Source organism: Meles meles, chromosome 3 (assembly GCF_922984935.1).
Source record: "Meles meles chromosome 3, mMelMel3.1 paternal haplotype, whole genome shotgun sequence".
NCBI lineage: Eukaryota > Metazoa > Chordata > Mammalia > Carnivora > Mustelidae > Meles > Meles meles.
The window spans coordinates 179,353,225-179,494,021 of record NC_060068.1 but is presented as its reverse complement, the minus strand read 5'-3'; the positions used below and the strand labels follow the sequence as shown (position 1 = coordinate 179,494,021).

Below are 140,797 nucleotides of genomic sequence, written 5' to 3'. Positions count from 1 at the left end.
ACACTGCCATGAGATGCCGCCACACCCCTATCCGAGTAGTCAAATCCTGAACACTGAGGACTGCAGACCCTGGTGAGGGCGTGGAGCAGAAGGAACTCTCCTACATCGCTGGGTGGAGGGCAGTGTGGTCACTGGGAGGCAGCATGACAGTTTCTTACAGAGTTAAACTCACTTTTAACCAAATGACCTAACACGTGTGCTCACCTGGTTGCAATGAGTCGAACATTTATTTATGTCCGCACAAAATCCTGCACACGTATGTCTGTAGCAGCTTGACTTGCAGTCGCCAAAACTTAGACACAACCAAGATGTCTTCCAACAGCCGAGGGGGTGGAGAAACGGTGGCCCATCTCGACAGTGCGATATTATTCTGAGCTAAAAAGAAATGAGCTATGAAGTCACAAACAGACCAGGAAGAAACTTGAAGGCAGAGCACTCAGTGGAAGGAGCCGATTCAAACAGGCCACATGCTGTATGATTCCAACAACATGACATTCTGGAAGAGGCCGGACTTTGAAGACAGTGAAAAGATCAGAGGTTGTCAGGGTGGGGGAAGGGATGACAGGTGGAGCACAGAGGATTTCTAGGACAGCGAAACTACTCTGCATGATACTGTAACGATGGGTACACGTTATTACGCATTTGTCAAAACCCATACAGGGTACAACACCAAGAGTGACCACTAATGTCAACCGTGGACTTCAGTTATCATGATGTATTATTATAATATTATTATTTCATTATAATCATTTGTATTTGTCATTTAAATGTTCATCTATTTTAGTTATTCAATTTAAATGCTGTTTACATTTTGCTCTATTTGAATCCTTACTGTGTTATTAATATCTCCAGCTCTTACAAATGCACCATGCTAACGGAAGATGTTAGTAATAGGGAAAGCGCGTCCGGGGAGAGAAAGGTAGATGGGAACTCTACTGTCCACTCAATTTCGGATGCTCTGACTTTCACGGGGCTGTGCTCCAGTGCTCTCCTGTTAAAAGACGCCCAGGAAAGTGGACGGTGACTCTGTGAGCTCTTCAGAGAGCCCTCGTGCTGGATGGACTTCTCAAAGGCAGGTGTGTAGACCCCAAACAGGGGCCAACTTCCCAGCAGTCGATTTCAGGACAAGCATGCCACCCGTTTGCACAGCTAGTCCCTTCTGCAAACCAGACACTGTGGAGGGAGAGTTAAGGACAGGTGCGACGAGCCCGCCCCATGTGGCCGCAGCTAGCTCAGGGGGCACTTTGGGGCACGTTGTTAAAAGGTGCCCTTCTTCTCATCTACCTGTCAGAAAACGGTCACAAGGTGCTGACTGTTTCAGAACAAGACACATCCATGTGCTAGAAAACTCTTCAGAGAAATACAAACCTGTACTATTCACACCCCTGAGGGCGTCTCCTAAATGTGGCACCTGACACAGCCACCACCCATCAGCTCCTGGCCCCTCCCTCCTGGTGACTGGCTCCCTGGACGACAGACCAGGGCCCTGAGGAGCCCCCTCCTCCACGCTCACACACCCCAGCTTAGGAGCCAGAGACATTTCAGATAATGGGCAGAACTCCTTTGTGCAGCCTGGTCAGGCGCCCTTTGTTTCTCAGATTAATACCAAACAAATGAGCTGTTGTTCCGCATTTGTATGTATTTCAATCAGTTAATTGGACTCAGTTCTGCCTGACTGGGAAGGTTTTCTGTCTTGAGCTCCTTGAAGAGTGAAGTGTTGGGTCACAGTCCTAAATCTTCAGGGGACAGACTCCCCACACATCTCCCTCCAGTACTGAGTGGCAACGTAAATCTTGAGAACATCCAATGCCTGTATCTTACAGACTTTTTTTTTCTATTATAAATAACAGTTTAGTTCAGGACAAGAGATACTATTCAAAGAAATATGAATAACAGCCTCTGCTGGGAGCTTCATTGTGCTGGGACTAGTCCAGTGGGAAATGCAAAATTACCAAATGAACACCAAGAAAGAGAAGGGGAAACAAGTTGCCCACTTAAATAAATAAAAAGGAGCATGATGTTGCTTTCACTTTTCTTAGAAAACATGTCTTACGATAGCCTCCAGTTGTTTCCTTTCCACTAGAAAATGCCCACTCTGCTCTGCAAGGAGGAACAGTCAACATTTCCTCCTAGTCTGGCCTCCCTCTGGGCGCCTCATTTTCTATTTATTTATTTATTTATTTATTTATTTATTTAATTTATTTTCAGCGTAACAGTATTCATTGTTTTTGTACCACACCCAGTGCTCCATGCAGTACGTGCCCTCCCTATTACCCACCACCTGGTTCCCAACCTCCCACCCCCTGTCCCTTCAAAACCCTCAGGTTGTTTTTCAGAGTCCATAGTCTCTCATGGTTCATCTCCTCTTCCAATTCCCCTCAACTCCCTTCTCCTCTCCATCTCCCCATGTCCTCCATGTTCTTTGTTATGCTCCACAAATAAGTGAAACCATATGATACTTGACTCTCTCTGCTTGACTTATTTCGCTTAGCATAATCTCTTCCAGTCCCGTCCATGTTGCTACAAAAGTTGGGTGTTCATCCTTTCTGATGGAGGCATAATACTCCATTGTGTATATGGACCACATCTTCCTTATCCATTCGTCCGTTGAAGGGCATCTTGGTTCTTTCCACAGTTTGGTGACCGTGGCTATTGCTGCAATAAACATTGGGGTACAGATGGCCCTTCTTTTCACTACATCTGTATCTTTGGGGTAAATACCCAGCAGTGCAATTGCAGGGTCATAGGGAAGCTCTATTTTTAATTTCTTGAGGAATCTCCACACTGTTCTCCAAAGTGGCTGCACCAACTTGCATTCCCACCAACAGTGTAAGAGGGTTCCCCTTTCTCCCCATCCTCTCCAACACACGTTGTTTCCTGTCTTGCTGATTTTGGCCATTCTAACTGGTGTCAGGTGGTATCTCAATATGGCTTTAATTTGAATCTCCCTGATGGCTAGTGATGATGAGCATTTTTTCATGTGTCTGATAGCCATTTGTATGCTCTTGGATCAGAAGAATAAACATTGTTAAAATGTCAATATTGCCTAGAGCAATCTATACTTTTAATGCCATTCTGATCAAAATTCCACCGGTATTTTTCAAAGAGCTGGAGCAAATAATCCTAAAATTTGTATGGAATCAGAAGAGACCCCGAATTGCTAAGGAAATGTTGAAAAACAAAAACAAAACTGGCGGCATCACGTTACACGATTTCAAGCTTTACTACAAAGCTGTGATCACCAAGACACCACGGTACTGGCATAAAAACAGACACATAGACCAGTGGAACAGAGTAGAGAGCCCAGATATGGACCCTCAACTCTATGGTCAAATAATCTTCGACAAAACAGGAAAAAATATACAATGGAAAAAAGACAGTCTCTTCAATAAATGGTGCTGGGAAAACTTGACAGCGATATGTAGAAGAATGAAACTCGACCATTCTCTTACACCGTACACAAAGATAAACTCGAAATGGATAAAAGACCTCAATGTGAGACAGGAATCCATCAGAATCCTAGAGGAGAACATAGGCAGTAACCTCTTCGATATCAGCCACAGCAACTTCTTTCAAGATATGTCTTCAAAGGCAAAGGAAACAAAAGTGAGAATGAACTTTTGGGACTTCATCAAGATCAAAAGCTTCTGCACAGCAAAGGAAATAGTCAACAAAACAAAAAGGCAACCCACGGAATAGGAGAAGATACTTGCAAATGACAGTACAGACAAAAGGTTGATATCCAGGATCGACAAAGAACTCCTCAAACTCAACACACATAAAACAGATAATCATATCAAAAAATGGGCAGAAGATATGAACAGACACTTCTCCAATGAAGACATACAAATGGCTTCTTGTTTTCTTGACAAACACTCAGCACGTGCGTGTGTCGGGCTTGGGTTCTACGGAGATGTATACAGGACAGTTCTTTCTTCCTTTGTTTTTTTAACGTGGAGCGCTTCATGAATTTCTGTGTCATCCTTGCTCATCTTCTCTGTAGCATTCCTGTTTTAGTACATGTGTTGCCAAAGGGAGCACTACCGAGCAGCTCTTCCCCTCAAGGCACTCCTTACCTGCTAGTTCTACAGACAATAAAATAATTTTTAATTGAAGTGGCAGGTGCAAATTATGCACAAGACACAGTGTCAATGGAGGAGAAATGCCTGATTCTGCAGAGACACCAGGTGACATTTCAGACCGGTCTTTGTACCAGAAATCTAATTATTGTCAACCATTTAATTACCTTTCTGGACCAGGATGAAATTAAACATCCCTTTGTACCTGAATGGGGCCATAAAACTAATTCTGACTGATGGAATGTGGGCAGATGTGATGTACAAAGCATCCAGGTTGGCCCATAAAGTCTTGGACACCTGATTTTTCCTCTCTTCTCCTATGGCAAGTTGGAGCCCCATGTTGGAAACAGCAGCATCCCAAGATGGAAGGCACTGGATGACTGAGTCATTGTCTGAAGGAGGGTGCCCTACCTGGAAAATCCCCAGTAGATGTGGGGAAGGTGGCAAATGAATGTATTTTGTGGAGCCACTGGAATTGTGGGTTGTTTGCAACATGATTGCGACATGATAGCATGATTTATTGAGTAGTGTAGAAAGTGGTATCTCGAGGAGGTTGCTGCTGTAACAAAACTCTGTAGCTATTTTCTTAGCAGTTGGGCAGGAGGCAAGGAAGACACATGGCTCAATGGTTGGCTGAACATCTACTTAGGTACTGATGAAACATGGCAAGATGGCTGCCTGCAGAGACTTGGAAGGCAGACCTCATCACTGTAGGATCATAGGAGGAGTTGCTGGAAAATGGAATATTAGAAATGTGTTTGAATTGGAAGTGGATCTGTTTGGAAAGGCAGTGCAAGAAAGAGATGAGCTCAGGGAGTAATTGGCTATCTTGTAAGCAGAAAATGAAAGGTAATAGGATCCAGAAATTCAGGGCCTTGTAGGGTTGCAAAAGGTAACTTGCATCTAGCCCCCAACCAGTAAGTAATGGAATAAAAAATATTTTGACCTGGTTAAGTGCTGGTGAACCTTCTAAGTTAAGGTTCCTAAAGTGACTGAGGGCCAAGGTGTGAGTCAGTGCATGGACTTCCCACTCATCCTGGTGGCCTCAGAGAGCTGAGACAGATTCAGAGCAGTGAGGAAGCGGTGAAACGAAGTAGGTTCCAGAATGACATCCAAGAAAGGGGTATGGTTACTGATACAATTAGATCAGAAGCCACTAAGTTTTTGAGACCACTGTACTGCCAAGAATACCATGAGTCTGGACCCAAAAAATCCTTCAGTTGTTTGGGACATAAAAACAAACTTTGAGTCTCCAGTCCTTTGCTAAACTGGAAGTGAGCTCCCAAAGCTGTATTGCCACCAGGAGAACACACTCCCCAAAGCCCACTCCCCTGTGGCCATGCATAATAAGGACCAAGGAGGAGCCCCCAGAAGGTGAGGTCTGGGCGGTCTCCACGGGATGTCAGCCTCCAGAGCAGAGAAGATCACCACAGCTGTCCTGCAGGACTCAAGTGCATCTGTGATGGGCGTGAGCCTTCCCTTCTCCCTTTCTCCAAGAGGAAGGGTTCCATGTGTTCCCAGACCCCGATCTACCACTATGGATTGGAAATCAGGGAAACCAGTGGGAAGTCAAGTATTTCTCAGGTCACAGGGAACCAGACCAAAAGGGTTGTTCCTGCTCTCCACGGAGAGGCCAGATCCACTCAGAGATCCTGGGCCCTGAGTTGGCTACTCTAGCTGAACGGCTGCGTGTATTCTCTCTTGGGAAGAGTATGCGCAAGCTCTATCCTGTGGGGAGAAAAAGAAAGCAGTTTGGTGACTAGAAGGGTGGCCAGCAGCAGAGATGATGTTCTAACTTGATTTCCCTCCTGGGATACAGTAAGTGACATTTCCCTTTCTCTTGCCATCTGGGGACAACCAGATTTGCTCCGACCAATGTAATATGGGCAGAAATGATGCGAGCCTGTGTTGGCTTGTGCTGTTTAAAGAAACGATGAAAGTTTCTATACACACTTGTCTTTCTTCTTTTCTGTGTCCTAAGATGTTCCCACCACATGGAGGAGGGCTTCTCAGGAGAGCCACCCAACCAACCGGGGTCACCCACATGGACTCGGGTAAGTGAGAGAGAGCTGCCGTTATGTTGAGGGACTGAGGCTTAGCATTACTTGCCTCAGTAATCCTGTCTGGAACACTGATCAGGAGTTCACATGGTAGGTGAGGGGAAGGAAACAGGGCGTTCAGCTGTAGTGAGAACAGAGGCTGAAGCCTGTTCGCCAGAGGGGGCCTGGGCTCGAGGTCATGAAAGACATCACTGAGGACCCATCATAGGCTGAGGAGACGAAGGTCACAACAAATTAACCATGACGTGGGATCCTGGACCGTAAAAGGACGTTCGAGGAAAAGCTGGTACAATTATACAAGATCTGTGGCTCAGTGTTGATTTTCTGGTTTCATGATTGCATGAAGGGCGTATGGGAACTCTCTACTGTTTTGCAACTTTTCTATGATCATCTAAGCCTCTGACAAAGTGAAAGAATGAAAAAATACACTGCAGGACACAGTGTCAGATTGAACAGCTAAGCAAGAATTCAGGAGTTCCATCTAAAGGGCCTCTGGCAAGAGGTGGTGGGGTAGGAGGACTGGTAAGGGACATAATGTAGGCGAGGGAGGTAAATGGAACCCCCCCACCACCCAGCCACGCACGGGTTATTATTTCAACACCTCAGACTCTGATACCAGACCATGATACCAGACTCTGATACCATCCATGACCGTGGATGGCACATGGGTCCTGACTCAAACGGATGTCAAGGGTGACTTGATGCTCATCTCGGACATTGAGCTGGTGGTGCTCCTTCCATCCTTTCTGTGTTCAGCCAAGACTCATCCTTGGAGCCGAGACACAGATGTGCGTAGAAGTAGAGAACAATGAGGTAAGTCAGGAAATAAAAAAGGCTGTATCCAGTTGAGACACGGTCAAGATTCACTCTTCTAATTCCTAGAACCCAAAATTTCCATTATGGATGTGGTGCGACCTGAGCCACCAACTTGGGGTGAGTGTGTCCCCATTCGTCGTCGTTGGGGCTTATGTCTGTATCACTGGCCCCCAGCAGGAAGCATAAACACGTGGGTCAGACTGTGACACCCGTGCCCCCTGTGTGGCCTTTTTTTCCTTGCGGGGTTTCTTCATGTCTCCTTGACTGGGGAAGAAAAGCCCTCATGTGTGCTTTATGGGTGGTCTTGAAGCACAAGGAGGAGCCAGCTGGAGGTGGTCTGCTGCAGCGTATCAACCCCATCAAGAAAGATCCAGGAAGACCATACTGGAAGAAGAGCTCCACAAAAGCCAGAGGGCCAAGGAGTTCATTAGCTCATCCACTCTGTCTAGACTGCGAAGGACCAGGACAGATCTGCCCTCACGGACAGGTGGCAGCTACTGGTGTGTGCGGTTACTCAGAGACTTAGAAGCGAAGGGTTGGGGGATTGGTAACAAGGAGGTGGAGGGAGAGGTACACGTACGAACTCTCAGCATTTTTGTGGCATCTTTGGATTTCCAAATGTAACTGATTTGGAAGTTTCAAAAACACTGCACAGACCCAACCATGCCTGTCCTTGGGCTTAACTCCAACCTTGGGACACTTGTAAATTATAAAAACAAATGGAACAAAACGAGTGTTAGAGACCTGCGATGTTCCTGCACATCCCAACAAATTGGGACAAATTAAAAATCAGAGATGATATATGGAACCAGAGAAGACCTTGAATAGCCAAAGGAATATTGAAGAACAAAGCCAAAGTTGGTGGCATCACAATTCCGGGCTTCAAACTCTATTACAAAGCTGTCATCATCAAGACAGCATGGTACTGGTGCAAAAACAGACACATAGATCAATGGAGCAGAATAGAGAGCCCAGAAATAGGCCCTCAACTCTATGGTCAACTAATCTTCGACAAAGCAGGAAAGAATGTCCAATGGAAAAAAGACAGCCTCTTCAATAAATGGTGCTGGGAAAATTGGACAGCCACATGCAGAAAAATGAAATTGGACCACTTCCTTACACCACACACGAAAATAGACTCAAAATGGATGAAGGACCTCAATGTGAGAAAGGAATCCATCAAAATCCTTGAGGAGAATGCAGGCAGCAACCTCTTCGACCTCAGCCGCAGCAACTTCCTAGGAATATTGCCAAAGGCAAGGGAAGGAAAGGCAAAAATGAACTACTGGGATTTCATCGAGATCAAAAGCTTTTGCACCACAAAGGAAACAGTTAACAAAACCAAAAGACAACTGACAGAATGGGAGAAGATATTTGCAAACGACATATCAGATAAAGGGCTAGTGTCCAAAATCTATAAAGAACTTAGCAAACTCAACACTCAAAGAACAAATAATCCAATCAAGAAATGGGCAGAGGACATGAACAGACATTTCTGCAAAGAAGACATCCAGATGGCCAACAGACACATGAAAAAGTGCTCCACATCACTCGGCCTCAGGGAAATACAAATCAAAACCACAATGAGATATCACCTCACACCAGTCAGAATGGCTAAAATTAACAAGTCAGGAAATGACAGATGCTGGCGAGGATGTGGAGAAAGGGGAACCCTCCTCCACTGTTGGTGGGAACGCAAGCTGGTGCAACCACTCTGGAAAACAGCATGGAGGTTCCTCAAAATGTTGAAAATAGAACTACCCTATGACCCAGCAATTGCACTACTGGGTATTTACCCTAAACATACAAATGTAGTGATCCGAAGGGACACGTGCACCCAAATGTTTATAGCAGCAATGTCTACAATAGCCAAACTATGGAAAGAACCTAGATGTCCATCAACAGATGAATGGATAAAGAAGATGTGATATATATACACAATGGAATACTATGCAGCCATCAAAAGAAATGAAATCTTCCCATTTGCAATGACGTGGATGGAACTAGAGGGTATCATGCTTAGTGAAATAAGGCAGTCGGAGAAAGACAACTATCATATGATCTCCCTGATATGAGGAAGTGGAGATGCAACATGGGGGGTTAGGGGGTAGGAAAAGAATAAATGAAACAAGATGGGATTGGGAGGGAGACAAACCATAAGTGACTCTTAATCTCACGAAACAAACTGAGAGTTGCCCAGGGGTGGGGGGTTGGGAGAGGGTGGTGGGGTTATCGACATTGGGGAGGGTATGTGCTATGGTGAGTGCTATGAAGTGTGTAAACCTGGAGATTCACAGACCTGTACCCCTGGGGATAAAAATACGTTATATGTTTATAAAAAATTTTAAAAATTAAATTTAAAAAAATCAGAGATGAAAGGCGAAATGTTTAAGTCCCTTTGTTTTGGGCTCCAAAAATTGAGGTTGGGAATTCAGGTGAGCAGAGGATGCCGGGCAATGTCCCCCATTATCACTGGAGCAGGACCACCATGCCCGACGACATCCAGGACACGATACACACCAGATTTCTGTGACAGCAGATACAGCCGGTTCTCGACACTCAGTTTACGTTGGCAAAGCGGCAGCACACACCAAATTAGCAAAACCTGGACCACGGCTCCTAAAGAAGATACAGGGTTAGTTTCCTCTGAGCCTCTCGTCGTAACCTTTCCATCAACCAATCAATACACAATTCTGTTTCCTTGTTAATTAGTGAGTTATTGAAGACAGCTTGTTCTTCGTGTACGTAGTTGATCGGTTAATGCTGGATTCCCTGTCAGTAGGGCTGCAGCGAGTGCCCGAACCCGCACCTTCTCTGCAGGGCCCGTCACAGTCTTTTTGCCCTCAGGATTGCTAGGCAGCATGTGGGCACTGTGTCGGGGCCACTTGAGACAGAGAAGTCCACAGAAGGCCCCCAAAGCGAGGACAACATGGGACTCTGTAGACTGCATAAAGGAGACTTGTTTGCGGTGGGTGGGAGAGGGGGGCAGGCCGTTCGAATCGAGAAGGCAGAGCACTGCTTTGTTCTCTCCCTGCTGGAAATGAAAGCGCACACGGGGTGACTCCTTTTTCCCTGACTCCGCACGTGTCTGAGATTGACCGTGGCCGTGTTGCCGGTGCCGACTTGGGGGTGGGGGTAGAACACACATTTTAGCAAGCAGGTGAGTCACCGATATGGAATCCTCGAGTAAGGAGGACCGACTTTGTGTGTGTGTCCACATATGCGAAAATTTCCTGTGTGTGAGATGGGGAGGGGTCAGGAGGCCGGCACAGACAGGTGCCAAGACCAGGGTCACAGACATCTACACCCCCCCACACCACCTCCAGCTCAGCCATTACTGTGGTGGCGTCCGCAGACAGGGCTAGGAAAACTGAAGTCAGGGATCACATGTCTCAGAAGCTTCCATCTTGTGTCAATCCCAGGGGCATCCTGTGCTGTGCAGAACCCACCCAGCGCCCGCAGGCCCCACGGGAACTGTGCTGGCTGACTGGAGATGGGTGGCAGGCACTGGAGAGCCAGGGAAGCTGGTGCACGGCGCTGCCCGCCTCAGCTCAGCTCTGTGGCTACCTTCACCAGCCCTCCAGGTGGGTTCTACTCACCAACCCTCCAGGTGGGTTCCTACCCACCCAAAATATCTTCACAGGAAGATATTTTGTACATATCATGAATGTTTATCATCAATTGACTTTTAAGCCAAAGAGAGAACCCTTGATAATGTGGGTGGGCCTCATCTAATCAGATGAAGGCCTCAAGAGCAAACACTAAAGCTTGGGATCTGTGAGAGCAAGGATTTTATTTTGAAAGTCAGATGGTGTTTTGTTTGTCAACTGTCACTAAAGACAAATACTTCTAAGCATAAAAGGAAATAATGAAGTTTTTGGTTATTTTTTTCCACTTTTTGAAAAGAACAAATCACAGTTTGGCAACCGTGGCCATTGCTGCTATAAATGTTGGGGTACAGATGGCTCTTCTTTTCACTACATTTGTATTTTGGGGGTAAATAGCCAGCAGTGCAATTGCAGGGTCATAGGGAAGCTCTATTTTTAATTTCTTGAGGAATCTCCACACTGTTCTCCAAAGTGGCTGCACCAACTTGCATTCCCACCAACAGTATAAGAGGGTTCCCCTTTCTCCACATCCTCTCCAACACACGTTTCCTGTCTTGTTAATTTTGGCCATTCTAACTGGTGTAAGGTGATATCTCAATGTGGTTTTAACTTGAATCTCCCTGATGGCTAGTGATGAGGAACATTTTTTCATGTGTCTGATAGCCATTTGTATGTCTTCATTGGAGAAGTGTCTGTTCATGTCTTCTGCCCATTTTTTGATATGATTATCTGTTTTGTGTGTGTTGAGTTTGAGGAGTTCTTTATAGATCCTGGATCAATGTCTTCAAAAGATAGAAGGCAATGAAAAGCAGCCCCCCTCCTGCCATCTTAGGAAGAGCAGTTCAGGAAAAGTACAAAGGTTCATGCAATCCATGTTTCTATTCATAGTGAAAAGTTGTTTAAGTCCCCCAGGCGTAAAATGCAGATTCCTGCAAATACATTGCCTGGTCAGTGAATGTAAGAATATCACTGACCAAACAGCCACTGCATCTTAACTACAGTGTTTTCTTCTTTAAGCACAACCAAGAAGTCACCAGGAAGAAGCAGGGTTGAAGGTTTTTACCCCCCTCTTTGCCTGGTGTTTTATACATTACCTGCTGTGCACACGATGCTTGAAGTCTGGTGCAGCTCATTCCTGACAGTGCGCCTGTATATTTCAAACCTAGAAACCCACCAGAACTGAAGCCTGAAATAAACTTTCTTCTCTAGTCAAACCTCAGAAATATTTATATAGCTGAGAACACTGCATTTTAGAAGTGATAATTAAATATTAAAATATTATGCATAATACTAAGACGATCTTTGGATGAGTAATGCATGATAATAGTGAGAGCATTCCCTGAAAATTAAATATAAAGAGATGTTTGGCATAATTATGAAAGAGAAAGATGAAATGGAGGGAAAGGGGGAACACTCTGTCTGACCACCTACAGCAGGGTTTGGCAAGATTTTTCTAGCAAGATAGTAAATATTTTCGGCTCTGTGGGCCCTAGGGTCTCAGTCACGATGATTCAACCCTGATGTGATAACTCAAAAGCAGCCAGAAACAGTATGGACCAAATAGACATGGATGTGTCCCAATAAAACTTTATTTGTAAAGAGAGAGGGCTAGAACTGGCAAGGGCCAAAGCTTTTGACCCCTGATCTATGGTAGACAGACTATGAAATTAATGACGAATGAGATGACTCACTGGCCATCACAGACCCTCCATAACCACTCAGAGAAAATTAAAAACCACTTTGGGATTTAATAATATGTCTGAAGCATCAGTTCGCTATGAATTATTTCATACCCGCACTTAAATGGAAAACTTCAATTTACTTTTCATTTCTAAAAGGATTTTAAAAGATATGGAAGGCATATTTTATTATAAGGTGAATTAGAATGCAGGATACTCACAGTAAATTAAACAGCGATGGTTCTCAGGAAATAAGTAATTCCGTGCTTTCCCAAGGAAACTGCTTTTGAATGTCTTTTAACTATTTATATCCCTTGTTAAATTTACTGTGTTGGTTTTAGAAACTGGAATTTCCATTAAAGGTGATAAGTGGTAGGAACATTTTTAACCTGATGAGATATTATAGCTCATTTGTTTTAAAACAGTAAAAGGAGAGGACCAGTCCGTGGAACTGGGCGTGCTTGGCCCCTGAGTTGGTGTGCACTTGGGGGCATGTTCGCGTATTACTCTTCCTCCCTCTGGCGGGGTAAAGCCGCCCTCCAAAGGGTCACAGGCCACCCCTGTCCTGGAGCTGGCCTGGGCGCTGCTGCAGGCCACCTGGCAGGCCACAGACCGCTCTCCGGGGGAGGGGCTGCCACCAGCTAGAGCATCTGTGCTGCAGGCGGGGTTAGACCCCCCCCCATTCCCTGTCCTCCCCTGGGGGCGTGTCCTGCTGCCCGAAGAACTGGAGCTTGAAAGGACTCCCAGCCTCCCAGCCACCCCTCACCGGCTGTGTGATTCCTCCTGTCCCTTACTGCTCGAAGCCTTGGTTTCCTTACCTGCAAAGTGCAAACCACTGAAGTGTTCCCTCGAAAAGGTGTTGCTCTGATTAAATGAGACGATGTTTAAGCCCCCAAGACAGGGCCCCAAGGCCAGGCTGGCTCTTAGCCCAGCTCAGCGTCTGCTTCCTGCATTCCTTCTGCCTTCTTCTATGAACAGGAGCTTGGATCAACTTGCCTTCTCTAGTAGAACAGCACCTGTCCTTACACAAGTACCCTTGTTTCGATGGCAGCATTACATTTTAAATATATAGTTATAAGTCAGGGTTTTCCAGAGAAATAGACCAATAGGATGGATGGATGGATCAATAGATAGATATAAAAAGATATATTTTAAGTAATTGGCACACATGAGTGTGAGGCTGGCAAGTCTAAAATCTATAGGGCAGACCAGCAGGAAGGTGGGCCAGAGTTTCAGGCAGGAGTTGATGTTTCCATCTTGAGGCAGAATTCCTTATTCTCTGGGAAACCGTCATGTTTGCTAGTAAGGCCTTCATCTGATTAGATGAGGCCCACCCACATTATCAAGGGTTCTCTCTTTGGCTTAAAGTCATTTGACAATAAACACTCATGATACGGGTAAAATATCTTCCCAGGAACACCTGCGTTAGTGTTTGTCCAGACCACTGGTACCATGGCCTAGCCAGGTTAGCCCATAAAGCCACCAACCCTTGTACTGTTTACAGGCAAGTGATCTCTTTTCAGAAAATTCCACCCTTGAAAATATCACCATGTATACAAAAAAAGAAAAAAAAAATTACTAAGTTTTACTCAAGAGGGATCCACTAGAGGGACTGCTAACACTCTGGGGCAGGTCAAGGCCCTGGGCTGTCGGAGGCAAGCAGGAGGAGAGGAGAGTGTAGGAGGTACCAGCCAGCTCTCCGGTGTTCACCTCAGAGCCCCCCGGGCTGCTGTCAAACACACAGACTTTCCTGGGCTCCCGCCCACTGCCATGTGCTTGGGGTCAGATGCCAGGTGGGCCAACAGGATGGCAGGCTCCTGCCCTCAAAACCCCACCTGTGTCGCCCTGCCTTTCACAGGGGATTTTTTGCAACCTTCTTACCCATCAAGTGCCCACTGGCCCTGCAGGACCAGGAAGCCACAACCCAGTCCGAAGGGGGAGGCTGCCACACTGACTGCAGAGGGGATAGGTTAGCTGTGGGGCTTTCATGGGAGCTCGAAGCTGGGGGGAGGGAGGAGGGACATTTCTCTATCTTGAGAAGGTCAGGGAAGGCTTCTCAGAAGAGGTGACCCTGAGTGGTCTTGAAAATCCTGGAGCAATTTTGTAAAGATTGAAACACAAACAACCTGAGCCCATTTGTTAGGTTCAAAATGAAAGGGTGATGTCTTAAGAGAGACTTAAGACCTTCTCTCTGACATGAATCATATAAATGGTCTGAGTCAACTGTCGCTAACTCCATATCCCCGTTGCCCATTCTTCTCCCATTCCTGTGAGCCTGAATTTGGCTTATCAGAAGTTATCTCTAGGGATTTCATACAAATCTCTTCAAAACAACATAAGCTCATGTATATGCGGCGTATGCAGCAGCCTAAACAAGCTGGGGGAAGTGACCGAAAACCAAACTAGCAGCAATGGCCTTGAACAGTTCCGAAAGGCTGACGATCCATTGCAAGCATCGAGAGGGCCGGAGGCCACCTAAATGAGCTGAGGCCCCTGAAAAATCAACCTGGACAAGTTCAGGCACCAGAGAACTGACAAACCCACGGGGACGTCTGAGCGTACGTGTGTGGTTCAGGCCTTTCTGCAGGAGGAGAATAAACTGCTCGTCACGGTCCTTCTTCACAGCGGTGGCCCCTGTTTGGCGGGGTTCTCGGAGGGGAAGTGAGCACAGAACCAAATGTGTGCTTGGAGGTCTAATTTATACGTGAATGAAACGCAGGGCTCTGGCAGGAAGAGCGGGTGACGGGCTTCCTGTCAACTTGGCCGCCGTGACAGTGAGCACATGGGCTCATGGGCATTTACGGATGTGGGCTGCTGAGCGAGCCATCAAGAAAGAATGCTTGAGACGGCTTTGGTGCAAAAAAAAAAAAAACAAAGTGCCTTTCTTACAGCACAGGGGCAGGAGCCATGGGCAGGAGGAGCTGCTTAGGGCTGAGAGGAGTGGCTGATGCTCTGCTTTGTAGTTAGTGGGCCTCGGGGATAGTGAAGTCTCTAGGAATTTGTGTCTGTTCACGGTGAGGCTTCGATCTCTGTGATAGGAGGAAGTGGAGGTGCAATGTGGGGGGTTTGGCAGGCAGGAAAAGAATAAGTGAAACAAGATGGGATCGGGAGGGAGACAAACCATAAGAGACTCTTAATGTCACAAAACAAACTGAGGGTTGCTGGGGGGGAGAGGGGCAGGGAGAGGGTGGTGGGGTGATGGACATTGGGGAGGGTATGGGCTATGGTGAGTGCTGTGAAGTGTGTAAACCTGGCGATTCACAGACCTGTACCCCTGGGGCTAATAATACATTATATGTTTATAAAAATATTTAAAAATTTAAAAAAAAAAGATCATGTCTTCCCTAAACAGAAAAAAAAAAAAAAAAAGTGAGGCTTGTCAGACCTTAGACAGCTAGCTATTGTCAAGATAGTTTACCCTTGGGACCCCTGGGTGGCTCAGTGGGTTAAGCCTCTGCCTTCGGCTCAGGTCATGAAGTCAAGGTCCTGGGGTCCTGGGTTCGAGCCCTGCATTGGGCTCTCTGCTCAGGAAGGAGCCTGCTACCCTCTTTCTCTCTGCCTGCCTTTCTGCCTACTTGTGATCTCTCTCTCTCTGTCAAATAAATAAATAAAATCTTTTTTAAAGAATTAAAAAAAAATAGTTTACCCTTTATTATCCAGTAAAACTCTGGTCATGAGACCCTTTAGCAATGCCACGTTTATATGTCTCTAATGTGTATCAGTGGGCCACATGTTAAGATGATTTTTGTTGTTGTTGTTATATTTATCTTGCCTCTTTATTCTCCTCCTTATTTCCCCCCGGAACATATTTTTTTAAAGATTTTATTTATTTATTTATTTGACAGAGAGAGAGAGAGGTAGAGAGAGAGAGAGACAGCAAGAGAGGTACTACAAGTAGGGAGAATGGGAGAGGGAGAAGCAGGCCTCCCAATGAGCAGGGAGCCCAATGCGGGGCTCGATCACAGGACTCTGGGATCATGACCTGAGCCAAAGGCAGACACTTAACAACTGAGCCACCCAGGCGCCCACTGCCCCATCCCAGAACATTTTTGACTCTTAAACCTTTAAGTTTGCTGAGGGTAGAAGGTCTCATCTTCTCCCACTTCATCTTGCTGAATAAGAAGGGTAGAGAATCTCTTCTACCGGTCAGCACTGGTCAGTTGGGAATGTATATGTAGGAATTTTGAAAGGCAGAAGCAGCTGAATCCAAGGTAGACAACATGCACAAATCTCCTTGAGGAGAAAGGACCATCCATCTGCGTGAAGGTATGGCGGTGAAGGAGTCTCCACCAGGTAGAGAGACTTCAGAAAAAAACAGCAAAACATGATTAAAATGAATGAAAAAGAAGCCCAAATAAGATCCTTTGATGACCACAATCTCCCTCCAGTCCAGGAGTTTAATTATTAAAGCAGTGGGAGGGATTGTTTGAAGCGCTGATATGAGTATTCATATCTTCTAGCAATCCTGTTACATTTTTGTGATAATCTGGGATATATTCACAACATCCCATTCTAGTCCTGGGGCACCCACCTCCTTGGGCTGCTGTCAGAACATTGAATCCACTCTATTTTGTAGGACTGTTTCACGCATCTGTGTTACTTCAGTATCTAACCCGCAGTGCTGCCCGGGAGTCATTTAGGACTTTGACCGTGTACTTATCAAGGGCTTCCTTGTACCAAGTGAAATCCCCCAGTCGTAAAGAGGGAACAAAGATAGGTGGTCATACCAGTGAAATACGCAATGTGTCCACAGTTCTTTTGAATTTGGAAAGTTGGCTGGGTTAGTAATGGTTTTCAAAGTGCATTGGTTCATCCAAACAAAACTCAGAGTGCAGTGACCTAGCCAGCCTAGAGGAAACCATGGCCTTAGGTTACAGCCACGTTCCCACTGGGCCCCATTAGGAGCCCGCTGCCTAATTCTGGACCTGCTTGTCTAATCAGTAGCAAACCAGTCAGTGGCCTGAAGAACAATGATTGGGGAACGTATTTCGGATGGCGGCCATCTTAACTGCCCTGTGCCGTTCGCCCATGTATCATCATTATGGTTTCTCTGTTCCCAGCAGAGAATCGTTTCAGACTCAGCTGTCCAGTTGTGGGGGTGAGCCATACATATTTGTCCCAAATCTAATATATTCCATCCTGCACATGCCAATAAGTTGGGTTTTGTCATTTAGACATTCTGGGGTACATATTTATTTGTGGACGAGTGAATTCAGTCAGAAACCCACTGTTTCTGGATATGACTATGGCTGGGGAGATTCCAGGTGGTACTGATCACAGGCCAGAGGGTAACATTCTGTTTTGTGATAGATCTATCAGGAAATATCGTCATACTTGGGTCACAGGTTGTACCTGAGACACGGATATACAAGGAAAGCCCGTGATGGGGAGACCCACCAAGGCAGACCAGATGTGCCCAAAACAGGCAGAATCCCATGTGTCTGGCAAGCTGTTCGATTTTGAAGTTCAGCAAAATGCTGTGCCCATGCTAAGAAGGAATTATCAGTATAAATTGGAGAAAAGAGAATGAGAAAGAGAGGTACAATGTTCGTTGTCATTTGAAGAGAAGTCTGAGGTCTTCCACAGGTTCACAGGAATAAGAAAGCGTGTAAGTTGGCACCCTGGGTCCTGTGAGGAAGATACAGGTCGAATTCTTGGTATAAGAATCCAGGAGGAATGGCCTTCTCATCGAACGGCCATGATACATGATCCGGCCAGTAGGGGCCCTTCGTTTTGGAGTCAAGTCCCCTGCTCTCCTAGACTTCCTGTTCTCTAAGTAAATCCCATCTCCCGGGTCTGTTTGAGGTGTGTGTTAGTTACTGTCAGATCAGGTTTAGGGAGGATATGGTCAGAGTACTGGTGTCAAGATTCATGGATTAACCCAGCCTCGAGTGAGTAATTCAACAGGACGCTGTAGGCCCCATCCCTGTACAGATCTAGGGTGAGAAAGGCATCCAGACAGTAATTCAAAGGGCCTTCCCCCTGCTGGTTGCTCTGGGGCAATTCTCATTCTGGGAAGTCCTACCAGTAAATGAGTAACCCAATTTTCTTGAGTGGAAATGCTTACTTTGGCAAGATGTCGTTTTCAGGTGTGGGTGGCCTTTTTCACCCTTCCAGAACATGTTGGATGCCGGGCCGAATGCAAACGGCAGTTAAATTTTAAGTCCTGGGCTAATTTGCTCAGTTATTTGTGCAATAAAAGATGGTCCATGGTCCCTTTGTACAGACCAAGGGAGTTCAGATCTAGGGGTGCTTTCCCTTAATAAACATTTTGTCACTTCAGTGGCCTTTTCTGTTTCACAAGGGATGGCTTCTATCCATCCAGAAAAGGTGTCTGCATAGACCAGTGAATATTTATATCCTTTACAAGATGGCACTTGTAAAATCTAGTTGCCAGTCCTCCCCAAGGTATGTCCCCCTACTCTGGACTGGTTTTAAGGGGCAGGGTTGAGCCCTCTGGGATTTACCTGTGTGCAAACCACACAGGGTTCCTAGTGGTTACGTGAATCCCACCAGAGGTTTTCTTAATCATCTGCTCATGGCCTTTTCACCCAAACAAGTAGCCTGATGTATACCGTGCATTGGTTTCCATTGGTTGCCTTTGGGTATAAAGACTTTTCCTCTATCGTTTTTAAACCAGTCTTGTGCATTTTTTTGAAAATCCCCATTCTGGGGCCACCCCGATTTCTTGGTCCGAGTACACGGGGGCTGTATCTGTTCCTGGTGTCCGGACTGGTGTGGGACTCGGGACTTGCACTGTCTGCCAGGTGATTGCCTCTAGAGTCCCTGGACAGGTCCTTCTGACGTCCTCTGAGGTGAATTACAGCCTCTGTCTTAGGTTTGGGTACAATCTGTAAAAGGGCTGTTCGTTCAGGCCCATATTTAATGGGAAAGTTATGGCTCGTTAATAAGCCTCTCTCTTTCCAAATTGCCCTGTGCATGTAAGACTAGGAAAGCCTATTTAGAGTCAGTATAGATAGTAACCCTGAGGCCTTTCGCCAACTGTAAAGCACAAAGGAGTGCGATTAGCTCCGCTTCCTGGGCGGGCATATGTGCTGGGAGGGCTGTGACCTCAACAGTCTGGGTTAGACAGACAGTGGCGCACCCTGCACCATGAAACTGCTGCCCTCCATAAACCCATCGTCGTGTGCGTCACCCGTAGGAGGATCTTCCAAGTCTGATCTGCTAGAATACATGAGGTCAACAACGTCTGAGCAGTTGTGTTCTACAGAAGAACAATGGTCAGGGCTGGGCGTCCAGGCAGCTGGGTTTGAGGTCTGGCAGGTCTCGAGGAAGTCTTCCGGGGTGTCTAAAAGCCAGGCCTGGTATTTAGTAAGTTTCCCCTCATCATCCATCAGTGGCCTTTAGTTTCTAAAAGCAGTTTGGACCTGACGTGTAGTCATCATAAGCTGGTACTGTCCCGTGGAAGTTCTGGGGCGTCCTCTCCCAGGCGGGCAGGGCCAGCCACCTCTCGAAGACAAGCCAGCCACACTTGAGCTACATTGTCAAGTGAAAAATAGCCTACCAGTCCCAATTCATGTCCTCATTTTTGGGGTTTGAACTCCCAAAACTTGACCCTTTTTTCCTGCTACACGCAAAGCGAAAGCTTTTCCTAAGTTCAGTAGAGCCAAAGCTGGGGCTGATGAAAGCTTTGATGGAACGCTTTGAAGGCTGTCTGCTGGGCTTTAGTCCGGAGCAAAGTCTCTTCATTGGGACCTTTAACTGAATCATATAATCTCTTGGCTAAGAGCCCAAATCCAGGAATCCACAGGTGGCAAAAGCCTGCCATGCTTAGGGAAGTGCGGAGTTCTTTGTAGCTGGGGGCCCAAGATCTAGTACAATCCTTTTTCTAACAGTACATGGAGTTCTGTGACCTGGCCTTAGTTCGTATCCCAAATATTGTACTTTCTGTGTAGGTATTTGTACCTTTTTAGGGGAGGCATGATACCCTCTGTCTGCCAAGAAATTAAGTGAGGTTATGGAATTGCTATCTGACATTTCCTTTGTGGGACTATGGATTAAAATGTCAACCACATGGGACACCTGGGGGGCTCAGTCCTTAAGCATCTGCCTTCAGCTTGGGTCACGATCCCAGGGTCCTGGGATCGAGCCCCGCATCAGGCTCCCTGCTCGGAGGGAAGCCTGCTTCTCACTCTCCCACTCCCTTTGCTTGTGTTCCTTTTCTCCCTGTCTCTCTCTCTGTGTCAAATAAATAAAATAAATCTTTAAAAATAAATAAATAAAATATAACATAAAGTAAAATATCATCCACATATTGAATTATAGTCCCTTGAGGCAAGGATCCCTCTCGGAAGTCTTTACTGGGGGCAGCCCCAAGTGAGGACAATCCAAATCCCTGGGCAAGACCATTCAGGCTACTTGAGCAGCCTGTGGGCCTAAAGGCGAGGCCCATTCAAAAGCGAATAGTGGCTGTGTCCCCTCACTTAGTGGGATGCAGAGGAAGGCATCTTTTAAATCAAGCAGTGTTACACGCAACGAGTGAACCACTGAACACTCCATCAAAAACTTATGATGTCCTTCATCCATTTGGAGTCTATTTTCGTGTGTGGTGTAAGGAAGTGGTCCAATTTCATTTTTCTGCATGTGGCTGTCCAATTTTCCCAGCACCATTTATTGAAGAGGCTGTCTTTTTTCCATTGGACATTCTTTCCTGCTTTGTCGAAGATTAGTTGACCATAGAGTTGAGGGTCGATTTCTGGGCTCTCTATTCTGTTCCGCTGATCTATGTGTCTGTTTTTGTGCCAGTACCATGCTGTCTTGATGATGACAGCTTTGTAATAGAGCTTGAAGTCCGGAATTGTGATGCCACCAACTTTGGCTTTGTTCTTCAATATTCCTTTGGCTATTCGAGGTCTTTTCTGGTTCCATATAAATTTTAGGATTATTTGTTCCATTTCTTTGAAAAAAATGGATGGTATTTTGATAGGGATTGCATTAAATGTGTAGATTGCTTTAGGTAGCATAGACATTTTCACAATATTTATTCTTCCAATCCAGGAGCATGGAACATTTTTCCATTTTTTTGTGTCTTCCTCAATTTCTTTCATGAGTACTTTATAATTTTCTGTGTATAGATTCTTAGTCTCTTTGGTTAGGTTTATTCCTAGGTATCTTATAGTTTTGGGTACAATTGTAAATGGGATTGACTCCTTAATTTCTCTTTCTTCAGTCTTGTTGTTGGTGTACAGAAATGCAACTGATTTCTGTGGAGAAGATATTTGCAAACGACATATCAGATAAAGGGCTAGTATCCAAAATCTATAAGGAACTTAGCAAACTCAACACCCAAAGAACAAACAATCCAATCAAGAAATGGGCAGAGGACATGAACAGACATTTCTGCAAAGAAGACATCCAGATGGCCAACAGACACATGAAAAAGTGCTCCATGTCACTCGGCATCAGGGAAATACAAATCAAAACCACAATGAGATATCACCTCACACCAGTCAGAATGGCTAAAATTAACAAGTCAGGAAATGACAGATGCTGGCGAGGATGTGGAGAAAGGGGAACCCTCCTCCACTGTTGGTGGGAATGCAAGCTGGTGCAACCACTCTGGAAAACAGCATGGAGGTTCCTCAAAATGTTGAAAATAGAACTACCCTATGACCCAGCAATTGCACTACTGGGTATTTACCCTAAAGATACAAACATAGTGATCCGAAGGGGCACGTGTACCCGAATGTTTATAGCAGCAATGTCTACAATAGCCAGACTATGGAAAGAACCTAGATGTCCATCAACAGATGAATGGATAAAGAAGATGTGGTATATATACACAATGGAATACTATGCAGCCATCAAAAGAAATGAAATCATGCCATTTGCGACGACGTGGATGGAACTAGAGCGTATCAAGCTTAGTGAAATAAGTCAATCGGAGAAAGACAACTATCATATGATCTCCCTGATATGAGGACATGGAGAAGCAACATGGGGGGGTAGGGGGATAGGAGAAGAATAAATGAAACAAGATGGGATTGGGAGGGAGACAAACCATAAATGACTCTTAATCTCACAAAACAAACTGGGGGTTGCTGGGGGGAGGTGGGATTGGGAGAGGGGGAGCGGGCTATGGACATTGGGGAGGGGAGGCGAACCATAAGAGACTATGTACTCTGAAAAACAACCTGAGGGTTTTGAAGGGTCAGGGGTGGGAGGTTGGGGCAACCTGAGGGTTTTGAAGGGTCAGGGGTGGGAGGTTGGGGGAACAGGTGGTGGGTAATGGGGAGGGCACGTTTTGCATGGAGCACTGGGTGTTGTGCAAAAAGAATGAATACTGTTACACTGAAAAAATAAATAAAATGAAAAAAAAAAAAAACTTATGATGACTCTATGCTGGCTAATTGATTTCAAATTAAACAAATAAGTCAAGTGCTGTAAACCAGTTGGGATCCCCAGGGACCTGGGAGAGAAGAGTATACGGACTCGGTGCCATGGGATGAAAAGGGACCCCCGTCCCGCGCAGAGGTTGTCAATCTTGGGCCGTTCGAGAGTCCCCGCTTGGCTTCTTTACGGGTAAAACTGAAGCACTGCAAGGAGGTCGATGAGGCCTTAAAATGCCATGTTCGAGAAACTTGTCAAGAAGTGCTGTGACCCAGCTTTCATTTTGCCTCTGGCTTTAAGGGAAACTGTCTCCTATGAGGCATCGTGGCTGGGTCTTTTAAGGTCACTTTAACGGGTTGGGCTTTAAGAGTCCTTCCTGGGACAGGGCAATCCCAGACCTGTGGGTTCACTACCTTCCTGATACTAGAAGGGACGTCAGGGTAAGGGTCTGGTTCTCCGGGTGTTAAAGAGGACCAGCCACACTCCTCTTTAGTAGGAGCAGAACAGCTCCCTGGTTTACACATGAAGTCTCGCCCAAGGAGTGGAGCGGAACAGGATGGAAGGAAAAACTACATCTCAGCAGGTGTCAGTTGCTGACCAGCTCACATAGTCCGTGTTTTAAGTAGCTATTCCCGCCGGTGTCTTCGGGTCCAGGTTTCTATATTTACGGAGAGCTTCTGTGAAGCCTGAAACAGCCGGATTGTCACGGGCAATTTGGGGGACTTTCTGGATTTTGTTCAAATTTACAGGTTTGGAGAATCCCTTTTTCATTCCTTCTGTCAGGGAAGTGATCATGCGATCCCATCTCTCTCTTCCTCCATCTTCCTGACATTTCCAGTGTGGCTCAGTCACTGGGACCGCAGCGCCCCCATCAGATAACATTCTCCATCTCTCATGGCCAGTTGGTCAGCAAACTCTGCAGCCCCGGTCCAGACATGGTTCTTTTCCTCAACAAAGAGTTAATATGAGATAGACAGACACACATCACATATGTGTGTATATCATATATCATATATATAATATCATCCCTATATGCATATATATGTGTGTATGTGTATATACACAAGATATATTTATGTATATCTTGTCAGGTCAAATCAAACATAATGGCTACTTGTTCAAAACTCTTGATAAACTGAAAAAGGTTCCCAGAACATTGACCTAATAGTTGTTTTATCTGAGCCAAGTGTGCCTTGGAGGACAGGACGTGGACTCTGATAATGCCCATTTCTCCATTAGCAGCCTCCCTAAGGGATGCAGCGCTGATTTAGGGGGAACTCCCAGGAGATAAGGAGTTCTGCTCCTGGTGTGTCCAGCTGGACCAGGAGCAGAGGGGTCTTGAGGCTTGTAAGGAAGAGGGCTAGTGAGAGCATCAATGTCTCCTTTATGTGGAAGGCTTGCGACTCCTCCGGTAGCCGAGGTTTATTAGGAGGAACGGGTGTTCATCATCCGATATGTCAGGACGGGGCTTATTAGCCTGGCTAGTGGCCAAACACATTCTGCAAGAGACCCTGAGTTTGGGATCCCAGTTTTAGGGCCATGAAGGCCTGGACATAGTACACCTCTGTCCACTTGTCCTGTTTCCTGCAGGAGAGATCTAACTGATGTATCCTATTCAAGTTTAATTTCCCATTAATGGGCCATTTTTCCTCAGGAAGAAGAAGAGGAAGAAGAAGAAGGAGGAGAAGGAGGAGGAGGAGGAGAAAGGTGGAGGGGGAGGAGGAGGAGAAAAAGTGGTGCTGGTGAGGAGAAGGAGGGGGAGGAAGGAGAAGGAGTTGATGAACAGGCTTGTCTTTCTTAAATCTTGCCATCTGAATTGACTCTAGAGGGTTAAAAGGCATCCCAAGAGAAGATCCTTGGGGACTAAAGAAGAACCCACATTCCTTGAAAAGCAGAGAGGGTCCATTACCAAGAACTGGTATATGTTCGAGGTTTCTAGAGTCAAAGCAACTGGAGGCGTCCCTCCAACAGAATTGCTACGAATGCAGTTTTGCGCTGTAGGAGGGATGCTGGCATCCCTCCATTTCCCCATTGTGTCCTCGGCTACCAATGGGTGCCAGTGAATGGACCTAACTAATGTGCCGGGCCAAGAAGAACCTGCTGTTTTTAACCCATGGAAAACACTAGAAAAGTTTTACAAGGGGAAATTACGCAATGCTGTCAGTAGTTAGGAGAGAACATTGACGGAAAGCAGTGAAGAACAAGTGCATCATGGTCTAAGCAACATTCCAATACATGAGCCACTCCACAGCCAACTTCCCTTGGAAACAGATCCCCGGTTGGGTTTTAATTCAATTGCGTATTGGTTTTGGCCGGCTCCAAGCGGAGGTCCCATGGCCAGAAGCGGCTAGACCAGGGATGTGAAGAGAATCACATCAGACCAATAAGGAGGAAACCTCACACAGGAGTCTTAAAATTGGCAGCCGTCGTGATGACTTCAGGGGCTGTCCCATGCCTGAGGCAGACAACTTTGTATAAGAACAGGAAGGAAGGGAGGGCATCGAGTTTCTGGGTCTCATTACCATTCTGGCCATGGTACTAGCTTTCAGCCAAAACGCAGACTTTCTCCTCCCTGTAGAATGGCTAGAGGACCACAGCCTGAGCGATCCACGTGAACGTGTTCCACTAAGACCTCACTCCTTGAAGAGCCCCCGGCATGAGAGTGAAGAAGAGGGAGTCACTCTGGGAGTCACTCACAAGTTTGCACCGGCGCTGTGACTCGGAGTCCAGACGAAAAGTAGGCCCCACACCAGGAGCCAAATCATGATGTGGGGTCCGTGAGTGAATGGTCAAGAAAGAGTTCTCAAGACATTTTCTGTGCAAAAAGGTGCCTTTGTTATGTTAGTAAGCGTCAGGGAGAGCAAAGTCTCTAAGGAATTTGTGTCCGTGGAAAGTGAGGTTTCTAGGACCTTAGAGGGCCGGCTGTTGTCAAGATAAGGTTACCCTTCATTATCTAGCAAAACATTAGTCATGAGACCCTTTGGCAAAGCACGTTCCGTACATCTCAGATGTGCATCTGTGGACCGCACAGAAGATGGTTCCGTTTGGGTTACAGTTTTCTTGCCTTTGTTCTCCTCCTCATTTGTGTCTCCCAGATCCAGAGACTGGAAGTCCAATCAAGGTGTGGGCAGGTTCAGTTCCTCCTGAGGCCTCTGCCCGTGGAGTGCACAAGGGCCCCTTGCGCTGCGGCCCCACATGGCCTTTTCTCTGTGGCGTGTGTCTTTGTGGGTCCCAAGGACATCAGTGCTGTCAGACTGGGGCCCACTCCAATGGCCTGATGTTAACTGAATCCCCTCTTTCAAGGTCCTACTTCCAAACATGGTCACACTCTGAGGTTCTGAGATTAGGGTTCAATGTAGGAATTTGGGGGACACCATTCATCCCCCAGCACTTCTTTAGATGGTGGGGAAATGGGTGCGGGGGGGGGGGGGTTATCCACCACTGTCGATCCAAGAAGGCGATATTAAGGTGAAGGCAGGACAGGTGAGGAGTCAGCCATGGCAGGGGGTGGAGACCCTTCCAGCAAAGGAATCGGCTGGGGCTCTGAGCCTGGCCCGGAGGCCAAAGTGGCTGCAGTTGGGTAGAGTGGGCTCAGAGGGGCTGGACAGGCAGGAGAGCGACCCAGGCCAGACCTGTAGGACCCAGGAAGGGGCTGGGCTTGATGGAAATACAGGGACGCTCCAATGTTCTTTTAACCTGGAAGTCGTCTTCACCTTCCGGGTAGCCAGTTGGCAGAGGTCGGCTGGAGAGCTGACTGTGCTCTTGGTCACGGAGCTTTGATAGGAGTTCCTGTCTGTCCTCGGGTCAGCCTTTTGTGTCCCTTCCCCCTTACCCCCAAGACCAGATCAGCCTGTCAAGTCCATTCAACGACTTGGCCCAACTATTTCCGCCAAATCAGATTTTCGATTTGCAAGGGCCTCACTCTGTCTCTCTGGTAGTTTTCTCTCGAGCAGTCAGCCCAGAGGTGTATCACGCCTGCGTCTGGACGGAGGGAAGAAAGCTGGTATGAAGGCTCGGGTCCCCGACAGTAGCTTCGTGTTAGAATCCCGACGGACACTAAGATGTTTGAATAAAGGGCCAGGACCACACGCAAACCTCCTTCCTGGGCTCTCCTGTCCCCAGCTGCCCTGCTCAAGCCCTGGAAGGGCCAAGGTCAACCAACATCGTGTACCAACACATGACCGGACTTCTTCTAGGACAGTAGACGGTTTCTCCCCCCGCCCGAGTCTCGGATTATCAGCTGGACGTTGTTCCGTGCCGTCCGCACACAGCCGTTCTGAAAGGCAGAACTGTCTCCAGTGTCCCGTGAGGTGCTCTGACACACGGGCTTGACGCTGGGTCTGTGACTGGGAAACATCACCCAAGAAAACACACGACAGACCCCACAAAGCATTCAGCCAGACGGGATCAGAAAAACCAAGTTCAAGAGCATCGCTGTTACATGTGACTGCACTTGAGAATGGACCGCTCGGGCTGACGACTGAAGTGCAGGTAAGGGATGAAAGTGTGACGTTCGCTTTTAAGTGGCGTCCTCTGGGGCGTTCGTCCCCACACTCAGCACAGCTGAGCTGCACAAGGTGAGCAACGCACCTGGGGCAGGGTGGCCGGGACCGGCGGGTGTAGGGACACACACAGCCCACACGGGGGCCGCACTGCACGGGGCAAGGAGTAGGCTTTGGGCTCAGACTGCCCAAGATTGGGATTTTGGGAAGGGTATTTAAACCCTGAACCTCTCACTCTCCTTACCTGTGAAATTGGGACGTTCATCGTGGAGCTAGAGGTGACCAAGGAAGCTGCATGTGCGGGCCTTGGCCGATCACCACCCGCCGGGCCTGGACCCCCGCAGCATCTGAGTTTCCCCTCGCCACTTCTGTTCCCGCTTCCTAAAGCACCACCTTCTCAAACGGCACTGTTTCCTCCCCTGCAGACACCCACATCCCCAACACCTACACACACACACACCACATCCACTCACACTCCCTCACAAGCACACTCATTCACACACACACACACACACCACGTTCACTCTCACACATTCACTCACACTCACTGACGCACACCACATTCGCACACAAATTCACCCTCACACCACACGTCACTCACACTCCTTCACAAACACATTCGTTCACACATACACAACATTCACTCACACTCACTGACACACACATTCACTCTCACAAATTCACCCTCACACCACATATTCACTGACACATTCACTTACACTCACACCACACACAAACAGCTCATTCACTCACACACATTCAGTCACACTCAACCACCACATTCACTCACACACATACCACATTTACTCTCACACATTCACTCACACTCACTGACATACACACCACATTCACTCTCACACAAATTCACCCTCACACTACACATAATCACTCACATTCACTCAGATACACCACACATTCACTCACACACATTCACACACACCACACATTCACTCACATACACTAACACTCCATGTATTCACTCTCAGTCACACTGACACACCACATTCACACACACATACCACATTCACTCACTCATTCACTCACACACCACACACTCACACACACTCATACACATGTGTTCCACACACACCATACATTCCCTCACACACATTCACACCACCACAGACACACAGGCAGTCTTGCACACGCACCTACACTACAACAGGTGTGACTAAGTGTCAGCTGTGACTCTAACGCACCCACCTCTCAGGGACCATACACAGAGCAGCCTGCACCGATGTTTATGAAATCTGGGAACTCTGCTTCAAAGCCACATTATCTTTTCTTTTCCCCTAGGAAAAGCCAGTACTTCGTCTTTTCCTCAGGCGTTTGAAATACCACATCTTTTCATTCACTGGACTCTACATCTGCCTGGGTCTCTTTCGCTGCTCGCTACTTTGCTTATTAATTTACTAGACACGAGATTCCCGGGACGCTGCATCGTTGGGATGTATTATACCGCTCAAGCTACTGTGTATGTTGGAATACTATACTCTTACGTTGTTGTGGGATACCTGGAAGGACACGTTTCCTCCAATTATTTTTCTTTCAAAATGTTTCTCTTTTTTAAAAAAAAATGTCATGCTTTCAGACATTTTCTTCCTCTTATTTCATGTCATTTTTACTTTATCCCACCTGAACTTTTAGCCAAGGGAAGTGGCCAAAAAAACCCCTACTCCACCTGGTCCAAGTGTAATGAAGACTCACGTTTTGCCGGCTCGAACACTGGACTGCGTTGGGGGAAGATGTGCTCCTTCCTGCGAAGGCGTAAGGCAAAAGCGGGGGCCTGAAAAGAGAGAGGTAGCCACGTGGCTGGTAGGAGTGCAGGACTCTTAGACCGTAAATAATGCATTTATTCATAAAAGGGAGGAGTTAGAATGTAAAAAAACAATGAAATTAAATAAGTGGATATAAGATGCCGGATTATACTTAAAAGGTGGAAAAGTGGTTAGAAGATAGTACGGCAAGCACTGGGGGGGGGGGGGGCGTGCACGTGTGTGTCCTCGGACGCTTGGGGAGATGCGGCAACAGATGACAAATCAAAACGTAACATGTAGGGACACCTGCGTGGCTCAGTGAGTTAAGCATCCAACTTTGGCTCAGGTCCTGGCCTCAGGGTCCTGGGATAGAGCCGAGCTGTTGGGGGCTCCACACTCAGTAGCTGGGGGGGGGGGGGGTTATTTCTCCCCCTCCCTCGGCTCCTCCCTGCTTGTGCTCTCTCTTTCTCAAATAAATAAAATCTTTAAAAAAAAAAAGTGACATGCAAACCTTCACCCTGAGAATCAGAAAAGGCCAGCTCGTGAGCCTGTGTTAAGAATGATCAATACAATCATTGTTAGAATTAGAAACCAGGATATGTAACTTTCAAAGACCAGAGAATATTATAAAGCACCTCTCCCACACCAGCGAAAAAATGAGATTAAATTTAATTTAAAGAATGAAAATGAAGAAACAACAAAGAAGTGGAACAAAGAACAAGAGAAGAGAAGTAAGGAAAAGTATAGCAACCAGAATAAAAAAATACAAATGCTGTAATATCCCAGAGTAAGAAAGCAAACTTTCAGAAAGTTCCTTAAAACAAAGTACAAGCAGGTACTCCTTATAAATCATGTCTACAAAAAGCTGATGTGCTTAGGTTAGAAGTTGAAGGAAGTGTCTGAGCAGAAGGAAGCCAACTTTGTTCTAATTCAAGATCCTTTTGGCTATTTTAGCATTTTGCATTTCGATTTTTGGAATCAGCTTGCCAAGCTTCACAAAGCTGGGATTTTGCTTAGGATTGGGTTCAACCCACAGATCAATCCGAGAAAACTGGCACCCTTCCAATGCTGGCTTTGCAGTCCCTGGAGATGACGCACCCTCCACACACGGGCGCCCTCCACGCTCGGAGCACTTATTTCTCCCAAGGATGCTTTGTAGCTTTCGTCTAAAGGTCTTGCACATGTTTCAATGTATCTATTTCTAGGTATTTTATTTTCATACTATCGTAAATGATGCATTTTTGAAATTTCATGTTCTCCTTGTTAATTACTGCACTGAGAAATACAATCGATTTTTTTGTGTGTTTTGGTTTTATATTCAGTAACCTCTCTAAATTTACTAATGTAAATACTTTATGTAAATCTCTTTGGCTTGTCCAGGTACACAGTCATGTCCTCGGCAAATAATGAGTTTTATTTCTTTCTTTATAATTCTTCTGCCTTTTTTCCCCTGGGCTTATCACACATACATAGGACCTACAATATAATGGTGAATTGTGTGACATTATTGACTCATTCCTGATCTATGAGGACAGCTTCAATAGTCCATCATTAGGAAGTTTACTTAAAGTTTTTGTTTATGTTTTGTATTAGATTGAAGATGGACCATTTTACCCCAGGTTTTCAAGAGTTTTGGTTTTTTATTTTTAAATGCATTAAATCTCATAAAATGTTTTATTTTTCTGGATCTATCTAGATCATATGGTTCTTATATCCTTGATGTTAATGTGGCAAATTACATAGACTTTTAAGTACAGTCTTACATTGTAATAAACCCAAATTTGACCTAATGTATTACTATTTTTATATGTTGTTAAATTTCACTTATGTTTTATCTAGGATTTTTGCATCTGCCTTCAAAAGAAAGACTGGCCTACCATTTTCCTTTCTGTGATGTCCTTGATGGGTTTTGGTATAATGTTTCGCTGGCCTCACATCTGACTGGGGAGTCATCCCTTCTTTTTCATTCTTTGCAAGAGTGTGTGAAATGGATGGCTATGCAATGTGTAGTTATTTCCCTTTTTCCATTTCTAATATTGATTATACATATTTCTTCCTTTTTCCTTTTTTTAATGTAGTCTTTTTTTTTAAGATTTTATTTATTTATTTGACAGACAAGTAGGCAGAGAGGCGGGCAGAGACAGAGAGAGGAGGAAGCAGGCTCCCTACTGAGCAGAGAACCTGATGCGGGGCTCATCCCAGGACTCTAGGATCATGACCTGAGCTGAAGGCAGAGGCTTTAACCCACTGAGCCACCCAGGTGCCCCTCTTTTTCCTTTTTTTAATTAAATTTCTTTGGTTTGGTTTAAATTCAAGTTAGTTAACATATAGTGTATTCTTAATTTTGGGATAGTCTTTTTCCTTTATCTTGATCAATTTTATTGAGGTCTTCAAAGAAGGAGCTTTTTGATTTTTCTCTATTATAAATTTGTTTCCTATTTTGTGGACCTCTGCCCTTGTTTTTATTCATTCTTTCTTCTACATTTTAGATTTGCTGTTCTTTTTTGAGTTTCTTGAGAGACTGACTTTCAGCCCATCTTCTTTGTAATAATTTCAAGCTGTGAGTTTTTCTCTTACACTCAGTTTTAGCTTTCCAGCACAGGTTTGGTTTTTTTTTAAGGATTTTATTTATTTGACACAGAAAGAGAGATTACAAGTAGGCAGAGAGGCAGGCAGAGAGGGGGAAGCACGCTCCTTGTTAAGCAGAGAGCCTGATGCGGGATTTGATCCCAGGACCCTGAGATGAAGACCTGAGCCGAAGGCAGAGGCTTAACCCTCTAAGCCACCCAGGCACCCCTCCAGCACAGGTTTTAATTGATCATAGTTTTATTATTACCTACTTCCAGATATTCTCCAATGTCTTTTCTGATTTCTTCATTCACCCATGGTTTAGAATTGTGTAGTTTAATTTTCAAACAGTTGGGGGATTTTCTAGTCCCCCCCCCCCCACTTTACTTCCACTGCGGGAAGAATATTCTCTTTATTATTTTAACCGCGAAGAGTTTTTGGAGGCTGGCTTTATTGCCCAGCCATGATCAGTTTTGGTAAATGCTTCATGTGTGATTCCAAACAATATGCATATTGTGGGTTTAGAGGGCAGTGCTCTATATATGTCAATTAAGTCTTTCGCTAATTGCATTATTCAACTTTTTTGCTTTTTAATAATTCTTTAACACATTTGAAATATGTTAAAATCTGCCATCATGGGGGCACCTGGGGGGCTCAGTCAGTTAAGCATCTGCCTTTGGCTCAGGTCATGATCCCAGGGTCCTGGGATTGAGCCCCACATCAGGCTCCCTGGTCAGCAGAGAGCCTGCTTCTCCCTCTCCCTCTCCCTCTGCTGCTCCTCCTCCCCCTGCTTGTGTTCTCTCTCTCTGTCAATTAAAAAAAAAACTACCATTGTGATTGTGAATTCATCTATCCTCTATGTCTTGTCAGTTTTGTTTCACATGTAAAGCTGTTCTTAGATGCACAGATTAAGATTTGTGATTATCTTCTTAGTGGAATGGCCCCATTCTCATGCTCAGATGTTTATCTCTGGTAACATGCTGGCCTTAAAGTTGACTTGGTTTGGCATCAGTGTAGGTGTATCAACTTCTTTTGGTTGGGTTACCTAGCATATCACTTTCCACCTTTTACCTTCAACCTACCTGTGTCTTGATGCTTAAAGTCTGTTTTTTGTAAATGATGTATAGTTGGATTTTAAAAGCTATGAGTCACAGTCTTCATCTTTTTTCGTGGAATATCTAGGCTATTTATGTTTAATGTAACTACTGATAGAGTTGTGTTTATATCTACCATCTCACTGTTTGCCTTTTATTCCATCCTTCTGCTTTATGTCCCTTTTTTCTCTTTTTATGACTTCTTATGAATTAATCAAATATTTGCATCATTTTATTTTCCCCACATTAATATTTGTTATACATTCTTGCAATATTTTTATAGTTGTTACCTAGAGAACTTTTTAAAATCAGAAAAAAAATCTATTTAAATAAGTATCAAAGTATGCTATAGAGCATATTGAGAAAATATATCAAAATGAAAATATCAATTATAAGCCATAAATGCCAAACAATAACTCAATATATATTGGTTTGTAGTATATAAACCAGGTGAAGACTAATGCAACTACATTTCCCAGAACCCCCTTTTCTGTATGGTTCTGTTTAGAGTTGAAAGGAGAAATGCATAAAACTTGGAAGGCCGGAATGCTCAACCTTAGCAGCAGAAGTCACTAGCCATAGAAGATGCTCATGGCCACCTATAGTGACAGACAAATGCACAGACAACTGGTAGACCCTAGCTATCTTTACTTTCCCCCACTCTGGATCCAGTTCATCCTTCGATTGCTGGCCCTTCTAATCAACCATGTGCCCAGGCCACCACCAGGCACCTGTGGGTCCTGCACAGGTGACAGTTACCCAGAGGCAGTATCTCCCTTGAGGCAGAAGTTTCCCTAGATTTCACCATGGGTGCTGCCCTCTGTGGTCCCAACTGTGGAGGCGAGACCTGCAAGCTCCCTTATGTCCACTAGCTCTGGGTCTTCAGTGAGCCGGTGAACAGCTTCTCTGATCCTCCCTTTCCCTTTCTAGACCTTCATTCACTGAGCTCCTCCCACACCTGGAAGCTCTAATTCCTAGGATAAGTCCCTTATTCTCTTATTCTCATGATACTAACAGTGGCTCTGTTTTTCTGATAGAATGCTGACTTACACACAACACAAAGAGGATTGAATAGAGCACAGGAGGTCATTTTATACTGTTAGATTGTACAGTTCAGAATGTCATATAGCTTTAATGAATCAATTACCAAAAAATAGTTCTTAAAAACAAAAGGCAAAACTATTCAGAAATACAAAAAAGAAATGAATAGAAACATGGTTTCATGCTATCAACTTGAAAACACTGATGTTTTGCTAGAAAGATGCAAATAACTGAAGAGGATTTGATAAACAGGAAACCAGGAAAGAGCTCTTGAAATTTCAGAAGTTATCAAAAATCTGTCTTCAATAATTTTGTTGTGGTCAGATAATTGTACAAATCATTATCATGAAATTTTTAGAGAACAAATGCCACTATGTCAACTATCTAAGACTCACAAAAACTTTAATAAAATATTAATGTATATTGTCTGGTAGTCTATTCTAGTAATAATCCCCCCAGTCTAAGTATATCTTATTGCTGGAATGTAAAAATAATTTAACATAAATGAAACCATTTTATAATTCTTGAATGTATAACTAGGTGAAGAGGAAAAGACTATAGGCCTTCTTGATAAATATAAAAAAGGTATTTGATAATATTCACTTCTGAATTTTTAAAAAGCTTCTAGAACTAGGAATATAATGCAATTTTCTTGTAATCTAAGAACCTATTGTAAACCACCAATTAAAGTATATTTAGCAATTTAAAAATATGGGCACTCTCCTTAAAATCAAGAACACAAAAAACCCCTGCAGTCACTGGTATGGTTCATCATTGATTTGAAATTTTAGACAATGAAATAAGATGAGAAAACATGAAGCTGCATACTGGAAACCAGGAAGCAGTATCATCTGTCTTTACAGACAGTCTGATCGTCTGAGGAGCCCAAGGAAATCAACTTCTTAAAACTGCTTTAGTGAATAACAAACTCAAACGGAGTGGCTGGTTAGCGATCCAACACACAGAAATCAGTATCTCTCTGACATAGCAGCAGTAACAAGGAACGTTTAAAAAATTATCTCTATATTTTTAGTAAAAAAAATAAAGATACCAGCAATAAACTTAGAATGCGCAGAGTCTCTGTGAAGTCACGAATAACTAGTAACAGTCACTAACAAAACTTAGAGACACAAATTTCTGAGTAAGTAAAGTGACAAAATATCCTGGGTGGGAAGACATATGAATTATTTATATATATTTAACACAGTTAACAGAACTAATTCATAAAATCTAAAAATGTAATAGTTAATGCATTTGAATCTATAGAATTCTGCTTTTTTAACCTTGAAAAAATTATTCTAAGATTTATACCTAGGACAACACATTTATTGGAATACACATGGTAACTTGTTTCTTGTACAAAAACATTCCGTTTCGGAGGTGGGAATCCCACCCCCCCTTATCAGACATTAAACAGATCAATTTACAATCTAATAATTAAAATGGTACTTTTCTGGTCAAGGAATGAATAGACCATTAATGATCAGAGCAAAAAAAAAAAATTTTTGAAACACAAGAATTTAGTATGTCATAATCTCAGTAATCAGAGAAATAGTAATTGGGCTGAATAACTGATTATTTGAAAAAAAATTCCTATGTCACATTTTATAGGAAAATCAATTCAAATGCATTAAAGTTTTAAATGTGGGACTTAAAGGCAGATGGTGGAAATATGCGTATTTGACTGGAGGAGGAAATGCTAAGAATGACTCACAAAAAAAGTATTCTATAAATAGCTCTTCTCTTTGCTTTAGTTGATCATTATTCTTAAAGTTTGAACTATATTTTATTCCATATTTATTTATTTATTCTTAAGGAATTTGTACACCCAACACGGGGCTCGAATTCACGACCCTGATGTCACGTGGCACGCTCCGCCGCTGAGCCACTGATGACAGAGGCCTCTGCCATCATTCTGAAAATGTTATACTGACCCATCAAACTGTCGTTTTGTGTGTCACGACCCAGTAGTTGAAAATAGTGTATCCGTTTTTCTCTCAAATTATCCTGGGTGGGGGGGACCTCACAAAAGTAGAAAATGTTTTCCAGCTTCATTTACCATACATATTTTTCCTGCCAGGAAATCATGTGTCACGGCTTGGGCACCAGGACACTGGGTGTTCAGCGGTCCCAGTTTGAATGTAAACCTCCCTGCCTTTCGCAGGGAGCCGGCAGGCCGTCCGGAGCGTCCCCACGACCGTCCGGAGCGCACCGGTGCCGGCCGTGACCGCTCGCAGCCGGTTTCCGAGCTCGGATTCTGGAAACGCCCGCGCCCGGCCGGCCTGCGTCGTCGGCTCCGGGCGTTCCGCAAAGATGCCGGGGAGCGGCGCTTTCTGTGTCTCCCTCGAGCAGCGGGAAAGCAGACCCCCTGACTCGGTCAGGGCTCGGGCCACCCAACTGGTCTGTCGCTTCCCTGTTGGGGCGTGACCCGGCGTCACGCGTCCCCCGGCAGCGGAGCCCGCACCTGCTGCGCGCGTCAGGACCGCGCCTGTGTGTGTTCTGGGACACTTCAGACGCCCCTGGCTGGCTGCGAGCAATCCGTGGTCCGAGGACGGGAGGACAGTTGCGCCCACCCCCAGCCCGGCGGCGCGTCCCGCGGGGGACACCGGCGCGGCCGAGGCCGTGGTCCCAGGAGGGCGCTCGGCGGGGGAAGCTCGGCCGCCCCGCCCGCGCGGCAGGGGTCGCGCTCCGACCCGCGGGTGCGCCGCCGCCAAACGACGGCGACGAGTCCTAGAAACGCTGCGGGACGGAGCCGCGGAGGAAGAGCGTCTGAGCGGCGCGTCTCCCGGTGGCGTCCGTGGCGGCGACCCCCGCGTCGTGGTGGCGCTGAGTTCGCGGTGTCCCTGCCTGACGCAGCGCCCGGTCGGGAAGTGCCGCCGCTGCCCCCCGCGGTGGACACCCCCGTCCCGCGCCTTCCTGGCGGCTCCGGGGCGGCGGCGCGTGGAGCGGAGCCTCCCGACGTGTGCGGGTCCCCCGCCGCCTCCGCCCCGTCCCCGGTCCGGGCGCTGGGCCGCGACACGGCCGGACTTGTGCGGGTCTTCCGAAGGGCCACGCGGGCGGCGGTCCCGGGACGCTCCCGTCCCTGGGGAGTCCCGCGGGCCCCGCGCGGGGGGTGCGGGCGGCTCCCGGGGAGTCACGCCCGGGCGCCCAGCGCCTCCCGCCGGCCGGCCTGGGGCTGCGCGGGGCCGAGGGCTGCGAGCCGGGCAGGTGAGGCCGAACGAAAGTCTCCGATGCGAGGAAACCAGCGAAGGGCCGAGGGCCGAGGAGCGTGTCCGGGACTGTGTTCTGCGACCTCGGGACTTCCGACTGCGCCGCCGGAACCGCACCTTTTCACCGCCGCGCGCGGTCGGAGGAGGCGCATTGCAGGGGCCCGCGCGGCCCCGGACAGCCTCGCACCTGAGCCCCGCGGCGGGCGCGCCGGCAGCGGTGCGCCCCGGGTTTTTACGGATTGCGGCCTGTGAAGGACCGCGCTTCTGCCTGCCCAGCCCCCATCCCCCTCCCTGCCCCCTCCCCCTCCCTGCCCCCCTCCCCCTCCCTCTCCTAGCCCCTCTCCCTTCTCCTTCCCCCCACAGCTCCTCCCCTTCCCCTCCCCCCACACTCCCTCCCCTCCCTCTCCCCTCCCTCCCCTTCCCACTCACAGCCCCCCTCCCCTCCCCTTCCCCTTTCCCCACACTCCCTCTTTCCTTCCTCTCCCTCTGCCTCCCTCCCCCTCCCTCTCTCAGTCCACCTCCCCCTCACACTCCCCCTTCCCACTTTCTCTCCCTCCTCCTCCCCTTCTCCTTCAGAACTGCCTTCAGTCTGTGGTGCCCAGCCCCACTTTGGGCGGGGGGCGCCTCTGGTCGGTCCGTGGTGCTCACATTCAGAAGGAAGGAGGCCATAGGATGAGCACTTGTTCTCAACACACCGTGGATTGCGGATTCCAGGCTGGAGAGAGCCCAGGCCTGGCCTCCATCTGTTTTTCTGGCCTCACAGAATTCGCTGGAAAGCTCTCTGCCAGTCGGTCTCCCCGTCCAGGCTCCGACTGCGCCTGTTAGGGGGGCCGCGCCTCCCCCTTTGCCTGGCTGCGCCCGGGAGGCCTCGCTGTCATGAGAAAAGAATCCACAGGTCCCGAAACTCGCTATTTTTAGGTCTTGGTGGATCTGAGCCAGTTTCCTGAGTGTAGTAATTACCCAAATATTTTATTGACTAGGACCTTGAAAAATAACAGCATGCGTCTTACTCCACTCGGAAATTCAGACGGGTTCAGACGCCTTGCCACCAATCCGCCAAGACAAGTGACAGGCGTCCTTGCACTGCTCCCTGTGGCTGGCCCAGCTCTGCCCCTGTCCACAGCCACCCCTGACTAGGCCACTCTGCGGGGTTTGCTCCCAAATGCAGGACCTGTGTGCCCCCTGCTTCCTGCACATCTCCTCAGACCGGGCTTTTCCAGAGGGAACACTTCTCGCACACCCCGCCCCAGGTGCTCCTCTGCGAGAAGTTTTGGTCAACGGGTCCAGCCACCAGACTGGGACCCCACCCTTTGCCCTTCCCTTCGCCTCACTGCCCAGTTGGTCCTGATGACTCCACCTTCAGACTCTATAAGGAATCTGCCTCTGGGTTCTCGCAGCCCCCACCAGCCTGGCAACACTATGTCTCTTGCCCTGGAGCTGGTGCCTCGACTTCCCCCTCCCCCCAGCCCAGGTACCTCTTCACATACAGACTGATCTGTCAGAGAACGTAAATCATAAATAAATCGTAGATCCCATTTGGATGGCTTGCCTCGGAGCTGTGCAGGTCTCCAGCCCTCCCCCTGGCCTGGGACGGAGGAGTCAGGTACCTGTGAGTCCCGGGCGGGCGGGTCTTATCCTCTGTTTGCTTAATGCCTGGTACAGAATCTTCTGGCTCTGGTGAAGGTTTAGCAACAACTGCAAAGAGAGATGCCTCCAGCCAACCCAATCCCAAGTTTGCACAACAGAACAAAACACTCACCCCAAAGTTTAGCTGGGGAAGGAGAGTAGTCAGAGAAATAAAAAAGTTAATGAGGTCATTAGAGTGGGGGCCAGTGAGCAGCTCCCTTCCATCAGCAGGGAAGGCGGAGTATGCCCAAGATCAGAAAGCAGGGAGCAGCGCATCCTCGGCCGCATCTTCCCCACTTAGAGAACAGACCCGCAAGGGACAAAATTGCAAAAGAAATTCCAGCTCCTCTAAGAACCTCAGAATGAAGACAGCATGAGCACACAATGGGTGGGTACAACGTAAGGGTCACTCTGGCAAGCGTTTCACGGGCGCTGATCCTTCTCATCGTCACACAATCTGAAGGTTGCAACTCTTATCCCCGTTCAGCTGATGAGCAGACTGAGGCCAGTGAGGTTAATCAGCTCGCCCGAGACCTCACCGTCAGGAAACCGCAGAGCCATTGCAAAGAAAACCGGCTCTGCAGTCCCTGGTCCTAACCCATTCAACACATCTGAGTTTGGGAATGGACTCTACACCCGGCTCCAAGTCCCAAAACAGACACATTTCAGCAAATTTCATGGGCCAGACCATCAGACTCATGGACCCAGAATGGCCTCCCCGTAAAGAGCCAGCACTTCTGGCCATGACAGTGCGGGTCAGGCAAGGCTGCCATGGACCCCAGCAGGACAGGGGCCTGGCAGCCGAGGGGTGATTCACTGCAGGTGTCTGGGACGGAGGATGACGTACATAGACATACATAGACCCACTGTGTCACTTGCTAAGGCAGTGGTTGTTGTGCGCGCCACCAAAACGTCCACCGCAGGCTCCTTGGTGGGAACCTGGAAGCTCTCCCCTCCTCCATATGGGATTAATTATGGGGCCCGAGGATGATTTTACCTCTGAAACATTCTGTGGCAGAGTCAGTACTGTCTGTTGGCCAGACCCGTTTCCTTTCTGCTCTGAGCTCAGCTCAGCTGCACTTCTGAGACTCCTCCTCAGCAGCGGGGCCGCGGGCCCGAGTTCTTTCTGATAGCCGGGACACCGGGGACGTCGGCGGGAGTCCCTTGTGGGCCACCACAGGCCTGGCCCCCAGCCTCCTGCAGCATCTCCCATCCTCTCTGTTCCCTGTCCGGCCGGCACTACGCAGAGGACCGCCAGGCCCAAGGGAATGGATGGGGCGGGGGGGGGGGGAGGCTGGGTCCCTGAATGGCCACATGGGGTGGACCTCCCTGCCACAGCCAGGCCCCGTCACAGACTCACAGCGGGCTGGGATGCGAGTAGGAAATACATTCCCTGCACTGAGGCTGGAGGGTGCGTCCTGCAGCAAACACAGCGACTTGACTCATTTCTCTTCTCCTAGGTGATCCTTCCAGAGCTACCGCTGTGCGCATCACCGCCTTTCGACCTCTCTCCTTGCCCTTCCCGCCTCTGCCCCACTTCGGCCATCCCAGTTCCAGCTGCTAAGGCAGAGTGAGCCTCTTAAAGCCCAAGTCAGTCTATCTGCTCCTGCTGACAATGGCACCACCGTGTCATGCAGCCTTGGAGGGACCCTAATGGGGCACGCGGTCTTCCCAGGCCTGCTTTCATCCACAGTCCGCAGTCCATGGGGCCAGCTTCCTGCCAGCTCTCTGTTGCCACCCACAGGGCCTGCCACAGGAGCGCCGGGCATGTCTGTCTTCATGGCGGTTCCTCTCACCAGACTCCTTCTGGAATGTCCTTCCATCTCTCTGCTCTCTACTTCCTTCCCTCTGTCGGCTTAACTGCTCGCTCCTCATCTTGTGGGATGAGTCTGGCCACACGTCCTCCGTGTCCCCCAGGAAGCCGCACACCGCACACCACCACTGCACTAGGACTGCTTGGCAGAGAGAGTGTTGGTCGCCTGTGTCGCTGACACAGAGCAGGGCCTCAACAACTACCCACCACCCGGGAGAGGACAATAAAATTATCTCCGGACATTGTCCAACGTCCCCTGGGAATCAAAGTGGGTCCCACCCGAGAAGCCCTGCTCTGGGGTCCTGTCAGAGAGGGAATGGTCTGCTAACCATGACAAGAATTCAGACGGCACGTTATCTTGATGAGCTCACCCTCGTCAACTGACCGGAAACCAGATTTTGTCCAGACTGGCTCTCGGAAGCCAAGTTGTGGGGACGCAATTCAGAGCAGATTCAGGGTGGCAGACATGGGGCTACCGAGCACCCACCAGCTGCTTCTCCTTTGCCAACAGACCCCAGGCTTTTTCAGCATGGCCATATGGCCAACACAAACACTATCTTGAGATTCGTCTAGGCCATTCTGGATCATTCTGTATCTTAGTATCCCAGCCTCTCCTGCAGCTAAGGGTGGCCTTATAACCCGTTCAAGTCAAGGAGATACAAGGGGAAGTCTGGTGTGAGGGTTTCTTAGACACTTTTGCTTTTCCGCTAGGGTCAGAAGCAACAGACACCACCCTCCTCTGACCTCTCTCCCTCCCTGACGGCAGGCATGAGGGCTAGGACAGGAGGAGAGCCACAGATGGGCCAGCTTTGGCCTCCTGGAGCGCACACCAAGGCCCTCTACCTCCCGCGCCCTGATTATGAGAGGAAAAGAACTCCCGGCATTTGTTTGTGTCCCTGTTTGGGTGGAATATTGCCCCGAGCCCTACATGTCCGCCTAGAGCCTCGGAGTATGACCTTATCTAGAAGTAAGGTCTTTGCAGACATGACTGGGTGGGGAGCTTGAGATGAAGTCACCCTGGATTTGGGGAGGGCCCTCGGTCCCATGACTGGGGTCCTCACAAGAAGGGAGGGATGGAGACAGTCCTGGGGACAAGACCACATGGGGGCAAGAGGCGGTGAGTGGAACAGCGCTGCCACATGCCTGGTGACACAAGGAGCCTCCCAGGAGCCCTCAGGAGCTGCAGGAGGGACCCTCCCCTGGGGGCTCTGGAGGGCCACTGGGCCTGCTGACAACTTGATCTCAGTCTTCTGGCTTCCAGAACCGCAAGACAGGCAATTCCTGTTGCTTCAATCCACGCGGTTTGTGGTCGTTGGTTACGGGCGGCCCCAGGCAACGAGTGCAGCCCCTCCTGGGAAGTCTTCTGCGCCTTTAGGAGAACCGACTCACCAGGACACCGACGGGGAGCCAGCTCAGACCGCAGACTGGGGGTGTTTCTCTCCAGGTGCCCTCCTCTGAGGATAAGGGAAGGGAGCCAGCTGGAAGGGCACTGTGGGGAGAAATGAAGGACGTCTCTTCTACTTCTCCGTGGGACTTTTTTTTTATATGGCTCCCAGTATGTGCCACTAATTCATTCCTCACTTTTCATCATCGAGACATTTACAAGGTGGAAGACTTACACAGTCTGAAGAGATCCCTGAGGATCACTGAGCCCTTTGAAATGGAGGACACGCGCGCGCCTCCGCATGTGTCTCACGCTGTGAGAAACACAACTTCCCACACGAAGTGGCATCACACAGAGCTGCGGCGCACCATCTTCTGAGTTCACCAACTTTGAATATTCTCTACTTTATCCCTATTTAATATCCACTATTCATTTGAAGCACTTCGAATATCTACTTTTTGCTTTCTCAGACCAGTATTTTTAAATGTGCTCTAACTTAAAAAATTTTTTAAAAATTTCATTTCATTTATATTAATAAAAATTGTGTACGTTTAAGGTATACAACATGGGGATTTGATCCACCTATACACAGCAGCACAATTATTACGGTGAAGCTAACTAACTTATCCGCCTCCTCACAAAGCTTACCCCCTCCCCCCCTCCCCAGGTGGGGTCTTTTGAGATCCGCTTCCTTTCACAGAGCTCGCCTTCTGGTGAAGGACCTTGTGTACTTACCAGGGTCAGGGAGTGCTTCCTTGGGCAAAAGGAGTCCAGGTGTCATTTCTGGACCCCCTAGATCTAGATTCCCTACAGACCATTTTCTCAATTTTTCCATGTCCCATTAAGTCATAGCCCATGTGACATACCAAAGTTAATTTTTTATGGGGTCTAATTTATAGGACTTGCTATGCTAAGCCCCCAACACTGGTCATCCCTACGGGGCTTTGGTTGCGGGCCAGCCTCAGAATCCACACCTGGAAAGCAGAGACCCTGAGTCTGCTTCTTGAGTGCTGTGAGAGGGGCCGTCCGGGGATCCCGCGGCATTTGAAGGGTACGATTCCTCCCACAGAAGCCCTGGAGCAGAGCTTGAGACAGTACTCATCAAAGGAGCTCACACTCACCTCACCAAAGAGAGCACGAGACACTGTGCGAGGGACACAGCAGCACCTCTGAAGTGGCCTTGTCGATAAAAGAACCCGAACTCGACCCACACCTTAGATTCAGTGGCCAACGTACAAAAAAATATGGATGACAGGGAACGTGTTAAATGATACCACTGGAGATATAATCGGCAAAATCCAGACTGTGGGATGAATGAACCATGTTTTTAACAATAGATGCCCCCCCGCAATCTGCCCCCCAAAAGATGACAGAGAAACCACAGATTAAAAGCATGAGAAGATCTAAATCATGATATAGACCTTTTGTTTTTGACAAAATCACCAGTAAAAAATTTTATAAGATAATCAAAGATATTTATTATGGATCAGGTATTTGATGATATTAAGGAAGACATTGTTAGTACTACTTGGATGTGGTCATCTTGTAGTTACGTTTCAAAACATATGCTTATAACTCACTAATGCATACTGTGTTATTTATGGGTCAAAGGATGTATTACCAGGGATTTGCTTTGAAATAATTGGAGGAGAAAGCAGCTGAGGCCACTGCTGAACAAGTCTGAGCTTGAGCTGATAGCTACTGAAGGGCTTCAGTATATATAGTCTCCCCAGTGTTATGCAAGTTTGGAACTTTCCATAATTAAGGAAAGGAGGAAGATAGTTTTGCAGAAAAACTCACTCCCAAGATTTCCTTTAATGAGTGGCACCGACGCGGGAAACTTTCGAAGGGCTCAGCGTGCACCCTTGCAGGCGGGCAGCCGGCTCTCTGAAGGAAACCTCTCTCCAGGACGGGCACCACCCACCCCGCCCCGTCATATTATTTGTCTTCTGGTGACCAGAGATTACCCACAAGCTAGGCATTACTCACAGAGACTTACAGGCCACCCTCCACAGCACATTAGCATTTTTCTGAACTGGTTGTTGTCCTCGGTGCTTTCTGTAGCAAAGGACAGTGTGACCTGCCCAGAACACAAAGCCACCAGGATGGGGCTGGACTGGGGGCTATGGTGTAGTGTGGCCGGGGCTTGGGGCCATGTTTCTCACATTCATCCTGCTTCCCAGGGCACTGGTCCCATCTCTCTTCTGGTCTCAAGGTGGCTACGGCGGTGCCCGGCATCCTACGCAGAGAGAACTGTGTCCACTGGCGGCGTGGAGAGTGTCCTCTGGCAGGTCTCTTCTTCCTCACCCGGAAGACTTTCCCAGGAGGGTCCTGGCAGCCCCCTCCCCTAGAGTGGGGGTGTGTATTATGCTCATGTTGTCACTGGTAGACAGAAAGATGGCCCGGGGGGGCGACCTCTCTGCATACCTGCCATGCAAATTCCTGGGCAGGACCAGAGCTCTGTCACCTGAGAAGAAAGGGGTGGTGGGGACAAAGGCCTTGTGTGGGCAGTCAGCAGCATCTGCCTGCCTAGAGGTTGACATCTCACACCGGGAGGATTCAGGCTCACGTCTACCTGTCCAGGTTCTCAGGAGACTTGACGTCACTGACCACCTGTGGAGGAGTGCCTTTCCACTCCTTTACACCAGGCAGGTGCTCTCTGGATCCTGTGGTCCCCACCGCTCCTCATTCAGGTCCCAATGGGGTCCCCATGATTCTCCTCCTAGCATCCCGCGCCCTTGGCAATGTGACTGCAGCTTCTTCCATCAGGACATGGGGGCTATTTCTCCCCTCTAGAATCTTATCAAGGCCTCGTCATATACTTGGGCTCACAGAAACCTGAGGAAATGAAGACATGCCAGGTCTTACTTCAGGCATGTCTCTTGCTTTCTTGAAACCCTATTCAGCCACCCTGAGAACAAGCTGGGGCTCCCCTGCTGGATAAGGAGAGACACATGGGCCCATCAACCCTGGTGTTCCAGCTGCCAGCCAGCCAGCTGCCCACCATGTGAGTGTGGCCACTCCAGACCAGCCAGCCTCAGCTCTCCTGTCAGCTGACAGGAGCCTGAAGTGACTCGTAAGCCGAGATCTGCTGTGTCTGACCCAGATCAGCAGAACCACACAGGTGATCTGTAGACTTGTGAGCAATAATAAACACTTCCTTTGAGCCGCCATGTTTGGGGGTGCTTTGTTACCCAGCAGTAGCTGACTGATGCACATACACCGTGATTTTTTTCAGTTACTTACATAACCTATTCAGTTCCTGTGAGCAATTGAGTTTGGGTACCCTGAATTAGGCTTAAAATTGCCCAGGGAATTTACTTAAAATGCAGATTCCTGGACCTCACTCTGAATAAGTTTCAGATCTGGTGAGCCCTCGCTGTCTGCGTTTAAACCAGCATATCCGACTCTGGCATGGGAAGTCCATGGTAGTCAGAGTTTCAGAAACTATTTGTTCATGAGAACAGCATGAGAAGAGAGAGGAGTTGATTTTGGCCACAGAAGGAAAAATCTGGGCTTATCTGGAAAACTGATAAGCAGTGAGAAAGGTTTCCTCTGCCCAGAGCCACAGGGACTGCAACAGGGACTACATATGACTTAGTATTCATTCTCGTTTGCAGAAAGAAACATATTGCTTCTAGTTTACATAAAAACTTATGATCAAATACATACGGCATGAAACCCTGTATCTAATTATAAGAAGTTAACTATGGATGATGAATCAAAGTTAGAGGGATTAGCTAGAGACAAATTGCAAAGATAGAGCAGAAAGCCATAGGGAAAAACAGCTTAAAATGTTGTAAAGAAGTAGAGCAAGCTGTGGCTAGATCTTGAAGCCAGGCAAGGCTTTCATTCCCATTGAGTTGGTCAGCCGACTGTTGGTCTTCACCAATAGCCATCCAGGATCTGTCATGTGCCAATCACAGTTCTCAAGTTCACACACAGCAGGGAAAAGTACAGATAAAAAGCCCCCCTCCTTGTGTAACTCAGATTCTAACTGGGTGAGAAGACACAGATGATAAATAAGGTAAATAAAATTCATGAGATGGCACAGTGGATTGAATTGTGCCCCCTGCCCCTTCTCACCAAATGAACTTCAAGTCCTAACCCTGGATATCAATAGAATGTTAGCCTTGTTTGGAAATAGGGCCTCTGCAGATGTAATCAAGGTAACATGAGTTCATTAGGGTGAACCCTAATGCAGTATGAATGGCATCCTTGTGACAAGGGGAGACACAGACATGGGGAAAGCTCCATGCAGTGATAGAGGCAGAGAATGAAGTGAGGCACCTACAAGCCAAAGAAAGCCAAGGAAAACAGCAGAAGCTAAGAGAAACCTAATGAGAAGAGCCTCCCCTGGAGACCTCAGAGAGAGAGCATGGCTCTGCCAACACCTTGATTTCAGGCACCGAGCCTCTAGAACAGTAAGAGAATACATTTCTGCTGTTAAGTCACCCAGTTTGTGGCCCTAGGAAACCAATGGAGATAAATGCTAAGAGAAACATAAAGCAAGGAATGGAAGTGGGGAGTTTTGAAGGTTGGGTTTGTAGTTCAAATCGAGCAATGTCGTCCCTAAGGTGTGAGAGTGGGTAAGGTGGGACCCACGGGGGTATGTAGCATCCAAGGGGAGGGAGAACAGCACGTGCAAAGGCCCTGAGGCACATCTGTGCCTGCTATGCTTCTGACTGGAGCAGGCTGGGTTAGGGGATGAGCTGGAAGACGAAGTGGGAGAAAAAGAGAGAAGGACAATCCAATGTAGGGACTTGTAGGTCATAATAAGCCTGAGTTTGAGAAAGGAAGCCACTGGAGAGTTTTGAGCAGGAGACTGACATAATCTGACTTTTTTTTTTTTAAGGATCACTCACAAGCTGCTCTGTGGAGAGAATGCCAAAGAGGACAAGATTGGAATGTGACAAACTAGCGAGGAGGCACTGTTTTAAAATATGCTAGAAATAGTGGTGGTCTTAAAGGGCTGTAGGTGAGTAGATGGAGGGAGTGAGGGGTAGCTGTTGAATTTCGGATGTTTCTTGCAGGTAGACACAAGAGAATCTGTTGGTTATGGGGACGGGAGACTGGGATGACCCCAGGGATTTTGGCCCTAGGCACTGGAAGCAAGGAGATCCAGAATAACCGCTGTCTGGCTTGTGTGTGTTCTCCAATTTATTTAATGCACATGTTCTAATCCTTGGACGTAATTTCCACATGTACAATACCGACACCTGAACCAAAACAGTCATTGATAGTTTGATAAGCATTTCCCAAGAAGCCTTAGTAGGCAATACACAGATTTTCACGTTGTTACGATGTCTTGAAGTGTCAAGCACTGAGTAACATGTACTCAGAAGAGGAGGTTAAAAGGGACTTCTTTCAGTATGTTTAAAAGGAATACCGGCCCAAGCGCTGAGCTTCCTCAACGTTGCCTGGCCAGGGAATGCATCCACTGGGCGGGGACCAGGACAGGCCTGAGCTCCAGAGGGGCCATGGTGTCCATCACACCGGCTGGGCTCATGGGGCACAAGCAGGCTTACATAATGGCACTCTGGCGTTTGCTCTGCACTTCACATCATGTGTGGTTAGCGGCAGAGTCCTAACGACAGCACTGTCAAACCGGGCTTGGGGCATCCTCTGGACATGGGGTACTCGCCCCGCGGACAGAATCTCTGCGGAATCCGGCCACCACTGTGCCAGCTGCGAGCCCAGACACCCAAGCACGTGGGCCGCTGCTCTGATAGGCAGCACCGCCAAGCCTGCCTGGGGAAATCACGCCAGTGAGCTAACTGCAAAGTTTTAACTTCATTCTAGGCATAGGAAATCATTTTTAAAAGGAAACAAAAATGCCTAAAGGAGATCCTCCCAGGAGGGTCCCGCTCTGTCCAGGGCGGCGGCTTAGCGGGCAGCGCTGCCCGGGCCGCTGGTGAGTGACCGCTCCTCCCGGAGGACGCCAGCGAGCACGTGGGCGGGCACGAGTGACCTCAGAGCTACCGGCTGCACACGGACCCCGGAGGATAGACAGCAGGAAGCCTGGGGCACTTTTGTCCTTCTCCTGGGAGAGCGGCCATACAGCGGTCCGTGCTGCCTCGGCTCACTGGTACCGCGAGCCGACGGTCCCCGGGCCAGGCCTGGGACGGGATCCCCGGCCTCGCTGGGCGGCGCGGAAACATCCACCCAGCTGCGGCGGCAGCGGCGGTGTCTCATCTCTGCGCACGCGCAGCGCGACCGGGCGGCTGCCGGGACCCCGGCCCCAGCGCGCATGTCTCCAGGCCCCAGCCTGCTAGCGACGGCGGGAGGTGGGGCCGGCGGAGGAAGTCGCGGCGAAGACGGCGCAGCGGCCCCCTCACTTCTTCCGCGCCACACTGCAGCCAAGTCTAGTCTAGAAAGACCCACGCCGCCGCCGCCGCCGCCGCCCCTTCAGCCCCTCCCAGTCGCGTCTCCTTCCGACGCGGTGCCCTCCTCACTCGCACGGGGAAGCGCTCTAGTGCGCAGGCGCGGTAACCAAGGCGGCGGTGTCTAGTGAGGATTTGAAATCGGCCGCGCGTGCGCACTGACGTCCCGGCCCCGGCGAGGGAGGCCGCGCTTCCTCCCCGCCCCGCTCCCTCCCCGCCCCTCATTGGAGCGGAGGCGGCGGCGCCCCCTCCTTCCCCCGCGCCCTGTCGCCGCCGAGAGTGTCTTTTCGCTGCCGCCACCACCGCTGCAGGAGCACGGAGCGAGCGGCGCGAGCGTGACCGAGGGCCCGGCGCACGGCGGCGGCCCTCCCGCGGGTCCCGGGCCGCGCGGCGCCTGGGCCCGCCCCCTCGGCCCGGCCGCCCGCCCCTCTCCGATGGCCTCTCCCCCCGGCCCGAGTGGAACGCCGCCGCCGCCGCGGCCCCCGCGCCCGCCCCGCGCCGCGTGAAGGGAGCCCGACAGGCCCGAGCCGCCCTCCGCGGCCTGCCCCGGGCCCGCCCCGCGCCGGGACCCCGACGGGAGCCGCCGCCGCTGCCGCGAGCCGGCCGGAGCCGCGGGCGCAGGCCCGCGCGCCCGTCAGCCCGTCCTCCCGCGGCCCGTCCGTCCGTCCGTCCGTCCGTGCGCGGCGCGGCCGGGGCTCGGGGCGCGGCGGGGGCGGGGCCGCGGCGGGGCGGGCGGGCGCGCGGGCCCGCGGGGCGGCGCGTGGATGGATCCGCGCGTGGCCTGGATCCAGCCCGAGCAGAAGGGGCCGGCCAATGCCCTGTGGATGCAGATCTGGGAGACCTCGCAGGGCGTGGGCCGCGGCGGGTCGGGCTTCGCGTCCTACTTCTGCCTCAACTCGCCCGCGCTGGACACGGCGGTCGCGGCGGGGGCGGCGGGGCTGGGCGGCGGCGGTGGCGGCGGAGGCCTGGCGGGGCCCGCGCTGCCCGCCGCGTCGCCCCCGCCGCCTGCGCCGGGCCCCGCGGCGCTGCCCCCCGCGCTGCTGACGGCGCTCGGGCCCGCGGCCGAGGGCGCCCGGCGCCTGCACAAGTCGCCGTCGCTGTCGTCGTCGTCGTCGTCCTCGTCCAACGCCGAGTCGGGCACCGAGAGCCCCGGCTGCTCGTCGTCGTCCTCGAGCAGCGCCTCGCTCGGCCGGGCGGGCGGCGGCCGCGGCGGCGCCTTTTTCCACTTCGCCGACGGCCCGCCGAGCGCCCCCGGCGCGGCCAACGGGCACCCCGGGCCGCGCGGCCCCGCGCCCGCCGGCTCCCCGCCGCAGCACCAGTTCCACCCGGGCCGCCGGAAACGCGAGAACAAGGCCAGCACCTACGGCCTCAACTACCTGCTGTCGGGCAGCCGCGCGGCCGCGCTGAGCGGAGGGGGCGGCCCCGGGCCCCAAGCGCCGCGGCCCGGCACGCCGTGGAAGAGCCGCGCGTACAGCCCGGGCATCCAGGGGTGAGTGCGGGGCGCGGGGGGACGCCGGGTGCGACTCTGCGCCGGAAGGCTGCTCCTAGCACGGCACGTAGATTGCTGGTGTAACGGAGCGGCGATCTGCTGCTTGATCCCCAGACGGACCGCGGAGGACCCGGCCCCTGAGCCTGACTTGCGCCACTGGAAGGGGGTGTGGGATCCTTCACCTTTTTTCCTCTCCCCAGACACGTTAGGGACCCCTTGTCACAGTGGGTGCAGTTGGGTGTGGAGCTTGATGTCAGCTGCAGGCCGTTTTAGTATTGCCTGGAGCTCGAATCAAGTTGAAGGCAAATACTCCTTAAATAATAACTTTTTTTTTTTTTTTTTGAGAAAAAAATTTTGGAAGATGATTCATTCTTCTTTATTTTTATTAAATTAGTGATACAATTTAGCCAACAGTGAATTTAGAAGTATTTTTTTCGGATGAGGGTTTGTGTGTTATGATTTAATTTTATGCAGAAATTAACATAAAAAGCATTTTTTCTAGTTTTGAAAAAGTAGTTGACAGCCTTCAAAGAAGACAAAAACGTGTGTAGCACGTATTCTTTGGAAGATGCCATTTTTATTTTAAATAGCTCCACGTTGGCCTAGACGGGATTCGAAGTTCCACTTAAGTTTAGTGCAGTTACACATGACAGGGACTGTTTAAAAAACAAAACGTGGGTGTGGGAGTGTGGTTGAAGCAGTCCCAGGTGAGGCTGCTCAGGTGGGAATGCCACCTGCCCAGCCCTGTGGCCTTCTGTGCTTTGCTGAGCATCTAGAAACAAAGCATTTGTGCACAGGTATTAGGTCATTATTTCAAGACTTAAATCATAAACTTTCTTTGTAAGTTGCATGCTGATTTAAAAGCTGCCTAAGGTTTTTCCAGGGTACTAGGGTTTGGTTTTGTTTTGTTTTGTTTTAACAAATGTTAGAGTTTTCCTGATCCAGCCATTGCTGGGGGTTGAGATTACTACTTAAAGACTTTTTTTTTTTTTTTTTTTGTTATAAGTCTGTTCATTCAGGTTGGAAAATGGTTAAGTTGATACTACTCTAAAGCAAGTGAGATACATCCTAAGAGTTTCATGTCCTGCAATTTGTTTCACCTGGTTTGGGTTAGAAGTGTTACATTCTTAAATTCCCTGAAGCCCAAGTGTGCATTTCAGCCCCAGGTAGGAGCCATTCTCCTCTTGCTCCTCTCTCTCCAGCCCTTACTTGCGAACTGTCCAAGAAAGAGTGGTATGGAGCGATTTCTTGATGTATAGCATCATACCCGAGTTCCTTGGTTGGGGGGTGGGGTGAGGCATGCAGGTTTCCTGCCTGTCATGTCTCTGGAACTGACTCTAGGAAAATAGGAGGACATGTGGTCTCCACTGGTAGAGCATTTTGGGGTCCAGACGGTCCCAAGTCTTGTTTCTTCCGCGAGCTGTTGGCAGTGGCAGCATCGTGCCCTTCTGCAAATTACTTAGGCCCTGGAAGCTGTTTCCTTGCCCCTAGGTTTCTAGAAAGCTTCAATACGTACATTGTTTATTTATTTATTTACTTATTTACTTGGGAGAGGGAGAGACACACACACCAGGAGTGGATAGGGGAGGAGGAACAGAGGGAGAGGGAGAAGCAGGCTCCCCGCTGAGCAGGGAACCAGTATGGGGCTTGATCCCAGGACTCTGGGATCTGGACCTGAGTCGAAGGCAGAGGCTTAACTGAGTGAGCCACCCAGTTGCCCCTGCTGGTGCTTTTATTAATAAATGAGCCCACCAAGTACGAGGTTCTTTGCTAGGATCTGAGGTAGTAGTTGGCCTGGAAGATGCACGTCTCTCGAGCCTGCCTCAACCCTGGCGCTCCATCTCCGCGCCCCTGCGCAGCACACACTAGCAGTGTGCAGATCTTCCCTCCTCCTTGTCCGTCTCGCCCGTCTAGTCTTTGATCAGATCCTCTGCGCCTTCTCTCTGCCCTCACGCAGCATGTTGCTGCTCGCGAGATTGCTCCAGCGGCCAGCGGTCCTCGCACACACGCTGTTGCCGGCCTCTGGGCCTCTCCCGGAGCGGCCAGTAGGAGAATCTCCTCCATCAGCAGGTTTGGTTAGGTCTGTCCCCTTTAGAATGCCGTGATGGCATCTCTGTGGTCCTCCTGGGGTTAAAGACTAAGCCTGCCTCCCGGGCACTGCTGCTCTGGGCCCTGTCTGGGGGCCTGCTGCGGGTCCTACCCTGCCACCCCCACTGGCTTGTGAGGTTTCCGCCCAGAGGGCCGCGTGGAGGGTTGAAGAGTAGGTTTTGAAGCAGCCCAGCCAGGAGTTCCCCGTTTTAACCTACCTGAATAGGAGCCTGTGCGGTCCTGCTCTTGGTGATGCTCCTCCTTTTCTCCTTGGCTGCCTTTGTGGCTGACGTGTACCACCTGGGGTCTGTCCGCTCACGGCCGTCTCTGCCCAGAGGAGGAGCCTGCTAGGACTGCCTGTCGTGTGTCTGGAAGGGTGGGGTGCCCTGTCTTGGTTTGCTACGTGGAATGCTTCTAGCAGGCTACTGTTTGCTGGGGGAGGGGGACTGAGTAGAGGAGCAGGAAGGCAGAGCAGCGCTTGAACTGGGGAGGTATGCCTGTGGCCGGAGGAGCGAGGTGTTCCTCATGGTCCTTCCCATGGCGGGCCGCTGGGCTTATGGCGGCTAACGTTTTGGTATCAAGCACGAAGTCCGTGTAGACCTCGCCGCCAGCCCCCAGCTTACTCAGAGCGATGAGCAAGGCCACCCTCGTGTGTGTCAGCTGTAGCTCAGAAGGGGGGAGAACTGCGATCGGAGAGCCGTTGACCTGGTCCGTAGAAAGGAGCCTTGCTGATGAGTAGTGGCTCAGACGTGCTGTGTCGGCCCAGGACGGTGTTTCCGGAAGGACCATGCCTGTCGTCCTCAAGAAAGGCTGAGCCGTCGGCCGGTGCTGCGGGAGGCTGGGCGGCATCAGCCCAAGCCCGTGGGCGCCTGCGCGGTTGCACGTGGAGCAGGCTGCGCTGCCCGCTTCCTTCTGGGGCGGAGGGCTTGGCCTCCACACCGTCCTGGGAACCGGGCCTCACAGCATTGCCGGTCTGCTTCCACCTCTGAGGAGGTGACGAAGCCAGGGGAGGCGGACAGGGATCCGAACGGGAACCCTCGGAGCAGGGAAAGGGAAGCGCTTGTCTTGGAGCAGCTGTTCTGTGCTTCCGTTGAACTCTCAGACTTTTGTTTTGGGGACAGCGTGGAATGTGCTCTCCTCTCTACCTGGGCCTCTGACTTAGGGACGTGGACAGGCTCCTGGGCCCCGCACTTCCCAGCCTCCGGCCCTTGTCCCCTTCCCATGCCCTCCCTTCCACCCCCTGGCCCAGCGAGTTGGTACTTTGCCCTGGTCAGTGCCGGCAGCTTCAGAAACCTCGAGAGCCTCAAGGCAAAGAAAAGTCCCAGGTGGGGGTGGGGGGCGCTTGGACCCCAGGTGTGCTGCTGCATCCTTACTGGTGCCCTGTAGAGCCCCGGGAGCAGTGTAATGGAACGGGGGAAGGCCCCTGGCGGGCCCCTGTAGGCCAGGCCCTGACCAGGCTTCAGTGTGGGCCTTGGCCACCTGCGGGTTGTCCTCTCTGGCGTGCCTGAGTGTGAAATGGTCACGGAGCATCCTTCCTGCAGGGCTTTTAACAGTGTTTATTTTTTGACATCTTCTGTTCACTCAAAATTCAGCTCTTCGTCTGACGTCGGTGAGAAACGGACCCGTGTCGTTGGTAGGATGGGGACCCATGCCCCGCAGGACTCGTGTGTGTTTCCTTCACTCTGTTGGAAGAGGCTGAGCCTGAGGAGGATTCAGGAGGCTTCAGGATGCCTCCTCCCCTCTGTGCTTCCAGCCTGACTTGGCACTACGTAAAGCAGCGTGCGGTGACCTCCTCCCCCGGTGCGTCCTTGTGGGGACCCGTGGGGGGCGCAGGTGAAAGCCCAGCAGGGCCCCTGGCAGACGACAGCATCGTCGCTTCTGTTGAGTCCTCTCCGTCCCATCTCCGCCCGCACACGTCAGGGGACACATGGGAGAGGTTAGAATGAGACCTGCCCCGCAAGGTGACAGCGGCACGCACAGGCCTCGTTTTCTCAGTGTTCATCACCTGCGACCCCTGGGGACGAGCTCGTGCGTGGACGCCATGCCCGCATTGCTGCTGCGCCGAGCACGTGAAATGAGCTCCTTCTCAGAGGTTCCTCCCCCCTTGGTAACAGCGTGGCTGGTTCCCACCTGGTACGCTCTGGCCTGTCACTGCAAAGTGAGATGGAAAATCTAGGGCGGGGTGCGGGCTGTGATGGAGCTGGGGAGAGTTGCGCCTGGTCTCTGGTAAGTGAAGGTGCACAGTGAGGATGGCCAACCCTCGGAGAAGGGCCGGACAGACGCCCTGGAGAAGGATTGCTGTATGAAACAGGCTGGGGAGGCCTGGGGGAAGATAGAGACCTCGAATGCTTTTTGCAGAAAGCGACGTTAACTCTCATGCTGCCGAAGTCACGGTGGGGTGGAGCGGACCCCGTCGCTGCTGGGGGCTGCCGGGAGCTTGGGAGGAAAGAGCTTAACGCCGTAATGCTGTTTGCTTCTCAGCAGTAGCACGGGTATGATTGAGCACCTTGGAAAATAATTTTTAAGTAAATGTTTTAAAGTATCAGTTTTTCATAACTTTAGGATCTTTCAAGGTAAAGCCTCAGACTTCCTTTGGGTGCTATTTAATAAGAAATTTTGTCTCCCGTTATGAGTGGAATCGTGTACGTCCGATGGGAGGAGGCATCATGGTTATCCTGGGGAACGAGGACTTCTGCGCATTGGTTTAGGACCTGTTTTTTTTTTTTAAAGATTTTATTCATTCATTTGACAGAGAGAGATCACAAGTAGGCAGAGAGGCAGGCAGAGAGAAAGAGGAGGAAGCAGGCTCCCTGCTGAGCAGAGAGCCCGATGCGGGGCTCGATCCCAGGATGCTGGGATCATGACCTGAGCCGAAGGCAGAGGCTGTAACCCACTGAGCCACCCAGGTGCCCCAGGACCTGTTTTTAAGTTGTGGAATGAAGGAAGCTATTAAAAAACAAGACAGTGGGGCACCTGGGTGGCTCAGTGGGTTACAGCCTCTGCCTTCGGCTCAGGTCATGATCTCAGGGTCCTGGGTTCGAGCCCCACAGCGGGCTCTCTGCTCAGCCAGGACCCTGCTTCCCTCTCTCTCTCTCTCTGTCTCTCTCTCTGCCTGCCTGCCTACTTGTGATCTCTGTCAAATAAATAAAATCTTTAAAACAAACAAACAAAAAAACCAAGACAGAGCAAACAGCAGCCTGTGATGTTGACGTTGAGAAAAGCCGTGTTGCTTCTGCACTCGGGCGCAGGCTGACAGGTGAGGGGCGCGGAGTCCTGCTCACGGGGTGGCGAGGAGACTGCTGCTGGCCGTGGCTCTGGAGAGGCCCCTCCAGACTCTCCGGTCAGAAGGCTGCTGGGTGAGTGTGGCACCGGCGTAAAGGCAGATGGGTGACCTTGGTGACTGAGACAGTTGCCCGAGATGTCTGTCCCCCGTGCCAGTCTGTGTCCCAGGTGAGGTGGTCTGGGGTGCATCTTCTTAGAGTGTGGGATTTGCACCGCAAATTCAGTGGCTTACTCCAAGCTTTGCACGCCACAACCGTTCTTTGTTGCTGTGTGACAAGTGAGCATACACTCAGCTGCTTAAACCAATACTCCTTTCCTGTCTCACGGACTCTGGGTCAGAGCTTGGGACAGCGGGTTGGCTTCCTGCGCGGGCTCTCACCAGGGTGCAGGCACGGCGCTGGCTGTGCGTTCCTCACTGGAGCTGGAGCTCAGGCTCCTCTTGCATACTGCTGGCGAATTCAGTCCCTTGCTGTTGTAGGACTTAGGTCCCCCATTCTTTGCGAGCTGCCAGTTGGGGGCCATCTCAGCACCTTAAAGCCATCTCTGCCTTCCTTGACTTGTGGTCCCTCCGTCTGCACACTGGCAACAGAGCTTTGAATCTCTCTGGCCACACCTCTGCCAGCCGCCGGAAGCCCTCTGCGTGAAGGGCTTGTGTATTTGCGTCAGGCCCTTTCAGGTAGTTGCCTCTCTTAAGGGCATGCCGTGATGATTTTCCCTCAGCCACGGGTTCTGAGGCTTGGGGCACGGGGTCTTCTGGAGGCTTCCTTCCATGCCTGAAGGCGTGCTCCTGTAGGTAGACTAAACCGTGTGGTTGTCTTTTCCAGCACTTGTCTCCCTCGACTGGACTCCAGCCCACTGTGATGACTCTGGGAGATTGTTATCTATCCTCTGGCTTGGTCGTCACGACTGAACTCAGGCAACCAAGAGACTAGCTCTCGGGGCCTTTCTGGGCTTGTCTCCTATGTCACCTAAGAGAAGTGTATGTGAAAGCCATGTGAACGAGTACATGAGAACTCCAGCAGTTGAAAAGTCCTGTTCCTGAGGCCCCCTGCACTGGCCAGCTTGGGAAAGCTGTTATTTCTCTCGGGGCGGGGGGCGGGGGGGATGCGACATGATTCACTCAAGTGACCTCTGGAATTTTGGTCTAAGCACATAGCAGACCACGTTTGCTTTGCACAAGGCCCCACACCGCGTGTACAGCAGCCCAAGTTAATGGGAGTGAGGGCCTCCCCCTCCACGGGCTGTGACCGTCGCTTCAGAGCAAGCACTCTCCCACGCAGTTCTTCCCTGGCCCCTTCCTGTGGAGTGACCACCACTCTCACACAGCTGACCATTGACCACTGGTCTTCCGCTTGGGGAGGAGGGGCCGTGTCTTAGCTGCATTCCTAGGGCCAAGTGGGTGCTGCTGGCCAGCTCTGCATCGGGCTCTGGCGAATGGGTGAGCATGCGTGACAGGGTCTGGCCCCTTACATGAACAAGTGCGGGCTGGCCGCTTGGGTGGTTTAGGTCAGATGCTGAAGGTAACTTTGTTGTCTTAGAATTTTTGAAGATTTGATTGCCCACTCCGAAGTTACTTAAGTGCAGAATATGAAAGTAAAATTGATTGTAGTTTTTCTGTTTATCTTCCCAAAGAGTGTGGTTAAACCAGTTTTAGACCTTACAGTGTAGAACTCAAAAGCAGAAAGCTTTCAAAAAATTCTGTGTTTGAAAGGCATTGCCACTTAGATTTAGCAGGTTTTTTTTGTTATTAGAGAATTAATACCTAACCATGGCAAAGTCTGAAAACAGGGAAGTACGGAGATACATTGCCTGTCCCTCAGCCACCTGCTGAGTGATCAGGCTGGGCATGGCCTGAGCTCCGGGGCATGTGCTCCGTGCCCCAGCAGCAAGGAGGAGACGCTGGCTCTCCCTCCTGGCATAGCGGTCTCTGCGCAGGGGTCTGTCTCCCGGCTGATGGGGCCGGCTTGGTGGGAGTGTCTGCGAGGTTCCCATTGGCAGGGAATGTCTTTCATTGTTAGCAATGTGCCTTTTTATTGTGGGTTTGTGCTCTTTTTAATTCCCAGATCAGCTGCTCTGTAGAACCATTTAGGTCCTCCTGTGGTTTAAGATTGGAGTTAATTTCCTGAGTGATAACATGTGGATGTAGGTGGTTTCTATCTTTCCGTATTTGAGAGAGATTTCAGATCGTAGTGTTTCTGGAATCCGGGGGATCTGAAGCCTTGGCTGGGATGCAGGAGTGGAAGGGAAATGAAAAATCAAATCCTTTCGTTTTTGGCTTGGACCCCTTCGGCTGCGATCTGCGTGTGGCCTTGAGCTCCCTGGGTTCACCTGTGCTCTGAACCTCTGTAGCCTCATGCACAGGCCTGGTTTTGGCTGATTTCATGCTGGGTCCTGGCTTCTGTGCCTCAGTTTCCCCACCCGGGAAGCTGTGTCTACGACATCCCCCTGGCAGGATGTGCTAAACAGAGGAGACTTGGAAGTGCCATGTGAATTGTGACGTGGAGAGCTGAGAAGGCCACTCCTTTCCTTCCCTTTTCTCCTCTCTTCTCTGAGGAAATTGAAACCAAAAATTAGGCGGGGCTCGTTGCCAACTGGACAGAAAAAGCCTTTTGCTCCGGGTTTGAAAATACAAGTTTCCCTCTCAGGCCTGAGCTTTTCTCAGAGAAGCTGCTGAAGCCCGAAGGCCCGAGTCTTCGGGGACCCACGCAGCGCTGTGCGGACGCTTCAACTTGGAGTCAAGGCGTTCTTTTCTGATCTTAAAAATTTAAACAGTGCCCGAGTAACGTGTTCTGTAGGTCTTAAATTAATCGTCTTTCCAGATCTTTCCGGGCACCGCTCTGGTATCGGCTGTGTGGCTTCATGCGACCGGTGGGAGGCGGTTTAGATTTTGGGTTCTGTGAACATAGTAGGAGTGTGTGCTCTTTCTCCGAGCGCTTTGCAGCTTGTGGCTTGGTCTCTGTGAACGGTGGGTCAGGGCGCTGTGGCGGGGTTTTGTGCGACCCGAGCAGTAGCTGCTGGCCCCGTGTGGCCCTGGAGCGCTTGCCGCGCGACTGACGCAGCTGTGGAACTGAATCTTACTTGCATTTCGTTTTAATGAACACTTAAGTAGCCTTCTGACTTCTGACAGCGCCGACCTAGAGTAGCTTTAGACTCTTGCAAACTCAGTATTTGGTTCAGTAACTGCTGCCTAAACCAATCCAAACTGCAACAGCAGCGGAAGCCGTCGTGCTCCGCGAGCCACCCCTGGAAAGCTCTAGAACTGGCGTTTCTGAGTTTCCGGCGGGTCTCCTCAAAGGGCCGCTATTTCAGTAGCGCAGGCAGCATGGTCTGGGTCACCGCAGAGTGTGAAGGGAACAGCTCGCTCTGGAGGGGCTTCCAGTCCGGCCTGGAGGGAGCGGGGCAGCGCTCCTGCCGACCTGCTAGTGCCTGGAGCCTCCCCTCTTCTCCTGCAGCGCTGGCTCCCGGGGCGGGCACTCCGCGGGGCTGGGCCCTGGGCTGGCAGGAGGGTCGTGGCGTTCTCCGAGCAGGCCTGGGAGATGGGTACCACCGTCCCTCTTCGGCAGACGGAAAGCTGAAGCCTGGCCGGGCCGACGGCAGGGAGCCTGGCCTGCTGGGGGAAGGGGACCTCTTCAGGACGCGCGGGACAGGGTGGCAGCCCGCCCAGGGAAGCCAGCCTCGGTGTGTCTGCAAGGGGCCATTTGCCGTTTTGCTTTTCTGGAGAGAGAGAGCGGATTGAGGGAGAGGGAGACCCGAGCTTCTCCTGGGGGCACCTGGAGTCAGATGGCGGATGATGAAGGTGCTGGAGGTGGGCTTGGGGGAGCTTTGTGGGGGCGGGTGTGGGGAGCCCCGAAGCCAGTCCTGCTGCTGCGGCTCCTGAAGGTCCCGCTTTCTGCAGATGGTGCCGGGCTGGGGGGCAAGCAGGGCCCCTCCCGTCTGGATTTTTCTGGCAAGTTGTCGTCTAGGAAGAGTGGAGCAGTTGGTGAGTTGCTGTTTCAGCTGAAGACTGTTGACAGCGGGAAGCAGGACCAGTGAGCGTCTGTTGCCTGCCTCCTCGCAGTTTTTCCCGTCACTGATTCGTTTTAAAGAGAGTCAACTTCAGTCGGTGAGGCGTCTCCCCGAGTGGCAGCCAGGCAGTGGAGGGCCGCAGCCCCGCCGCGGGCACGCTGGACACTGGCCGGGAGAGCCCGTGCCGCCGCCCCCCGAGGGAGCAGGTGTGCTGCGATCGAGAGCAGGAAGCAGGGACGTGGTGGCCCGGCCGAGGTGGCAGCCTGCGAGCAGCGCTGCAGCACTTGGGTTATTAGCGTCTGCTCCGAACTGAAGCTTTCAGAGTGTTGAAAATTGAAGAACGCGGAAGAGGTGTGAAGGAGGACGCCTTCCACGGCGGTGCCACGCGGAGGTCCACGAGCCCCGCGGTGAGTCACCTCGCGGCAGGCGGCGGGCGGTGGAACGGCGGGAGCGTTCGCGGCCCGGTCAGAGGCTGACGCCCCGGAGACTGAGCTGCCCCTGCGCCCGCCTGACGGAAGCAGGCGCGTGGGATGGAGACCGAACTCCAGAGGATGGGGACCTGTGCCAACTGCCCCAGGTTAAGGTTTGGGGTGAACTGAAACTCACAGAATTGTTAAGAGTAAAAATGGCCTTTTGGGGTCAGACCATCGGAAGTGAGCCGCTTGCGGTGGGGCAAGAGGCCCGGTGTCCTCCGGCCTGCCTTCGCGGGTGCGGCCTCCGCCTCTCCGTCGCTCCCGCCGAGCAAGTGGTTTTCAGTCCTTGTCACTGCTGCCACACGTGTGCTGCGTCACTGTCACACATCATCGGGGCCCCGTTGAGCCCACAGCCCTTCATGCCGCGCCCCCTGCCGCTCTCCCGGGCCGGCGAGCCGGCACGGCGGGTCGGCGAGGCACCGGCTTTGGATCCCAGGCAGGCTGAGGCCACCGCGTCTCTTCTTAACCACGAGACGTACAGAGCAGAGGGGGTTGTTCAGAGAGGTCTGGCACTAGCAAGGAAAGAAAGACCCTGAACCCCAGTATGTGGGTAGAGACAGGACCTCTCAGCTTGCAGAGAGCGTCTTGAAGCTCTGCCCAGGCTCTGAACGGTGCGTCCCACTCTCCCCAGGAGGAGCTGGAAGTATTTTCTCGCAAACCGGGCCCGCGGTCTGGTGCTGTCCCCCTACCTTGCAAGAGTGACTCCTTTAAGTGGTCAGTGACACATGCCGCCACCGTGCGTGATGCTGAGCCTCTTAACAGTTCTGTCTGCTGATTGCTTTAGTGAGAGGTAGTGTCTAAGAGTGTTTTCTGCTGACTTTTAAATGATTATTTTTATTAACTGGATTTGTGTGTGTGTGTTTAAAAAAAGAAGCTTAAAAACCATGGGGCCCACCCCCCAGCAATAACCAAAATACAGTTAGGTGACTGCCACTGTAGACCTCTCCCTGTAGCCCGTGGTGGACGGACACATGGATTGATCAACAGAAACACTTCCGGTATGATTCATGTTCTCTTTAAACACAGTTTACTAAATTTTTGATTTTGCTTGAAAGTGAAAAAAATAACGTGGAACCTCTCAGATGGAGATACTGGTTTCTAGGAGGTATTGCTGAGACCAAGAACATACATGATGAGGGGCGCCCGGGTGGCTCAGTTGGTTAAGTGACCAACTCTTGTTTTCAACTCAGATCATGATCTCAAGGTCACGAGATTGAGCCCCAGGTCCAGCTCTGCTCCGGGTGTGGAGTCTGCTTGAGATTCTCTCTCTCCCTCTGCCCTTCCCCCCTTAAAAATGATGAAAACCGTAAGTGGCTGAGTGCAAAAAAATCAAAGGAAAAGTTTTGATGACATCATATGTGTTTGCTTACTGCTATGTAGTGTACGGCTGTTGTTAGTCCTTGCTGCAGACTGAGTTGCGTCCCCCCAAAATTCGTATGTTGAAGCCCCAGACCCCAGTGTGATGATACTTGGGGAAGGGGTCCTTGGAGGTGATTAGGGTTAGATGAGGTCACAAAGGCAGGGTCTCATCCTGGGATTAGTGTCTTTCTAAGAAGAGGCCAGATTGCTTGCTGGCTCTCAGCCCTGTTGCGGACGGAGTGAGACGGCAGCCGTCTACAAGCCAGGAAGAGGGCTCTCACCGGAGCCTGACTGCGCCGGGTCCCTGATCTGCGACTGCAGCCTCCAGAACTGTGAGAAATAAATGTCTGTAGTTGGAATTGCCCAGTCTGTGGTACCCTGTTCCAGCGGCCTGAGCGGACTAAAGTCGCCCTTTCATGCATCTTTACCTCCTGATCTGCATTGCATTATTTTTTTAATATTTTATCTATTTGACAGACAGAGATCACGAGTAGGCAGAGAGGCAGGCAGAGAGAGAGGAGGAAGCAGGCTCCCCGCGGAGCAGAGAGCCCGACGCGGGGCTCGATCCCAGGACCCTGAGCCGAAGGCAGAGGCTTTAACCCACTGAGCCACCCAGGCGCTCCTGTATTGCATTATTTTGTCACCAGGAGTTAGGCGTTTGTATTTTGTTCCGTAATTATAATCACTGCCGTTTATTGAGACTTTACTAAGTTCCAGGTCCTGTTCTGAGTACTTAGTCTGGATTCGTTAAATCTTCTTGACAATGCCGTGTGGAGGTACTGTCCACATCCTGCGAGGTCTGGTCGCTGGAAAGCAGCAGAGCCTCTGACCCCAGGCAGTCTGGGTTCCTAGTGACACCGCAGTCCTGCCCGGATGCGGGAGACCAAAGTTTGCGTGGGTGAGTCTTGGTTCTGTATTTATAGAGACCCTATTTATAGGGACCCTGGCCTTGCTCCCCGGGGTCCTGGCCCTGAGCTCGGCTGAGCGCCCGGGGCCCCGGCTCCCGCCCTGTGCTCATTCACCAGCTCTGCACAGGGAAGCCTGCGTCAGGATCTTTCTGTTGTGTGTGTTCAGTCAGGTCTTTAAAAAGAGCTAATTGGTGCCGCGTTCCCTGAGGCCTGCTGTGTGCCTCAATACCCGTCTCTCGGCCTCAGAATTGCTCCGTGTCTCTGGCTGTGAGTGTCGTCGGAAATCGGAGGCAAGACTCACTCCCCCTTTGGTGAAGGTGGTCCACGTTGGTTAATTTGTTAGTCGCCTTTCTGAAGCCGCCTTCTAGTCCACGCATGGCCCTTGGTGCAGCGTCTGGCCCAGTGTGGGCCCCCAGCATCTGTCCTGCCCGGAGTACAGCTTCCCTTCCCGCCACAGAGCGGGCTGTGGCTCTGCTTTAGGTACACCGTCTCTTCCATGTGACTCCGCCGGGCCTTCTGGGCTCTTCTTCTGCTGGCTGGCAGCACCTCTGTCCTTCCGCAGAGACCTTTTCCCCTTGGGTGACCTGAATCATTTTCTTTTTCCTCTGTTCATCTTGTTGAACTTGTTCTTGTTGCTCTGGCTCGCGGTGTGTGTCCTTAGCACGGTAGCTCCCCTGTGTCCTCATTCTGCTGATTGTCACCAGGGAACCCCGACGTTACTGACACCTTCTGACCGAGGTTGCTTTTCTGTAGAACAAGGCGCCAGAGCAGGTTTTTCCCGAACTTAGCTTGTGTGTCTTCTTCGGTCCTGGGTGCTGGGAGTTGGGTGCTGGTGTTGTTTCTATCGTGTACTGGGTTCCTCTCCTGTTTCTCTTGTTTGCTGTGGCCTGTTCATGGGGTCGCTGCCAGGGCAGGCCTCATAGTCTGTCTTTCTGCTGATGTGACGTATGTGTGTTCCTGCCGTGCTCTTTCCACCTCACTGAGAAATTTCAGCTCAGGCTACAGGCTTGAAAGGCTGGCCATGTCCTGGGCTGGCCTTTCTGGGACCCGGCAGCCTTATGGGGAGAGGGGACAGGCTTGGGGCTGTCAGCAGGCACCTTTGTCAGGACCCAAGTCTTCCCGAAGGACTCCGGCTTTCTCAGGCCTCTTTGGTCCCCTTCTTCCTGGCCACTGGGTTTCTTCCGAAGCCTGGCATTCTTGTTTGCCCCAAAGTTGGCCCAGGGTTGCTGCATTCCAGACTCACGGTGCCTCTGTTCCCAAGACCACATGGGCTTCTCCTGGTTCCCGAAGCCTCCCAAGCTCATCCTTGCTGTTGGGGCCCCGGCCTGCTCTTCCTTCTCCCAGGACGCTGCCCCTGAGCTGCGCGTCTGCTGCTGCTTGCTGTTCTGTCCGGGTCCCAGTACCTGCCCCTCAGCACCCAACCCAAGGGGGCCACGGGCATGGTCATGGGCCACCATTTGGCAGAGTGCACTCTGCTCCCTCTGGTTGATTTTGGTCATCGTTTCCCCTCTCCATGCTGCCCCTGCTCCGCTCCCAGCACAGAGCAAGGGCCTTAGTGGGTCGCGCTCACTGCTCTGTGGCCAGTGTCAGAAGAGTAGGGCTGCGGGAAATCACCGGACAGAGGCGTCTGCTTTCCACGCTTCCGTATTGACTTAAACCTTTGGATCCCTTAACCCCTTTCCTGGCCTGTCAGTTTTTGGCAGTGTTCCAGCATATTGCGCTTTTTCTTAAAAGTTTTTCCTGGGCATCGTGGTGGGGCCCTGGGAGGTTGCTGAGTGCTGACCTTGTTGGTGGGTGCAATGTCTAGTTGGGCCCAGGAGAACCGGTGCACGTGACTTGTTTCCTCCTTCCAGCGAGTTGGCAACAAACCTGGCTGAACGACAGGTCAGTGCGCTGTGCCGCTTTGCCCCTTCGGACGGTGCAAGGTGAACTTAGCCGCCTACACGGATAGGATGCAGCGAAGCGCGACAGCTTCCTTCCAGCAGGCCTCCCGGATGCGCCAGTGTGCTCGCGTGGGGGGCAGACCTGGCTCTCGGCGGCGCTGGCGTCCGGCAGGGGGTGAGTGCCCGCTGTGTGCGTGTCTGCGGGCCACGCGGAACTGGACGCGGGCTCCCTGGGTGCTTCACCGGCCTTGGTGATCATCGCATCCCCTGTCGGGCACGGGGACGACGTGTCCCGTTAGAACAGCAGCACCGGAAGTGAGACTCCTCGTGTCTGGCCTCTGATACCTGCTGAGCGGTCAAGGCGAGGCGGGCAGCCGGTGGGAATGCAGCAGTGCGGGGAGGGGGCGGAGCGCGGGTTCCGGGGTCTGCAGGAAGCCCACAGGGCCGGGCGGCTGGGGGGCCCGGAGGCTCCAGGGAGCGCCTTGCGCAGCGGGAGCTGAGTTGCCCCACCTGACCTCTTCATGCAAGACGCGCGCCGCTGGCAGGTGCTTTACCGGCCGAGCCTTCTGGAAAAGGGAGGTGATGGTGCTTATTGGGGTCGTGCTCAGTGACGTGTCGCACAGAGCCCGCACGGAGCCCGCAGGTGGTAGATGTCAGCTAATAAGAATATGGATATGATAGACGCACCAACGAGTGGTGGGCTTTTTCCCGGCGAGCCTAAACGTAGCCTCCGAATCGTCTCTCAGCTGTGCGACCGCAGTGCCTGTGCTGAGAGCCGCCCGCAGAGAAGGCCTGTTCGCTGCGCTGCTTGAGACCACACCCTCTTCCTCGGACAGGTCTCCGGGCCGGTTCTTCTGCACCTGCAGAGGATTTTCTGGGATCGTGGGGGCAGTGTTTCTAGGGACCCTGTCTGGGGAGGGGAGGCTGTGCCGCAGTCGGGAGTCCCTTCCTGAACCAGTGGCTTGGGTGGCTCTAGAGCCAGAACTTGAGGGCTGAAGGGACCTGTAGCCTGCCAGACTTGACGCTGAGCAGTCCGTGGGGTCCCCTGGGCCTCCGCGGTGCCGGGCCTGGCTCACTCGTGGCCTGGGATGGAGCCAGAAGGAAATGCCCCTGCTGGCGTGCCCCTACTGGAGAGGCAGGAGACCAGAGAATGAACACAAGCACAGAGAGTTCTGCCCTGTGACCTTTGGAGGTGAAGTTGCTGTCAGTTAGCAAAGCCAGAGTAATGCTTTTTTGGGGAGGGGCTTATGATGACAAAAACGGTACTGTACTTATTGAAGAAGTTCGGAAAATACAGAAGAGAAGTTACCCTTAATTTTCCTGCGGACATTTGAGCATATTTCCATGGTTTTTAATGCTTCTCTGAATACAGTGCACAGCTGTCCTCTTGTATTCGTTTAAATCTGATTCAAGGTAAGTGTTTCCTCTGGTCATTGAAAAGCTCTTTTAAACAATTTAAAAATATTACATGGATGTACATGATTCTCTAAATAAAGTTCTATTTACAACTTTCCACTCTTTATAAAGGGACCCACAGTGAGTTTCTGCACAGGTTTCTATACGTTGGGTCACCCGAGCGTGGCTTGAGCTTTCACAGCTCTGGGTCCAAGTTTTGGCTGCATGATACTGGCTGCTTATCATCTGCCTGATGAATACTTAGTTTTCCCATCTGTGAAATGGAGACAGTAGTATTTGCTTTGAAGACTGTTTGGGAGGCTCTGACGAAATGCTGCTAATGTGGACGGTACTGGCTGGCCTTTCCCAGAACGCTAATGTTTTCAGACTCCTACTCATCTTCCTCACAGGAGCTTCCCAGCTCACTTTCCCAGTGGAAAGGGCTCTCTGGAAAGACGACAGAACGTACAGCGATTTTCATTTCAAAAATGATGGAGCTACTTAAGCTGGAGAACAAGGCTGGGGACCCTGGCCCTTTGACGTAGCCACGTGGTTCTCTCTGAGTCCCCTCCAGGTGGCTGCAGTGGTTGCTGATGATGCTGTGGCTGCCTTGCGTGGCTTGGGGCAGGCGGCCTGCGCCAGCGCAGGAGAAAGCAGCACAGTGTAGTGCCGTTTTGGCCCGTCCCTGCCCCCCAAGCAGCTCTCCTGGCTGTGAGCTCCTCCAGAGGCTTGAAGGCCCTGGATTGTATTGTGGGCTCTCTAGGCCACCAGAGTCAGCAGACTAAGTCCTTTGGTCATTTTTGCCCCATGATGGGTTATGGACATGCCAAGTAAGTGGCTTTTCTCCAGCTGGTCCTTGCAGCATGGGGTGGTTTGGAGGCTTATAGTGCAGAATGGTTCAGCGTAGTGCTGACCCCTCCGCAGCACTGTTGACTCAGGTTGTGGAATGCTGGGTTGGCGTCAGTCCGGTCTGTAGGGTGCTCCCGGTGCTTTTCTAGAGTTTCTCTAGAAGCCGTGTCTGAACGTCCTTTCTACCAGCGACAGGAGGATTGAGAAGAAATGGCTAAATTAAGAATGTTTGTCATAGCTTAAGTATAAGCTTGTGGTATCTGAGTTCTTGCTCTCTGTTCTGAGGGGAAGAGAAGCAGGCTGTGGTTCTCCGGCTTCTGGGTGGCCCCAGGGCCTTTCCTTGCACTTGCAGGGTGCTTGGGTTTCCTTGGCTAAGGCAGAACAGTGTCATTTCCTTTGCTGGCCTTCAGTCGAGGTTCTGAAACCCTGTCAGACATGGGCCTACACCAGGGTTCGAAGTGGCCGACCCCCCGAGGAGCCTTGGTGGGAAGGGGACAGAGAGCTCACTTTTCTGGGGAGCAGAGTGTGCACGGACCAGTTAGAGTAGCGGTGATGATTCCAAACTGGAGAGCCCTTCTGACCTGGCTGTTTTGTGAATGCTTAGATGGCTTTAGCCTCTTCAGCCCAGCTTGGCCTTGGCCTGCCCCAGGGCAACAGTTGTGCCCTCCCAGCCCCCCGGCCTGCTCCCCCGTCCCCTCGGAGGTACCCTCCTCTTCTGTCAGTTGCTCTCAGCCGCCTCCTCTGGTAGCAGCTTCTCCGAAGGGCGTCAGTCTTCCGTTAACACGTAGAAAGCATTGTAAGCTTCAAAGCTTTCTGGAGAGAGAGGGGTACACAGGTAGGTCTCTGGTGTGGAGAGTTGCTCTTGGGCTGGCCCTTAAGGGGCTGACGGGAGCCTGGCGGGACAGCTACCACACTAACAAATAAGTAAGGGAACATTCTGGAAACACACTGGGTTCTAATTTGCAGTTTCAGTTGTCTTCCTTCCATTTTTGAGCTTTTACTTAACAACAACAACAACAAAAACACACGAAAACCCCAAAAAAACCTTTGAAGGTCTACCTCAAGGTTTTCTAAGTAATTGGTGCGGCATTAATTTCCTTGTAACGTAATTAAAAATAAATAAAAAAGGATTTGTGTCATTAACTGTATCCACACATGGGTAATTTAAAGAGGATCGTTCACGCCTAAGAATGGAAATAGTCAGCCATTCCCATGTGGATGTCTGCACTTGCCGTGGGCTCAGAGCTCATTTATTTTTTTTAAAGATTTTATTTATTTATTTATTTGACAGAGATCACAAGTAGGCAGAGAGGCAGGCAAAGTGAGAGAGGGGGAGGCAGACTCCCTGCTGAGCAGAGAGCCCAATGCGGGACTCCATCCCAGGACCCTGAGATCATGACCAGAGCCGAAGGCAGCGGCTTTAACCCACTGAGCCACCCAGGCGCCCCTCAGCAGCACATTCTCTCTAGTTAGGGTCTGCACCTGCGCTTGCCTCTTCCCAGTCTGTGCCTGTGCCTGAGGGATGCAGCCTGAGTCCTTTGTCCCACTGCACGTGCATCAGCGCGTGCTTTAACGTCCATACCACTCCAGTGGTTAACTCCAAAATGGTTTCACTAAAACATCATTTTGGGCAAAAATTTAGACCGTGAACATTGTGGAGCCAAGGGGAAGGAGCTCCAGTTTCTGAGAAACCGCTGGCTTTTTAAGGCTTTTGAAAGATTTTAAGAAGAGTTGGGCAGGGTGGGCGGGGGGTGGGGTGGGGAGGGAGATGGAATAGATTAACAGTGGAAGATAGTTTCTAGTATTTTCTGTTGCATTTTCCATTGTAATGGAAAGCTTGGTTTCCCCCTAGCATTTGGAATTGACCAAGTTCACGGGGGATGTTCTGGGTAAACTGGGACCTGTGGCTAACAGTATGGACAGGGACCATGGGGACGGGCCCTGGGAACCAGTGTTTAGGGTTTAAGATCTCAGGGAGCTGAGCAGGTCCGACATCGTGACCCTTTAGCGTGTTGGGACGTTCAGATCCTGAAAGCCAGAGGCCATGTTGGAGGCCGTGCACGTATTCATCTGCCTTCCCTGTTCCCCTAAGAAAATGATGCATAAAATCTGCCCTGACCATCGCTTTCCTTAGAAGGAAAATTGGGATTTAAAATCTGTTGGAGCAGACAAACCCCCCTGCGCTGCTCCCCTCACAGGCCAGCATCATTCACCGTCAGGGGTGGTTTCTTTGCCCCCTTTCTTCCCATGCTGTTTTATTTAAAGTACATTTCATTGTCTTCACTTGGGGTCTCTTGTTTTTGTCCTTTACCTGCCCATCCTCCTTGGGGAGTACACAGAAGTCTCCTTTGGGCCACTTGCAGTTTGTGCTGGGGCTGGGAGAGGGGTACGGGGCTGGCTCTGCCTGGGGCCTGTTTGCCCAAGTCCCCCGAGTGAGGGAGGCACTTGCCTGGGGCACCTGCAGAACCAGCCCCCCACGCCCCCAACCCCGGGCTCTGAGAACCATGGAACCCCGCCATCCAGCTCAGCTTGTAAAATCAAAAATCACCCTCCCGCAGTGGGTTGTCTGTGTTCATCAATAGCTCTATTCGCTGTGAATCAGATAGCTTGACTTGGTAACCGAATAATACATCTTTCACCTTTTAAAATAACCCATGGAATTAGGTTTCACAAACATATACCAGGTGCTCGTAAGATAGACACTAAAATGTTGCTGACCTTCATTATTTGGTACTAAAAGCAGAAATTAATTTGGGAAACGTACTACAAATTGAGCAGTCATTACCTTTTGAATGGTTGGACTCATGCAAGAGAGCAGTTGTAGATGAGAAACGTCTTTCTCATTCGTCACAGAACTTTATTTTCTGGTATTCTAGGATTTAGTTTAAAAGTACACTGGAAAATAATGCTTCGGAAGTCCAGTACTCTCCTGACTAAAACTGAAAGTTACTGCAAGCCAGCCTCACCGTGTCCATCTTAAAATACCCAGAAAAGGAATCATTCGGGGCTCGCTGCACTGTGATGTGCAGTGTGAGCATCTCCCGGATCGAGTCTCAGAGTCGCACCTGGTCTGTACCAGCCGTCGCCCTGCCCGGAGTGTCCGCCGCGTTCTGTTCCAGAGACGGGCCGTCCGGGTGTGCCGCGCGCGCCCGCGGACCTGCTCTTGCACACAGGGCAGCAGCCCTCCTTCCCCGCGCGTGCCCAAGCTGGTGACCTCCTGCAGGGTGAGGGCGAGCGTCCGCACTGGGAGCCGAGCCGAGGTGCGTTCTCTCTCCGCGGCATCCGCACTGGGAGCCGAGGTGCATTCTCTCTCCGTGGCAGCGGGCGCGCTTGGCTTCTTGACTCTGTGCAGAGGTTCCTGACTCGATTCACGGCTCTGTGGCTGGACAGTGGCTGAGTGGGCCTCGCGTTCCTGTGGGTCCTGGCTACACACTCTTGTTGCTCCCCCAGCCTGCCACGCGGTCAACTTCTGGCCCCGTATTCTGCTGGGTTCGAGGTGCCACTGCATGCACAAAGTCGAACCATTTGAAGCTGCCGTTTTTGTGGGTCGGGAATACAGACTTTGTATATAGGCACCTTCCTGTAGAGATCGGCTGACCTAAAAAGATGCACGGCTGTGCAGTGTGCCATGAAGGAAGAAAAACGCTTACTTTTGAACTGATCTGGTGCCCGGCCACGCATGGAAACTTGCCCCCAATTTCAGACATGTGAGTGCTTCCTAGTGAAGATGGAACGATAGTCTCTGCCCAGCTCCGTAATTAGATCAGTTTCTTCGGAAAATGCCCTGATCAGCACCGTTGTTACTGACCTCTCGTTAGGCTGTTAAAGCCCAGCTTCGTCGTCGTAGCACGGAACACGTGTTGAAGTGACGTCAAGAGCTGTAACTCTTAGCTTTGACAGACAGGGTTTGTGTCCACATTTAGCCCTAAGGTTTTAAAACGTTTGTTTTAGAGGACGTTTGGAAGAGAGCGCCCCAAGAGCTACTAGGAGGTGTTTGTTTGTTCTTAACGGAGGTTGTCACACCGCGGCCCGATGGTGCCAGCGTCCGGCACCAGTGCGGCAGTCCGTCTGGCGCCCGGCGCCCCCCACGGACGCGGCCCGCCTTCCAGTCCCCGCTGCGTCCCCGCGACCTCTTTGCTAATCAGAAGTTTGTATCCTTTACTCCCTTCGCTTATTGCTCCGTCCCCCACCCCTGCCCATCTGGCAGCCGTGTTTCTTCCCTGACTTTATGAGTCCATTTCTGGGCTTTTTTTGTTGTTTGCATGTTCTTCGGATTCTACATGTAGGTGAAATCGTCTGCTCTTTGTCTTTATCTGATTTATTTCACTTTACATAATACGCTTTAGGTCCATCCATGTAGTTACAAATGGCAAAATTTCCTTCTTTTCCGTGGCTGAGGAAGGCTGCCTTGTACCCGTGGGCTGCTCACTTGCCAGCTGCCGCTGGTCGCTTCTGCACGTTGTTTGTGCAGATGCCCGACACCACGCACCGTCAGGGGGAAGCAGGTCAGAGCCATGAGGAGACAGGGCCTCGCACCTCTCAGAATGGCTAGTGTCAGGAAGACAAGAATAACAGGTGTTGGCGGGGGTCTGCAGAAAACCTTTGTGCGCTTTTGGTGGGAACGGGAATTGGTGCGGCCACTGGAAACCAGTGTGGAGTTTCCTAAGAAAATTAAGTACAAAACTACCATATCATCCAGTGATTTTACTGGGTATTTGCCCAAAGCAAATGAAAACAGTACGTTGTAAAGAGAGGTGCACGCCTGTGTTCCCTGCAGCGTTGTTTGCAGTAGTGTGTTGCTACTCCACGTGGCCTCCGTCGGGAGGGGGTGTGTGTGCAGGCGGCGGAGCCCCCAGAGTGAGCCTTACCCGCAGCGGGGCCACTTCTGTTTCTGTGGGCTGCCAGGCCTGCGAGGGTGAGAAGAGGGAGGACCGGGGGGGGGGGGGTGACCGAGCCCGTGCATCCGGTTCTGGAGAAGCTTGAGAAGCGTGCTCTCGTGGGGCTCCCCCTGCCTGCTCCCTCTTAGGTTTGGCCTGTCTCAGGAAGAAGCAGCCAGAGCAGCCTGTCTGAGATGGACCTCTAGTCACAGGTGGCTGTCCAGATTTAAATTAAATCAGGGGACAGCTGCAGTAGCCCAGGGCAGGTGCTCAGTAGCCCCTCGCACAGAACCTGTCCATGCCTGGCAAGTTGTGTTGGTGTGCCTTGCTGGAGAGCACGTGGCTGCCCTCCTCTCTCCTCCTTTCCCTCCCCTGCTCCCCTCTCCTCCCCTCCTTTCCCTCCCCTGCTCTCCCCTCTCCTCCCCTCCTTTCCCTCCCCTGCCCTCCCCTTCCCTCCCCTCCCCTCCCTGCCCTGGGCTTGCTACCTGTGTGCCCCTCAGCTGTCTGTGCTCCACGCCTGCTCTGTGAACCCAGACCCGCACAAGCCAGCCTTGCTCTGGGAACTCACTGTCTTGGGTGAGGTGGATGGGAAGAGGCTTCAGGAGTTTGGAAGCTTAACTCGATCTTCTTCTTCTTCTTTTTTCTTTTTTGTTAAAGAAATCTGTATTTGTCGTTAAAATTAGAGAATGCACGCCAGCAAAAAACAATTTAAAAATCACAGTCTTGTCATCTAAAATGCAGTTGACTTTTTCCTGTTTATTTTTTAATTTATATAATGAGCACATTCTTGTAAAACACAAAAAGGCCCAAGTGGTAAAGAAGTATCTGGAGTAGAAAGCGGAGTGTTCACCACCAGCCCCCGTGCCCTCCTGGGTGGGAGACACTGTGGGCGTTGGCATGTGGCCTCTTGGACCTTCTCACGTATGTGGTGCGTATATGGGCCAGACATTCGGATGGACGTGGGGCTGTGTCTTCGCCTGCACCAGCCGTCTGTCATGGGGGTGTCATGGGGGTCTTTCCTTTCTGGTGCACACAGATCTTCCTCGTTCTTTTTCTTTTCTCTTCTTTTTTTTAAGAGTTTATTTATTTGACAGAGAGCACAAGTAGGCAGAAAGGCAGGCAGAGGGAGAGGAAGAAGCAGGCTCTCTGCTGCCCAGGGAGCCTGATACTGGGGTCCATCCCAGGACCCTGGGATCATGACCTAAGCCGAAGGCAGAGGCTTTAACCGACTGAGCCACCCAGGCACCCCCATCTTCCTCGTTCTCACATGGGACCATGTCTTACGGCCAGAGGTCCCGCGGTGAGCAGGCGCTGCGGATTCCCGTGTGTCCTGTCACAGGTTCTCGGAAGCGGTGAGTTGTCCGCTTACCCCAGCGTAGGCCAGGGCCTGGTCTAGTGCAGACTCCGATTTGTCATGTTTCTGCCCTGTGCAGTTGTCATTTGGCTTTTAGTTTGTTTACACTCAGCATGGTTTTGGATAAAGTTCTTCAGTCTTGGTGTTGGGATTGTTGTTTTATATTGGAGTCTGGGAAAGCCTCCTCCAAGTCCAAAATAGTGGGTGGTTCCTGTGGGTTTTTTCTTCTCTTGGCTTTTTTTTTCACCTGGAAATGTCAACTCTGTGTCTGTATCATATTCTCAAGTGTAGAACAAGGTAGGCGTCTCACACCGTTGTCTTTAGTTTCCTGCATCAGGATTTGGTTCGGCTACAGCGGACAGAAGTCATGGAGCACGGGTGGTCCAGTCCGGACCGCCGGCTTCTCTGTGTTGCTGCCTTCCTTGCTCTGCACTGGGGGCCTTTCTCAGGGTTGCGTGGGCCTCTCTGCCCCGAAGGAGCCGTCTGAGGAGGCGCGTTGCCAGCCTCGCTAGAGGGCAGGTGCTCCTTGTTCTTCCCAGGGACCAGGCGACGGCTCGCTGGCCACCTGAGCCTATGGGAGCAGCCCCTTAGCGTCCTGCTGGACAGCCAGCTTCTGCCACAGGAGGCCGTGTCCCAGGGCCTCCCGTTAAATAATCATCGTGTCCTGCTGCTTTTGAGGTGCCACCTCTGTGATCTTTCGTAGAGGAGTTTCTTCTGTGATGGTCACAGCATAGAAATTGTCAGGGGAGATTTGGAGACCGGCCGCAGGTGGGCTGACGCTGCGCCCTACGAGGCAGCAGCTAATTGTGGAGAAGGAGACTTCGGTGTGGTTTTATGTAGATCTCTTGTCCGCTGTGAAACGCCTTTGAGGTTTGATACGTGAGAAGAGTGAGCTTCCTCGTGTTGTTTCTGGGCAGCAACGATCGTGTGGACGTAAATGATGATGGACGTTCACGAGGAGCTGCTTTGGAGAGTTGAACGTGTGGGTCATAGACCCAAAAAACGGCCTGTGTCGTCCTGACGCCTGTAGCGGGCACACGGCCGACGGGGCTTGCTGGCGAAAGTGTGTGTCAGACAGCTGCGGCTTCGCAAAGTGGCAGTAAGTACGGGTAACGTTCGCAGGAAGTAGAATAGTGCGGGCTCTTTGGCACCGTTTGGGATGTGAAGTTGGGATATATTTTAAGGGGAACATAGATCTTAAATGACAGGCTCATAGTGAAATATTTATTTAACTAAAACGTGCTTTGATTCATCCGTTCTGGCGGGTCAGATGCCGTCCACGAGCAAGTGGTGTTCTGGTGCCGGGATCAGGCGGTGAGCCCCGCATGGACTCGGGAAGGGCCCAGAGGGCGGGAGGGGCGTGGGGGCAGGGGTGCCGCCTGCCCTGTCTGGCGTGGGTTCTGTTGAACTGCTCTGATTCCACCGTTCCTCCCGGAGTGGTCGGCTGTCCCCTCCCTGCTCGAGTCCCCTGCCCCTCACCCGGTCCTTGGTCTTTGGTGCTTCCTCACTTGGAGGGCCGGCAGCTGAGGGGGTCTTGGAGTTCGCCCGGATGTCACGATGGTTAGACCTTCCTGTGTCTTTCTGGGCCGATGCTGCCCTCACACCCCACAGCGCCGCGGTCTTGGGGCAGCTCCAGGAGTCACGCGGTGCCTCGCCGAACCTTGCTTGCCTTGAGGAAGGGCCAGCGGGGGCTTCTTGTACCCCCAGTTGGCCGAGTGCCCCTTCTGGTCCCAGAAGGCAAAGCAGAAATTCTCTTCCTGTCTAATACTCGTTACCGCAGGTCACTTTTAGGCCCCTTTCGTACTCGTTTCAGGCGGGTGTGTTCTTAGCGCATGTTCTCGGCAGAGCGGGACGCTTGAAACCAGGAGACCTGTGTGTTCCACGTGGCACCGCCGCCTGCTCGGGAACGTGGGCACGCCTCGACCTCGTTGTTCGTCGGTCCTGAAATACGGGCCGGGGAGGAGCGCTCGGCAGCCCCTTCTGTCACAAGCAGACACCCAATAAAACGGACACTGTCCCACCGGTGGGGTCGTGTCTGTGCAGACCGGCGCAGGCCTTCCCTTCGTGCGGCTTCCTTTCCCGGTGCGTGGAGGGCGGCGGAGCGCGGAGTCCTGGAAGCCGGCAGGCGGGGGCAGTTTTATGTTGTTACTCCAGGCGTGCGCAGCGGAGGAGAAAGCTGCTGGCACGATGGACACGTTGCTGTGCCCTGTTTACAGGGTGTTTCAGCTACTGAGTTTCTGGGGTGCGCGTGGAGTTTTCGCGTCTAGCTGGGACATGCTGCTTTGACTTCGGGCAGATTGTTTAATTAGGCCTCTCTTCTCGTTGTTCTGTCTCTGAATTGTCCGCTGTCAGCAGTGCCGGGAGTCGTGGGAGAGCACGTCCTCTTGTGCTTCCCAGGGAGCAGGTGATGGCCGGCAGAGCGCCGCCCAGCCGTTCGCCGCCGCGACCGTGGCTGACGCAGGAGACCCCCCAGGATGTCCCTGCTGACAGCCAGGGTCGCCTTTGGCTCTTCCTGGTGTGGCCACTCACCCACTAACCGGACGTACCGGGTCCTGCTAACCATGTGGCCAGTTGATGGCAAGTTGTCGATGGCGTCTCGGACTCACCCGGGCCATCTGAGCTGCTGGCGGGGCTGTGGTTTGATGCTTTGCGGTGTCGTTGGTGCTCAGTAACTGTTGAAGTGACAGGAGCTCTACTCCACAAACCTCGGAGTTTGATAGGTATTTGGGGAAAATTTCAGGTCGTATGACTCATAACCTCTTTGGATATGTTACACACTGTCCTCATGGCTGGCCGAACCACCGCCGTAGACGCGACAGACCTTCAGTTCCAGCGACAGCGTAATTGGTATCACAGGTGCACCGAGAACAAGGGGGTTGAGGACGGATTTCCTCCTAGGGTCCCGGGAATGCTTTCAGGGGCCCCGCAGACTGCTGCTGAGTGTTAGGAATGGTCGCGCTCTGCGGATTTTCGGGGTGCGGGCAGCACTTCCGGTGAGATCGAGAAGGGCCAGTAGAGTGTGTGAGGTGATAGGACGCCCCTTGCCTTTGTCGCTGGACGTGAGTCGTCCTGTTGAGAAGTGCTCCCTTCTGGTGTGCGAACTATTCTGCTGGCTGTTGAGCTAGCGTTATTGTATTCTTATTGAGCAAATTTTATTTTGTCCTCTTTGTTTATGAATCAAACTTAGAGTGAAACAGGTGAATTTGATTTGTCTTAATTCCCAGGATTTGATTACTTGGTCCCCTAGAATTCATCCTTCAGACTGACTGGGGATGAGGATCTTTCCTTCCCCCGGGAGGAGGCTTTGCTGTAGATCCTTGGGCCTGAAAGTGAACTCCACAAGCCTGGCACGCCCCAGGACGGCCTTTCCTCGCCTAGGGCGGGTGGAGGGTGCGAGAGGTGGCCCCTGGGGTTAGGGTTAAACTGAGTGCAAGTGAGGCGGCTCTCACCTCCCTCTCCTGCGAATGCCACTGCTGAGCTCTGTTCGGAAGAGAGGGCCGTATCCACCCTGGGTGGCTGGCGCCTTCAGGAGAGGACAGCTGAGTGGTAGCCCTGGGGGGCTTGGTGGCCTGCAGGGTCCCACTCTGACCTCCAGGAACAGGCTGCCCTCGGCTTCCTAGGGCGGTCCCCGCTGTGGCCATCGTGGATGCAGCTTTCAGTGCCCAGAGCAGGTGTCCGTCCTGGCGCTGGCAGGGTGGGCCCGCGGGTCTGCGCCACTGCAGCGAGCCGGCTGGGGGTCTGCCGGGGGCACTCTGGGGGGTCCGCCGCGGGGTTCTCGTCCTGCCTGGGGCTCGTGGGAGAAGAGTCGTTGTGTTGCTTGTGCGGCATGTGCTCAGCTGTACAGTAACTCGAGTGTGTTTTCTCTTTTGTCCACCAGACTTCATGAGGAAATCATTGACTTTTATAACTTCATGTCCCCTTGTCCTGAAGAGGCAGCCATGAGACGGGAGGTGGTGAAGCGGATTGAAACCGTGGTTAAAGACCTCTGGCCAGCGGCTGACGTGGGTTCACTCTTTACTGCACTTGGGTCACACCAGGGATGGCGAGCGCCCGGGGTCGTAGGGTGTCCCTGGCCCTGAGTCCCTGGCTTGGCCCTCGAGGGCCCCGGGGAGGGTGGCGGGGCCGCACCCGCGGGTTCCCAGGCCCTGCCTCGCACCTTCCCGAGCGGGTGCTGGGGGGTGGGGGCATGACCCGTGCTTCACATGCGTTCTGGGTGAGTGTGGGGACCATGGGCCGAGGGAAATTTGTTTCTGGAGTAGTGTGATTATCGTTCTTTTCAGCTCCCCTTGAGCTTAGAAATTCTGCCCCTTGCCCTCGTTATGCCACGTAGCATACGTTCCTTTTTGTAGAACTGGGAAGAATTTCCTCACCTCGCACTTCTACTGTGCCTTGAGATGGGGGTCGTGGGCACTTGGGGTGCTTGGCATAGGCAGTGACCTGTGTCCTGTGACCAAGCTGATGACGGTCCAGGGCTCCCTGAACAGTCAGTCTGCCCTGCTGGTGGTGACGGTAACCGGAGCCCACCCAGTGACGGACGGATGAGCTGGGCTGGGAAGGCTTGCGTGTCCCCAGGGGGCAGGGGCAGCCCCTTCACTCCCTTCCTCTCCTGTGATTTCACCCCGCATTTTGTCTGTGAGCTTGGGTGCCCTGGGCCAGAGCCCCACTTCTGCACTTTAGCTACAGGTTTGAAAATTGTCCACTTTGAGCAGTTTTGGGAAAGGCCAATAATTGTTTCATTCCTTAACCCGAGTTTTCAAACATTCCTTCTTGGGGTAGGACTTTAGCGGACGGGCAAAGAGGATTTTTTTGCTTGGTGGGGCTTTGCTGCACTCTGCCCCCCCCCCCCCCCCCGCCCTAGCCTGCAGGGCAGGTCTGTCTGGCCCCAGAGTGGGCACGGGGCCTTCCAGGGCGGCTCAGCGGGTGGCGGTCCGAGTTGTGACGCAGCCGCGCTTCCCTTCCAGGTCCAGATATTCGGCAGCTTCAGCACAGGCCTCTATCTCCCGACCAGGTGGGTGCCCGGCTGAGCTGCTCAGCTCCGTGCTGCTGTGTGTTTGGCTGGGGTGGGCCCGTCTGCGTGTGTGTTCAGGGCTAAAAGTAGAAATGGGAGCTAAAGGCAAAGACTGTGGAGTACAGAGGAAAAATCGCAGGAAGTGAAACTGAATTTAGCGTTAGGATAATTGAATGTAGTTTTCCTCTCGCACTTCATACCGAAGTACGTTGCAAAAATGCGGGACGCCAGACACGTAAAGACCCGCGGGAGCGTCACCAGAAGAAGATGCGGCAGAAGGTACTCCGCACAGTTTTGGACAGGTTTTTGAAAATTGATCTTCCGTTTTAATGAAGAGTCAAGCAAAATTCCATTTAAGTAGTAGTTTGTATTTTTTCACTGGAAAACATCCAACAAGATTGCGTCTTAAAGTTGCTCTGCAGTGTCTTGTCAGAAACGGTCTCGAGACCCAGATCCATCTTACGTGCGTTGTTCTGTAGAGCTTACGGTCTCCTCACCCACGGTTACGATTTGGACACTGCAGAGGCTGTTGTCTCAGGACTTGGGTCGGCATTAGCAGGGCCAGTAGAGAACTGACCAGATTCCAGGTGTCCAGGAAGCCCAGGTCAGCAAGAATGATGCCGTGTAGACGGCACAGGAGGAGGAAAGAGCCAGGGAGCCTCCGAGGGGCAGCCGTTTCCATTCCCACCTCCTCGATTCCCTGGGGATGCTGGGGAACTCAGCCTTTGGCTCTCCATCTCTGGGTTTCCAGTAGTTCAGGAAGTGCATCTTCCCTGCCTCGGAGGGGCGTGCTTCCCAGGGGTGTGCGTGTGGCCTTGGAGAGATGGTGTGTGCGCGCCGTGGCACTGGCCCGCCCCAGATGTGTGCGTTCCTGGGGAGTGATGTGAGCCGAGCCTTCACACTCACTTGCTCTTCTGTCCAGTGACATCGACTTAGTGGTCTTTGGAAAGTGGGAGCGCCCTCCTCTGCAGCTGCTGGAGCAAGCTCTGCGGAAGCACAACGTGGCCGAGCCGTGCTCCATCAAAGTCCTTGACAAAGCTACAGTAAGTGTGCGGCCTCGGCCCGCGGCCCCGCGTGGGCGCTCACACACCTGCCGGCGGTTTGGTTCGCCCGCAGCTTTAGCTTAGGCTGTGGACAGGAGACCTCTCTCCTGCTGCATACAGGTACTTGTGTTCGTTTAGAAGGTTAGGATCACAGCTGAGAACGTATTTCATGACGCCCCAAATGACCGCAGGCTGCGAGAGCATCACACTGCCCTTGGCGCTGAAAGACCATCGGTCAGCTTTCGCTGGGGCCGTCATTTCGGGCACGCGTGGTTGCATGGTGAAGGCTTGCGCCGTCTGCCCGGAAAGCGGTGACCACGGCCAAGTCCTATTTAAGAAACAAAGTTTGCCTATTCTGTCGTTCAGAATTTCACCCACAGAGAAACCTTTGATCTTGCGGAGAAGGTGGAAGATGAGGGTCCTTTGATGTGTGCTCGTCGAGGTTTATCTGAGTCCAGGATTAGAGAAGGCTCGGAACTGAAGTCACTTGCCCTCTGTGTGGTCACGATTAGAGCCCGGAGCCCTGTCCTCTCGGGGCTCTGCCATGTGTCCTGTGGTGTGGGCTTCTTGGACAGAATGAGGGGACGGCAGTCTCTGACCAGGTATCCTGCTTTAGACGGAGAGAGGCCAAGAGGCCAGGCCTGCTTGTCGTGGCTCCAGAGCATTCTGGAGGACAAACTGCATCCGGTAGGTGTTGCAGTAACACCACACCGTCTGCTCTGCTGCCCGGGGCGCGGCAGAGACTGAAGGCAACCGAGCCGCACTGGTTTTCCACTGCTCCTTTCTCTCCTTGCGAGCTCTTGCGGGCAGCCTTCTGTGCCAGGCAGCCTCCGCATCATCTGGTTCAGGGCCCCGGAGCCCAGCGTGACGGCTGTGTTTCAGAAGAAAGCTTGTGTAGGTTGAACACCCACTGAAAAATAAGTATTGTGGCACTGTTAGTAATCTCTGGGATCTGGGGTTCAACCTGTGAGTGTGTAGGAGAGCGTGCACGGGGGCAGGTGATCCCCAGGAGTGGTTTCGGGAAAGTACTCAGGGAGTGTAGAGAGGAAGGTCCCCAGTGGTGATGGGGACAGGAGTTCTTCACGAGGAAGGTAGTACGTTGTGGAGGTATGGGCTCCTTCTGAAATAGTCTGTGGAAAGATGTTTGGGAAAGCCTCTTGTTTTTCTGCCTTCCTGGACCACACTGGCTGGGGCTCACTGTGCCTGGCGGTCCTGGTGATCTCCCGCAGTCGGTCACCACCCGCTGCCTGTCCCTGTCACAGTGTGTCTTGGCAGTTTGCAGTTTGCCACCCTGGGTTGTGTGAGGTGTCCTAAACCTTTAACTAGACCTCGCTTGTTTTGGTCAGAGAGCGTCCTTTTCCATTCCTTGGAGGCTGAGGGAAACAAAGTCTTGCGTTTTGTTCTGGGAAGAAGAGTTTTGAGTGGGGGTCGGGAGGAGTGTGGCCTCTGTGGCTGGGGGGCGGCTTTGGTGAGGCTGGTTTTGAGCACCTTGTGGTGGTCGGTCTTTGTGATGAGAGAGAACGGTTCCAGATAGCTGCTGCCTCTGGCGCTGCAGGGAAGTGCTGTTTGGTTTGGTTTGGGTTTTTTTGTACTTAAATTGTCTCAGTGAAAACCCAGTGTAGAATTGTTTGGAGAAACAACATCAGCACAAAACTGATTTGAAAAACTGGCTTTAAACTTACTCTGAGTGTTTTCAGAGATTCTTGCAAACGTAATTTGGGGACCTGGAGCCTCGCTCCATCATCAGGCACCCCTGGAGGGGGGGGTGTCAGGAACTTAGCTTCTCCTCCTGGAGCCCCGGCCTTTCCGCAGGTAGTGGCTGATTCTGAGTCTGTCCAGGAGGGCTGGGCAGAGGTGAGCCCTAGCTGTTTGCGGGGGGGCAGGGGCCTGGGTGCCAGGACTAAGGAGGCCGACCCTGGCAAAAGTCCCTTTTCTTCTCGTTTTTTAAAGTCTGGGGTTCATGATCTCTCAGCCCTTTTGTGAGTTAAGAAAAAAACAAACCTGTGTGCAACATAGGAAACATTTTGATGCCAGACTGCAGTGAATGTTGGCCATTAAAGCCTAGTTTTTTTTTTTTTTTTTTTTTTTTTTTCAATGAACTCTTTGCAGGTACCAATAATAAAACTCACAGACCAGGAGACTGAAGTCAAAGTCGACATCAGCTTTAACATGGAGACTGGGGTCCGGGCAGCAGAGCTCATCAAGAATTACATGAAGGTGCTATCGTCGGCGAGTTAGCACTGTCAGAACGGGGACCTGTTATGTTGGGCATCTTATGGGACTTCAAACTGAATGATAGTCTTTAATGATAAAGACTTACAGTTGAATTATTTATCCTACAATATTATTTCTAGAGATACTCTGGAATTATGTAGCTGTTTTGTAGATCTACTTTCCTGGTGAACCACGAAGTTGAGTGTTATACTAGAGAGTTTGTAAAAATGCTCTTCTCATGATTACAAAATGACTATCCCTGGAGCTGAGTGTGCCTGATCTAAGAGTTTAGTTTATTGGAAGTGGAATGCATCGTGATGTAGTTTGCTTACTTTGGATCATCTCAGTGCCTAATGATGGGCTAGTGGACCAGGTGTGTGGTCCATTTAAATAGATGGCCTTTCCCTCCTATTTTAGGGAAAGCGATGAAATCCTTTACAGAGGCAGCCTCAGCATCGTAATCTGGATACTGCCTCTTCCCACACGTTCAAGGACCTTGTTCCTTCAGTTTTTCCCTTAACTCTGCAGCAGCAGGCTCGTCGGCCCACACTGCTTCCCTTAACTTCTGGGCCCAGCAGAACACGAAAACAGCAGAAGCTTCCACTGTCCCCAGCCCTCTTCTCCAGCCTCTCTCCATTTCCTTCTTACCTTCAGCTGCTATCCATGTTGTTCTGCTCTCGGCTTCTTGCCTCATGACCTGTACCACCCCCTTCCCCCACCCCTCCTCTCCTGGGGGCTTCTGGGCGTTGGAGTTTTGCCCATCAGTTCCAGGACTTTTTTTTTTTTTTTTTAGATCTTTTATTATTTGACAGAGATCACGAGTAGGCAGAGAGGCAGGCAGAGAGAAAGGAAGAAGTAGGCTCCCTGCTGAGCAGAGAGCCCCATGCGGGGCTCGATCCCAGGACCCCGGGATCATGACCCGAGCTGAAGGCAGAGGCCTTAACCCACTGAGCCACCCAGGCGCCCCCAGTTCCAGGACTTTCCTGGCTCATGGCCGCATCCCCCTCCTCTCCTTCCTGCCCCCAACCTGCACCTGTCACGGAGCAAGCTAGGCCATGGGAACTAACTGGAAGGAATACACTCCTTTCCTTCTCCCTGAGCTCTGCTTTGGGGAGGAGCTCCTCCAGCCTCATCCCTGCTGGACCATGACCTGGGATGTGGCTCCCGGGGGGCTCTTAGCAAGTCTCTCACATAATTAATTCTCAGGCCTAAAAATTGAGGATGATGGGCCTAGAGCCTTCCAGGTGGGAAGAGAATTGAGTAAGCTTTTTTCCCAGCTATGTGAAATTTGCCAATGGTACACATCTTTAAAGGTATATTAACTGATTTTTTTTTTTTAATTTACAGAAATATTCATTGCTGCCTTACTTGATTTTAGTATTGAAACAGTTCCTCCTGCAGAGGGACCTGAACGAAGTTTTTACAGGTGGAATTAGCTCATACAGCCTAATTTTAATGGCCATTAGTTTTCTACAGGTGAGTGTGTGCTCCCTTGACAGCCTTACGTAGGCACGTTCTCCCTTGATGTTGTCATTGCCTCATGGGTTCCAACTGCCCTTGCTCTCCCTGCATGCTTCTGCTTTGGTTTAGAGAAATTGACTTCTGATTGTCACAGTAAAACTATTTTGATCGATACTTCTTTCCTCCTCCTCCTTTATAGCTCACTTTCATAGCTGATTGAACAGTTCGAGGGAGGGCAGGCTATCCTGGTCCCATCTGTCAGGCTTACGCCGGTCCGAACTTGAGGACCCTGTCCATGGAAAGACTTTCATGCCTTGATGGACAATAAAAAACTGATTTTCTGGGTTGCTAAATGTGATTTATGAAAAAATTTTCAGAAAAAAAATTAGGAACCACATATGGCTAAAAAAAATTGCTGAAGAGAGAGCCTTTCTTCTCAGATTGACAAGACATAAATATTTTGTCTCAAATTTTATGTTGCCCTTACTTTGTTGAGTACCGTGGGCCAAGCTGTCAATAGAAAACCTACCTAGACATGTTAATGCTGTGATGTTGATACTTATTTGACATACAAAACAGTTTTATTTAATGCATAAACTTATTTATATGTTAGTTACTTAACATATAAAATAGTTTCTGAGTTAATGGAAACATTAACCCCATTTATATTTTCTTGAATGAAGGATATTCCGTTTTTCACGAAATCTTTCCTGTATATTCTAGCTGTTTCTCCACGTTTGTCATTAATTTTGTATTTGTGATTGTGCTTAGGGTTTTATGTCCAAAATTCAGCTCTCTTTCCCGTTAATGCTGCCGATGGAGGTTGCGGTCACGCGGCCTTATTATTTTGACTCCCGTGGCGCATGTTTGCCGGAGATACGGAAGAATAGTGAAGACGGAACCCCGCACCTGTTTTCTTGCAATTTAGCCACACTGCTTTGCCTTCTGTGTTTTCCTCTGTGATGCTACCCTTGGAGACGTTCTTCCCTAATTTGGAGATATTTTCTTTTGAACTAAACACAACCTGTTGCTCTTGACTTAGTTCTTCATGTTTTTTCCTGATTTGAATTATTTCAGTAGCCTTGTTATCATGCCTGCCTCTTGTTTTTATGGTGCTGGGCACTGGCCTCAGCGCCTCCTGTCTCCTTACCCCGTGGGGTCCTGGCAGCAGTCCCGTGACCCCACGGAAGCTCACACGCACAGTGGATGGCTGGCTCGCCCCTTGGCGCCTTGCCTGTCCTGCCTCAGAGCTGTGCCTGTCGTGGCATCTGAGTGCCTTTCTTGACTCACTGAGGTAAGAGGGCCCAGCCTTGCACCGGCCAGCTCCCGGGTGTTTGACTCTGACTAGAAGGCAAAAGTGAGAACACGGTCCTGCCCGAGCAGATCCTCAGAAGCCACAGTGCTTGTGGACCCTAGAAATACTGGTGAGCGTCAGGACGTGCCTCTCCTCGGGGCGTTGTGAGGTGTAAGTTCTCAGCCCTCCTGCTTCCGTCAGGAGCGGTGCTTTCCCTGGACGTGACCGTCAGCATCCAGGCCTGCACCGTCCGTTAGACCTTCCCACGCAGCTGGCGCGTCCTCGGTCTGCACAGGCCAGCAGGGGCCCCAAGCCACACGTGCCGACTGAGCGCTTGTCCTGTGGCCAGCCAACTGAGTGTTTAATTAATTTGTTTTAATTAACTTAAGTAGAAATAGCCACCCATGGCTGTGGCTGTCCTCATGGGCCGCGCAGGTCTGCACCGTGGGCCTCTTGGGTCCGGAGGGCGTCCGCAGACAGAGGCCGACGTTCAGAACGGGGCCATTTCCTGCTTGAAGAAAACATGGCACTGAGCTGGGCCGGCAGTAGTCAGTGTGGCAAGCAGGGATGTAAATCTGGTGTAAATGTTATGACACAACACTAATCACCTGTACACAGCTAAACGTTACTCTCTCTGCTTCCGGCCGTCACACTGGCACTGTTCGGTCTCATGCTGCCCTCTATGGGTTGTCTTTTGGAATAATGGGATTAAGGTTAGAATCTGTAACAGGATGTCTAGATGACTCTAAATTGTGGAGAATATGGTCTGCTTAGTGACCCATTTTTGGTGACTTGTTAATCAGAGGTCTGAGTTAGTAGGCGGACCCTCAATGGATGATGAGTTTCAGAGAATTAAAGTGTAATAAAAAAATCCAGATGAGAGGTTTTCTTTCTTTCCAACACTGTGTACTGACTAAGGCCTCCAGGCTGTGCGCCCGGGGCGCCCGCAGGGACTTGGTGAGTGGGCAGGCGTCACTGGGGTGTGTCTTTGCAGAGCCACGTGTGTCCTTGCGGAGCCATGAGGCAGCAGACCTCGCTGCCTGCGGTCTTCAGAAAGTGGCTTGAGACCAAATGTGGGGTCTGTTGCTTTTCCAGTTGCATCCGCGAATCGATGCCCGGAGAGCCGATGAAAACCTTGGAATGCTTCTTGTAGAGTTTTTTGAACTCTATGGAAGAAATTTTAATTACTTGAAAACTGGTATTAGAATAAAAGAAGGAGGTGCCTATATCGCCAAAGAAGAGATCATGAAAGCCATGACCAGTGGGTACAGACCGTCGATGCTGTGCATTGAGGACCCTCTGCTGCCTGGTAAGGGTGCCTTGCTCCTCACTGGCTGTGAGCCTGGGGGCCTGGCTGGCGGCCGGCACAAGGGAGGGGAGGCGGGTGTCTGCGGCCCCCGAGCCAGGGCCCCTCTGCCTCCATGCGGTTCCTGCTGCCCCGACAGTTAATGAATGGGGACACCTTCGGAAGTGTGTCTTAGTGCCTTCTGGTTCACTTCTTAGAAAGTTGGGATGTGTTTACGTTCTGCAATTTACCAGAAAAATGTCGAAAATAAAAATTAAGGAATAAAAGTTTATTTTTTCTGATTAGGAAGGTATTTACTACATTTCATCATAAACCATTCACTTCCAAAAAGTTTATCACAGAGAAAAGCGAAGTAGGCCACAGTCCCCTTCCATTCTGGTGTGCATTTCTCCATTTTTTCCTGCATGGATATTAATATTTATTGCAGTCTTGTTAGTTAAATGGATCATGTAATACATACAGTTTGGCGACTTGTGTTTTTAATTCAGAACAAATTCTAGAACCCTTCCCTGTGTGTGTACGGCATGTTCCATTGTGTGGATTGCTGCATTGGCCATCCCGAAATGGTGTCCAGTTTCCCTAGTTTTACTCCCAGGAGCATAGCGAAGGGCATGCCTTCCCCCTTCATTAGGGCTGGTCTTTATAATCCTCGCCGCTCTGATAGATCCATGCAACGTACCTGTGCCTTGAGTTTGCATTTCTTTTTTTTCTAAGATTTTATTTATTTATTTGACAGAAATTACAAGCAGGTAGAGAGGCAGAGAGAGGGGGAAGCAGGCTCCGCACTGAGCAGAGCCCAATGTGGGGCTTGATCCCAGGACCCTGAGATCATGACCTGAGCCTAAGGCAGAGGCTTTAACCCACTGAGCCACCCAGGCGCCCCGAGTTTGCATTTCTTTAGTGATGAATGAGGTGAAGCAAATATTTATTTATCGAGGCCACAGATACTTACTGAGCATCTAGTATGTGAGACACTGTTGTTACTGTTGGCGATGAAGTCAGGGACAGGTGACAAAGGATGGTGGAGACCTTCCGCTCCAGGTACACTGTGCCCGTCTTCCCGTTGTGCACATTCACGTGCTTTGTCCATGTGTCTGCCCAGCTGTGTTCCTAGTGACTGTGTGGGATTCTGCCTCTTTTCCATCATCGTGCTCCGCTTTTTTCCCGCCGCAGTTTGTCCCTTGCATCTGTATTTGGTGTTTTTCGTTCTTCCGTTTCTATATATATTTTTTAATGTCCTTAAATTTAATGGATTTTTTTGTTTGTTTCGTTTCATGGCTGCTGGAGTATGAAATTCACTTCTTAAAATTCTTGTGGCAGGAACCTCCTGAGGGTCCTGTTGTTCACAAGTGGCAGGCCCGACGGATGTTTTTTCAGTACGGCTTTTCCCAGCAGCGGAGGAACTATTTTCACACCCGTTTGTCTGTGTTCGATCAGTTACATTACAGGGATTCCAGTGTCTCAGCGTCTGTTTAAATGTACTTGAAAAACGAAAGCCCACATTATCGCTGGATTATAGTATCAGACCTGGAAAAGAGGAAATTCCAGTACTCAGAATGGCTTCTAAAACATCCTGCTTCCTTGAGTCGTGAAGAATGAGTTAATGTGAATTAAAATCTCATAATGTGTTGTTATTACACGTACCTTGACTGGCGCTCACTTGGTGACTGCGGTGACGATGGCTCGTCTGATCTGCCACCCATCTGGTCCTTAGAACTGGAGAGGGGAGACCTGGTGCGTTCTGCCCTGAAGGACTTGCTCCCTGCAGGTCGGGCGGGTGCTGACTGAGCTGCAAGGGGCCCGGGCCAGGTGCCCGCTGCAGTGCAGGCCCCGTCAGCACGGCTGCGCTCCGACTGAGGCCGCTGCCTCGGCTCTCTGGTGTGGCCTGGGAGTGTGTCCGTGGCCAGGGCCCGCTGCAGAAGAACTGGGACGATCACACAGGTCTGCACCAAGGGCCCAGTGTCTGCAGGGTCTTACAGCTGCCTTTCTGTTTCAGGAAACGACGTTGGCCGCAGCTCATATGGGGCCATGCAGGTGAAGCAGGTGTTTGACTACGCCTACATTGTTCTCAGTCATGCTGTGTCGCCCCTCGCGAGGTCCTATCCCAACAGAGACTCGGAAAGGTAATGCAGGTCATGTATCGCTGTCCTGGGCTCAGCCCGGGTGGCCTGGCAGCTCCCTGCCTCGGCCTCTGTGCAGCGGGCGCTGCTGGCCTTGGTTGTTGGCCACCATAAGGTTCATGAATGGGCTCCGTGGCACATTCTGGTAGAACTTGCGATGACTGAAGAGGAGGGCCGTGTCGGTTCATCCGTGGCTGAGCACTGAAAATTTCTTCCTTGGGGGTTGTCGACCGTTTCAGGGCATTTTATTTTGGGGAAATGATTTCTGGCCTTTTCCCATTTTGGAATGTGATGCTTTTTCTTCAGGTTGTTCTCAAAATGCACACGATGAGCTTAAAGGGAGAGTACACGTGGGTCCGAAGGCCGCACCCTGTGTCTCTCCTGCAGACCCGTCCCTCCTGCGTCTCAGCTCACTGGGCAGTGTGCACTTTCACTGGCAGTGAGAAATCCTGCGGAGTGGCCGGGAGGTGGCGCAGTTGGCGGGTGGAAGGAGGGAGTGAGGGGGCTGTGGAAAGGAGGGAGAGTAAGATGGTGGCGAGAGGCCGTGGGCACCGTGCAGCACGGGGATTGCGGTGCCCGGCGCTCCGGCTCATCGGCTTTTGGTGGGTTTGGTGCCTCTGCCCACTCAGCGGGGCTTTCCAGCAGGGCTCTGGGCCTGTGCTGGGCGCTTGCAGTCTCCGCACCGTCTGCCAGTACCAGACCTTCGTGGGTGCTGGGCGGGGCGGGGGTGCTCTCCTGCTCACGCACATGGTCGAAGCCGTCTTGTTCAAAGTTGGCTGGCTCTGGTTCAAGGACATCTGTGTAAGGGAGCTCACTTTTCCTGTAGTGTGACCTCAGAGTGCATTTGGGCTCCAGCATCAGAAATCGGAACACAATTTGTAAAATTATTTTAGCTGTCTTTTTCTTGGCAAAGTGATGTGTTGTTGAAAATATAAAATAGCTAGTCAGAAGGGCTTGTGGGTTCCGCGGCCACTCTGCAGCGTGTCGGCTCCCCCTGTCCCTTTGCAGTACTCTAGGGAGAATCATCAAAGTGACCCAGGAGGTGATCGACTACCGGCGGTGGATCAAGGAGAAGTGGGGCGGCAAGGCCCCTCCGGCGCCCGAGCTGGGTGAGAGCTCGTCCGGTCACGCGACTCTTGAACTTCTGATGCCGTGATGCGGGAGTGTCTTTCTGTCCCTCGGTGCTCGTTGTTCCCACTAAGGAAAGGCCTCGTCTTCCGTAAGAGTTTACAGCTGGGAGAGTTAGGGCAGTGGGAATACAGTGCCTGCCACACACGGACCTTTCAAGTTTCCTGTAGTAAGTGCATTAAAAATGCGAAAAGAAACAGGTGAAATTCCTTTTCCTATTGCATTTTATTCAGCATAGTATTGAAAATAGTAACATTTCTTTTTTTTTTAGATTTTATTTATTTATTTGACAGACAGAGATCACAAGCAGGCAGAGAGGCAGGCAGAGAGAGGGGGAAGCAGGCTCCCTGCCGAGCAGAGAGCCCGACGTGGGGCTTGATCCCAGGGCCCTGAGACCATGACCTGAGCCCATCAGAGGCTTTAACCCACTGAGCCACCCAGGGCCCCCACAATAGTACCATTTCAACATGGATTCTGCATAAAGAGTCTTGGAGTGATTCCACCCCTCCCCCCCCCGGGCGGGTGCTGTGCCCGTGAAACTCAATGTGCACAGCGTGCCCTGTCCCAGCCTCCCAGAGACGTGACCCTGCGTTCAGAGTCCCTGAGATTTACAGCTGAAAACTGTTCACACATCCAGGTTGTTCTAGACGTATCTCAAGGTTGCCTCATAACTGAAAGAAATACAGTTTTTAAAATTAAGTGAATTAGGTAAATCAGAAATCAGTGTCAAGGCTCGGGGGCCCCGTGGCTGGAGGCTATCTGGCGCGGTGTGTGCGTCTGTCCCCTTCGCAAGTGGCTCAGCTGGGCTGTGCTGTCTCCACAGACAACAGAATTAAGATAAAAGAGCGAGTAAGTGCGTGCGACGGGGATCCGCCCCAGCGTCGGGACCCGGAGTCCCCCTTCAGCCAGCGCCTGACCTTGTCTCTGCCCAGCCCCCAGCTGCTCTCGTCGGGCTCTTCCGCCTCCTCAGTGTCTTCGCTTTCCGGGAGTGACATCGTGAGTGTGCCCTTGGGGAGCCTCCGTCGCGGGGCGTGTAACCTCCCCTCCGGGTGTGTCTGTGCAGCCACCCCTGTGCAGCACCGAGGGGCCCCCGCTCTGCCACGAGCCTGTGCTGGCAGTTGGGGACCCCATCCTTGCCGCTCACACGGCTGTTGCGACTGCCCGGGAGAGCATTTTAGCGCTTGCGTGGGGGTGACACGTTTAAGTGAGGGGTCTGTCCCGTGTTCCCTGAGAGAACTTGGCGGGAGGGCGGGCGTCTCGGCGGGTAGGGCCATGTGCTCGTGCCCTTCTGTGGTGGCGTCATGAGGAGGCAGCGCAACTCTCCACGGTTGTCCCTGTTGTTTTTCCTCCTCCAAGGACTCTGACACGCCGCCCTGCACAACGCCCAACGTTTACCAGTTCAGTCTGCAAGCACCGACGCCTCTGCTGGCCGGCTTGCCCACCGCCTTGCCCATGCCGAGTGGCAAACCTCAGTCCGCTACTTCCAGAACTTTGGTCATGACAACTAACACTCAGGTATGCGGTGGGCTGGTGCCCTTCCTCGGGACGGGCCCCTGGGGACCACGTCTGAGCTGGCGCAGGTGCTCTGGGGGCGCCTGGTACCGTAGAATTAGAGACAGATCTTCGGGAATCTTCAGAAGGTACATTCCTATCTCGTAGGGCGTCCTTGTCCTTTGTGGACAGATCAGGTGTACTCCTGGCATCCTCTAGAAGACTGTGTCCTCGAGGCCCACCCTGTGTGGTGTTTGTGGCAGGGGGCGCTCCTGGCTCTCGAGCACTGAGGGGCTTCAGGCAAGGTCCAGGTTGAGCATCTTTCTGAAAATGACTGATACCCTGCCCGAGACTGTGGTCCTTGGGGCCACATCAGTTGGACTCTGGTACTACCTGCCCCGAGCCCCCAGCGGGAAAGGACCACCGTCCTGCTTCCTCTCAGAGTGTCTACATTTATACTGTCGAGAAGTTCATACTAAAACTTTGACTTCATCATGTTATTATTAGGCAGTATTTATATAGAATATGTCTTCTGTTCTCTTTTTTCAATTTAGATGAAATTAGAAGCCTGAAAGATAATTTAAAAAATGTTAAGTGTGGTATCCACAGTTAAACACAATTGAACATGTATGTGTAAAACTTGTGTTAATTCACCTGGGAAGGAAGGTCATCCCTGCGTGTGGGTTGTGCTTTGAGCAGAGAGAGACGTGGGCGCGTGCAGACCCGCAGGCTCCTGTCTGTGGTCTGGCTCTCCGCCCCGGGAGGGCCTTCTCACGGGGCTCCTGGCCGTGGGGACGGTGTCAGTCCTGCGTGAGAGCCTAACGCGGTGTCCTAACCCCTCCCAGGGGCTTGGGTTCCGTGAGAGCCAGTGTGGCCACTGGGCAGTGGTTCCCCTGATGCTGTGTGCGTGGTTCCGGCTGGTCACAGGCCGCTGCTGGCACCCTGGTCCCATCTGTCACTTTGCTAACAGCGGGTGAGGCTAAAGCTAAGATCATTTACATTGTAAGCCAAGGCTCTAGGCCCACTTTCCCGTTTCGTTTCTTTTTTTTTTTTTTTTAAAGGTTTTATTTATTTATTTGACAGAAATCGGAAGGGACGCAGGCTCTCCGCTGAGCAGAGAGCCCGATGCGGGACTTGGTCCCAGGACCCTGAGATCATGACCTGAGCTAAAGGCAGCAGCTTAACCCACTGAGCCCCCCAGGCGCCCTCTCGTTTCGTTTCTAATCTGTAAACCTGCCTTCTAGTGGAGCGGTTCCATACACGCCCGCCGTGCACATCACAGGCACTCTGTCCCTGGGAGTTCGCGGGCGACGGAGCGCCCCGCTCGGGATGACATGGGCTCTGAGAGCCAGGGGCATGAGTCCAGGCATGGGCTCTGGCCGGGGACGCGGGCTCCTTGGCGAGGGAAGACCCCGCTGAGGAGAGAGCCCACATGGGCTCCAGCACCCCCGTGTGTGGGCTCTGTCGCCCCCTGGAGCACCGCCCGGGAGACCCCAGCTCCCGCTGCATCCACTGCAGTTGGGGTGAGGCCGTAGCCAGTCCCCGAGAGGGCAGATGCGCGGGGCTCCTCGGGGTGAGCCGTGCAGGTCCTGGAGGTCTGAGAGAGCTTCGCACCGGCACCCCTGCCCGCGGGCACCGTGATGCAGAAAGACAAGCGGTTCCGGGGCCAGAGGGACGGGGGGGGGGGGCAGGGAGGGGCCAGCCTTCCCCGGCACCCCTCTGCGGGCCCGCAACCCTCCACAGGCCATCGCCTCGACCAGCATCGGGCCTCCCGTCCTGGATTGCGGGTGGGGGGCTGCGTTTCCGCTCTTCCCGGAGACCAGAGGGCAGGTGTTACTCTGAGGACTGATCTGTTGAGCTGTGGCTTGGTCTTCAGTGACTAACGAGACTTTACGACTTGCGTCACTGGACTCGCTCTCTGTTGGAGTGCTGTCTCAGGGTGTGGAATGCTTCTGATGCAAGACAGATGCCGTCAGGTTAGAGGAAGACACAGACTCCGTGAATGAGCCTGTTTGCAAATGGCTGTTCCAAAGCAGCGCCCTCCCTTCTGGGGCTCAGCACGAGAACCGCTAACCCCTGTCGGCCTGGTGCCTCATGGATGCCTCTGGTCTTTCTGTTCCTAGACCAGGTTTACGATACCTCCACCGACCCTGGGGGTGGCCCCCGTCCCTTGCAGACAAGTCGGCGTTGAAGGAACTCCGGCGTTGAAAGCTGTTCACCACATGTCTTCCCCGGCCATTCCGTCCGCATCTCCCAACCCGCTGTCCAGCCCTCACCTGTATCACAAGGTAGGCCTCCCACCTGGCCCGGGCCGGGTGTCCACAGCCCAGGGCCCCCTGCTCTCTCCGCCGGAGACAGGCTCCACAGAGATGTGATTTAAAACGGAATCTGTTTTCTCATCTTTCAGCTTTGTGTTTGTTTTCCTTTGTGGTGAATGAAACTTTAAAAGTTATTTTCAAATGTAGTTTAAGCATCTGTCTTCCTTTTCCACTGAGTTAACGTCGATGCCAAACACTTGGCTGGTACGTCAGGAGCAGATGCTGGTGGGGCCCGTGGCGCGGCGCCACCTGGCCTGTGTGGCTTCCCCGGCTCCTCCTCTGTGTTGGGCGCCCGAGGCAGGGGCCCTGCGTGGGGTCTGCTTTCTTGGTTCCAGCGGGGCCCCGTGAATGCATCTGTTGGTGCCCTTGTGGCTTCTCCAAGTCCAGATTGTGCGCACGAGCCGCTGTTCTGTAGGAAAACAGGTCGTTAGCTCATTCCCTGTGCCCTTGAAGGGCCGGAGTGCTTCTGAGAGCTGCGGCAGCGTCTGCCTGTAGGAGTCGGGTGCAGTGTCTGAAGGTGAATGTGTTCCCTTGGGCTCTGACGACACTGGGGACACCCACCTCGATGACTGTTGGCCGTTTCTCTGTTGCTTACCTGATTGTATTTTGCCAGGAAATTTTTACTGTTTCGGGGTTGGCTCTCTGAAGCCGTCATTAAGGCCAGATTGTTGTGTTCATTTGGAGCTAAGTAAGGGAGCTTTCCTCCTTGGATTCACCCCTTGGGTCATGATGGGGTTTTCAGGGCACCCCGGGCGTCTCCCGCTGGCCCGCTGGAAAGACGGGGACGAGATAACTCTTGGAAGGGGAAGGCACCTTCCTTAATGCATTTTGGCTTTCCCGCGCAACCCCCCTCTGCTGCTTGTTTGCTCGGCACCCTTCCCGAAAGCGGCCGCGTTGTGGTGGGCTTTGCGCGGGGCCGCAGGTAGAGCAGCAGCCTGAGCGCGCGCCTGGCGTGTGCGGCGTCCCACCCGGGCGAGCCGGAGCACGGCCTGCTGGACGTGAACTCCTGCGTGTCTGCACGACATCAGAGCCGAAGCGGGGAAGATAACGTTCTGTGGACACACAGGATCAGTTAGGAGCGTGACGCTCGCGGCTTCAGATGGGAGAGTGTGTATGTGCTCTGAGCCGGCCGGGTACTGTCTGCTGGCGTAGTGGTCCCTGTGACCCGCAAACTTGGGGCTCTGCGCTCCTTCCTCCTTCCGTCCCCGGGACACTGCACGCGGCAGTCGGGTGCAGCCCTTGTACGCGCTCACCGCCAGCGGGCCTGCTCTCCATGGGGGTGGAGGGCGCAGCTTGGGGACATGGAGGCGTGCTGCCCCCGACCGAGCCCCCCCGGCAGTGGTGTCTGGGGTCTCCAGGGCAGCCGCCCACGCTGCCGTCCCTCTCTGTCTCTCCAGCAGCACAGCGGCATGAAGCTGTCCCTGAAAGGCTCCCACAACCACAGCCAGGGCGGCACGTACAGCTCTGTGGGCAGTGGAGGCGTGCGGCCCCCCGTGGGCAACCGAGGACACCACCAGTACAACCGCACCGGCTGGAGGAGGAAAAAACACACGCACACGAGGGACAGCCTGCCCGTCAGTCTGAGCAGATAATAGCCCCTGATGGCGCCTCCTGCCCCCCTTCCCCTCGGCCTCGGCGCCCAGCCGGGAACTGAGACCAGCATCCAGCACGTCGGCCCGGGCCCCTCGGACCGCCCGCCGCTGACCACTCTGCATGTCCCTCGTGTGGTGGTCACGTCCATCTTAAAGAACAGCTCCTTGTGCTCATCTGTGAAGCCTTATTAAGCGTGGACGCTGTGTCTGCCTTCCCGGGACGCTTCTTCTTCAGGGCCGGAGCAGGTCTGGACCGGGACCTGCCGGACCGGCAGCCGGTCTGGGTCCGTTGTGGTTGGGGTGTTTCCAGGGCACGTCCGCCAGAGTAGCAGAGGTCAGCCCCCGTTCTCGTTCCTTCCCCAGTGGGCAGGGTTGGGAGGTCGCCATTGTATCACTGCCCTCACATTTTGTTTCCAAATTTCAGAACTGTTTCTATGTAAATATTGAAAACTTATGATTTGTGCAATAACTCAGATATTTTTATTTAATTCATATTTTCACATAAGTTATATTTAAGGGAGGAGGTTTTTTAAACAAGCTTAGGTCCTTTCCCGAGTCGCATTTTCTAAGTTGGGTTCATCGTGTCGGCTGGTTGTCTGAGGAGCACCGCTACCAACACCGTGAGTGAGGGGCTCGGGGTTTCTTTCTGTGTTTTTCTTTTGGTCAGACACGAGGCCTCTCTGTTCGTGGCGGGGGAGCCGAGCAGCCCCGCGCTTCCCTGCAGGGGCCTGGCTCCCAGGCCTTCTGACCAGCTGCCCGCCGGCCCTGCCGTCCGGCTGTCTGTCGTCTTGCTCTGACCGCAGACCCTTAACATTTCGGTTTTCGGTTCTTTTCAAGTAGACAACAAATCCAGCATTTAAAGTGCCAGAAGTGTAACTTTCTAAGGGGAGAAAGGGTTGTCACATCATAAAATCTTAAAAAAAAAAAAAAAATGTGAACTTTGAAGTGCTTCGGTTTGTTTTAGTCCCATAGCCTGCCAGGATGGGTCCGGTGACCATCAGCGCGGACGAGGGCACCCAGATTTAGGAATGTGGAGAAAGGAATTATGTTGATTCCGTTGAGGAATCTGTGTAGTAGTATGCGTTCGTTCTGTTAAGAGCAAATCTACGAGGAGTACTTCGGCTGCTCAGTGCACGGGGGAGTATTTGTAACGTGTCGCAGGAGGGCACAGCCGGGGGTCGGGGCCCGGAGCAGCCGGCGCGCGACCTGGAGAGCAGGTACACTGTGCAGGTGTGGTCTGCTGCGACAGCCGCTGTCTTCACTACCTTCTTTTGAACAAGAACATATCCACGTGGCCGAGCCCTGAGTTTTTGGAGCACCACAGTTGTCCTGGGTGTTAGCTGCATCTCATAGGTCACCAGACCTCCCGTTTTAAAATGGGGAGTTCCGGCCCTGCTGAACACTACAGGTAGGTTGGTCTTTGAAGTCCACTAGTGGAGAAGGTCAAGTCAAAGAGACTGAACTACCATGACATCTGATGGATGTGCGGAGCGGGGAGCTCGAGTGTGGCCTGGGGGCGGGGTCCCGGGCTCTCCCCCGAGACCCCCAGAGGCTCGGCCTCTCCCCCCAGACCGGCCCCCGGCTGCGGCTGCCGCTTCTCTAGGGGGCCTTCCAGAAGAGAGTAGCACATGTTTGCAGTTCTCGATGATCGAAAGTTATCAAAAATATTTAAAGATATTTAAATTGTGAATCTATTGATAAAGAAATATTTATAAAAACTGATACGTAGGCCTGTACTAATCTCCACACATTAGCAATATTGACTGTCCCCCTACATTAAGGAACCCCTGCGGGGCACGGGTCCCGCAGGGGTGCATTTTAAAGCTCGATTCACAGACACAGGCGCCATGCTCCACTCCGTCGTGGTGAGCCGGATGAATTGGCCTGGCCACCCCCGTGGTCGCGCGCTACACGGTGAACAAAACGATATCATGTTTCGATTTTTTTTGTGTGTGTGGACAACAATGTGGAAGCTAAAATTGACATATTTTTATGTAAAGTTTTTCTATTCTTTGATTTTTAATAAACTTTGGAAACCAGGTGGTGTTTGTGTTGGAGTGTTTGCTTTCCACTCAAGAGGAAGGGCGGCTTTACCATTTCACATTCTTGAGCTTAAACAGCAGTGAAAAGTTCCCTTCTTGCTTTGGGGACTTCAGAGTTGTGGTTCCGAGCTGCGGACAGAGGAACGGCAGCTGAAGCCTAGCACGTGCTCACCTTCCGGGCCGGGAGGGAGCCCCTCACACCGTTGACGTGACACCGTCCCGAGTGCTGTCTCCGACCAGCCCGGTGTGCGATAACTGCGGCGCCGACGATGCTTTCCGGAGAAACCGCTCCTTCTACATCTCGCATAGGTCAAATTAGATCACTTAAAAATAGCACTTTAAAAATATTTTCTTTTTTAATTAGCACAGGCAGGGGGCAGGGCAGTGGCAGAGGGAGAAGCAGGCTCCGCTGAGCAGGGAGCCTGATGCCAGACTCGATCCCAGGACCCTGCCGCCAAGCAGTCAAAATGTAGCTTAAAATGTAACATATTTAGAGTTTATAGGAGGTATTTAAGGAGTCATACAGAGCAGTGAGTGACAGAACCACGTGTCTCAGCCTGCCGGGCGCCGGGAGGGTGTGTGCTAGAATGTTCCACCACCGGGCCTAGGACAACCCTTTCATTTGCTCCTTCCCCAAGGGTTTCCAGAGGGCTCCCAGCAGGTGCTGCCCCGAGGACACAACGAGACCCTCTGCACGCAGCACCTACATTCTGACAAGGCTGCAGAGAACCCCAGGAAGCAGCTACTCTGCCCCGTGCCAGTGCCGTGCACAGCGGCTGGAGGCAGAGTGACAGGTGTGTCTGGCTAGGGCCACTGGAAAGCCCTCGAGCTGGGACCAAGTGGCCTGAGGGAACTGGCACATTGGTGGCACAGCAAGGAGGCCCACTGGCCAGGAGCAGGTACTGAAGCAGAGACGGGGGGGAGAGGAGCCGCGACAGGAAGCCAGATGGGTTCTATGTCCCTGTGGCCGTGACAGGAAGCCAGATGGGTTCTATGTCTCTGTGGCCACTCGCTGGAGAGCGGCTGGAGGTGGTGTCAAGGTGGTCCAGGTGAGCAGTGACCGCCCTGGGGGGCCCTGGGCAGGTGGGATGGGGCTGGCGAGGCCACACTGACGGACTGGGGCGGGCGGGGGGCGGGGGCCCTGCTGTCCACGGCCCTCTGCGTGACACAGTCCGCAGGAGCCCCAGGCCCCTCGAAGGAGCCCATCGAGTCAGTAAGTCACACCTGTGAGCCGGGAGCCCCAGGGAGGGGGACCACCTGTCCCTCCTCGGGCTCAGGGCAGGTGAGAGGAGGCCCTGTGCCCTGGGCCTCCCTGGGAAGTGGCGGGGCGGCGGGGTGGGTGCCCGAGGCCGCTCACGGCTCACGCTGTCCGTGCTACTCAGCTTTGAGTTGAGGACCTGCAGGTCACCACAGTGACCCCCAGGCCCCAGAAGTCCTAGGATTCCGAATTCGCTCCCTTGTGGCCGGGGCTCCCCGACTTCTCCAGTCGTGCAGGGTCGTGCCCCACCTTCATCCGTGCTCGAGGTACTTGGGGGTCGTGTGCACAGCGTGTGGGGCCTGGGCTCCGGCCGCAGGTGCACACGGGAGGCGGCGGCCTCCGCAGTGTGGACGTGCCCGCTCCTGGCACACGTCTTTGTTGCAGTCGGCCTGTGGTCGCCTAACTGGAGTCTTGACAAGGGTGTGTGGTTTATCCTCAGCTTTTCTCACTTGTGCAGTCCCTACCAGTCCTTGGGTAACTTAGCTGATCTAGGGAAGGGGAGAAACACCGCAGCCCAGAACTCCTGCCCTCGGGGCTAGTTCTCCCGAGCAATGGCTGGAAAAGAGGTCTCCGTGTTGTGTTCCCTTGGCGTCCCGCCGTGAGGCAGTTCCTAAGAGATTTGTCTCGAGGACCCTTGGACAGAGCTGCTGGTGCTGCTCCCCGTAGTCCTGGCATAACCGCGTCCTGGAGCAGGGCCGGCCCGTGACTTCAAGGCCCCGGACTGGGTTCCAGGCAAGATCAATAAACCGGGCCCGGATTCTTCCCGACACTGCGCTCTTTCTGCATGACCTCTGACCCAGAACGTTCGAAGCACTGATGGTGTTAAAGGTCACACAGAGGTTCTCTTGTGAGTCACTTACGGGTTTGGAAGGACGTGTGTGACAAGGCAGGCTGAGGCCTTCCTCTCTGTGTTTCTGAGGTCCCGAGTGCCTTCGCGGCGATGGCTGTGGACGGCTGTGGCCAAAGCCAAGCCTACTCAGCGGGCGCATCCTCAGGCCCGAGACGGGAGCGTGAGGGGGCTGCCTGCCCTGGGGTGAGGACGCGCCGGCCCCCGATGGGAGCAGTGTCCGGGGCCGAGCGCGCTGCAACTCCGCTCCTGCCTGGGACCCGAGGGATGGTGCATCCTGACATGGGGGTCAGGGATGCTCTTGTTCTCCGGTGGTCTGAGAGCCGCTGCTCAGTTTGGGTGGAAAACTTCCACTTTACGTTGCCATTGAGTCCCGGGAGTTTCCCAGCTGGCCTGCTCCGTGGTCCCCTGGAGGCAGAGCCTCCCTGGACGGTGAAGATTGTCCCACGGCCGCCACGGGGAGCCGAGAGCCACCTGCTGGGCAGTCGAAGTGGTTAGGGGAAAACCTCTTGGCTCACGAACGCTGGAGCTCGGCTGCTGGCCTTGGCCTTTCACGGTCAGTGTTCGTGGTCACGATACTGCTGCTCGGAAAGGCGGGTTCTGGAAGAACACGCTGGGACCGCTTCAGACACGGCCTCTAGTCCCAGCCTGTAGCCGGTTTAGCTCGCTCTGGACTTGCCAGCGTCTGCTCCGGGCTTCTTGCAAGAGAGCAAGTCCCTGTGCTCAGAGCCCTCCGAAGGCTGTTTCAGTTCCATTCTCCCGGCCAGACCCTGCCCTGCATCCATGGGCCCTGCCGGCCCCTGGGCCCTGCACGCCCGGGACGGCTGCCGGGGCCTTCAGCCAGGCCAGGGCGCGCCGCCTGTGAGGCTGACAGCGTGATCTCAGCGGGCCAGTCCGGCCGCCGCACTCGGCTTGGACCACCTCATGGGTGTGAGCTGGTGAACTCCGGGGCCGCACTGACCACAAACACTGTGCACACCACCACCGCCTCCTGGGTGCAGGGACCTTTCCCATCTCCAGAGGAATAAACTGGGGCCCAGAGAGGGTAAGCATCCTCTGCTGCTGTTCAAGAGAAACTCAGACGGGCAGGGTCCACAGGGCTTGGCCCTTCAAGAAGCCTCTCATGTGCTCAAGGTGCACTGAATGGGGCTGGGTTCTGTCTTGAATCTGTAGAACAAAGAGGACGAAATTCATGTCCTGAATTTTCAGCTCATTGCAGTTTTCGAAGGCCCCAGAGGTAGGTCTGGAGCAGGGAAGGGGTTCCTGCTGAATTTGGTCTCCACCCCTCTGTGTCCCATGTCCCTTGGAGCACAGAGAGAATGCTGGCTATCCTTGGGGGTCACCCCATCCTCCTTGATTTTCTGTCCTTCCTTTTGAGGACTGGCCCCTTCGTCCATGTCCTATGGTCCCTTCTCCTTCAGAACAGTCCAGAAGGATTGTTTTTCTCTCTTCTAGTGTTGGGTCCTGGAATCCTCATTCAATAACTCATGTCTTCTCTTTGACATCCACTGTATCATGGTCAGAAAGGAAGTTTATCATCTTTTGGGGACACCTGGATGACTCAGTCGTTAAGCCTCTGCCTTAGGCTCGGGTCGAGATCCCAGGTTCCTGGGATCGAGTCCTGCATCCGGCTCCCTGCTCAGCGGGAGCCTGTCTCTCCCTCTGCCTGCTGCTCCCCCTGCTTGTGCTCTTTCTCTCTCTCTGACAAATAAATAAAATAAAAGAGTTTTTCGTCTTTTCTGCGTAGATGGTGAGTCTTCTGGCATGTGTACCCGCGTGCTCACAGGGTCAGCACCGTGCTGGACGCCCGGAACTTGCCTGACGCGCTCCCCGGTGTCCGGGTTTGTGCTCGCGCTTCCCTCGTGTCAGTTCCAGAGAGAGTCTGGAACAAACAAACAGCAAAACTTAGTGAATGAAAAAAAATTTCATGTTAAGAAAAGCAGTGGCAACTATGTTTAAGACTCAAGGTGTCTTTTTTTTTTCTGTAGGAAAACTGGAATCTAGGTACATACCAGGATTTTTTAAATGTCCAGTCCGCCCCGAGGGCTGTGGCTGGAGGGTTGGGTTTGGTGCTGTGATAGTGATGAAGTTCACGAACCTATAGGTGAGGTTCGGTGGGCTGATGTCCGGAGCCGATGACCAACAAAGAATTCTTGAGACATCTTTGGTGCAAATTGGTGGTTTATTAAAGCACGGGGACAGGACCCGTGGCAGAAAGAGCTGCTGCCCCGTTATCCTGAGGAGTGGCTGATTATATACACAGGAGTTGGGTAGGTGAGAACAAAGGGGGTGGTTAGTCTCTAAGGAATTTTGGAAGCAAGGTCTCCAGGACCTCGAGGGACTCACTATTGTTGGGAGAAAGGTCATTTATTACTAGTAGTAAAAATCTTCTCGTGAGACCCTTTAGTTGTATATCAGTGGGCCATATGCTTGGGAATGATTCTCAACACTATCTTGGAGATCTAGAGATAGAGTTTCACATTTGTCCTATCAAGTGTCCTTGTTAGAGAGATTTGGGTTTAGAAGAAATTTAACTTTATTTAGGGCTTGAGGAACTGAGCTATTTGCCTCTGGAAATTGTGCTGTTGTTCAAATAGCTTCTTTGTTGTAAATCTCCAGGACATCGGTAAACCGAGGGAGACTCCTGTCTCAGGATTGTGATCTCTGCAAGTTCACTGTTTGCTTTTCTTTTAGGGCCGTCAGGGGTGCCTGAGGACTGTCACACATACTGCCGAGGGGAGCGGGTGGAGAGGGGGTGCAAGGTGCCAGCTTTTGCTTTGTCCTCAGCCGGCCTCCTGCTCCCTCATCACTACCAGCCAGGAGCATCTGCCCGGGAAGGAGGAAGCGGCAGGCAAGCCTGTCCCCGTCCACGTTCTGCTCTTTGTTCGGCTCCTGGGTGGGGTGTGTCTACCGACCGACCCGTCTCCAGCGAGGGGTGTCGGTGGGCATCAAGGCCCACCCCGCCCCTGCCTCCCTGAGTGGGTGCTGTGGAGGGCACCCCCCCTGCAGAGCCCTGGGCCCTTCTGGAAATCCTGGCATCTGGGAGTGGCTCCCGCAGGGAAGAGAGGGGGAAGAGAGGGGGCGCTCCTGCCTCACCAGCTGGTTTCCTCAGCCCTGCGCACCTCCGGATCCGCCTCCCCACCACCCTCTCTGCAGAGCGGAACATCTCCCCTGCGCTGGGGAGCGCCTCTGGGGGTGAGGAGTGGTCCCCCAGGTTGGCTGTGAATTAATATTTGAACGGAAACAGTGTGCTCGGGTTGAAAAGAAGGACAGGGAGGTCAGGCTGCCACGTTTTCTGTTACTGAAAAGAGGAAGGAAGGTCTGTAGCCTCCTCCCAGCGGCAACACTGGTGAAGCCTGAGATCTGGGCTGTGGGAGGGGCTCGGGGGTGGGGTCCGGGTGGGGGTGGTGGTGCCTGTGGGTTCTGATGGGGGGGGTCACTGCCAATTGCTGCAACCAGACTCCCACTCTCTGCAGACTCTAGCGATGCTCCGGCCCCAGCAGGGGGGATGAGTGGTCCCTCTGGCCACCCTGGTCCCCAGTGTGCCTGGAGGGAGCCCACATGCGGACTTCTCCACAAAAGCCCTTTGCAAACCTCCAGCTGCCTTGCTTACGCCCGCCATGCCCCAGCCCTTCCCGCCTGGGCTTCCTGATCACAGCTGCCCTCCCCCTCTTCCCCTGCCCCAGGCTCCCTGTCCAGCTGTCTTGGCACCGAGCCGCCTGGCAGGCCTCCTGGCAGAGGCTCCTGGGAGCTGCAGAAGGAGCAGCAGGGCACTGTGCGGGCCTCCGGGAAAGGTTTTGTGCAGGGAACAAGGCACTTTGTTCCTGCAAGCAGGGGACAGAGCCTCCCCTACTGTGGGGAGACACCTGGACATCCATGCAGAGGCCACCTGGGTCGTGGGGGGGTGGGGGTCGGTGAGCCATGCGGGTGGGCTGCTACCACCACCTTGGGGACAAGAAGGGCCACTCGCCTCCAATCCTGTCCCCTCCACGGGAAGAGCAATTTTGGTGAATGGTTGCTGGACACCGAGAAGCTGCGGTGGTGAGTGAATGTCTTCTCCTGTCAGGGGAAAGCCGCTCGCTTCAGAGTCTCTCTCTGCTTTCCCTTTGGCACCAGCTGCCTCCATCTGCCTCCTGAGGGCCTCGGGAGTGTGTGTGCCACGGGGCTGAGCAGCGGCGTCTCATTCCCCCAGGCCAAGCCCGTCCTTGGGTGCCCTGGACTTTGCTACCCGCCTTCCCCTCGGGTGGCAGGGGACAGGCCAAGACTCCATGGGGACAGAAGGCCACACACAGCTCAGCTCCCTCCTTTCCCTGGTGGACGTGACCCAGCGTCCCCCAGGGATCCTGTAAATTCCTGGTTTTTCTCAGAAACCCAGCTGTCCCCCAGGACCCGGGCTTTTGAGTATCTGACAGTTTGAACCCAATGATCATGAAAACTCTTTGAATTCATGAATGTCCTGCTTCTCCTTGCTTCCTGTGATAGAATCCAAGTCACACGTCAGCCAGGGTTCCTGGTGTCCCCTGCTCCCCTGTGGGCCTTGTAGCCCCTCTTCACTTTAGGACAAAGTGGAGGCGGCTCCCAGGTCACGTCCCCCTCCCAGGGAGCTGCATGGCAGATGTGGGGTGACCCAGGAGGGCAGGCAGGAGGAAGTTCTGTTTGGACGGGAGAGCGGGCTTTCCTGAATATGGAGAATGAGGGAATAGGTGATGAGATTTCGGGAGCGGACACCAAGATCTGAGACCTTGGACCCAGAAAGTATTTGGGGGCAGTGAGCATGGCCTGACCCCTGCCTCCGCCAGGAAGCCTTCCCATGCGTAAGTGTCACCCCGAGGGATCAAGGGTGTTGGGGATACTTGGATGTTCGGCTCAGCGGGAGTCCGCCTCAGCATCCGCCTTCCTGAACAAAGGGCGAGTTTCAGACCTTTGCTCAGCCCAAGGGGGCTCTGGTTGCGGAGAGCTGGGCCGGGGGGGCTCCTGGCTGTTCCGATCCAATCCGCTCCCAGCCCCCACCTGCACTTTCCACATGACCCCTTTGTCACTGGCTAGAGGGAGATGTGCTCTTGTGGTGGCCCTGGAAGCCAGCCTCAGGGACACTGTCCTAACCAGGCAGGAGCTGAAAGCTGTTGTCATTCTGCAGTCCTCTCTGGGCTCATGGACGACCCGCACCGTCCCAGGAGAAAACCGCAGGCCCCTGTCGGGGCAGAGGGAGCCACAGCAGGTTCTGGAGCCCTTGGCTCAGCCGCTGTCAAAGTTGATAAAGACAGAAAGTGTTCTTGCGTGCTTTGTCCCTGAAGCGTGTGTGAACAAAGTCGCTCATCCACGGCAGTCACAGGAATGTGAAGACGTCATCATCCAAACGTCTTAATCTGGGATCACACACCCATATAAAAAATATGATGTTCACAGAAGTTAGCTCAAGCTGCTTCCTTTTTTTTTTTTTTTTAGTTTTAGTTTTATTTATTTTAGAGCATGTGCGAGAGCAGGACCGGGGAGTGTGGGGGGAGGCAGAGAGAGACTCTCAAGCAGGCTCCACGCTGAGCACAGAGCCGGACGCGGGGCTCAGTCTCACGACCCTGAGATCATGACCTGAGCTGAAACCAAGAGTCACAGGCTTCAACGACTGAGCCAACCAGGCGCCGCATCTCAGATTTCTTATTACAAACATGGCATCAGACTTTACTGGGAAATTTTACACAAATTCAGCCTGTAGCATCTCCATATGTTGTATTTCATTATAAAACCGTAATATGCAAAACGGGATTTTTAAACCAAGCTTCAACCATTTTTAACCAAGCTTCATTTCAATGCCCCAAATTCCTTCCAGTTTACCCCAGTGTACCATAAAACTGCAGCAAAACACTCTGCGGACTCAGAATCCTCTGTGTCACAAAAATTGGCAAGCCAGCCCTGGGGGACAGTGGGCTTTGTGGCCGTCACCAGTGTTCATTATGCTGCCCTTAAATTTATTCTGCTCTCATTATAAACATCTACAGCTGATTTGTCATGAGAAACTAGAGAACTTATATAGTTTGTGGATCAAATTTCCTTTTTACTCCTCCTGTGCTTGCCCTTCAAGTCCCTGAATACGGGGCCAGTGGGTGGGGATGTAGAGGCCTGGGGCGGGGGGGAGGGGCTGCTCTTCCACAGAACGAAGGGATCTCGTGAGACCATCAGCTCTGGAGTCCAGTGGTGACCTCGTGTCCACAGAAGGTTGAATCCCGCACGATCCAGGCACAGGATCTGGTCTGGTCACCGGATCCCAGAGGCTGGGTTCAGAGGTCTGCGGAGAGAATCTGCCCGGCGCAATCTCTCAGCAGGGTCCCTAGTGACTGGGCGTTCAGGACCTAGTCTCAGCGGGCGGGGAGACGTTAACTCAGCTGGCTGGGCCTGCCCAAACCCTGCACACTACAAAGGAAGGCGGGGTCCTCAACCGTTCCTGGAGGTCACCTCTAAGCCCTTGGAATGTCCTGCCTGATGAGCGTGCCCTTGTTCAGCTGGGGCTTTGGGCCCTGACGATGGCATCCGTTGGCTTGGAGACAGCATTGCCCCTTTTATAAGGACACCTGTAGGGCCAGGGGCCTCCCCCGCTCCAGCGTAGCTACAGCTACGGCAGCACCATCTCCAAGGAAGGCCACAGTGTGAGGTCCCGGGCTCCAACAGAAGATTTGTGAGGGGACACCGTTCAGGCCCTATCAGGTGCCCGTGTCCCTGCCCTTAAGACTGCGATGGGACCGTGAGGAAGGGAGTTGGCAGACGTGAGTAAATGAAGGATCTTAAAATGGGGAGACCAACTTGAACTATCTGGGGGAGCCCTCAGGACGCTCACAAGTAGCTCCCGAGAGGGTAGCAGAGGGAGGTTTGGGCACAGGCAGGAGCCCGCGTTCCAAGCAGAGCTGGGGCTGGCGGAGGCCGCGAGAGGAACTGGGGCCATGAGCTTCCTGGGCTGGGGAGCGGTGAGTATGTTGTTGGCTTTGTGATGCCGGCATTTCTCAGTGCACACACCTAAGAACAGACCTTGGCACACATTCCCTTCCAAGTCCCTCTGCCTCCACAGTTGGGGGAGACACAGCCTTGCTCTTCCCATTGCTGCTCTTGGTTGATAACGCGTGCGCTCGGGCACGTGGCTCTGCGGTGGCAGGTGCAGGGGCTGCCGGCCTTCGGGATGGCGGCGGGAGGCTGGGCTGCAAAGGACCCAGCCTGGCTCGCTTCTCTGGGCACAGCCCCCAGACGCGTCCTCACAGCCAGCCGCTCGCTAGGTGGCCCCCTAAACCTGGATGTCCGCGCAGGGTTTGGTGGGGTGGTGGGCTTTCACAGGCCCATCCCATCGTCGCAGGGACCCGCGGGGAGGGCCTCGGGCTGCCGCATGTCGTCATCCTGACGGCCCAGGTGGACTCAGAGCAAAACCTGCAAAGGGAAGAGCTGCGTGGAGTCAAGTCCCGGGAGCCCAGACGGAAGCTGCCCAGAGCCCACTCGGCTGGAGTCGCACAGGCTGGGCTTCGCTCCTTTTGCGAGAGCTGAGGCCGCAGGCGGAGACGCTGCCAACCAGGGAAGCCCTTAGAGCTTCAGGGCCGGTGTTCCACGGAGATCTGGCCAGGTGGGCACCTTCTGCCCAGCAGGGACCAAAATTCCGAGCCCTGGAAGGAAGCAGGTGCCAGCAAGGACACAGCAGGTCCCTCGGATCAGTCAGGGGACGGGGGAGGCCCTTAGCCCACGACTTGGGGACGCCGGCGCTGGGCCTCGTCGCTTGACAAGGAGGGCACTTGATCTGCCGGAGCGGAGCGGGGAGGGAACATCTTGAGGCCCTTCCTATTTCGAGGTGGCATTTCGTGTCGGATCTGAATTTTAGGGCCTCAGCCCAGCACACAGGGGATGCTCAACAGATGCTCGTTGAGGAAGAGCGGGGATGTATGGTGTGGCTTCCGGAGCTCTCCCTGGGGACGGCTCCTCCGCCCCCAGCAGCTTGGCAGGAACCCCCCAGCGCCACAAAGCCCTGCTCTGGCCTGGCCGGGGCTGGGCGGGGAGTCTCAGACCACACCCCACTCACTGGCCCCACGGGCCTGAGAGGGGAGCCTCGAGGGCCGCACTTTTCATCCTTTTCCCTTGCTTTCTCCACTGCTGAGTTCCTGGAGTCCCAAGTGGTGCCTGGGGCTTGGACGCGTGGCACGTGTCTGCCTGTGGAGGGCCAGCCCCTAAAGCAGGCTCTGTGATTAGGGGACAGTACAGCCCGCCTGGCTCAGTCCAGCCCCGCAGCCCCAGAGGACAGGGGAGCAGGGAGAGTCCCCTCGAGCACCAGAGATGCCCATGGAGGGGGTGGGGCTCCTCTGGGAAAAATGTGCCCTCCCTCTGCAGTCTGCAGTCCGCACGTGCTGGGCTGATTCCTGCCCTGTGCCTTCGTCTCTATCCTGGAAGGAGGGAGGCAGGGCTCCTGGGAGCAGGCGATGAGGGAAGGATGGAGGACGTTGGCTTCGACAGGAGGCCTGGGGCATCACTGCCTCTGCAAGCAGACAACCTGAAGTCCCATCTTCCTTGTTCCTTGGCCAAAAGCCACGCCTGGCCGATACTGGGCTTGTCCTTGCCAGAGCAGTTCCTGCTTCTGTCCTGTGAGCTTGAAGGCACGGCCAGACGCAGCCTCCCCTTCTGCCCTTCTGCTTCCCTGCACTGATGGACTTTGGCTCCAGAAGGCGTCCCTGGGGCCCTTGGGGGACTGCCCTGTTCTGCTCCGGTGACACTGACCCGTGTTGGGGCAGCCCCTCACGTCAACCCCACCCCCACCGCTGCAACATGCCTGCCCCAAGAGCCTCAAATACGTGGGCGTTTGATGGGCTCCCCGGGCCCCTTTGGGCTGCACGGGTTTTCCTGTGCACGAGGGCCCTGACTTAGGAGCACCCCGGGCTGACCTGTACCTGCCTAGAGGAAGGGGTACTTCCTCCTAATTCTCACCAGGGACCAGTGGACTAACGGGGCAGGGCCAGCGGGGAGCCGGGCGCAGCCGTGGTGGGGCAGCTCTGCGGCCCCGGAGGTGAGCCTGCCTGGTCCCGCCGCTTCTCCAGGCCCTGCTGTGACTACGGCCTGAAGGCCTCCAGGAGCGGGATGGGCTCCTTGGGGCTGCCGGGGCCCTCGGGGCTCTCCCTCAGAGCACTGCCGGCCCAGGGGAGGCAGGCCCGCGGTTCCTGATGGTGCCCAGGGTGGTGACTGGAGGGAACCCCCAAAGAGATGAGAAGTCAAGCACGGAGCTTTTGCTGAGGCCAAGAGTACTGGTGAGGTGCCTGGTGTGTTCGGATGCCGGTCCAGGCGGGGCTGCCGGAGAGCACCTGTCCCCTCCACCCCGAGTGGTCTTCCTCTGTGACACACGGGGGCTCTTCTCCTTGACCATCTGGAAGCTCTACCGACTCTCCAAGAAGCCCTGACGCCGCCTTCTCCAGGCAGACCACCTGCTCCCAGCCTCACTCCCGCAGGCGGGGTCAGTGACTCTAGAAGAAATGCTCGCTCATGCCCACCTGCCTGGGACAGCGTCCTGCTGTGGTGACGGAGCCTGGGAAGGGCTCGAACGATGGAATTTGGTGGCGTGGGTGTGAGTGTCAGAGAGTCCCCCTGCAGCTTGCGATGGGCCCTGGCGATGCTACCTTCCCGTCATGACATTTTCTCCCTGAAACAATTTCAGTTAAATTTCTGCTTGACAAGGGACGGAGCGGAACCCATCCGGCCTAGAAAATGACAAGAATGCTTTTAATCTTTCCAGCTTAACCTTTTCATCCTGACTTCACCTTTCCCTCCTTGACACAAATGAAGAAATTAGGGCTCCCGACCCGTGTTGATTTGAGGGGACTCTGCAGGCCCTGCTCAGCCCCGCTCACCTCGGCAGCTGAGAGCTCATGCTCCGTGTGTGGGGGTTCAGGCCTCTGAGAGAGGCGGTTCAGCCGGAGGCACAGTCCTGCCCTTGGCCCCGCGGAGAACAGCCTAGCGGTCTGGGCGCCCCGAACTCCCCAGCCTTCGGCTCCTTTGATGTATTCAAATGCCGCCCACCCCCAAGCCTAGGAGATGGCGTTAGTATCAGCAGCTCTGCTCTGCAGCGGGTTAGCACGTGGGGTCTGTGCATGACGCCCCTGGTCCCCGAGACTCCCAGCTCAGTGCTCCAGGCCCGTGTTCCGCCTCCGCCCGCAGGCCTCCTAGCTTGCCTCTTCTGTTCCGTTAGCACAGCCCATGCACGGGGCTCTGAGGGCAGCTGTGGGCCCCGGGGACGTGCTCCATCCACGAAGAAGACCCAGGGGAAGGCCAGGCGCGTCCGCGGTCCTGCAGGTCACTCACTGGGACGGGCCGGCCACTCGCAGCAGTGTCGGATGCCACATCAGAGCGCGTGGTTGTCGGCCAAAAAATAGCACTTCTGGAAAAACGAGGGTCACACATCACATCGACAGGTGGCTTCGATCTCAGGGCGCCCGGGACCCCGGCACGGTGTCTGCAGATGCCGGTGGGTCCGGGAGGAAGCGGGGCAAACGCCTCCTGGGGGTCCTGGGGCTGGGCCGCCGCGTTGCGCTGGCCCGGCTTTGGGGAGGGTCAAGCCATTCTCTTTCTTTCTCTTTCTCACAAGCTCCCACCGGGCTGGCGGTGCTCAGGAGGTCTGGGGGTGCCGGGGGTGGGGGACAGAGGCCCCTCTGCCTGGCGGAGGACTTGCCCCTCCTGAGGCCTGGGAGCAAGTGCGCCACCCAGTGGCCGGGTCGGTTCCACTGCGGGACCGCTCGGCCTTTGAAACAGGAGAACCTTGGGAACAACCTAGAGGGGTGTCCAGGGGGCCCCTGACCCTGGGAATACTTCACGGCCCTTAGGGACGAGGACAAATACTCAGGACCTGTTTACTGTTTAGAAAAAAACAACTCACAAAATGACACATTGGAACATGGAGAAGGCGTGGGTGGATGCTTGATTTTTTAAAATAATGTGAGTGTGTTCTTGCATTAGTTCCGTAATAAAACTATAGTTAAGGACAACTATGCATTAGACGCTTTTTCTCCCGGAAAGGGAGCTTGTTGGTGGCCACTAGCTGATGTCTGTGTATGAAGACTGAGCAGGTAGTCACCGAACTACTTTCCTCCCTTCCGCTCCCTTCTTTTCCTAAGCCCAGAGAGGTCTCTGCCTTCCTCTGAGAACACACAGCAGGGGAGGGAGAGGGCTGGAGGGAGGGGACCTACGTGGGCAGGCAGCCCCACACCGTGTCTGGGAGGCCTCCTGCGTGGGAGAACTTTCTCCGCTGCTGGGCGGGTGCAGCCCCCGTCGGCCCTCCTCCAGGAGTTCCCACGCCAGCCCTGCTAGCCCCACGGGCAGGAGCACCGTGGCCAGACCTGAGAAGACCGAGAGGACGGATGGGGTGGTGGCCTCAGCGGTGCTCTCCTCTCATTTACAGGGGTCCCATGTGTGCCCCCAGGCCTAGCCCTAGCTGGCGCGAAGCAGACCCAGGTGGGGCGATGTGCTGGTGGCCCCCAGGGACCGGGCTTCCGACACCTGGGCCTGGTACCTCCGACCCTGCGGCTGGGAGTGAACCCATTTCCGGCTTGGGCACCTGAGCCTGGTCGGCAAAGCCAAACAGGGGTAGGGGCAGGGCGCACACCTGTAAGAGGACCCCGATCCTGTAACGGGGGGGGGCACACGGAAGTGATCTTTAGGGGACGTTTCGAGTCCGTTTTTTGGTGAGCATGTAAAAAAGCAACATGAAATGTTTTGTGATTGTGCCGAACGGCGGAGCAAAACCAAAGTCATGTCAGGGGTTAAGTCACCGTCAGTGGTGTTTGGGGAGTGCCAGAGGAAAAGAGCACAGGCCCCAGAGCAAATTGCCCCGCTTCGTATTCTGTGGGACGTCAGCCAAGTTACTAAACCTCCACTCCTTGTGCAGCGCCCACCTCCGCGGGTTTGTGAGAGGAGCTTGGGTCAACCTGTGCAGAGCCCTCGGATGCTTCCCGGCTCACAGGACAAGCCCCGGAACACGGCAGGGAGAGATCGGGGGACGAACCTGGAATGTCTCTCTTCTCTGATGGAAGAGCTGACTCCGCTGTGTCCCTGTAAGGGACTTGCAGACAAAGCCCCACGTCCCACCCCTTCCACGAGTGATGCTGGTGACGGGTCTGCCAGGCGATGCGGTGGAGGAAGGGACACGGGGTGGCCGCTGCCTGGCGTAGGTGGCTGAGATGCTGGCTTCTGTGGGCAGCGTGGGACCCATGCCAGCATCCAGTCCCCCTCGTGGGTGCTGGAGAGTCTCTTGCGAGAGTCCTTCTCGCGGCTGAGTGTCACTCCTGCGTCTCTGTTCCTGGAATGTCTCGTGCGAACTTGGCTCTCTGGGCCTCCTGGGAATGCTGAAGGCCACCGAGCACCTTATAATAAACCCCTTGTTACCCAGTCTGGCCGGACCAGAGCATCACCCACGTGCCGCGCAGACGACAATGTGCAGCATCGCGGGCACCCAGGAGCCGCCGGCAGCTCTGCTTCTCGGGGCTCAGGACAGTTTCACCGGTGATTTCGGAAGCATAGTACCAGCCTGATAATGTCTGCCTTTTAAAATACAAAGATAGGGCGCCTGGGTGGCTCAGTGGGTTAAGCCGCTGCCTTCAGCTCAGGTCATGATCTCAGGGTCCTGGGATCGCGTCCCACATCGGGTTCCCTGCTCAGTGGAAAGCCTGCTTCCCTTCCTCTCTTTCTGCCTGCCTCTCTGCCTACTTGTGATCTCTCTCTCTCTGTCAAATAAATAAATAAAAATCTTAAAAAAATAAAATAAAATAAAATACAAAGATAATTATTTTTAGAATAAAGGTAAGATGCGCACACACTTTTAAAGATTATTTATTTATTTGATAGAGAGAGATCACAAGTAGATAAAGAGGCAGGCAAAGAGAGAGAGAGGGAAGCAGGCTCCCCGCCAAGCAGAGAGCCCGATGCGGGACTCGATCCCAGGACCCCGAGATCATGACCCGAGCCGAAGGCAGCGGCTTAACCCACTGAGCCACCCAGGCGCCCCGCGCACACACTTTTAGACAGCTTAGGATATAAACGAGCTCAATAAATATTACACCACACAAGCAAAGCAAAAAAAAAAAAAAAAAGCACAGAGACTTTCCAGAAAGCATAAAAGAAGAGAAGGCATCAGTTATAACAGTAAATGAGAATTAACGAGCTCTTCATGTTAAGAAAGGTCAAGATACAGCTTTACAAAAGGTATTAAAAAGCTTTGTATATTCATGAGCAACATGTAAAGTAAAATGGTTGATGTTAAATATTTTCTGGGAGATGACAACAAAAGGAAAGTGGTAACATAATGACCAAAGAGCGCAGGGAGAAGCGCTTGAAATAGGAGACAAGGGGCTAAACTGGAAGGGGGCGAGGACAAATCACAAGACTTGCAAGGGGCCAGTCAACCTAGAAGTCAGGTGACGTCACTCCTCGCCCGAGACCACATTTCCCCCGTCAATACGGCAGGAGAAGCGGCGCCCCACACTTCTGCACATGCTTCCTGGACGGAGCCCTGGCCTCCCCCCGTCAGTGTGTACATTACTGCATTTTTCCTGGAAGGCATTTTTTAAAAAATACATTCTGAGGCAAAATTTCATTTAACCTTCAATACAAAAGTGTTTCTTAGAAGAAAACTTCAGAAAATTCCCATCCATTTTATGGCCAAATTTCAAAGATTTATTTACCAGTTTTGTGTTAGTCAGGAAGTGGCCATAATACGACTTAGCCTGAACATACACATCTCAGTTAGGGTCTGGTCAGGAGACAAGCCCCACAGCCCTGGTTTGACCCGGAAACTGGAACGTCAAGAGCTAGGAACCAGCAGGAAGTGACTGAGCACCAGAAGGGACCAGGGGAGTTCTAAGGGTTCCAGAAGCAGCAGATGCAAAGAGCGGCTGTCACCTCAAGACCGACGGTCGTCTCTCAACAGGTTTGCCCCCACAGAGACTGACGATGGCGAGAGACATCTGGGGTTGTCACAGATGGGAGGGTCTTGGTCCTGCTGTCTGGAAGGCAGAGGCCAGGGATGGAGCGGACGTCCTGCCGTGCACTGGACAGCCCCACGACAAAGAACCTTCCAGCCCCAAGTGTCAGGGATGCCTTGGCTGAGTAATATGTGTGTGTGTGTGAGATACGTGTGTATGTACGGTGTGGTGTGTCTGTGATTTGTGTGTGCTGTGTGCTGTGACGCGTGTGTGTCTGAGGTAGGCAAAGGCCTGCCGATTATGTCACCAAATGCCACTCTGTCTTGTCTAGAGACAGTGGCTGTTGTCACCTTGGCTGCAAGCCGGTTCTTCTGGTCTTGCTAAAGTCAAAGAGAGTTACGAAAACACTCCCTATGCCGCATGAATTAGGCAGGATTCATCAACTTTCTGCTTCTGGATGGAAAGCAGATAAAATACAGAAAAGAAGAGGCAGATGAGGGGGAGGAACATTCCAGAAAACAAGGAAGAGCTGGTTGTAATGTGGTCTGCAGGTCCCAGATGAGGAAGTGCCCCTGCAACAGCCACGGTCCTGCCCCCTCCGCCCCTGCCCCTGCATCCTGCGGCGGGCTTGCATCCCCGATGGTCTCTCCTCCTTCTGACCAAGTCCCCTCCCGCACGCCTGTGCTCACACCACCAAGAGCCCAGGGCTTGGTTTCCAAAAGGCCTGCTGTTGAGTGGGTGCCTTGAGTCACGGGAAGCAGAACACCTGGACGCAGGTGGACACGTCTGCTTAGATGCACACGCAGCACCCCTGCTCCCACCGTCTCCCCCCGCGCGCCCCCTCCCCCAGGCCCAGGTCCCTAGAGCATCACCAGGAAGGAGAACCCACTCAGGGAAGTCTTGGGAAGGAGGGGTCTGCTGTGTGATTCTTTTAAAGATTTTATTTATTTTTTATTTATTTGAGAGAGAGTGAGGGAGCACAGAGGGGAGGAGCAGAGGGAGAGGGAGAAGCCGACCCCCTGCTGAACAGGGAGCCCGGTGGGGGCTCTGTCAATGGATCCCAGGACCCTGAGATCCTGACCTGAGCCAAAGGCAGCCCCTTAACCAACTGAGCCACTCGGGGGCCCCTGCTGTGATTCTTACAATGTATTTTCTCAGAGCTTTGGGACTGGGCTCCGTAAGAATAAGGAAATTCTAAGTAACTCTTGTTGGGTAAATAGAACAGTGTGTCCTGCTAAACCAAGTTCTCAAAACCTAAAATTTAAATACGGTTAATGGAGTTTCCCGGACTAGGCCTCTTCTTAAAAACCTCATAATTTTGAAATAATTATAAATGGACGGGAAGTTGCAGAAATAATCAGAAAATCCCTTGTACCTTTTACTCAGTTTCCCCCGTGGTTACATTTGATGTAACTAGAGTTCAATATCTAATCAATATCTAATCCAGGAAACTGACATTCGTACCGTGTGTCTACAGCTTTATGCTATTTTATGAGATGTAAATTTGCATACAGTTTAATTCAGAGCAGGGCTCCGCTAAGTATGGCCCAAGGGCCAAATCCAGAAGGTCCCCTGTTTTTGTAAACAAGGTCTTTTTGAACACAACCCGTCTGGCTCCTTCATACTGTCTGTGGCTGCTTCTCGCTATGATGGCTGAATTGAGTACTTGCGACAGAGGCTGTGTGGTTTGCAAAGCCTCTAATATTTATTCTCTGGCCCTTTATAGAAAATATTTGCTGACCCTGATTTAGAGAATCACTTTTTTTTTTTTTTAATCTGGAAACAAACTCAGAAATCCTATAGTGCAGCGCTTTCTTTTTATACAGGAGGAGACTGAGGGTTGGAGGAAAGACCCAGGCTCACGTCTGGCCTTTTCTGCCTTCCGCAGGCCACACAACCAGCCTGGATTGAGACCTGGATTTTACTTTTTGAGTCCATTTGAGAGTAAGGCAGTGAGTGAAGTAGTTTTATACCTTCCACACAAGTTTGTCCTCTGTTTCTTCTACTGGATTTCGTTGGATGGTATTGGATGGTATTGGCTTTCCTCCTCATTTTAGTAAAGGAAACAACATATTGCAGCGTTAAAAATGATGCAATGAATGTGTCCACCTGAGCTACAAACTCAGTGCCCTCCTGCCGCTGGATGTAAACACGGGAAGCGGGCCAGGTGCCCTGCTGGGACCACTACAGGGCAGAGCGGGGACTGCAGCAAAGTGGAGGGAGAGAGTGTGATCAGGGAAAAGGGTAGCAGCCACCCACCTTTAGGTCACTGTTGAATGCAAGGCAAGAGGGACCAGGCTTTCCAGTTTGTCTGTTTTTGTTTTTTTTTAAGATTTTATTTATTTATTTGACAGACAGAGGTCACAAGTAGGCAGAGAGGCAGGTAGAGACACAGAGAGGGGGAAACCGGCTCCCTGCTGAGCAGAGAGCCCTATGCGGGGCTCCATCCCAGGACCCTGGGATCATGACCTGAGCTGAAGGCAGAGGCTTCACCCACTGAGCCACCCAGGTGCCCCAGGCTTTCCAGTTTTTAAGGACAGCAAGAAAGCTGTGACTTTTTGTAATTTTTACATAGTAACAACTAATTTAAAAACTTGTAGACCTTTGTCAACTCAAACCAAGCAGAGTAACAGTCCAGAGTCAGCCTCAGGCTTATAATTTACTATTCTTTGTTCCGGGGTCGTCATGAGAAATCTTAGCCATTTGAGGCATCAGACTTGACGGGTTGCGAGCAAGAGAATGGGATGGTTAAGACAACCTCTCACCACCCTCAGCCGTGAGTTCAGTCCGTGGTGGACCAGTGGCGGGTCTGGGCCTCGTCTCCATAGGTGGCTGGTAACCCACCGTCATAATGTGACATGCAAGTATTTCCCATCAGGAGATCTCCCCAAGAAGCCTGTGGGTCAGTCTCCCCGGCCTCTCGCAGAGGAGTGTGGACACAAGATCAGTGGCACATTATGAAGACAGGTGACGGTGTGACTACAAGATGGCCTCACCAAATCCTGGAGCCTTCATGGCCCCAGAGTGGGTTTGATCAACACATAACAGTTCTCAATGGGATAGCCCTCCCCCGCCCCAGTACACACACACACACACACTCCCTGGGGACATTTGTGAACATCTGGAGATACTTCTGTTACAACTGGGGGCGGCTAGTGGCATCTCGCGGGTGGAAGGTACAGGGCAGATTCCACCGTGAAGAATGATCTGCCCCGAAACAATCGCCGTGCCCCGCTTGAGCAGCCCTGAGCTAGAGCAATGACCTAGACACCCCTCATTACTCAGCAGGGGCCCACAGTGACACAGCCGTCAGCGTTCAGTTCGGGAAAGGTGGTGGGATTGAGCACGGGGGTGCGCTCTCGGCTGTTCCATTCGCGCTCCCGCGAGGAGCCGCACACACCGTCGGGAAGACTGGGAGAGTTCGCCCGTCCTGACGCCAAATGATGGCACCAGGCGAACTGGCCTCCAGTTCACAGAGAAAGTCCATTGATTTAAAGGATTTGCTTAAACTCTATATGGGAAGGCAATTACTTTGCGGGATCCAACTGGTTGACAGTGAAAGCAGCAAACAATAAATTGAATGCACACTGCATTTTCCACGTGTCCGCAGAACATGGGGAGGCAGGACTGGACTCTCTCCAGTCTCACATGTCATCGGGCGCGTTGTGACCCCGGAGCCCTGTCGGAGGGACTCACCTCAGTGCCGCGCGAGGCAGGATATCTGTGGAAAGGAGGAAAGACACTTCAGTTTGTCGCATTTTTCTGTTCCTGAGTTTGCGGTGTAAGAAATAAAAATACTTTTCCTTCCTTCATTCCTTCCTTCCTTCCTTCCTTCCTCCCTTTTATTCTTCCTTCCTTCCTTCCTTTCTTTCCTTCTTTCTTAGGAAAATGTGTTGAAAAAGAGAATTTCATCCACTTCCCTGAGAAAATCACTGTGTGTGTGTGTGTCCCCACACACATGCATGAGTTACTGGAACGTTCTTTTTTTCCCATTATTTTAATATAAATCGGAGAATAATCTTATCCGTGATTTACAGATTTTTTGAATAAAATGCTGCTTCATATATGTAAGAAAATTTAATACGGCGTTATTCATCAATTTATGTATAAGTTATGTTGCCTCAATGTGTGCATAAATTTAATCTATATATTTAGTAGTCATAAGGAATGGCAAACCCTAGGGAGAGAAACCAGAGTAAGAATCATTTTGCGAAGTCAGTAACTGCAACCCAGTTTTGCGGGAACCTGCATCTTTGCGCCGCAGGCTGGCTTGAAGAGATGCAGCTATGAATGATCTTGAATTGAGGCAGTAAACACTTGTCTCTAAGAAGGCTTAGGCAATTGTTCGGAATCTAATGAAAAGTTACCCTCCATTTTCAATAAACTAGAACTGAATGCCAATATTTCGGCTTCTTATAACTTAAGGTCATTTCATCAGGTCGTTGTGTGACTTTTACCAGGGAGAGGGGGTGAGGGAAACGGTGGCGTGAGGGATGCGGGAATGTGGGGACGGGGTTGGCGAGGGGCTGGGGAAGCGGAGGGGTGGGAGAGTGGGGGACGTGGTGAGTGGATTCTGGCCCTCTGGGCGGGGTCGGGGGGCATCCTGACAAAGGCCATCCCAGGAACCCAGCGTGGACGTGCCTGCGGCAGCAGCTCCATGTGGCTGGGGTAGAGACGCGGGGTGCGTGGTCGCACTGATGGGCGCTGCTGCTGCTGCCACGGGGGAGGTCGTGGGACCCCACCCAGCGGCTGAGTGGGGACCCGAGGTGGTGACTCCGTGGCATCAGGCTGCCTGGGTGAGTGAGGACCTGGGAGGAGGCGGCGCCGGCAGAGGCTGGGAGGTCTGAGAGGGCCGGGGGCATCTCCAGCTCGGCCCTCCTGAGGCCCCGCTGCGGTCGAGCCCCCCCGGGCTCCTGGATAAGCTGCGCTTCTTCCTCTTTGTTGTTTGGGGTTGAAATGGCCATGGCTGTCCTGCAGCTACCTGACCTGAAATCAGCCCACAGAGAGGGAGCCGGGACTCTCCGCGGAACTGGGAAGGGTCCCGGCAGGCTGTTTTGTGGGGAGAAGAGATTTCAGAGGCCCGTCCCGCACGTCCCCTGCACCACAGGCACTGCTCACCTGCCTCCGGCCTGTCGGGGAGGGTCCCACCTTCGCTGCCGTCCTGGGGCGCGGCCCGGAGCTGCCCCAAACTAGGGCTCGGTGGCTGAGGAGGGCACCGGGCATGTTTGGGGCCGGCAGGGAATGGTGTGAGGCTCAGACAGGAAGCCCCATCCGGGGGCTGAGGCCTGGGGCTCTCGTCTTCCCTGTGCCCGTGGACAATTCCCTGCCTCGTCCCGTCGCTGACTGGAGGGGTCCCCTCGCAGGGCACGCTTCAAACCTGGCCGGGGTCCTGGGCCCTGCTTGCGGTTTTGTGACTTCGACAGAGCGAGCGAGCCTCCGTGGCGTGGAGATACTGGGCCTGGTCTGATGCGGGGCGAGGAAGGGCGAGGACTCGGGGGTGAGGGCTGGAGTCCAGAAGCATTGCTGGAGACAGAAAGAGCGGCTGACTGTGGGAGGCACGCGCAGGGAGGCCACTGCCTGCCGGCGAGGAGGACGTGGACGTGGTCATTTTCAGGCAAGGCCCCGGCCGTGGGCACTGCGACGGGCCGGCAAAGCCTCCCCTCCCCGCCCCCCCCCCCCCCCGGGCACTTCACACACCGTGCCCGCTGGGAGTGCCCGGGCTGTGCTCCGTCGCTCCCAGAGGACCCTCCACGAGCAAGCACCCCGGCTGTCTCTGGCCTTCCTCACTCTGACTGCTCCCCAGGGAAGACAGGGGCTTGGTGGGCCCTGGGCATGCCTGCCTCGACCCCTGGTCTTGGCATCAACCTGACACCTGGATCTCTTTCCCAGTTGAGCAATCTCTTTCCAAATGGAGGGGGTACACCCGGGTGTTATTATGTCCAATGACCCCAACGCCGTAGGACTCCGTACGTGATGGGTGCTCATTGGAAGCCGGCTGAAGAAGGAAGGAGTTAAATAAAACAATGTTTAATTAATCTTTCATCTCTTAAAGTTCTAATGAAAGACTTTGTAGAAAGCACTGGAACATTCAAGAAAACACGCAGTCTCCATAACCCAAAAGACTTGACTCCAAACCCAGAGGCTGCCACTAATCTCTGGGTAATTTCTTAGTGGCTTTGAGACTCTGGTACCAAGTATGAGCAAATGGCTGGGGAGAGCCTCAAACCTGACGGCTGCCTCCCCGATTCTGCTTGAGGACAGGCCTGACGGGGCAGGGGCCCCTCACCCCTCGAACGCGCAAACGACTCTGTCGGCCGCCTCTTCGTGCAGGTGAAGAAACCCCGCGGATGGTGTCTGAGGCCGGCGCCAGCCCTTCCCTTCCCGGGCGGGGTGGAAATGGCCCAGATGCTGCCTCGCGCGCGTTGGGCTGAAGTCATATATCTGGGTGTGAACCGCGCACTCGGGAATTGTGTGTGTTTGCAGAGCACAGCTAAATTGGAGCCAAGCCTCTGCTGAGAGAGAGAGAGAGAGAGAGAGAGAGAGAGATGCAGAACTTCACTATATTTAAACTGAATTTCCTGCTGTGCCAGATCAATTTAGACTTTGAACTTTAAGAAAGCAGCTCCTGGGGTTACGTAACCGGCACCACACTGGCTGTGAGTCGGAAGGAAGTGCCGGGACACCTCACACCCAGCACGGAAGAGCTCTGCTCCTTTCCCCCAGGACAGCTGGTGCTGGCGGGGTGCAAGCCAGGTGTGGGGTGGCGGGTGCCTTCCCTCTGGAGCCTCTCTTTGCAGCCGGGCCCCGCACATTGGGCTCTCCCTCTTCCCCATCCCCTGCAAGCCCAGCAGAACTTACCCGTCCGGGACCCTCCGCTTCCCGGCTCTGCAGGGGGCTGAACAGATTGACCCAAAGTGAACAGGAGCCATGGGCTGTGACAACAGGACGTGGTCCTTCGCCAGCCCTGGCTGCTCCTCACGCTCGCCTGGAGCTTGTGAATCTGTTATGGCTGCGGCCTCATTCCCAGAGACCAGGATTTAATCGGGTTGGAGTCGAGCCTGGATCCCTGTGTTTTAAAGTTTAAAGTTCTCAGCATTCTCGGGGTGTAGTCAGGGTCGGGCTCCACTGACTGAAGGTGTCGCTTTCCTAGATAACAGGTGCCCGCCTTCCTAGGCAACAGGTGTCGATTCCAAAGCCATAAATGGAGGGGTTTGACTTATATCGTGTCTTAGCTTAATGGGTCCCAGTGTTTTATGATCCTGCCAGATCCCTAACAGAGGCTGCAAAATCCTCTCCAGATGGCATTGTAATTTGCTGCCTTATACCTGCCTTATACCTGCTGCCTTATATACCTGCACCCCGGGGCTTACTTGCATGGACTTTCAAAATTCCCGATGAGTTCATGTATTCACTGTCTGTTTCCCTGGCCACTGAGTGTGCAGACCCATGAATTTTCACAGGCTGAGCGCACCCACGGAGCTAAGCACCTGCCAGAGCAAGTCACGGGGTTGGCCAGCCCCTGAATTCCTCCTCGTCTTCCTTTTCAGTCCCTACCCTCTGCCCCCAAGAGGAATGTCTATCTTGGCCCCCGTCACCGTAGGCTGGAGGTTGGTTCTGCCTGGTCCTGGACTTGGGGTCAGTGGCATCACACTGAATCTTTTCTCTTGTTTGTTTTTCCACTTCACTATGTCTTTGAAACTCATCCACACTGTTGTGGCTCTGTAGTTCTTGTTCATTCCTGGGTGCTGTGGACGGAATCTGTCCCCCCACCCATTTGGTATGCTTAACCCTAACCCCAAAGTGATGGTATCAGCCGGCCTTTGGGAGTGATGGGGTTATAAGGATGGAGCCCTATATATGGGATTAGTGCCCTTACCAGGGGACGAAGTCCTCTCCCTCTGTTCTCCGTCACGTGAGCCTGCAGGGAAAGTCAGCCATGTGCAAACCAGGAAGCAGGGCATTGCTGGACAATGACTTTGCTGGTACCTTGATCTTGGACGTCCAGCCTCCAGAACTGTGAGAAACACGAGCTTGTGGTTTAAGCCACCTGGTCATTGCTGTTCGGTTACTGAGCTGAAGAAGGCTCTGTGTTACATTCCATTGTCTGAATGCACCAGAGCAGAATCATCTTTTCTCTTGATGTACACTTGGATCGTTTCCAGTTTGGGGCTATTTCTTTTAAAGCTACCAGGAACATGTCTGCATTCATTGCTGATTTTTAGCAAATGGTATTAACTTGGATCTGCAGCATCAGACCTTTGAAATGCTGGTGCAGACCTTAGAGAGGCAGGGAATACGGGAAATATGCCCACAAGAAATCTGTTTGGTTTCAATGCGATGTGCAGAATGACATGGCCATTGGACTCAGACCTAACTGAGCTGTTTGATCTTAAAGATGCACTTGGCCACTGTAGTTTTACCTAGAATACAGATAAGTGGGAGCTGTGCTGGGCAAGTGGTAAATGTGCCATTGTGGGGCTTGTCCCCAGCCCTCCTCTCCCTGGGGGTGGCGGGAGGAGCCGGTGGCCCTGTGCAGAATGGAACCGACGCAGATCGTCACACCAGTGGGGCTCACCTGGGTCAGGGATGTGCGTCCCGAGGCGCGCCAGGGCCACCCCACGGACTCCACGGATCCCGACGTACACCTGGGCCACCCCATGGACTCTGAACTGCCTTTCTTGCTCAAGCTGAACCTTATCTTTTGGAGAAATAACACAAGTCTCACAGATGATTTTTGAAACTGTATAGTTAGAGCTGATAACTATATTTTCCAAAGTTTCTCTGCGTTTCTGGCTGCCTTGGTAAACGCGGAACGGCCATGACTCTGTCATCCAAGCTCGGTGCCTGTTTAAGCAGCACGTAGAAAGCTTGTGAGAAGCAAGAGAGGCACTGACTTTACTAGCGCTCCCCAGCTTCTCCACGGCCAGCCACAGGCTACACTGATGTGCGAGGTGTTCTCTGCGTCTAAAGTTCGCATCAACCCTTCAGTAAGATTCCACAATCAGTGATGCTTCCATTTCATTTATGTTGTGATCCACAGGCTGGCTGTGTTGATCCTGGCGGTGGCTCTCAGGCCCAGAGGGTTTTCCGTGGGAGTCCCTCAGTGCCCGTTCATGGAGAGCCCCCCGGGAGCCCCTCCAGGTCTCCCATTGGCCTCCCCTGGGGCTGGGTTCTGCAGCTGCTTGAACAGCCATATTCCCAGGGGGCTCTCTCTGTGCTGCGTTTGGTCTTTTGGAACCTCTTTATCAGGTGTTGGGGCCACCGCAGCCTTGTAAGGTGAGTTGATGGGATTTCTCTTTTTTGTCTGTGGTATGGAACAGTTACATAGCTTTGGAATTCTTTGTCATTGTAGATAACATCTTCCCTTAGATGCCCACATGGCTCACTTTCTCACTGTGTCTGTGAATGGTTCCGTGTCCATGTGAAAGTGGTCCCAGAAGGAGGTTCCAGAAAAACCCATGTGACCGGGACTCCTTCCAGCACCTGTGCCCCTGCCCAGTTTCCTGTCCCTCCGGCACTTACAAGCACCTGCCACAGAGTATGGGTCGTGTCCTTATGGCCGATCCTCCCGAGTGTATTATAAATGATGAAGATTGGGGGTTTTATTTGTTCTGTTGTTGCTGTATCCCTAGTGTCTAGAACAGAAGTGGCATGTGGCAGGGGTTTAGCAAATATTTGTTTGCATGAATACATTCAGCTGTAAAACTGTCAAGCGCTAGTCTCCTCCCCGCCCCTTTTTTTGGTAGAGCACTTTTATGGACTATGTAAGTATTCTAATTCTTCCTGGGTCAGTTTTTATTTTGTATTTGATCAGAAAAACATCAGTTTCCTCCAGTGTTCAAATGTGTCCAACACACAGTTTGTGCGTGGCACGCTCTTAGGCTTCTTTCTCTATGGGGGTGACATCTTTTTATATTGAATCTTTTATTTTTTATTTGGTGAGCCAGTCCTTATACATCCAGATCCTTTGCAGATCTTTACAAGTAAACTTCTTGTAAAATTCTTCTAGTTTGTGTCAATCTGGGGTCCTTTGTAAATCTTTAGAAGTAGATGACTTCTGTCTTTTAAGTGACTTCATCTGACTTTTCTCTTTTAGCATAAGATCCAAACCCTCCTCGATTTGGGCTCCTGCTTTGATCTCTGATGCTCCTACTTTCTTGACCAAACCGTCAGTCTATGCACCAGGACCAACTCTTTAAAACCTTTCTTGACTTCACCAGGCCAGTTAAATTTTTGATCATCATCCTTGTCTGTATTATCCCAGGTGGTCCCGGGATGGATATGCCAATCAATCTGCTGGATGTATCTTATTTCCCACCCTCCCGAACACACAGAACAATGGGTGAACTCCAAAACACAGGCAACTTTGTTTCCCATTAGATTCTTTCTGTCAAGACTTGACCTCTATGTACAGAAACCATTAAGTCAGCTCAAGCAATCCCAAATGCTGGCAGGACATTCCCGCAACTTGGAAGAGAAGGAGTCTTCATGTAACAGGAGAGAGTCATGAGGAGAATGGAAGAATCAGGTTTGTGGTTTGTGTCTCTAATCAGAGGAAGCTCCAGGCCCCAGAGAGGTCTCTCCAGCTCCGGAGCCTGAGCAGGACCTGAGGCTGAGAGCGTGGTGGATTGGCCAACACCCAGTTCTTAGACACCTTATACTGATGGAGCTTTGCCAGTAGCTCCCAGACAAGGCTGAGCACATCAGTGCCGTCTGCATATCACACCCCCCTCCACCCTGGCCTCCTTATTCATAAACCGGGGTTGATACCATCTCTCTTTCAATGCGATGGCAAATGTGATCACGTAGGAGGGGCTCTGCAAAAGCGAGTTCACGTTATTTAAGCCAGGAATCCATCATCCATCCTCAGCCCTGCCCTGGGTGCCCTCCCGTCTTTGTCACACACGCGCAGCAGTGTGGTGGCAGTCATCTGGCATTGCCATCAGGTTTCCCAAATGGTCGGAACCTCTGACCTACTTGGGAAGCTCAGGTTTAAGAATCTAACGTCAGGGGGCACCTGGGGGGCTCAGTGGGTTAAGCCTCTGCCTTCCGCTCAGGTCATGATCTCAGGGTCCTGGGATCGAGCCCCGCATCGGGCTCTCTGCTCAGCGGGGAGCCTGCTTCTTCCCTCTCTCTCTGCCTGCCTCTCTGCCTGCTTGTGATCTCTCTCTGTCAAATAAACAAAATATTAAAAAAAAAGAGTCTAACGTCAGATGATAAACTGAAACATGGAAAAAACCTACACGAAGCAGACCACTAGTATTATTTTTAATGATGGAAAGGAAAAATAATCCAAAAGGTCCCCTGAAAAAAAGAATAAACCTATTCACCTATATTCAGATCTAACATTAAACCTTTATAATCATTTTTATTTAGTTTTAGACACCTCAGAAATGCTCACTTTCAAAGTGTATATGAAAATAGCAGAACCAAAGGTGTTATATAAATTACAATGACAAATATGTCAACATAAACACACACACACAGACACCAAAAAAAAAAAATTAAGCCAAAAAAATTAATTGGCAATTTTTGGGTTATGGAATGAATGTTTTTGTTTTTTCTACATTTCCAGATTTTCTTTGTTCATATCAACCCATTTATCATCGGAAAAGAGTGAACTTCATTTCCCAGGGAAATCAGCAACCATGTGTAGAGGGACCCCGGGCAGGGCCAAAGGCTGAGTGCTTTGGTTCTAGCCCACCGTATGGTGGTCTGCTGCTTTGTCCATGTCCCTTCCTTGTGTCAAGAAAGGGCTACACACAGGTGCTATTTGCCAGACAAATTATCAAGTGTTTTGAGGTTTTTTATTTCATAAGCGATGCATAAGAAAATTCCCATGGTTCACCCAGATTATGCTATGACTCTTTTTTCGGCAATAGCTGATCTTTCGTAAATTCTGCATCTGAATAGACAGTCGGTGTTCGTTCTCTCTTGTTCCAAACAATCAGGTCTCCTTACCTTGGTCTGGTGATTTCATGAGCATGGTGCGCTCGTGTTAGGAGATTCTGAAAGTCACGGTGGCTTGTAGAAGAGACTTGTGTTGAAATGAACCTACCACAGTCATGTCTACACCCACACACCATATACACCACATATTAGATCCACTCCCCACACACAATCCTACAGAACACCCCAACTGCATATTACACCTGACCCCACACATAACACACACACACACACACACACATTCGCTACATGTTGCACAATACAGACGTACCACACATAAAAAGCAACACACACACCACAAAAATGCACACACCACACACCCACACCCACTCACCACACAGCACACACAGTTCAGTACAATTCAACACGGACTTGCAGTACAACATCACACATACCACACAGACACACTGCCCCACACGTGCAACACACAGATACACACAGGCGCAAACACTTGTTATGCACAGTCACACACGCAGTAACACAGATCTATCAAAAAATTGGAGGGTCAAGAGACAACATCAAGGATAACAGAAGACTATGCTGTAATCAGGCCCATACACTTATGATGGTCATATTTAGTTCATATGAACAGGAGCTGAAGTTTAAAAAACTGTTCTCTGAAAAAACAAACCAAAACCCCCCCCCCCAAACAAACAAACAAACAAAACAACTGTTCTCTGCATAAGAAGCCATTTTTTTGCCTGGAAACCTGCACAGCTTTGGCAGAATCGGGTGTTTGTTTCTTATATTCTTCTCACGTGAAAGTGTTCGAAAAGGGTTCTTTGTCTTCATGGGGGATATTATTACAGACACCTTGCCACTGGCTACCACCGCATGCTTATTGGAAATAAGAGTCTCCAGGGGGCAAGGGTGTCACTCTCCGTGTCCTACTTTCATGATGGGATGGAGTCAATTTGAGAAAAACTTAGATGAATAAAAGTTTCAAGCAGGTAGTTTTGCCAAGACCTAAAATGAATCTGTGTTCCATCATCTTCATGGAGGGGAAGAGATTTTCTATCTGAAAAATACCAAATTCAGATTAAAATCATATTTGTTCTGCAATTCAGCCACACGATTGAAGGATGTAACACTTTTTTTTTCTTCTGCCTACTAAATCTGCTCATCATTTAGATAGTCATTTTTGCAAAGTAAGATTTCCTAAGTGTTGTTTTGCTTAACTGTAAGGGTAACATAGGACAGGTGGGTGAGTTTCCAGTTCTGAACACAGGAAGAAACACAGTTTGGAGAAAGTTCGTAATGGGATTCATGACATGCAGGTTACCTTGCTAACTTCTTACTTTTTAAAAATACATTTTTAGATTCGTGAGTTATTTGAAGTTAAAAATCCTTGCAAACATCGCCCACATTAAGAAATAGGATTTTGTTAGCCTCCCAGAAGAATCTCATATATCTTGTGCCTATCCATAGTTTGAGTTATTAAAAAGCATAAATCAGTTTAAATTGTGCCAAATGCTATCATCGTTTGCATCCGTTGAATTAAAAATACAATTTTTTTCTCCCTAGTTTAATTTATGATAACATTGTGAATTGGATTGGTTGCTTTTTGAATCCATAACTGCCGTTCCATTCCTGGAATACTCCCCGCTTTTTCATGGTATCGTATCTTTTGTATCATCACTGAATTTAAATTGATCGTATTTACTTAGGAATTTTGAATATATATTCATGAGATTTATTCACAAATGTTGGGAAGTATTCCCTCTCCTTATTTTCTTCCAATGTTGTGATGCAACATTTCTTCCTATGAAATAAAAAAATTTACTTATCTACCTCGGTTTGGGGTTTTCTTTGCAGGAAGATTATTGAGAATAAATTCACTTTCCTTAAACAGCCATCAGACGGTATTTTCTACGTATTCTCCTATTAGAATTGCTCTGTTCTGTATTTTGGGAAATTTGCGGATGTCACCCAGACTGGTAAATCTTTGGGAGTAAACTTGTTCATAATATCCTTTTACCTTAAAGTCTATAAGATCTGTAGTTATAGCTTATTTTTTCTTATTTGGCAATTTATGTTTTATTATTCTTCTACTTTGCTGAGACTTATTTCAAAGAACTACCTTTTTGCTTTATTGTCTTTTTATTGGAGTTAACAAGTATTTAATGAAATTCAGCTCTTATGTTTTTTAATTTAATTTTAATTTTTTGAAGTAATTTTTACACCCAGCATGGGTCTCGAACCCCCAACCCTGAGATGAAGAGTCGATGGCTCTTTTTTTTCCTTCTCTCCGTCATAAGTGTGATTTGATCTTTTCTCCCCTCTAGCTTATTGCAATGGAAACTTAACCAAATTTCCAGCCTTTATTCTTCTCTTGGTTCATGTATTAAAAGTCATAAATTTCCCATTGTTTTCTGTTTCTACCATTTCTCTTGAGAAGTCAGATATTAGTCTTATTTTTGTTTGAGGATAAAGTGTTCTTTGGCTGCTCTTAAGATTTTCTTCTTTCCCTTGATTTTTAGCAGTCTGATATTGATGCAGTGTTTACACATGATATTCTGTATATTTTCTTATCTTGAGGTTTGCTGAATTTCTTGAATGTGTGGTTTGATGTCTTTTGTCAGTCTGGATGGTTCTCAGTCATCATCTCTCTGAATACTGTTTCTGCCTCATCCTCTCCCCTGTCTTTCTGGTAATGCAATTTTATTAATTTAGACCTTTTGAGTATATCCCACGTGTCTCTTGGTTTTAAAAAATTTTTTCTTCCTTTTCAGTTCCGATCTTTCATTTCGGGTATCTTTCTAGAGTTTTGCCTTCCAGTTCATTCATTCTGGGTACTTTCTGTGCCCCAGCTTCTGTTAAAACTATTCATTGAATTCTTAATTTGGATTTTATAGTTTTAAATTCTGCAATACTGATTATTTTCTAAAACTAAATTCCAGTTCTCAACTGCAGTTTGCCACCATTTCATTCATATTGTCTCTTATGTCCTCTGTTTTCTCCTGCATATTGGTCAAGGTTATTTTAAAGTAATTGTCTCCTACCTCTAGGATCTGGGTCATCTGCAAATTTAATTCTTTTTTTTTTAAATTATTTAGCACTTTTGTCTTCTCTTTGCACATGGCTAGTAATATGTGTGTGTGTGCTGAATATTCTGTATAAAAGTCTGTAGAGAAACCTATCATGTTCTGTTTCAGTAAAGAAAGCTCCCTGTGTCCTCTGAGAGAAGGAAGATTAAGAGAGGAGGACGGTTAACCAAATGTAATCAAGGACTAAGCCTCAGGGCTGAGAGTGAGGGCATTGGGGGTCTGGAGAGCTGGACTGCATCTCCCACAAACCCTCAGAATGGAGGAAGGAAAGACTTTCCAAGCTCTCAGTCCAAACCCTGGGAGCAGAGGTAGGTTGAGTCTGATCCCTTAGAATTTGGCAAACACACTGGTGGAGTAAATGGCTGTTTGGGGCTCTCCAGTCTCTAGTTTGGTCCCCCCAGAACACAAAATCTTTACTGATTTTCCTGTTTCCCAGCAGCAGCCTTTGTCAATGTCCAAGCCTGATTCTCAGCCTCAGGCTATACCTGAATTTGTCTAGCGCCTAGTAGAGTGGCTCTCGGTCCTGGTGTCCATTCAGCATAGGCTTGCATCTTGAGCCTGCTCTCTTTTCAAGGTCCTACCCTGCGAGGTTCTTTGTCTCCTAATTGCCTAGAGATTGGTGCAATTTGACTCTCACTTTCTGGAACTGTGGGCCTGACCCTAAGCCCTCACGCCCCTGACCACCGAGCCAGAGAAGTCAGGCAGTGTTGGGTGGATGAAAGAACCCTCACCTAAAGTGTGATTTATTACCATAGCCGTCCACTTCCCTTGATGGCTTTCCTGGATTCTCTTTTCCAGCGGCATCCACTATGTGGCCCAAGTCGGATTAGTGGGCTTGTATCTAGAGCTGGAAGATGTTTCTGGTGAGGAGTGGGTATGGGTCCTGCATTTCCCCCCTCTCTGGGACTTCATGTAGTCTGTGTTGATCCCAAAGCTCTCCAGTGCTTTAAAAATCATTTTAGTAATTTATCCTTTCTTTCTTGTATGATTTTGAAAGCTGGAGCATTGTCTGTGACCTGCAATATCCTAATTATAATTAGAAGTTTGGGACACAAGCTTTGACTTTCTTTGCCATCGTGAGATGACCTGATTCACAACAGGACTCTTCATCGTGTGTGGTAGTCTTGGACTCCACACTTGTTCATGTAAAAATCTTGCATGAGAGCCATTTACAATGGTCACAGGCTGGGATTTTCCTTGTGAGTCTTTAAAAGAATGGAATCTGAAAAACGAACTTTGTCAGAATTGTGACATGATTCTCCAACTCTTGGACCAATATGGCTCCCATTGGGGCTGGATTTCTTAAAGACCCCCTGCTTCCCTGTAAAATTATGGCATGGTTAAAGTACCCCGTGAGGGACGCACCCTTTGATGGCTGCTATTCCCAGAGCCGCTCCCTTTTAAAATTTTTCCTCTTAAGGCATGAGGTGGAGGACGGGTTTTACTGGGATCTGGGGCTTTGGGTGTGTATAATTTATTGAGGTTGAAGGAGTAAGTATCAGCCTAGGGAATATACAGATAGAGTTATATCTGAGTCTGCCCAAACTCTTTGCATTGATTCACTCAGAGTTCTTTTCCTTTTTCCCTTTTTCTTCTTCAGGCTGGATGGTCAATGAACCCACCACACATACCACTCTTGAGTGTCAGATTACTGGAAACCGTGGATACGTTTTCAATGATTCTTCACAAAGAACGGTTCTCACCATCTGAGTTACAGACGTTGGCCAGTGAAAGCCTTATTTGATTATTTACGCAATCCAGGAGCATGTGTTGGCTCATTTTTTTCTGTATGAGGGTGATGAGGGGAAGAGTATTTTAGCATGGAAGAGAAGGAGCCTGTTGGAACGGGACAATATTTGATGGTGTGTGTGGCTCTGGCAAGGTCCAGGGGAAGTGGCTTCTATTTTGGAAATGAGGAGTATACCAGTTGCCCTGAGGGAGGGGGAAGAGGCAAGGATTGATGCTGGTGGGCTTCGGTGCTGTCTGAAGGCAGGAGTGGGATGTTGAAGGTGTTCCCACACCCTGAGATTGCTGTCCCATCCCTTTGCCCCTGCTGTCTACTTCCTGGAGATTCTTTCTCTACCTCTGTCTTTCCTGTGTGGCTTGCTACCACTCACTGTGCATCCGCGTCTCCCGATTCCCTCATCTTGGAAGTGATTGTTCCCACTTTTTCACCCCTAAACGCACGTGGCAGTATTTACCCATCACACTTGTTACTACTCACAAGTCAAAATCTTACCTATCTGCCTGGTGCTGTAACTTCAGCAGAGCGATATGTCTTAGTTCTTCTGAGAATGAGCCCTGGACTCAGATTTCCTGGGTGCAGATCCTTGGGTCTATTCTCGCTAGCTGTATCTACAGCAAGTTAACTTTTCCCATCTGTGAAATGGGCCAGAACTTGGCACTAAACTTCAGTGAATTCTGTGAGTATTAAACCTTAAAAATAAAAACAGTTAAACATTAGACAACCCATTACATTTGGTTTAATTAATATGCACAAAGCATATTACATGCTCAAATACATGGGGCATTCAATCATGCTTGCTTGCTAGTTAAGTGAAGTAATACACATGAAGGATTTAGGATACCTTACCCTGTAAGTAAGTGTTATTTTTCTTAGTTGACGTGCTCTGATGATGGATCGGGTAGATCGGGGTCTCACCTGCCATGAAAGGCACCGTAGTGGCTGCTCTTCCACTGGGGCTATAGGGAGGTCACTCTGCATTTTTAGTGCAGGTGCCTGGGGTCTGTAGGGAAACTTATCAGAGCTGCTCTGATGTTTGGGCTTCCAAATGCAGGTGGGTCTTGTCCTGAACCGTGAGTGCCGCATTCTGAAAGCCTGAAAAGTGTATGTGTGCTCACTTACAGGCTCACTTGTTTAGAGTTTGCTGAAAGATTTGCAAGAACTGTAACACTTAAGGAGGGAAACCGCAGAAGGAAGGGAGGGCAGGGAGTTCGTGGTCACGGTAGGAAATGGGGTGGGATTTTCTGAGGCTGTTTGTGGAAGCATCATGGCTTCCTGCCTCACCTCTTGGAGGAGAAGAAGCTGTGTTGATCCTTCAGATTTATTTGCTGAATAAATGAGTTCCATGACCCGGTGAGGATTAAGTACAAATTGTCACCTCAGGTCCTCAAGAGTCCTCCTTTCCCTGGATTCAGCTGTAGATGCGAACAAAGCTCACAGGGCGTTTGCCCTCAATGGAGGGCGGTCTCGGGCAGAAACTGGGGTTGGTGGGAGAGCCTGGGCCCTCACAGCTTGGCCTGAACCATGACAGCTGCAGGACAGCTGTCGCCAGGCTGAGGAATTGAGTTACACGGTGGAGTAAATCGAGTTGTAGACAACAATGTGGTGAGAGAAAAACAAACCTTTATCTTGCCGTCCCAGGATATGATATAGTCATGGTTCAGGACTTCTAAAACAAAGAAAGAATAATAAAAACATTTGTTAGAAAAACAAGTAAACTGGAAAATGTTTATGAAACATTTATAAGATGCAAGGTCTTTGGATATGCAAGAATTTATTAACTAATATTTTATCCCAGGAAGGGCTATTTTTGAAACCCAGTGCCATTGTTCTGGAAAAAGGCCCAAATCAGTGAGGAATAAAAACAACGCAAGAACACCAAGACTTTAATTATTGTGATTTAATTATTTTGGGGGTTGGGGGGAAACTTATCCAAAGCCTACAGTCTTTCCCCATTTGAAAAAAAAATGATACTTGTATTTCTTTGGTAACGAGACCAGAACTCTTACATTCTCTCACATCACTGGTCTCATGTTCCCTACAAACACTGCATCATACTGATATTCCGTATTTCAGGGCTGTCTTCCAGAACTTTCTGCGATGGTGGAAATGTTCTGTATCTATGCTGCCTGATAGAGTAGAGCCAAATAGAGCTGTTCAACACAGAAATTGTGGCTAGTGTGATGGCAGGACAGATTTTAAAATTTCATTTAGTTTTATTTAACCCAAATTTAAATTTAAATAGCCACGTGCGGTGAGTGGATTTTATATTAGACACTGAGGATCTACAGTATGATTCCGGGCATATTTTACCTTCTTAGTTTGTTGCTAATGATTTAATAAAGACAGCAGCAAGCTTTACTGAGATACTCGATCGCATTTATTTCTTATGTCATCGTACAGCATGGCAACGCCTCTTGGCTGTCTCTTCCCTTACTGAAGCATTTCATCTAAACTCTCAGGGGCTGGGACCTCTGGGTGGCAACATCCCCAGGACCTTATAAGCCTTAAGATACTCTTATCTGATTTAACGATCTAGGTGACTCAGTACTTTGAGGACAACACTCCTTTTCTTTTTTCTTTTTCCCCTCAAATCCATTATTGCTACTGAAAAATTGGATGTGGATCCAATTCTTGATCCTTGGTAGATGATGTGTCCTTTCGAGAGGCTTTGAGATCTGTCTTTTCATCTGATATTTTGAAAGTTCATTCACGAGACTCTATTTTCTTCTTTGGCACTCCAGGGAAACTGCTGATATGAACCATGGCATTATTTTTATTTTTTACTTCTGGGGAATTTTTCTAAACATTTCTTCAAATATTTACCAGTCTCATTTTAACTAGCTCCCCTGTGCTCCACCTCCCACTGCCCCGGGATTCCTTGTGTTTGGATTTCTCTACATTTTTAATTTTCTCCATATTATTCATTTTTTCCCCTGCACTCTCTAACTCTGTCGTTTCCTCTTTCTGGGATTGGTATTCCTGCAACACTGTCTTCTGGTTGCTGTTTTATTCCTCCTCTGGGTCTACCCTGTTATTCTATCTCGTCATTATATTCTCTTTTTCAACGATTGTATTTTTCACACAAAATGTTTCTGTTTCTTTTCTGAGAGTTTTCCTTTTTGTTTCCGTGGCTAATATAATGCCTATTTCTTTTCAAACATGTTAGTTTAATTGTGTTGTTCTGGTATTTCTGCTTCTGGTAAAGTCTGTCATCTAGTAAGCTTCCTATGACGGTGGTGTGACCATCAGCGGTGTTGTCCTTTGTCTTTTTTGTGCTGGAAGTTTCTTTGTCCTGTGTATTGGCTACTCTGCCAGCCAAGGGTATGAGGAAGGCCCAGATCCATTGCCTGGCCCCCCTGGGAGGAGATTGGAACTCACCAGCCCCAGGAAGATGGGCAGCAACAGCCTGAAGTTGATCATGTTCTATGCATGTGGTCAACTTCTTGTAAGCAGAGAGCATCTGGTCCCGACGTTCCTCCTGTGGCCTTGGGACAGTGGATCAGAGTCACCCCAGATTTGGGGGTAGGTGCTGCCTCAACAGAATGACTGGGAGATGGAAGCAGAACTCTCTGGAATCCTCACCGGTGTTGCTCTTCCCATGGCACCCAAGCTGCTGCCCCCCCCCCCCCCCACCAAGCCACCCTCCCCAGAGTTCAAAACAGCCCCGTCCCACAGAGCTCTCCAACTTAGTCTTGGCCAAGGGAGCCTGGGGTCATGTTAATGTAAATTTGGTGGGAAATTTCCAAATTTTCCTCTCTACAAAGAAAAGATGTAAAAAATTGTTCAATTAGAGTCTCATTTGTTAGAATTAAGGGCTTAGAATTAAGGGCTACGAAGACTGTTGTGTTCCCAAATACAGGTTCCCAAACAGTTCCCAAACAGGTAAACACAGCTGGCCTCCACCCAGATTCAGGCCTAATTCAATATCTGCAATAATTGGGACAGAGTTTGGGTGGTTTATCCATGTATCTCTGAATGTTTATTATCAATAAAATAGAAGTGTTATTTTGGTTTGTGGCCATTCTCAAGGTGGTTTAGGTGGAATAATTTGAAGTATGCCTCCCTTTCACATGAGGTTAGTGGGATACTGTCTCTTCCCAGGACTCTAACAGTTACGCTTATGGAATTAATTTTGAAATGGAATTACATAGCTTGGGTATGGTTTTAGCTCCTGGTTGCCATCACTTTGGGCCTTAAGTAAATAATGCTTGTGTCTGTGAGATAATTGTCCAAACCTGAACTTTGCAGGGCAAGAAACAAGATTGTATTTCCAATCATAAATTTAAGCCTCGAGACAGTTAGCTCAAAGATGTGATAGAGAGCAGAGATAAGGCGATTTCTCTGAGATCACCACTAACAGGAAATTACCACTCACCGAAGATCATAATTCTTAAATTTTGAAAGATTTAAAAACATAGAGAAAAATACACAGGCATAGTCATCCATGATTTAACAGATGTTAACATTTGGGTGTTTTCCCTTCAAGTTATTGTTTTTTCTAATTTATTGAGGTATAATTGGCATGCAGTATTATGTTAGTTTTAGGTGTATGACATAGTAACCTGACGTTTGTACACATTGTGAAACTGTCAACACAATTAGTCTAGTTACCATCTGTCACCTTGCAAAGTTAATACAATGTTATTGACTATATTCCCCAGGCTGTACATTACATTTCTGTGAATTCTTTAGTTTACATTACATTTTGCACTTCTCTGTATTTAATGTGTTTCTAGAAAATGTACACATAGAAAATCACAAAAGTGATCATGATGATGCATTCGGTGGAATTCTCTAGTGCAGAGATGGCCGAAATAATGGGAAGGCAAGGAGACAAAGACCAAGGGCTTTGTCCGTTTATGGTTAGATGTGTGTCTCTTCACTTATATGGATACTGGGCTGGTCTCAGTCATCACTTAAGTAAACAACACATGTAACCTGGAAAAACTTTTCGCATAGAACCAGATAAGGGCTCTTAGAACACCTCATGTTATAGGTGAGAAACTGAGGCTTCTAGTAACATAAACTTGTTCCCTGAAAGTTACCTTCTGAATAAATTGAAAAGTATAACTATAGGTCAGGAAGAAGTCTGGAGAAACGAGGATTGTTTCCAAATAAGTACAAATGGGAGCTTTGAAATAATTTGTTTTCTAAATGACAACCTGGAAATTGCTCTGCTGCAGCCCTGCAAACGTATGAACCAGAGTCTCAAACCGGCCTTGGCTGGTGCCTCTCAGTTCTCTCCATGGAGCTTTTGTGAGCTGAGGGACATTGGTTTTTAGGACATGGCAGCCCTGCCTCCAGCAAAAGGGAGTGGCGTGGGGTGGTCAAGGTTTTCACACACTGGTTGAGAAAGTTAATTTTTTTTAAACTATGGGACTTTCCGATTCTTTAGTATGTGGATGTGCAGTGCTTCTCAAACTCAGTTAATCAGGGTACCCTTGCTCAGAGCATGTTACAAAGCAGTGCCCCATAGAATAGAGGCTAAGACATAGTGGCCGAATGGTAAGAAGATGTCAGGAAGGGGACAGAAAAGTCTTTAAATAACTATCAAATTGCAAATAAAGTACTTTAACTGCAACAAAACACTGAGTCTTTGCAACAACTTTGTAAGGCCAACCAGATTACAGGTGAGGAGACTGAGGCACAGAGATCCGTTAGGGATGCGTCAGTGACAGCTGCTACTAAGTGGCAGTTGATTTCAGCTCTAGAGGCCAACCTGCTAAGCCCTAGCCTCTGTGGGCTGTCATCAGCTTCCAGGCCTGCTTCTGCTTCTGCAAGTCAGAGCTCTCTTCACCTTCTTCCCTGCATCTTTGCCCTCTGTTTATTTCCTACAGTGAATCATGCAGCCACCACCACAGGGCCTTTGAACATGCTATTTCCCCCTTCCTCCCTTTGCTCCCCCTTAACACCTACTCAGCCTTTCAATTTCAGCTCAATGTCACCTTCTTGGAATGCCTTTCCCGATCTATCAGGCTTAATTAGGTTCTTCTGTTTCCCACCACCATGTCACTTATCATAGGTTTCATAAATATGTAAATGGGATGTAAATTGGGTTACTGATTGATGTTGTTCTCCTCTGCAGGGAGCAGGCCTGGTTTGCGGTCCATGTACATGTATGGCCTAAAGGCAGGGGCTCAATTAAAATGGCAAAGATGAGTCTCTCAACCTTCCAATGGTACAGAAGACTGGGAAATTTGTTTGTTGGCTGATCATGCGCTCGTTCTGTATCTTGCAATAGTTAAAACATTTTTCATGTTTTTATGGATTGTGGTCTTAGAATCTGTCTCTCCGAAATAGAGAATATGCACACACAAATTTATATTTCTCTATTTTTAAATAGCAAGTGCTATGTCCCAAAGTATTAATTAAAGCAGTAGCTCTTTTTGACCTTTGCTATCAGTGGTATTTTTAGATACGAATTTTGATTATCTGGCTCTTATATGGTAAGAAGAAAAACACCATCACTCTGCTGCTGACACAGAGGAGAAAACTGACTTCTATGAATTTTTAAAAGTAGCAATCTTAATAGAATGAAAGGGTTTTCATTTATTTTGAGCTTTATTTTCTAGTATGACACCTTTGTCTAAGGATAGGAATGACCATGGCTGACCCCCACCTGCGGTGACTGAGGAGAGATGAGTAAAGCTGATGGAAAAGCACTTTGCAGTTGTCAGCTGTTACATAAATGCTGAATTATTGATTATCACTGTTCCCCACCCCCGCTGGGAGCTCTGTCTGGGAACAGTAATTTTAAGATGGGAGTTTTTCTTCATGTGGTTTAGGGAAAGCTCAAGATCAAAATCTAGCTTACAAATGTCTTTCATATTTGGAAGTATCTTTACAGGATACTGTGGCTGGTTTTTCTGCTCCCACAGCCAAGGCAGAACAGCAACATTATCAAGTGTCCTCATTCTCAGAGAGCTTTGAAGTTTTTGGTCATTTCTTCAAAAATGTGTCTCTACTGGGTATTTACCCCAAAGATATAGATGCAGTGAACAGAAGGGCCATCCATATCCCAACGTTCATGACAGCAATGGCCACGGTTGCCAAACTGTGGAAAGAACCAAGATGCCCTTCAACGGACGAATGGATAAGAAGATGTGGTCCATATACACTATGGAGTATTATGCCTTCATCAGAAAGGATGAATACCCAACTTTTGTAGCAACATGAATGGGACTGGAGGAGATTATGGTGAGTGAAATAAATCAAGCAGAGAGAGTCAATTATCATATGGTTTCACTTATTTGTGGAGCATAAGAAATAACAAGGAGGACATGGGGAGATGGAGAGGAGAAGGGAGTTGGGGGAAATTGGAGGGAGAGATGAACCATGAGAGACTGTGGACTCTGAGAAAAAAACTGAGGGTTTCGGAGGGGAGGGTGGGGGATTGGGTTGAACCTGGTGGTGGGTATTAAGGAGGGCACAGATTGCATGGAGCACTGGGTGTTGTGCATAAACAATGAATCTTGGAACACTGAAAAACTAAAACTAAATTTAAAAAAATGTGTCTCTCAGTACTAGCCATTGACCAGTCCTCAGAGCCTAATGGGAAAGCACATGCCTGTCTGATGTCCAGACCTACCACCACTCACCTGCCAAGACCAAGATTTATCTCTGGGAGCTCCCAAGACAAGCCGGAGCCATCACTGACCTGGAGGAAAAGGAGATGAGCATTTTGTGCACCCCATCTCCTGTGTGAGAGGTTGTCTTGACTTTTAGACTTGCCAATCTCCCCCAAGTCTTGGGCCTTGGAAAATCTTGTGACATCGATAAGCAGGTGTGTAGTGTTTGAATCTGCAATAGTTACATTTCATCTTGACTTGTTTTCCTCTACCCTTGGCTGCAGGTCAAACCCCTGCCATGAGTCCCTGACTCAAAGAGACAAGACGTGGTCTTCCTTAGCCATTTTCAGATAGTTGTTCCCGAGGAGGTGGAACTCAGCACCACCATCGAAGGAAGGCCAGCTCCCTGTGGATCTGTCATAACTAGATGAGGCTCTCTAATGACAGTTTCCATCTAGCAGCAAGATTAAATCGATACCCTTGGACTTGCAAGAACCTCAGTGCTGGAAGAACCTTCAGTTAGGTCACAGGACTTTGAGCTCAACACTGGGCTCACTCACGGTACAGTCTGCAAAGGGCGATGGGGCAGAATCGTGCAGTCCTAGCTGGCTTGGCTGGCTTAGGTCTCAGGTTTCCAGCTGGAAAGTGAGAGAATACTTCCATCAAAGGGCATTGGATGAAATGAGGTGTACAAGGTATTCAATTATTCTTTGAGTAGGATAAATGCCCAATGGATTATTGTGATTTCCAGGGGTCTTCTGTTGGACCTCTCTTGGCTAGGCTTTGTGTCTGATGACTATACAGCTGACATCTTACCAGCTACCTCCTTGGATCCCAGCTAAGTGTGAAGTATTTTTCTGCACAGAATGATCTGTGGAGTGAGAGAGTCATGAGCTGGCATCTTGTTTTCCCAGTTATAGTGGCCCTGGGAACATGACTCTGAGAGCCCATGTCAGCCAATGAGGGTAAACATACCTGACAGATTGTTTCAGGGTTAACAGTAATGCCTACAAAAAGCCTGGCATGGTAGACACATAAGAAATGGGAGCTATCTCGACTACTATGGTCTCAACCACAACTTGAATCAAACTTGGCTGCAAGATTCAAATCCCTCTGATTTGGTCTGACATCACCCTTACAGGGATGGGACCGGAGCTGGTCTTAGACCAGCAGCCTGATACCAGAGGCTCTTCGCCTTCCTCTGAAGCATGGGGCATGACACAAAGTTAGATCTTACTGTTTCTCTAGTCAGGGTTGTCTGGTGAAGGCCAGGCTACCTGGCAGGTGAATGGGATACAGGCTGGGGGGCAGGACAAGATGATTCTTTTGGCCACAGTGCTAAGCCTCTGTCTTGTCCTCATTTTTACCAAGAGACTCTTAATCATAGGAAACAAATTGAGGGTTGCTAGAGGGGAAGTGGGTGGGGAAGGGGGTAGCTGGGGGATGGGCATTAAGGAGGGCACGTGATGTGATGAGCACTGGGTGTTACACACAACTGATGAATTATTGAAATCTACCTCCTAAACTAGTGACGTACTATATGTTGGCTCATTGAACTTACATTTCAAAAAAATGAAAAAAGAAAACCACGAAAACAAAACAAAACAAAAAAACGTACCTGATTTTGAAGTCCATTTTGTCTGATATTCCTACAGCCTTTCCCTTCCTTCCCTTTTGGTTACTGTTTTCATGGTCTCTATATATTTTCATCCTTTTACTTTTATTTTTGGTGTACATTTAAATCTAATTTGTGTCTCTTGTGGGCAGAAGAAGGTTGGCTCCTGCTCGTCATTCTGACAACATCTGCCCTTCGCTTGGTGAGTCTGATCCGCTGACGGGGCTGCGATTATGTCCCGCATTTCTTCCCCGTATGTCTCCTCTTGTTTCTGCTCCCTTGAGCCCTCGTTGCCTCCTTCCTTTATGTTAGGCAAACATGGTTAGTGTGCCCTTTTCATTTCTCTGTTGTATTTTTAGGTGTTTCTGTTGTTGAGTTGCAGATATTCTAATCATTTCTAGGATAATCACGAGCCTTTTCTGGGCACCGTTTGGATTAAATCCCTCCCATTGGTCCTCGAAGTTGCCTCGTGCCCCTTTTCAGAACATCTGCCTCTCTCCCTCATCTAGGGCCACAGAACTGGAGAGTATCCATTGCCCCCGGGTCAGGATGGGGGAGGGTGTGTGTCCGAGGACGCCGGAGCCCCGCGCGTGGACTGACAGCACATGCAGTCATTCCGGGGATCCCTGCAGGCTCCAGCCATCCCGGCCTCTCTTGGGTCTGGCACTGGCCCTGCCACGGTGGCTTTCTGGCTCCAGCAGCAGCAGGGGCTAGTCCTCCTCCTTACAAATCAGGGTGGTTCTCCCAGGTCCCCGGCTGGGCCGAGCTTCGTGGGTATCACCACTCTTCCAGCAGAAAGCAGTCTCTGAGGGGAAGCCTCTCCCATCTTTTTGCTGACTCTTGGGGGTTGGACATGGGCTCATCTTTCCGCCTCTCTGATGTGCTCTCCCCACGACACAGAGAGAAACACGGTTCTTGTAAATGGGTTTCGTGCTGCGTCATTTGTTCATCTTTGCCACCACCGCCACCCCCCCACCCCCCACGCCGGCTACCCTTAGCTCCTCACTGTGCTTCCCCTGCCCTGGCGTGGCTCGACACCTTTGTGGGCCTGTGCTCAGGAAGTGCAGACAAGAAGTGGGAATCAGCTCTGTATTTCCAAACACACTCCCGTCCTCCCGATGCGTGTGGCTGTGTGTACGTGTGCGCGCGTGCATAGGTGTATACTTACGGAGTCGTAGACAGGTGTGTAGAAGGAGTTGTGAAAAGGACAAGCTCCCTTCTTCTTTTCTTCACTCCGGCTTCCTTCTTCTCTCCTCCTGACTCTGGGAATGCGTCATTTTCCGGCAGGACAGGAGGTGTGGGGGGTGAAGCCGCTCGTCTGGCTTACCCGCGCTCTCCCATTGGGAGGGTCTCACCCATGAGCTGGGGCTGGGCCGCCGAGGCCACCAGAAGTGCCCCTGCAGGCCGACAGCTGGAGTCACTCCCCAGGAGGCAGAGGAGGACACACTCCCGAGGCACGATGGGTGTCTCAGTGACAGGGTTTTAGGAAGAATGCGATATAGGATTTGGACGTTGGGTATGGGCTTTAGGAGAGGATCTGAACAAGCGGGCATTTGCTCTAGTTGGATGCTGTCAGAGAGCTGGGAAAATTCTAGGACTGGGCATCTCACTACATCGTGTGACCATGGACGATTGGCTGCCATAGAGGGAAAGCCACCAGTGTGAAGAAGTGGCTGTCACGTCTGACACAGAGAGGGGTCTGCAGTGTCCCGGGGGTGGCCTGGGGACCTTGTTTTTGTCTGGGCTCAGACAGGATTATGAAGGGATGTGTCTTGTCTCTGTGTCATGCTGTCAGAGGAGCCTGTCTGAGGCGGGGGTCTGTTCCATGATGTCAAACAGGACCATGATGTGCCTGGCAGTGGGGGCCGGGCCCCTTCCAGACATCAGGGGAGGATTCCCCTTCTTGCCAGGCTGCCTCCTCACTGAACCCAGTGGTTTGTTAGAGCACGTGTTTGTCCCTGACCCTCATGTGTGTGTGCACGCACACGTGGCGTACGTCTGTGCGCATACACACGTGTCTATGGGGATGACCGGCAGGAAGGAAAGTCAAACTTGTTTCATGTCTCATGTAAACCACCCGAAGGTAATGCTTCTCATCTCCCCGTCATGCTGGCGTTGGGTCACGTTTGATGCCGGTCACCACCCCACCCCCCACGAGCTCTCTCCTTCTGAGCCATCGTCCTCACGAATCCTGCTTGCTTGACTCCTTCGTCATCCGCCTTCCCTCTTCTGCCCTATTTTTCTGGCTCCCCTGTGGACTATCCCGACCGTGGGGATGATTTTGTGGTTTCACCGCCTCTCTTTTTAGAGGCACTAATTAGCCTCCCAAATTATTTGAGAAATCGTCATCTGCAGTGGACAGTTATGTAAGATCACGGTCCACCAGGTCTTCTGGAAGCCATTTCAAATGCCCAGAAATGCTTTAGAGTTTAACCACTGCGATGCAGCCGCGATGAGAGCTCCTGTGCCCGTGAGCATCTGCAGGATGTGTCAGGAAGCATCACTGGGAGGCGCTCTTTCTCCACTGAGCCTCAAAGTGGCTAAGCAGCCGGACTCTCAGCTTTATTTTGCTTTTCTCTTCTTTGTAACTGTGTTTTCTTTTCTCCTTCCCTTTGCAACTGTGTTTTCTTTTCTGTGTTTTCACTTTTCTCCTCCTTTAGAGCTGTGTTACATTGTTTACAGTCCATGAAGAATTGTTGCCACTTCTTGCCTCCTGGCTTATTCTGTCTCTTACTCTTCTTCTCAGTCACACCTTGTTCCAGGGTCTGAGCGGATCTGTTCATCCCGGTACCGACTTAACAGTATTCTTCCAGCACTTTACTTCGATGGAAGCTGCTGCTTCCCTTCCTTTTTTGTATCTACTAAAGTAACATAGTGGTTTACAACCGACCAAGACTGCGTTTTCTCCTGGATAGTATCTAAACGGGGTTGAACTTCTGGGTTAGATTTACGTCTCCCTCAAAACTAGACATTTAAAATATTTTTGAAGTACATCGTGCGGCACAGACATTGACTGCTCAGTGGCTATCCATATGATACCCACATTTTCCAGGCTCCTGGAAGTGGCAAGTTCTGGAGAGTGGTTCCAAGTCCTAAGTATCATTTCTGGGCTTTTGAAGCTCTACTAGAGCAGGTGCATGACCCTCCAGTTTCCTGCCCCTCGTGCAGCGAGCCGGAGGCCAAGGGACACAGATGGTGGTTGTAAGAATCAATTTGCTTGGGTCTCTGAGTCACTGAACTCAGAGTCCCTAGAAAGTGGCTGATATCACAGAAGACTTTGTGAGGGAAACAAATGATCTCCCTCTTTTTTAAAAAAATATTTATTTATTTATTTTAGAGAGAGGAAGAGAGAGCAGAAGCAGGCAGGTCAGAGGCAGAGGGAGAGAAAGTCTCAAGCAGACTCCGTGTTGAGCGTGGAGCCCGACACAGACTCAGTCCAACGACCCTGAGGTCACGGCATGAGGCAAAACCAAGAGTCAGATGCTTAACAGACTGTTCCACTCAGGGGCCCTAGAAATGAACCTTTTAAAACAAAGCCTGTGAGATTTCCAGATGAGGTTGTCACTGCAACATAACCTACCCTACTCTGACCAACACGGGAAGCAGTTACATGCTGGAATATTACAATATCTGCAATAACTAATTGAACTAATGCATAAAAAAAATGAGGTAACCAATGATTAAATAGCCTTTTAAAAAGTTGGAATCCGGGGCGCCTGGGTGGCTCAGTGGGTTAAGCCGCTGCCTTCAGCTCAGGTCATGATCTCAGGGTCCTGGGATCGAGTCCTGCATCGGGCTCTCTGCTCAGCGGAGAGCCTACTTCCCTTCCTCTCTCTCTGCCTGCCTCTCTTGTGATTTCTCTCTGTCAAAAAAAAAAAAAAAAAAAAAAAGTTGGAATCCTA

The 140,797-nt window shown here is 51.3% G+C and overlaps 3 protein-coding genes and 1 pseudogene across 4 annotated transcripts; 1 reads left to right on the top strand and 3 right to left on the bottom strand.

Moving 5' to 3' along the window:
* Positions 1-3,947: 3,947 nt before the first annotated feature.
* Positions 3,948-4,041, bottom strand: LOC123939534 (annotated as a pseudogene).
* A 20,354-nt stretch (positions 4,042-24,395) lies between these two features.
* On the bottom strand, positions 24,396-47,077 carry LOC123939317 (translation initiation factor IF-2-like). Its single transcript, XM_046001178.1, has 4 exons — positions 47,007-47,077; positions 35,952-37,031; positions 28,802-28,880; positions 24,396-26,868 (listed from the first exon to the last, which is right to left on the bottom strand). The coding sequence occupies exons 1-4, from the start codon at positions 47,075-47,077 to the stop codon at positions 26,785-26,787; spliced, it is 1,314 nt and encodes a 437-aa protein (XP_045857134.1). The 3' UTR covers positions 24,396-26,784.
* A 1,585-nt stretch (positions 47,078-48,662) lies between these two features.
* On the top strand, positions 48,663-94,945 carry TENT4A (terminal nucleotidyltransferase 4A). 2 transcript variants are annotated; one of them, XM_045999064.1, is made up of 13 exons: positions 48,663-49,458; positions 75,809-75,932; positions 76,893-76,939; positions 77,862-77,982; positions 80,092-80,199; positions 81,544-81,672; positions 84,047-84,260; positions 86,254-86,380; positions 87,386-87,486; positions 88,329-88,501; positions 88,862-89,020; positions 91,120-91,284; positions 92,715-94,945. In XM_045999064.1, exons 1-13 carry the CDS (start codon positions 48,734-48,736, stop codon positions 92,904-92,906), a joined length of 2,385 nt encoding a protein of 794 aa, XP_045855020.1. In that variant the 5' UTR covers positions 48,663-48,733; the 3' UTR covers positions 92,907-94,945. The 2 variants fall into 2 exon arrangements, with proteins under 2 accessions (XP_045855020.1, XP_045855019.1); XM_045999063.1 differs by having other exon boundaries at positions 92,712-94,945.
* A 20,597-nt stretch (positions 94,946-115,542) lies between these two features.
* LOC123939316 lies at positions 115,543-131,132 on the bottom strand. Its single transcript, XM_046001177.1, has 4 exons — positions 131,091-131,132; positions 117,828-117,969; positions 117,256-117,481; positions 115,543-116,492 (listed from the first exon to the last, which is right to left on the bottom strand). Exons 1-4 carry the CDS (start codon positions 131,130-131,132, stop codon positions 116,159-116,161), a joined length of 744 nt encoding a protein of 247 aa, XP_045857133.1. The 3' UTR covers positions 115,543-116,158.
* Between the last annotated feature and the right edge of the window lie 9,665 nt (positions 131,133-140,797).

Excerpts from the sequence above, each read along its gene's own strand:
- TENT4A (XM_045999063.1), top strand. The coding sequence starts at position 48,734 with ATGGATCCGCGCGTGGCCTGGATCCAGCCCGAGCAGAAGGGGCCGGCC. Across the intron at positions 75,933-76,892 it reads ACCTCTGGCCAGCGGCTGAC|GTCCAGATATTCGGCAGCTT; the intron begins GTGGGTTCACTC and ends CTTCCCTTCCAG. Across the intron at positions 91,285-92,711 it reads GCCCTCACCTGTATCACAAG|CAGCACAGCGGCATGAAGCT; the intron begins GTAGGCCTCCCA and ends CTGTCTCTCCAG.
- LOC123939316 (XM_046001177.1), bottom strand. The coding sequence starts at position 131,132 with ATGATCAACTTCAGGCTGTTGCTGCCCATCTTCCTGGGGCTG. Across the intron at positions 117,970-131,090 it reads TGCCCATCTTCCTGGGGCTG|ATTCACAAGCTCCAGGCGAG; the intron begins GTGAGTTCCAAT and ends CAGCCATAACAG. Across the intron at positions 116,493-117,255 it reads GTCGTTTGCGCGTTCGAGGG|CAATGCTTCTGGACTCCAGC; the intron begins GTGAGGGGCCCC and ends TTCTGTCTCCAG.
- LOC123939317 (XM_046001178.1), bottom strand. The coding sequence starts at position 47,077 with ATGGACACCATGGCCCCTCTGGAGCTCAGGCCTGTCCTGGTCCCCGCC. Across the intron at positions 28,881-35,951 it reads ACAGGGAAGCGACAGACCAG|GCCCCCGCTTTTGCCTTACG; the intron begins TTGGGTGGCCCG and ends CTCTCTTTTCAG. Across the intron at positions 26,869-28,801 it reads AGTGTTCGAGCCGGCAAAAC|AACGGCTGTGTGCGGACGGC; the intron begins GTGAGTCTTCAT and ends TCTGCCTTTCAG.